Source organism: Heptranchias perlo, unplaced genomic scaffold, assembly GCF_035084215.1.
Source record: "Heptranchias perlo isolate sHepPer1 unplaced genomic scaffold, sHepPer1.hap1 HAP1_SCAFFOLD_55, whole genome shotgun sequence".
NCBI classification, from domain to species: domain Eukaryota; kingdom Metazoa; phylum Chordata; class Chondrichthyes; order Hexanchiformes; family Hexanchidae; genus Heptranchias; species Heptranchias perlo.
The window spans coordinates 1983437-2127615 of record NW_027139570.1 but is presented as its reverse complement, the minus strand read 5'-3'; the positions used below and the strand labels follow the sequence as shown (position 1 = coordinate 2127615).

Sequence of the window (144179 nt, the reverse complement as noted above, 5' to 3'; positions counted from 1 at the left end):
TCAGGACTGACCATCCGACAGCACTGTGCTCCCTCAGTACTGACCATCCGACAGCACTGTGCTCCGTCAGTTGTGACCATCCGACAGCACTGAGCTCCCTCAGTACTGACCATCCGTCAGCACTGTGCTGCCTCAGTACTGACCATCCGACAGCACAGTGCTCCCTCAGTAGTGAACGTGGATGCAGAACAGGAAGAAGTTCAATGTTTTGACATGAGTGGTCAAGGTAAGTGAGGACAACTGTCAAGTGGCGTCTCCTACCAACTACACCACCAGCCGCATCCATTGCTCCACGCACGACACACCCCATCACCCACATACCAACAAACTCTTTCCATCAGTACTCAACCTCTCACCTTTACACATTACCACCGTTGCAAGCCGCCCACCCACAACTCACAGGCCACACACACTGGCAGCTATTCACCATGACAGGCACCTCACCCAGGCACACGTCCCGCTTTCTTGCAGGAGAAGCTGGCACATATCAGGAGGCAGCAAGTGGGGATGGCAATTGGCCCCTCGAGCCTTTTTTACCATTCGATCAGATCACGGTGGACCTGTGACCTAACTCCATATACCCGCCATAGCCTCATATCCCTTAATACCCTTGGTTCACTGAAATCTATCAAACTCAGATTTAGAATTCTCGATTGAGCTAGCAACAACTGTCATTTGCAGAAGACCGTTCCAAACTTCACCAACCATTTGTGCATAGAAGCATTTGCTAACTTCATTCCTGCACGTCCTGGCTCTAAATGTTAGGCTAAGTCACCGCGTCCTAGCTGAGGTACGAAATGAGTACTTTGCATCTGTCATTACCAAGGAAGAAGATGCTGCCAAGTCACAGAAAAAGAGGAGGTAGTTGAGATACTGGATAGGCTAAAAATTGATAGAGGAACTACTAGTAAGGCTGGCTGTACTTAAATAAATAAGTCACCCGGTCCGGCTGGGATGCATCCAAGATTGCTGAGGGAAGTAAGGGTTGAAATTGCAGAGGTTCTGGCCATAATCTTCGAATCATCCTTAGATATGGGGGTGGTGCCCGAGGACCGGAGAATTGCAAACGTTACACCCTTATTCTAAAAAGGGTGTAAGGATAAACCCGGCAACCACAGGCCAGTCAGTTTAAACTCAGTGGTGGGGAAGCTTTTAGAAACGATAATCCGAGACAAAATTAATAGTCACTTGGAAAAGTGTGGATTAATAAAGGAAAGCCAGCATGAATTTGTTAAAGGCAAATCGTGTTTAACTAACTTGACTGAGTTTTTTGATGAGGTAATAGAGGGTTGATGAGGGCAATGTAGTTGATGTGTATATGGACTTTCAAAAGTTGTTTGATAATGTTCCACATAATAGGCTTGTCAGCAAAATTGAAACCCAAGGAATTAAAGGGGCAGTGGGAGCATGGATACGAAATTGTCTAAGTGATAGTAAACAGAAAGCAGTAGTGAACGATTATTTTTCTGACTGGAGGAAGTGTTCCCCAAGGGTCGGTATTAGGACCACTGCTTTTCTTGATATATATTAATGATTTGGACTTGGGTGTACAGGGCACAATTTCAAAATTTGCAGATGGCTGAAAAATTGGAAGTGTAGTGAACAGTGAGGAGGATTGTGATAGATTTCAAGAGGACAAAGACAGGCTGGTGGAGTGGGCGGACACGTGGCAGATGAAATTAACGCAGAGAAATGCGAAGTGATACATTTTGGCTGGAAGAAAGAGGAGAAGCAATATAAACTAAATGGCACAATTCTAAAGGGGATGCAGGAACAGAGAGACCTGGGGGTATATGTGCACAAATCTTTGATGGTGGCAGGGTAGTTTGAGAAATCGGTTGAAAAAGAATGTGGCGTCAAGGGCTTTATGAATACAGACATGGAGTACAAAAGAAAGTAAGTTATGTGGAACCTTTATAAAACACTGGTTCGAACACAACTGTAGTATTGTGTCCAATTCTGGGCACCACACTTTAGGAAAGATGTGAAGAAGATAGAGAGGGTGCAGAAAAGATTCACGACAATGGTTCCAGGGATGAGGGACTTCAGTTACGTGGAGATTCTGGAGAAGCTGAGATTGTTCTCCTTAGAGCAGAGAAGGTTAAGAGGTGATTTGATAAAAGTGTTCAAAATCTTTCAGGTGATTGGCAAAATAACAAAAGGCGACATGAGGAAAAACTTTTTTTACGCAGCGAGTTATTATGATCTGGAATGTGCTGCCTGAAAGGGTGGTGGAAGTAGATTCAACCATGGCCTTCAAAAAGGTATTGGATACATACTTGAAGGGAAAAAACTTTGCAGGGCTCCGGGGTAGAGCGGTGGATTGTGCCCAATTGGATTGCTCTTCAAAAGAACCTGCACGGGCTCGATCGGCCGATTGGCCTCCTCCTGTGCTGTAACGATTCTCTGAGTTTGAAGTATAATCACTGTGGTAATGTAGGAAATGCTGCAGCCAATTTGTACACAGCAAGATCCCACATTATTCAATCAGATGAATGACCAGAAAATCGGCTTTAGTGATGTTCGTTGAGGGATACATATTGCCCAGGACACCGGGGAGAAACTCGCCTGCACTTTTTCGAATCGTGCCGTGGGATCTTTTACATCTACCTGGGAAGGCAGATGGGGCTTCGGTTTAACGTCTCGTCTGCAAGGCGGCATCCTCCCTCAGTACTGACCATCTGACAGTGCTGCATTGCCTCAGTACTGCCCCTCCGACAGTGCAGCACTCCCTCACGACTGACCCTAAGACAGTGTAGCACTCCTGCAGTACTGCCTCTCTGACAGTGCAGCACTCCGTTCATACAGCCCCTCCGACAATGCAGCCCGCCCTTAGTACTGACCCTGCAACAGTGCAACACTCACTCAGTACTGACCCTCCGTTAGTACTGCGCTCCCTCAGTACTGATCCTCCATCGGTACTGTGTTCCCTCAGTCCAGCACTCCATCAGTACTGCCCCTCCGACAATGCAACACTCCCTCAGTACTGACCCTCCGACAGTGCAGCACTCCCTCAGTACTTACCCTCCGACAGTACAGTGCTCCCTCAGAATGGCACTGTGGGGTCTGCCCGGAATATGTGTTCAAGTCTCTGCAGACTTGAATTCACAACCTTCTAACTCAGAGGCGATACTGCTATCATTGAGCCACGTCTGAAACCTCAAAGGGGGAGAGGGAGATGGAGGGGCTCAGGTTGTGCTTTCTGGAACGTGGATATGGCTGAAGGCACGGCTGTCAAAAGTAGGGCAAATGGACTGCGGATGCACAAGCGACCACAGGTGGAGGAACAGAGTGTTTGGGAGGGTGTATCGGACTGGAGGGCGTTACAGAGCTAGGGAGGGGTGAGGCCCTGATAGATTTAAGTGTAAGAAAGAATAAAAATAAACTACAGGCTTAGGAGCCTGGAATCAAGTGCAGGTCAGTAAGGGCTTTGGTGATTGGTGAGCAACTCACCAATCAAAAAAACAGCGGTGGGGATGGAATCTGTGGCCAGGATGTGGAGATTTTAAGGACAAAGATCATGACTGCGCAATTTTTAACTGGAGGAAATTGTGGCTCATCTAAAACAGAATGTGCGTCTGATAACACAAAGACATTGGAAGGATCAAGAGAGGCGGTGGTTTTGTCAGCATCCATCTGAAAGCTGGTCCATGTCTGCGGACTGTGTCACCAAAGGGCAGCATGGAGATGAGGAAGAGGAGGGAGCCAAGGATTGAACGTTTAGAGACATCAGAGATAACGGTGATAGGGTGGGAATAGAAGCTTCTCCTGGCTCTGATCAGATCGGTGAGTGGAACCAAGTGAGAGTGGTCCCACCAGAAGAGGTCAGTGTCTGAATAATAAGGAGGCGACGGGTGGGTTGTCGGTAGGGACGGAAATGTGGAAGGGTGGCCATGGAGGTATTTAAACCCAAGGATGAGAATTTTAAATTTAAGGGATATGTTACTGGGAGCCAGTGAGGGTCAGTGAGGCCAAGCAGGACCTGGTGCTGGTTGGACACGGACAACAGAGTTTTGGACGAGCTCACGTTTATGGAAGGTGGAGGTTGGGTGGCCAGCCAGGAGTGCATTGGAAGAATGGAGTCTGGAGGGGACAGAGGCATTGATGAGGGTTTCAATGGCAATGGGCTGAGGAAGAAATGGAGGCGGGTGAGGGAATCACGGGGCCTTTGTGATGGAGGTCAAATCGGGTCATGAGCTCAGCTCGGTGTTGCAAGGGGCTAATTTTACTGGAGCCGTTAACCAATGTAGAATAAACGGCTAAACATCTGCAGTAAAATAACGGAGAGAGAAATGTCAATGGGACACGTTCAGTTTCCGTCCGCTAATATCACCCACAGTCATTTCTAGGCTGCAGTCCTCAACCTGCCCTTTAACTGTCCTCGTGTCAGAGACTCACAATTCATATTTTCACTGGGAAACTGCAGGAACAGAGTGAAACGGGACTGCTCCTGTCCCTGGATTCAGACTACACTGAGGAGAATCGGTCACATTTATAAATGAATCACCAGGAGTGAACATGGTTAATACAATTATATAAAAACTGTAAATGAAGCCTTTCATTGTTATTGTATCAGTCCTGTATGAGAACAGATTGAAACTTTATTCCCGAGAGAGGTCTGATTAAGATAATATCCTGTACTTTGAGATTTTTATGTTTTATTCACCACATTATTTTCATCGGAGTCAAAGCTGCAGATGTAATATGTTTGTTAAACTGACTGTAACTAATAGCAATGGGCAGGAGTACAACCATGTCAGTGGAGACTTATCCCCTGTATAAATCAGGACTTGTTGGAATGGATCAGCTCAGAGTGCCTGCCGGAGTTGTGGTTTCCAGGTTAACAGAAGTCACTGCTTCTCACGGATATGGAATATCCAGTAATAATTCAGATAGAACGCATTTATTATCCTTTTCTTGCAGCCGTTGGAGTTCCGGGTAAGCTGTTATCTCATATTTTAATGGCGTAAATCGGTGTTAACTCTGCTGCTGTACTTGGCAAATTATATTTTCTCCCATCGTGTTTCAGACAGTGACATCTTCTGTTCCTTAAGAACATGAGAACATAAGAAATAGGAGCAGGAGTTGGCCATTCGGCCCCTTGCGCCTGCTTCGCCATTCAATAAGATCATGGCTGATCTTCGACCTCAACTCCATGTCCCGCCCAATCTGCATATCCCTTGATTCCCTGGAGTCCTAAATCTATCCATCTCAGTCTTCAATATATTCAATTACCCAACACGCAAAGCCCTTGGGGATAGAGAATTCCAAAGATTCACAACCCTCTGCATGAAGAAATTCCTCCTCATCTCAGTCCTAAATGCAGACCCCTAATCCTGAGACTATGCCCCCTAGTTCTAGACTCTCTGGCCAGGGGAAAAGATCTCTCAGCATCTACCCTATCAAGCCCCCTCAGAATCTTATATGTTTCAATGCGATCATCTCTCATTTTTCTAAACTCCACAGAGTACAGGCCCAAACTACTCAATCTCTCTTCATAGGACAACTCCCTTATCCCAGGAATTAATCTGGTTAACCTTTGTTGCACTGTCTCGAAGGCAAGTATGTTCTTCCTTAGATAAGGAGACCAAAACTGTACACAGTACTCCAGGTGAGGTGTCACTAAAATCCTGTACAACTGTAGTAAGACTTCCTGACTCTTCTACTCAAACCCCCTTTTAAAATAGGCCAACATGCTATTTGATTTCCTAATTGCCTGCTGTACCTGCATACTAACTTTTTGGGTTTCTTGTGGAGGACACCCAAGCCTCTGTGAACTCCAACGTTTAATAGTTTCACACCATTTAACCTCATATTTCCCCCCATTATACTCCACCTGTTTCCTTCTTGCCCATTCACTTAACCTGTCTATGTACCTTTGCAGACTCTTACTGTCCTCACAGCTTACTTTCCCACGTAGCTTGCTATCGTCAGCAAACTTGGATACATTACACTCGGACCTTTCATCTAATCATTAATATATGTTGTAAATAGCTGAGGCCTAAGCACTGATCCTTGGGGTACCACACTAATTACAGGCTGCCAACCTCAGAATGACCATCGGTTTAATGATGGAATGTGTTAAGTGCTCTTTTGGTCTTGTAGGAGCTGCATTATATCTGTAATGAAATTTGTATATTCAAACCTGGCATTGCTACTGGATAATTCTCAGTACTGAATGTATTTTTCAATAGTGGTATCTCCTTAACTTCGAAACGTTCCGTCTTGAAGGAGATATATTTTATCAGCAGTGATATTTGTATAAACAAAACTACCATTGTTGCTGGATTATTCTCTGTACTGAATTTATTGGAATCAGGTGTCTGGGCTAAGAGCTGGTATCAGACCATCAGGAGCTGTTAACAGTTTCATGTTGTGGAACTAACCTGTCCTGGAATATGCTTTCATCAATTTGTTTTCTGTGATTGATAATGAGACAGCTCACGGTCTCAGTGTTACAAGGAGGCAGTGCAGTGTCCTCCCTCCCCAATAACACGCTTCAATTTAACTGGGATTTCAATGTATTTATTGGTGATCACTGTTATGAAATATTATTTCATTATGTGTGTATCTGACGCCGCTTCAGATGTCTGGTTACTGAACTGAGTTTTCTGCTGACTCTTTCACATCTCCTTCTCTGCTTCACTGTGGATGAATTCACTGACTGTCACTGGACTTCACTGTAAAATGAAATGTTTTGATGTGATGTTGTATCATTTTTCACAATGTCTTTTGGATACAGGAACCCTTCTATGCATCTGTAGATTTTCAGCATGATTTTGGCGTTTTGTTAATTGAACTATCCCGCCATCATTCACTTTATTTTATAATTACAGGAGATGGAATCTCAATTATTGTGAGATCTGTCTGGGAGAGGGATTTAATTCTGTTTATTCCAAGATTTGTGGATTGAGTGAACAGTGTAGGTGAACAGGTGGAGGCTTGAATGATCTGTAGAAACATTAAACTATTTCACAGAGGCTTCACTATTTAACAAACTGACTGAGAATAGGATCGGTGGAACACGGGTCTGGTGAAAAGAATACAGGCACAGAAAGATAGGATTTAATCGGATATGAAAATGGACTTGAGAAAGAGAGTAGAGTGAATGATGGAGAGGGTGACTGAGAGGGAAAGCGAGAGGCTGTGGTGTGAATAATTTATCAAAATGAACTCCTGAAACTTCCAGTCCAATTAAACACAGAAAATGTGACTTGAAGGTGTTATTATGATGTGGTCAGATTGGGTGAGTTTTTATTTTGGGACTCGCTCCTCATGTTTATATCCCTGTGAGGTCCTCAGTCTGTTATTGGTGAATGTTCCTTGCTTTCCAATTTCACACTGAACATGATTAAAATTTACATGAAGAATACAATCAGTAATTTTTTGATTGTAATGAATTATTCAGATACTGCATTTTTAAAGCTCGGCTGAAATCAATAAGCAACGAGGTTGAGTTCATGAAGACTTTTACATTTCATTTCAATTGAATGTACAAAGTGAATTTATTGAACACATTTTATACCCAACACAATTTGCCAGACACCAGTAACCACAGAATTGAACAGTTGAATTTATTAGTTGGATTGTTTCAGTGAGACCGATCGATTAGATTTCCTCTAACACTCTGCTGCAGTCTCTCCCTGTGAATCCCAGCCTCTCCTCCCATTGCATTGATCCTCTGTCTCCTCATCCCTTGCTTCAGTTTGTCCACTTGCCCAAACCTTCTGCTCCTGACTCCCCTCCAGCTACTACAGGTTCTTTTCCTTGTCTCCCTCCCAATCTCACTCACTGACATGGTCTCCAGCTGCCTTTCCCATTTAGTGCCAGCCCCGGTCGGCTCTCTTAACCAACGGCAACAAACCAGCTGCACCACCACCTGTCCCCTCACCTTCCAGACACTTCGCTCTCTTTCCCCGTCCGTCTGGAGCCCAAATCCGCCTTTAATCCGCTGGATTCCCGGTGTGTCAAATCCCTTCTCCGTTCCCCACCGGCACTGCGCCCTCACTCAGCCCTTCCAGTGGATCCGGTGTTCATTTTATTCACTCTCTGTATCCATCTCCCAATTCATTATTGATCATTGTGTTTAAAAACATCTCTCTGCCCGAAAGCGGTGCCCAGGTCAATCAATCACTTTCCACCCTTCGATGCAGCAACAAAGCTGAAAATTTCACCCCAGATCCTCTCAATCTGCTGCTTTGTCTCCAGGCCTGATCAGCAATTTCTCTGATTACTTTCTCTCTCTTACAGTTAACTTGGTGGCGATTGTGATCCTGTCCCGAGGAAGGTGCGGTCTCTCCAAATGTATCAGTTGCTACCTGGTGGGAATGGCAGTGGCCGATCTCCTGGTCGTTATAGCGGATCCAATATTGTGCCAGATTAATGCAATGTATCTCCCAGTGTCATTCCTGGACATTACACCCGTTTGTAGCTTTATTATGTTCTTGGGTTTTACAACCGCGAATGTTTCTGTCTGGCTCACGGTCGCTTTCACCTTTGATCGATTTGTGGCCATTTGTTGTGAGAAGCTGAAAACTAAATATTGCACCGAGAGAACGGCGGCTGTGGTTCTGGGAGCAGTGAGTGTGCTGGGCTGTTTGGTGGATGTCCCCTGGTACTTTACACTTGAACCTCAATTTATAACTGATAATGTTCCCTGGTTTTGTGAGGACAAATTGAGCTTCCGTACTTCCCCCGCATGGGCCGCATTTGACATGTTTCATCTCATTTTAACCCCTTGTGTCCCGTTCTGTCTGATTTTGCTGCTCAACGTTCTGACGGTCAGGCGTATTTTAATGTCCAGTCGAGTCCGCAGGGGATTCCGGAGCCGCAGTAATGGAGAGAATCAGAGTGATACAGAGATGGAGAACCGAAAGAAATCCATCATTTTACTCTTCAGTATATCGGGCAGTTTTATATTGTTATGGGTGACTCTGGTTGTATTTTACATTTATTTGCGAATTGCACACATTCGGTCTTATTATTCCTACACTGACCCTAATTATATCATAGGATACACATCAAAGATGCTGCAGCTTCTCAGTTCCTGCACAAACACGTGTATTTATGTCCTGACCCAGACTAAATTCAGAGAGGAGCTGAAGAACGCGGTGAGATACCCACTCAATCTGATTATTAAATTAGTGAAATCATAGAAAGAGCTGAAGGGTTTCAAGCACTAGAACTAAATCCCATTTCATTCTCCATCCCCTACAATTCCCAGGGGACAGAAGTTATGTTTTATATTAGCAGCACAGAGTCCTGAAATGATCTTAAATCTGATTCTGATATATTTTATTGATAATCTGATCAATTGAGGCAGGATTTACAGGAGCGAGACAGAGAGAGGCAGAGGGAGAAACAGAGGGAGAGAAAGACAGGGGGAGAGAGAGAGACAAAGGGGGAGGGAGAGACAGGGGGAGAGAGAGACAGAGAGAGAAATACAGAGACAGAGGGTGAGATATAGAGGGAGAAAGAGACAGATGGAGAGAGATAGCGATAAAGAGAGAGACAGAGGCAGACAAAGAGAGAGAGAGGGAGAGGGAGAGAGAGAAAGAGAGACAGAGACAGAGAGAGGCAGAGGGAGAGACATAGAGAGGCAGAGGGAGAGACAGCGGGAGACAGCGAGAGGCAGAAGGGGAGACGGGGAGACAGAGTGAAAGAGAGAGACGGACACAGACAGAGCGAGACAGGCAATAGGAACAAGCGAGGAAGGCAGACAGAAAAGAGAAGGAAAGAGAAAGAGACAGAGAAAGAGGAAGAGAGAGATCGAAAAAGAGGGAGAGAGAAAGAGACAAAGTGAGAGAGAAACAGAGAGAGGGACAGAGACCGAGAGAGTGACACAGAGAAACAGAGACAGAAAGAGAGAGTTGGTAGGACAGACAGACAGAGAGGAAGAGAGAGAGGCGGACAGACAGACAGATAGACAGACAGAGAAGGACAGTCAGAGAGAGAGAGAGAGACGGATAGACAGACGGAGATAGACAGGCAGACAAAAACAGGCTGAAAGGGGCAGATGGAGCGAGACAGACGGAGAGAGAGACAGATAGATGGAGAGAAACAGGCACAGGCAGAGCGAGACAAACGGAGAGAGAGAGGGACAGACAGACAGACAGAGTTAGAGACTGAGACAGACAGAGAGAGAACAAATGGAAAAAATAAATGTAACGATGGAAAAAGCGCAGGATGTTCAGACAGTTTCACATAAAAGGGAGGGAGTGTGCGTGAGAGAGAGAGAGAAACAAAGAGGGGCACAGACAAAGTTACTCGGAGACGGAAAGAAATAAAGAGTGGGTTATTAAGTCAGGAGAGAAAAATGAAGAGAGAAAGAAAGTAGATATATAAGAGAGAGAAAGTAGTCATGGTGCAATGAGAGAGAGGCAGCGACAAAGGATTAAAAATTGTTAGAAGTATAAGTGAAATGAAAGACGGACAAACATATAAAGTGACGGTGGGTGGGGGGGGGGGGACACAGACAGGAGTGAGAATAGAACACAGAAAGCATTAAATAACCAAACAAACTGTGTAATCAGCCTGGAGTGTGTGAGAGTGGTGCCCAGCAGAACAGCAGCAGATGAAGCAGGCCAGACAGTTCATGTTTGTTCTGGGGTAACACTCTTGTGGATTTAATTTTGACATTTCTAACTGTGATGCCTGGAGGCTGCACAATAAATTCACTCAGCCTTGTGTATCTGACCCTGACCATTACTCACTGCAGGAGTTTCCCAGCTGCTCTGTGCAGTAAAAAAATCATCTGATAAATGAATGTCTGAGACTAAATCGGCTTCAGCATGTCTGAAGGAAACGGACGATTAAAATGAGGGAGGACTGTTAAAAGGATTGTTGATGACACATTGTAAAAGATCACACAGCAGAGGATAGATCACCATGGCAAAAAGAAAGATTCCAGGAGGGCTAGATGTGGTTTGAACATCTGCTAACTTAACTTGGTTACGTTGTGGACAATGAGAGAAAACAAGTGAAGTGTCAATCAATCGTGGGTTGTACTTGTAGGAACCTGTTGTTGACAAGCCAGCACCCCCAGAGATGTGATTCTGTGTTAAAAAGGGTCTTTAACAACTGGGCATAAGTTGAGTGGTGAGAGACGCAGATCCACCACGACTGCTCCAATCTTTCGCTTCCTGGCAGCACCACCTCACCTGAATTTTCATGACTGCTCGCTAACTCATAGCTTGATGCCTCGATGCTGGTTTACAGATTGCCTGTGATGCAGATGACCTGGATACAAGAGAAAGTCACGCTACACTACATTATCCATAAAAATACCTGGAATCTTCCCGGCAAGGTTGAGCCAACCATCAATATACAACTTTCGTTATGGGCTTAGTCTAAGACAGACACTGGATTTCCAACGGTTATGCATTTTAGGAATTCAGAATGTGTTGTTTTCTTGTTGATAAAGCAATTCTAAATCGGGCATAAACCCAAGATGTTGTTTAAATTGTAATGTCAATTTTTCCACTTTATTAAAATAATAAATGATTATTTTCTTTATGACGCCATAGCTTGTGCCTGAAATTTCTTTAGGTAGAAGAACCCATTAAGTTAAATATAAAATTAAATCTTGTTGAGATGAAAGGACAAAACCCCAAATTCAAGTGTAAAATCACTTTGCACCTTTTTGTTCCTAAATCTGTACCTTTCCCAGTGAGCTTCTGGATTCTGTAATAAATCACAATGTACTCTTACCCCTTCTGCTGTGTTACTAAACTGGACAGGGTCCCGCAGCACTCTCCTGATCTGTTACTGTTACAAATACTGTTATTGTTTCAGATTAAAGAAAAATATGAATAATGAAGAAATGAACCAAATCGCAGAAAAGAACTATATTCAGATTGAGTCCAATTTTAAGCTGATTTATTTAATAGGAGCTAGAATTACATTCTCGACACAAAATGGTTAATTGGACCTTTCCTCCGAATGTCTGGTCTCTCCTTCTGCTTAAACATTACGTCCAAATAAACAAATGTTAATCCATTTTTCTGCTGAAGTTCAAATTTTGGTGTTTTTAATTCCCTCGCTGTCTTTGTGTTAAACACCAGCTAGTGTCAGTTTCATTCAGTTTGTATCTTTAACGATAGTGCAACAGTAATTTAACAGAATCAGCAAATGAAACCTCTCCGTGTCTCTCACCATGACAAGCTCCACCTTGATCCTCATTAAGATGGCCGCCTTGCACCTCAGTAAGATGTCCAGTTTGTCCCTCAGTGAGATTGCTGCCATACTGGCGGCCATTCTTTTTCAGGTTTATGACGTTGAAGTTGTTTTGTTCATAGTTTCATATTTTCATAGTAGGAATGGCACAAAAGAAAGCCATTCTGCCTACTGTGCCTGTGCCAGCTCTTTGAAAGGGCTTTCCAATTAGTCCCTTTATTAACCCACACTTGTCCAAGTTGCTATTCATTTTGTCCCTGATTATTTTTTCTAAAAGCTTCCCCACCACCAAGGTTAAACTGACTGGCCTGTAGTTGATGGGTTTATCCTTGCACCCTTTTTTGAACAAGAGTGTAACATTTGCAATTCTCCAGTCCTATGGCACCATCTCCGTATCTAAGGATGATTGGAAGATTATGGCCAGTACCTCAGCAATTTCCATCCTTACTTCCTTCGGCAACCTCGGATGCATCGCATCTGGACCGGGTGACTTATCTACTTTAAGCATAGCCATAATTTCTGGTACCTCTTCTTTGTCAATTTTTAGCCCATCCAATAGATGAACTACCGCCCTTTTTACTGCGACTTTGGCAGCATCTTCTTCCTTGGTAATGACAGACTAATTTAGTACCTCAGCCATGCCCTCTGCCACCATGCGTAGATCTCCTTTTTGGTCCCAAACCGGCCCCACCCCACTTCTTACCACCCGTTTAATTTATATGCCTGTCGAAGACATTGGGATTCCCTTTTTGTGAGCTGCCCCTCTATTCTCATATTCTCTCTTTGCCCCTCTTATTTCATTTTTCACTTCTCCTCTGAGATTTCTATTTTCAGCCTGGTTCTCACTTGTATTATTAACCCGACATCTGTAATACTCCCCCTTTCCCTGATTCATCTTACTCTCTATCTCTTTTGTCATCCAGGGAGATCTGGCTTTAGTTGACCTACCTTCCCCACTCGTGAGAATGTACCCAGACTGTACCCGAACCATCTCCTCTTTAAAGGCCACCCATTGTTCGATTACAGTTTTGCCTGCCAATCTTTGATTCCAATTTACCCGGGCCAGATCCGATCTCAATCTACTGAAATTGTCACTCCTGCAATGAACGTATTTAGATTGCTCCTTGTCCTTGTCCATAACTAATCGAAACCTCATGATACTATGATTGCCGTTCCCTAACTGTTCCCCCATTGAAACTTGCTCCACTTGACCCAACTCATTTCCCAGAACAGCAGAACTGGAAGCCTCAGTAATCAGGAATGATTCTGAGAAGCGGCCGAGCCTGCGGAAAGATCACTGCGTGCTCAGTTTCTACACTGGCTGAGCAGATGCAGGTCGTCCCGTCGAGCTGGACCATTGCCCACCACCTGTCCCAGATGTAGAAGTCCCTGAGGAGGAACCCCTTTGACCACAAAGCCCTCAGACAGTGGTCGGCACGGAACGTTCTGGTTGTCCTGCGGGGAAAGGAGAGGCTGGATCCGAACGGGCAGTTCCTCGACCAGACGGTGGATGCCATTTGGCAGAACGTCTTGTTGCCAGAACTGACCAACAGGCACCGGGATGTTGCCTGAATGATGGTTAGAAAGGCCTTCCAGTGCGGTCCTTCCAACATGCACAGAATCTCTGCAACACCGCGGACTGCAATCGGAGCTGCAATGCGGCAAGACCATCATCCAACTCCTGATGGACTGCCCCTTCACGCAGAAGGTGTGGAGAGAGATGCGTTGGTATCTATTACGGTTCATCCCCAACACCTCGGTAACACAGGACGCTGTGCTCCACGGGCTGTTCCCCGGGTCGCACACCGAGACAGATATCAACTGCTGCTGGAAGACCATCAACTAGGTGAAGGAGGCCCTTTGGTCTGGACGAAACCTCTTGACCTTCCAGCTGAGGGAACAGCCCACGACCAAGTGTTGCCAACTGGCTCACTCCAAGGTCCAGCAGTACGTGCTGCGGGACGCACTGAAGCGAGGTGCGGCCTGCACAAGGGCTCTATGCGGAACGGGAACCGAGTAAGGACATCCTACGTGCTATTGGTCACCATGTATTCTGAGATATATACTGTGGTTGAATTGTAATATTGGGATCATATTGGGTACGATCTGTTTTGTATTGTTTTGAATTGTAGTGCTTTGAAATTGTAGTATTTAGTTTGAACTCTGTGGATTCTTAAATTTCATGAAATAAAGTATATTTTGTAAAAACAAAAGTTGCGCAGAAACCTTCGAGCCATCCAGAAATCAAACCTACAATCTTCTGATTTGTCGTTAGACACGTTACCCATTGCTCCACTGGCCCAGATTGTGGAGAGTAAGTAACAGCTCACACTCCCACTACGCTGCGGTATGAGCAGGTACCGAGTCAGTCTCGGTCACGCCCACGTGACTCCACGAGTCAGGGAGTGTCAAAAGACGTACAGTGAACAATTACCAAAGAGAGCAATCTTTGTTCCTTCCCTTCGATTACTCAGCTGGCAGTGCAGAGTACGAATGTCGAAAACAAAGCCTGTTTAATTCTGGCTCGAAGAAGCCAGTGTGCTTTTGGAGTAAGCATCAATTAGCTCAAGATCTTAACTATACAGGCAGCCGACAGCTTAACATGTTGGCGCTGAGGCACAGGAGATCTCTTTTCCTTTCTCAAACCTGCAAGCTTTCTGTGTCTGCCCTCGCACGGCTGTTTTCTTCGAGCATTTGCCTCTGCTCACCAGCAGGGAACGCCTTTGAGCAACAACACGTCAAATCGCACTCACTTTCAGGCAAATAAGGGCTTCTGTCAGTCAGATGGACAGGGCTCTCGCTGTACCCTCAAGTTCGGGGGCGGCTGTTCCTTTCCTGTGACCTCGTCTGCCTTCTGCAGGCTCGGGCTCTTCTCAGCATCATTCACGATTGCTGTGGCTTCCCGTTCTGCTGTTGCTCACTTACTGATGCTCGATACCGCCGATTGGAGCAAAGTATTGAATATATTCAGGGAGGGGGGCAATCTGCAATTCATGGCGCTGCTTGGAGGCGAGTGTGAAGTGGCTACTGTGAAGGACAATTTATCTAAAGCAATTTGGGAATTAACTCAAACAGCAGAGCGCTCGCTTAACATTTGCAAAGTAGCGGGGTTGATGCCTGCATTCTCAATTTTTTTAAACCTTGGGGCAAATGTCCAGAAACAAAAATGGTGTCAGTTGTCAGCGAGCCCATAACCCACGAAAATCCTAAGCTTCGATACAGAGAGGTCAAGGGGCAGCAAATCTTTTGGTTTGCTGCAGTCAGCAAAAGTTCTTGAGATTGGTGTTCAGCAAAGATGAAAAAAAAGCTTCACAGGCCCTGCTACGTTTTGCCGAGGAGTGAAATCAGGACCTTCAACATTATGAGACTGATGCATTACCTGCTGTGAGAAGACCGCACGTACGGTCGAGACCAGCAGGCAGCTCTACCAAGTAGGACAGTTTGCAAGATATCTGAAGTCATAAAGTAATGGGCAGTTTGCAAAATTCATCCAGCCAGGTCGGAGCAGATCCTACAATCTTCTGATTTGTCATTAAACACGTTATCCATTGATCCACTGGCCCAGAGTGTACAGAGTAAGTAGCAAATCACACTCCCACAGCGCTGCGGTATGAGCAGGTATTGAGTCAGTCTCGGTCATGCCTACACGATTCCACGAGTCCGCGAGTGTTAAAAGGGGCATGATGAGCAAACACCAAAGAGAGGGACTTCTGCTGCTTCCCTTGGATAGCACAGCTGATAGAGTGGAGGATAGCACAGCTGGTGGAATTATTCCAGCGCAGAACAAAGCAAATTCATCCTTAGATCACTGTTTTAATTCCGTTTTGAAGGAACGTGTCTGCTTTTGGATTAAGCAGCAATTAGTTCAAGGCCGCTCTTTTCACTTTCCAGGCAGCCGACAGCTCAACATGTTGACACCTCTTTTCCATTCTCAAACCGAAAAGCTTTCTGTGTCTGCCCGAAGACGGTTGTTTCACTCGAGCATTTGTATCTGCTCACCAGCAGGGGGCGCCATTGAGCAGCAACTTTTCTAAAATTTCAAAATATACTTTATTTCATGAATATTAAGCATACATACAGTTCAGTGTAAAAGACGCAATTTGAGTTCAAAACAATACAAAATAGATCGCAGACACAATGATCCCATTATTTCAACACAAAACACACTACATATCTTTTATTGCATTCTGCAAAATACAAGGTGGGCTGGATTCAGTACATATCTTATATTACATTCTGTACAATACAAGGTGAGGTGGACTCAGTACATATCTTATATTTCATTCTGTACAATACAAGGTTGGGTGGACTCAGTACATATCTTATATTACATTCTGTACAATACAAGGTGAGGTGGACTCAGTACATATCTTATATTACATCTGTACAATACAAGGTGAGGTGGACTCAGTACATATCTTATATTACATTCTGTACATTACACAGTGTGGTGGACTCAGTCCATATCTTATATTACATTCTGTACAATACACAGTGTGTTGGACTCAGCCCATATCTTATATTACATTCTGTACAATACACAGTGGGGTGGACTCAGTACATATCTTATATTACATTCTGTTCAATACACAGTGGGGTGGACTCAGTCCATATCTTATTTTACATTCTGTACAATACACAGTGTGTTGGACTCAGCCCATATCTGAAATTACATTCTGTAAAATACACAGTGGGGTGGACTCAGTCCATATCTTATTTTACATTCTGTACAATACACAGTGTGTTGGACTCAGTCCATATCTTATTTTACATTCTGTACAATACACAGTGTGTTGGACTCAGTCCATATCTTATATTACATTCTGTACAATACACAGTGGGGTGGACTCAGTCCATATCTTATTTTGCATTCTGTACAATACAAGGTGGGGTGGACTCAGTACATATCTTATATTACATTCTGTACAATACAAGGTCGGGTGGACTCAGTACATATCTTATATTACATTCTGTACAATACAAGGTGGGGTGGACTCAGTACATATCTTATATTACATTCTGTACAATACAAGGTCGGGTGGACTCAGTACATATCTTATATTACATTCTGTACAATACAAGGTGGGGTGGACTCAGTACATATCTTATATTACATTCTGTACCATACAAGGTCGGGTGGACTCAGTACATATCTTATATTACATTCTGCACAATACAAGGTGGGGAGGACTCAGTATATTGGTCTCTGAAGACGTCACCGAGCCCTCTTCCTCCTTCAGGCTGCTGATCACAGAAGTCTCTCTGTGCAGCTTCTGGAACAAGAAGCGCGAGCACTTCTCGTTCTGCTCCACGGACTCTGGACCGGAAGATAATGGTTGAGGCCCTTTTAACTGGACGGGTGTCACCATGAGATCACAGTGTGAGGCCTCTTTAACTGGAAGGTTGTCACCATGAGATATCAGGGTGAGGCCCCTTTAACTGGACGGGTGTCACCATCAGGTCACAGGGTGAGTCCCCTTTAACTGGATGGGTCATACCGTGAGATCGCAGGGTGAGGCTCCTTTAACTGGACAGGTCATACCATGAGATCGCAGGGTGAGGCCCCTTTAACTGGACAGGTCACACCGTGAGATTGCAGGGTGAGGCCCCTTTTACTGGAAGGGACCTAGCGTGAGATACGGTCTGTATTGGGTTGTATTGCTTCGAAATTGTGATATTTAATTTTAACTCTGTGTATTTTTAAATTCTAAGTGGTGATATATGTTTTGTATTGAAAAAATACAGAAACCTTCAAGTTAAACGGGAATCGAACCTATAATGGGTTGATTTCTAAATAAATATGTTATCTATTGCTCCACTAAATGCAGTTTGATAAAATACATTGCAGCTCACACTCCCACAGCGCTGCGGTATTAGCAGCTACCACGTCAGTCTCGGTCATGGCCACGCGATTCCACGAGTCCAGGAGAGTCAAAAGGTGCTCGGTGAACAATCACCAAAGAGAGGGATGTTTGCAGCTTCCCTTCAATCGCTCAGTTGGTAAAGCGGAGGACTATCACACAATAATAGATCAAAGTCATCCTTAGTTTGCTGGTTCAAAGTAGCGAACGTGCTATTGTTGTAAGCAGCAATTAACTCAAGGCCGCTTTCTTAACTTTCCAGGCAGCCGACAGCTTAACATGTTGGTGCTGAGGCACAGGAGACCACTTCTCCTTTCCCAAACCTTAAAGCATTCTGTGTACGCCGAAAATGGCTGTTTTGCTCGAGCATTTGCCTCTGAACACGAGCAGGAAGTGCCTTTGAACATCGCTTCAAACCGCTTTCAGGCAAGAAAGCCTTCAATCAGTCAGTCAGACAGAGAGACAGACTGGGCTCTCGCTTCTTCCTCAAGCTCGGGGCAAGTTTTCCTTCCCGGCGACCCCGTCTGCGTTCAGCAAACTCGGGCCCTTCTCAGCATCATTCACGATTACTGGGGCTTCCCGTTCTGCTGTTGCTCACTTGCTGATACTCGATATCGCCGATTGGAGCAAAGTATTGATTGTATTCAGGGAGGGGCCAACCCAAGGCAAGGCTGGTCGTGGAGCTGCTTGGAGGCGAGTGCGAAGCAACGACTGTGAAGGGCAATTTACAAGGAACAACCTCAAATATGGAATAAAGCGGGCAGTAGAAACATGGATACAGAATTGGCTAAGGGACAGGAAACAGAGAGTAGTGGTGAAGGGTTGTTCTTTCGGACTGGAGGGAGGTGCTCAGTGTTGTTCCCCAGGGGTCAGTGCGAGGACCATTGCTTTTCTTGATATATATTAATGGCTTGGACTTGGGTGTACAGGGCACAATTTCCAAATTTGCAGATGACACAAATCTTGGAAGATTAGTAAACAAAGAGGAGGATAGTGATGGACTTCAAGAGGATATAGACAGGCTGGTTGAATGGGCGGACATGTGGCAGATGAAAATTAACGCAGAAAAATGCAAAGTGATGCATTTCGATCGGAATAATGAGGAGAGGCAATATAAACTAGAGGGCACAATTCTAAAAGGGATACAGGAACAGAGAGATCTGGGGGTGTATGTGCACAAATCGTTGAATGAGGCAGGACAGGTAGAGAAAGCAGTTAAAAAACATACGGGTTCCTGGGCTTTATAAATAGAGGCATAGAGTACAAAAGTATGGAATTCATGATGAACCTTTATAAAACACTGGTTCGCCCATAACTGGAGTATTGTGTCCACTTCTGGGCACCGCACTTTTGGAAAGATGTAAAGGCCTTAAAAAGGGTGCAGAAGAGATTTACTCGAATGATTCCAAGGGTGAGGGAATTTAGTTACGTGGATAGACTGGAGAAGCTGGGGTTGTTCTCCTTGGAACAGAGACGGTTGCGAGATTTGATAGAGGTATTCAAAACCATGAAGAGTCAAATCAGAGTAGATAGAGAGAAACCGTTCCCATTGGCGGAAAGGTGAAGGACCAGAGGAGATAGATTTAAGGTGATTGGCAAAAGAACCAAAGGTGAAATGAGGAAAAACTTTTTTACACAGCAAGTGGTTAGGATCTGGAATGCATTGCCCGAGGGGGTGATTTAATCGTGGAGAGGAAAAAAATGCAGGGCTACTGCGATGGGGCGGGGGAGTGGAACTGGCTGTATTGCTCGTGCATGGAGCCAATGCGGACTCGATGGGCCGAATGGCCTCCTTCCGTGCTCGAACCTTCATATGATTCTGGTTGACTGCTCGCTGAGCATGTGAGAGATAGCAGGATCGATTCTTGCATTCTCCAATCACATTTTGACTTGGGTCAATTGTCCAGAAACAAAAGTGGCGTCAGTTTTCAGCGAGCCCATGGTCCATGTACTTCTTAAGCTTCACTGCGTGCTACGGTACAGAGAGGTCAAGGGGCAGCAAATCTTTTGGTGTGCTGCAGGAAGCAAAAAATCTTGATTTTGGTCTTGAGCAAAGATGGGGGAAAAAAGCTTAATGATGCCTTCTCTGAGGCTTGAACTCAAGATCTTTAAGAGTATGAGACTGACGCGCTGCCTGCTGCGCTAAGAAAGCACTTGACGCATAAATGTCCAGGCCGCACGACCAAGTCGGACAGCTTGCAAGCTGTAAAGTCATAAGCTGATTGGCAGTTTGCAAAAACCATCCATCCAGGTGGAAATCGAACCAACAATCTCCTGAATTCTGGTCAGGCACGTTATTCATTTCTCCACTGGCCCAGGGTGCGGCAAGTAATTAGGAGCTCACGCTCCCACAGCGCTGCGGTATGAGCAGGTACCGAGTCAGTCTCGGTCATGCCCACACGACACCACGAGTCCGGGAGTGTCAATAGGCGCACGGTGAACAATCACCAAAAAGAGGGACCTTTGCTGCTTCCCTTCCATAGCTCAGCTTGTAGTGCAGAAAACTTGTAGAGATTAAAACTTGAAAGGAAAATCGCTGATTTAATTCTGGCTCAAAGTATATTGCCACCAATCCCATGTGTTTTAATTTTGCACACTTATATGTGGTACTTTATCAAAAGCCTTCTGAAAATCCAAATAAAACACATCGACTGGTTCTCCCTTATCTATTCTGCCAGTTACATCCTCAAAAAACTCCAGTAGATTTGTCAAACATGATTTCCCTTTCATAAATCCATGTTGACTTTGTCGAATCCCGTTGATATTTTCTGAGTGTCCTGTTATCACATACTTTATAATAGACTCTCACATTTTCCCTACTACTGATGTTAGGCTAACCGGTCCGTAGTTCCCTGTATTCTCTCTCCTTCCTTTTTTAAACAGTGGGGTTATATTTGCCACCCTCCAATCTGTAGGAACTGTTCCATAATCGATAGAATTTTGGAAGATGACGACTAATGCATCCACTATTTCCATGGCTTACTCTTTTAGTGCTCTGGGATGCAGGTTATCAGGCCCTTGGGATTTATCGGCTTTCAGTCCAATTATTTTCTCCAGCACTATTCGTTTACTAATACGAATTTCCTTTAATTCCTCCTTCTCACTTGTCCCTTGATTCTGGAGCATTTCTGGGAAATTATTTGTGTCCTCTTCCGTGAAGACAGAACCGAAATATTTGTTTAATTGCTCTTCCATTCCCTTGTTCCCCATTATAAATTCTCCCTTTTCTTACTGTAATGGACCTATTTTTGTCTTCACTGATCTTCTTCTATTTACATACTTGTAGAAGTTTGTACAGTCCACTTTTATGTTCCTTGCAAGTTTACTCTCATACTCTATTTTTACTCTCTTAATCAATCGCTTGTTCCTTTTTTGCTGAATTCTAAACCGTTTCTAATCCTCAGGCTTGCTACTTTTTCTGGCAACTTTATATGACTCCTCTTTGGAGGTAATACTACCCTTAATTTCTTGTGTTAGCCATGGTTGGCCATTTTTCCATTTGTGTCTTTGTGCCAAAAAAGAATGTGTAACTGTTGCAATTCATGCATTCGTTCTTTAAATGTTAGCCATTGCTAATCCACCGTCATGCCTTTTAATGAAGCTTCCCAATCTATCATAGCCAACTCACTCCTCACACATTCGTAGTTTCCTTTGTTCAGATTTAGGATCCTAGTTTAGGATTAGACGACTTCACTTTCCATCTTAAAGAAGAATTCTATTATGTTATGATCACTCTTCCCGAAAGGACCCCGCACAACAGGATTATTAATTAACCCCTACTCATTGCACAATACCCAATCTAGGACAGCCTGTTCCCTGGTTGGTTCCTCAACGTACTGGTCTAAAAGACCATCTCGCACACACCCCAGGAATTCATCCTCCACAGTATGATGGTGATTTGGGTTTAGCCAGTCTATATGTAGATGAAAATCACCCATGATTATTGAAGTACCCTTGTTACATGCATCTCTCATTTCCTTTTTGATGCTGTCCCCAACATTACCACTACTGCTTAGAGGCCTATTGAAAACTTCCACCAGTGTGTTATGCCCCTTGGTGCTTCTTAACTCCACCGAGACTAATTCCACAGCGGCCATCTTGACAAAATGGCCGCATGTACGGCGGCCATCTTGGTCAAAAAGGCAGTAAGTAGGCGGCCATATTGGACAAAATGTCGGCATCACGGCGGCCATCTTGGACAAAATGGCGGCAGGTATGGCGGCCATCTTGGACAAAACGGCTGCAAGTGCGGCGGCCATCTTGGTCAAACTGGCGGGAAGTACGGAGGCGCTCTTGGACAAAATGGCGGTTATTACGGCAGCCATCTTGGACATAATAGCGGCAAGTACCTCAACGCTGTTCTACAGGAAGAGAAGGAGGCCATTCAGCCCCTCGAGCCTGTTACACAGTTAGAAGAGACCATTCAGCCCCTCAAGGATATTGCACAGGAAAAGGAAGAGGCCATTCAGCACTTCGAGCCTGTTAAATAGGAACTGGGTGTCATTCAGCCCCTCGAGCCTGATAAGTCGGAACGGGAAGAGGCCATTCAGTCCCTCGAGCATGATATACCGGAACTGAAGGCCAATCAGCCCCTCAAGCCTGTTACATAGCAACAGGCGGAGTCCATTCAGCCTCTCGAGCCTGTTGTACGGGAACTGAAGGCCATTCAGCACATAGAGCCTATTGCATGTGAATAGGGCTAGGTCATTCAGCCCTTCGTGCCTGTTATACAGGAACTGGACGCCGTTCAGCCCCACGAGCCTTTTAAGTAGGAACAGTAGGAGGCTATTCAGTTCCTTGAGCCTGTTCGGCCATTCAATTAGATATGTACCTTAACTCCATCTATCCGCCTTAGCTCCGTAACCCTAAATATCCTTACCTAACAACAATCTATCAAACACATTTCATGAACTTTCAATTGAGCCCCAGCCTTAACAGCTTTTTGAGGGAGAGAGTTCCAGATTTCCATGATCCTTTATGTGAAGAAGTGCTTCCTGACATCACCACTAATTTTAAGGTTATGCCCCCTTCTTCTGGATTCCCCACCAGAGGAAGTAGTTTCACTCTCTCTAACCGAGCAACTCCTTTCATCATCTTAAACACTTCAATTGGATCACCCATTAATCTTCTATATTCAAGGGAATACAAGCCTAGTTTATGCAACCTGTCCTCATAATTTAATTCTTTTAGCCCCGATATCATATTTGTGAAACGGCGCTACACCCCCTCCAAGGCCAATATATCCTTCCTGAGGTGCAGTGCCCAGAATTGAATGCAGTCCTCCAGATGGGCTCTAACCAGAGCTCTGTACAGCTGGAACATAACTTCCACCCCTTTATATTCCAGCCCTCTTGAAATAAAGTCCGACATTCTATTTGCCCTTTTAATTAATTTCGTAACTGTCCACTAGCTTTTAATGATCTCTGTACTTTGATCCCTAAATCTCTCTGCTCCTCCACAGTTCCGAGCTCCTCAACATTTAGAAAACTTTCTGATCTATCTTTCTTAGATCCGAAGTGGATGACCGCACATTTCCCCACATTGAACTCCATTTGCCACAGTTTTACCCACTCACATAATCTCTCAATGTCCTGGGAATGCTTGGTGATTTTGTTTGGTTGGAGAATGCTTTACATCGGATCGTTATATTAAAACGATTACAATTGTTTTTTTTTATTTTGTAAAGTTTGAACAAGATCATTATTCCCCGATCAATAAAATGTCTGTGTTTTTCAGATAGTGGCGACAGTTCAGAGATAGTTGCCTTTTACCTACTTTAACGAAGTGAAATTTTGCTGATTTAAAATCAGCTGTATTTCTCAGCTTGAAAAAGCAGCTCCTCTGTTAGGTGAGGCTTCAATCCCAATGTCTCAGTGTTTCCGTTTGTCCTGATATCAATGTAACATTTGAATGGCTCCAGGTAATGAACAGTGAAAGCCCTTCACATTATGTCAGCCACTCGTTCTATCCAGTGCCTAATAGTGCCTGCTCTTCAGAGAGTGACAGATTCACACTACACTGGACCTTATTTTAGACTTTAGCTGCCAAACAAATTGGTGAAACAGTAAGAGAATAAACACATAGTAGCAGTAAGACAACAGTTTTACTGTAAAGTTCAACCAGATCCTTATTGGAAAAGAAAATATATCTGTATATATATATACATATATATATATATATATATATATATATATTGCATAGACTATAGCACGGCAAGAAAGAGACCATTCGGCCCATTTGGGTAAATCAGTGTCTCCGGGATTCCCTGTTTTACTACAACAACAATAACAACATTATCTATATTTGTACACTACATGGAATTGCATCGAATGTACAGCAGAGAGACAGGGTCCTTTCGGCCCGCCTGGGTAAGGAAATATCCCACAGAGTTCCCACAGTGAGCAAGTGATCCCAAAGTGCAACCAGTGAGAGTGCCCCATTGATCCACAGTGTCCCAGTGACCCACAGTTCACCCAGTGATCCCACAGTGATCGCAGAGTGACCCAGTGATCCTACAGTGCATCCAGTGATCCAAAGTGTCCCAGTAATCCCAGAGTGTCCCAGTGCTCTCAAAGTGATCCCAATGATCCCACAGTGCAGCCAGTGTTCTCACAGTGCACCCAGTGATTGCACGGAGCACCCAGAGGTCCCAGGATCCAAACTGCATTTGTGTAAAAGTTGCAGAGACTTTCTTTGTACATATTTATACCAATATATATATATGTACAAAATATTTATATATAACATAGAATGGGTAAAGTAATTTCTCTGGTAACGCCACGAAGCTGAAACAAAATGGTGCCAGTAAGGCGGCCATCTTAAATAAAATGGAGGCCATTGTCCCAGTGATCCCTCAGTCAGCCAATAATTCCACGATGACCCACTGATCCCACAGTGTCACAGTGATCCCACAATGTCACAGTGAATCTGCAGTGTCCGAGTAATCCTACAGCAACCCGTGATCCCACAGTGCTCCCAGTGATCCCACAGTGACCCAGGCAAATCTCACGTGAGCCACATTGAGTGCAGCCCGTGGTGAAGGCCTCGGTCAGTTCGCTGTGGAGAGAAAGCCTCTTGTCCAAGGATTCATCCTCCTCCCAAAAATTGTCTTTCCACATCTTCATGTTACAGCATTTCCACAAAAAAATATCCGCTGTAGGGAGAGAGATGGTGAAAAGCAATTGATTAAAAACAAAGCAAGTGATTGAAAAGGCACAGCAAGTGCCCAGAGCTCCCTCACACTCACTCACTCACACACATTCACACTCACTCACTCACTCCATTAATCAGGCAGGCAATCTCTCAGCAAACACCACTGACAAACAAACTCCCCAGTTACAAAGCAGAGAATCAAAAGAAAAGAGAGAAAAGTTGCGAGAGAGAGAGAGACAGAAAGGCACTCAGGGCAGACTGAAGAGCACAAGTTGCTTCTCTCTCTTTCGAATACAAGTTTGCAGGGTTTTCTCTCCTGCTTTGCCACTCACTCCCTCACTCACCCACTCCCCCTCACCCCTCCCCTAAAAAGTGCTGGTCTGTCAGCCTGTCCTAGTTCCTGTTTGCTGCAGGGTCCAAATTGCCCCGTGCTCATTTTCTCTTCTGTTCCTGGAGCAGGGGACACAAACTCTGGGCAGTTTTTGCTACTTCACCCTTGATGTTGCAGTTTGCAAAGGTGAACGAGCTTTCCCTTTGCTCTTTTCTCTTGTTTTAATTAGCAGAGGACAAAAAGCCTGTAGTTTGTGGTCAACTTACAGTTTGTGGCTTTTTCCAATCAGCCAAATATTTCAAATAAATTCATGACATATAAAATAGCCAACGCAAAAAAGTTTTTTTAAAAACCTAATACACAGCAAGATCCCTCACTCAGTTGCAGGGTCAATCTCTCAGCAACATTCATTTACACGGAAACAAAGCCCAGTTTATAAAGGAGAAGAATCTAAAGAGTAAAAGATTGAGAGACAATCTTTGTCGACATCAACAACTTGTATTTATATATTACAGCAACTGCTATAACATCAATTTGTTTATATATTAGTGTATGTGTATTATTACAACTACTGTTACAAAGCTTCCATAAGGGCAGTTGGGGAAAAACAGAGCGGGAAATGGGACTAATTGGATAGCGTTTTCAAAGAGCTGGCACAGGCGCAATGGGCTGAATGGCCTCCTCTTGCACCGTACCTGCAATGAAACCATGAACAACATCTTCAACGCCGTGAACGTGAAAAAAAATGGCCACCAGTAAGGCGGCAATCTTACTCAGCAGTAAGGCGGCCAACTTACTTGGAGGGCAAGATGGTTATATTGAGAAAATTGGCCGCCATGAAGCTTAAAGAAAATTGCCGGCCTGATCCTTGAACTAAATGGCCGTCAATAGGGCATCCATCTGACTGAGTGGTAGGGCAGCCATCCAACTGAGGGACAAGGCCGCAATGAATTTTAATCAAAATGGCCACTCTGACCTTGAAGCTAAATGGTCACCAGTAAGACAGCCATCTTACTGAGGGGCAAGGAGAAGCTTGTTCTGGTGAGAGATACGGAAAGGGTTAATTTGCTGTCCCTGTTAAATCACTGTTGCATTACAGTTAAAGATACAAACTGAGTGAGAATCGCACTGGCTGGTGTTTAACACAAAGACAGCGGTTCAGTGAGGTAATTAAACAACAAATGTGAACTTCGGCAAAAAAAAGATTAACATTTGGTTATTTGGACGTAATGGTTAAACAAAAGGAGAGAGCAGACATTCGGAGGAAAGGTCCGATTAGCCATTTTGTGTAGAGAATGTAATTCTAGCTTCTATTAAATAAATCAGAGTAAAATTGGACTCAATCTGAATGTCGTTCTGATCTGGGATTTAATTCATTTCTCCATTATTCATATTTTTCTTCAATCTGAAACAATAACAGTATTTGTAACAGAAACAGAACAGGAGAGTGCTGCAGGACCCTGTCCAGTATATTATCACTGCAGCAGAGGTAAAGCTACAGTGTGATTTATTAGAGAATCCAGCAGCTCGCTGGGAAAGTTACACATCGTCCAGATGGAGGAGCAAAAAGGGGCAAAGTGGTTTTTACTTTAATTTGGGGCAATGACTTTTTATCTCCACGAGGTTTAGTTTTACATTTAATTAATGGGCTCTTTTTCCTAAACAAACTTTAGGCACAAACCATGGCTTTATAACGAAAACAATCATTTATTATTAATTCAATAGAAAAAGAAATGACATTAGAATTTAAACAACACCTTGGGTTTATGTCCGATTTAGAATTGCTTTAACAAAAATAAAACAACACATTCTCAATTCTCAAAATGCATAACCGTTTGGAAATCAAATGTCTATCTTAGAGTTAGTCCATAACGAAAGTTATGTACTGATGGTTGGCTCAAGCTTGCCGAGAAGATTCCAGGTATTTTGATGGATACCGTTGTCGTGTCGCGTGACTTTTTCTTATATCCAGGTCATCTGCTTCACAGGCAATCTATAAACCAGCATCGAGGCATCAAGCTGGGAGGCAGCGAGCAGTCAGGAAGATTCCAGGTGAGGTGGTGCTGCCAGGAAGCGAAAAGTGAGGTTGGAGCAGTTATGGTGGATCTGTGTCTCTCTCCACTCAACTTCTGCCCAGCTTTTAAAGACCGTTTCTACACAGAACAACACCTCTGGGACGCTGGCTTGTCAACAACAGGTTCCTAAAAATACAACCCACGATTGATTGACACTTCACTTGTTTTCTCTCAGTGTCCACAACGTAACCAAGTTAAGTCGGCAGGAGTTCAAACGACCTCTCGCCCCCCTGGAATCGTTCTTGTTGCTATGGTGATCTATCCCCTGCTGTCTGATCTTTTACAATGTGTCATTAACAATCCTTTCAACAGCCCTTCCACCTTTTAAGCGTCCTTTTCCTTCAGACATGCTGAAGCCGATTTAGTCTCAGGCTTTCGTTTATCGTATGATTATTTACTACACAGAGCAGCTGGGAAACTCCTGCAGTAAGTAATGGTCAGGGTCAGGTACACAAGGCTGAGTGACTTTATTCTGCAGCCTCCAGGCATCATCTTTAGAAATGTCAAAATTAAATCCACAAGATTGTTACCCCAGAACAAACATGAACTGTCTGGCCTGCTTCATCTGCTGCTGTTCTGCTGGTCAGCACTCTCACACACTCCAGGCTGATTACACAGTTTCTTTGTTTATTTAATGCTTTCTGAGACCTATTTTCACTCCCGTCTCTACCCTCCTGTCACTTTATATGTTTGTCCATGTTTCACCCTGTCTGTTCTCTTTTTATATGGTTGATCTCTGTTTATTTTCTGCGTGTTTTTCTATCTTGTTATTTCCACTTCTACTGTAATTTCAGTCTCTGTCGCTGTTTATCTCTCGATCTTATTCTGTTACTCTTAGTTTTTATCTGTACGCCTCCCTTTCTCTCTCTCTCGGTCTGTTTGTCGCTGCCTATATCCTCTCTCTGCCTTCTCTGTCTTTTTCCCATCTGCCTCCCTGTCTCTCTCGCTCGTTCTCTCTCTCTCTCTCTCTCTCTGACTTCATCTGTCTTTTTATCTTTCCACCTCTCTCTCCGTATCCTTCTCTCTCTTTCTGTTTTCCTCTGTCTATCTCTGTCTTTGTTTCTCCCTGTGGATCTACTTTTCCCTTTTATTTCTCTCTATTTCTTGCTGCTTCCCTTTTCATCTGTCTTTATTTCATTCTGTCTGTTTCTCACTCTCTCCAGCTCTGCTTCTGTTTACTTCTTTCTCTCTGTTTCTAGTTTACTTTTCGATCTCTTCTTTGCATCTGTTTCTGTATTTCATTGCATTTCTTTCAATATCTGTTTTAATCTTTGTATTTCTCCCCCTCTCCTGTTTTCTATTAGTCTCCATGCTTTCTATTCCACTTTCTCTCTTTCTGTTACTGTCTCTTTATGTCTTACACTCCCCTGCTCTGCCTCTCCCTCAGTCTCTAGTTATTTTAAATGGATTTCCTCCGTCTATTTACCTCTCCGTTTCTATCACGTTGTAATTCTTTATCAATGTCTCTCGTTCGTTCCATCCATGTCTGCTTTCTCTCTCTCTCTCATAATATATGTGCTTTCTTTCTGTCTTTATTTTTCTCTCCTGTCTTAATAACTCTCTCTTTATTTCTCTGCATCGCTGAATAACTCTGTCTCTGCCCTTATTTATTACGATCTCTCTCACATTCTCTGCCTTTTATGTGAATCTGTCTGAATTTTCTGCGCTTTTTAAATCGTTACATGTTTTTTGTCCGTGTGCCTCTCTCCGTCTGTCTCTCTCCATCTCTCTGTCGTTCTCGCTCTGTCTGACCCTCTCTGTCTGTCTCACTCTCTCTGTCTGCCTCTTTCTGTCTGTCTTCTCCCTCTGTCTCTCGCTCTCTCTGTCTCTCTCTGTCTTTCTTTCTCTCTGTCTCTCTCTCAATCGGTCTCGCTCTGTCTGTCTCTCGCTGTCTGCCTCTCTCTCGCTCTGTCTCACTCGCTCTGTCTGCCTCTCTCTGGCTCTGTCTCTCTCTCTATCTCTCTCTGACTGTCTCTCTTTCTCTCTTTCTGTCTCTCTCTCTATGTCTCTCCCTCTCTGCTCTCTCTCCCTTTCTCCCTCTCCATTTATATGGAGTGCGCAAATTCCAATTAGACCCTAAACAGCTACTTTAATTCCCAGCTTTGCCCATTTATCGGGGTGGTGATTTAATTCAAGTCCAGCTGAGCTCCTTCGTGCTGACATTTCGAGCAAAAATTCAAGTGTCGTCTGTGGAGTAAATGCTGTCTCAATTGGTCAGATTATCAATACAATATAACATCAGAATCAGATTTAATATCATTTCAGGACTCTGTGCTGTTAATATAAAATATAATTTCTATCCGCTGGGAAGTGTAGGGGATGGAGAATGAAATGGGATTTAGTTCTAGTGCTTGAAACCCTTCAGCTCTTTCTATCGTTTCATTTATTTAACAATTAGATTGAGTGGGCATTTCACCCCGTTCTTCAGCTCTTCTCTGAATTTAGTCTGGGTCAGGACATAAATACACGTGTTTGTGCAGGAACTGAGAAGCTGCAGCATCTTTGATGAGTGATTTGTGATATAACAAGGGTCAGTGTGAGAGTAAAATGACCGAATGTCTGCAATTCACATGTAAATGTAAAAGACAACCTGTGTCAGCCACAACAGAATAAAACTGCCCGATATACTGAAGAGTAAAATGATGGATTTCTTTCGGTTCTCCATCTCTGCATCACTCTGATTCTCTCCATTGCTGCGGCCCCGGAGTCCCCTGCGGACTAGACTGGACACTAAAATACGCCTGACAGTCAGAACATTGAACAGAAAAATCAGACAGACCGGGAGACAAGGGGTTAAAATGAGGTGAAACATGTCAAATGCGGCCCATGCGGGGGAAGTACGGAAGCTCGGTTTACCCACACAAAATCAGGGAACATTATCAATTATAAATTGAGGTTCATATATAAAGTACACGGGGACACTTTCTAAACAGCCCAGCACACTCACTGTTCCCAGATCCACAGCCGCCGTTCTCTCGGTGCAATATTTAGTTTTCAGCTTCTCGCAACAAATGGCCACAAATCGATCAAAGGTGAAAGCGACTGTGAGCCAGACAGAAACCACCGTGGTTGCAAAACCCAAGAACCTAATAAAACTACACACGGGAGTGATGTCCAGGAATGACACTGGGAAATACATCACATTAATCACCGTCAATATCGGATCAGTGATAACGACCAGGAGATCGGCCACTGCCATTCCCACCAGGTAGCGACTGATACATTTGGAGAGACCGCACTTTCCTCGGGACAGGATCACAATCGCCACCAAGTTAACTGTAAGAGAGAGAAAAGGAAGCAGAGAAATTACTGATCAGACCTGGAGCCAAAGCAGCAGTTTGAGAGGATCTGGGGTGAAATTTCCCGCTTTGTTGCTGCATCGAAGGGTGGAAAGTGATTCATTGACCTGGGCAGCGCTTTCGGGCAGAGAGATGTTTTTTTTAAACACAATGATCAATAACGAATTGGGAGATGAATACAGGAAATGAATAAAGTGAGCACCGAATCCAATGGAAGGGCTGCGTGAGGGCACAGTGCGGTGGGGAAGGGAGAAAGGGTTTTGAACACCGGCAATCCATCGGATTAAAGCCGCATTTGGGTTCCAAACGGACGGGGAAGGAGAAGGAAAGGTGAGGAAGTTGAGGGGACAGGGGGAGAAGCAGCTTGTGTGTTGCTCTGGTTTAATAGAGTCGACAGTGAGTGAGATTGGGAAGGAGTCCAGGAAAAGAGTAGTGTCGATGAACGTCTGCGGGCTGGAGGTGAGTGAGGAGCAGATGGTTTGGGAAAACGGACAAACTGAAGGAACCGACGAGGAGACAGAGGATTCACTGCAGTGGGAGGATAGGCTGGGATTCACAGGGAGAGACTGCAGCAGAGTGTTATATGAAATCTAATCTATAGGTCCCACGAACACAATCCAACTAATACATTCAACAGTTCATTTATGTGGTTATTGGTGTCGGGGAACATGTGTTGGGTATAAAATGTCCAAAATAAATTTAATTTGCACATTCAATTAAACTTAAAATGAAAATAATTAATCAAATCAACCACGTTGTTTATTGAATTCAGGCTAGCTTTAAAAATACAGAATCCGAATATTTCATTATGATCAAGAAATTACTGATTCTATCATTTAAGCAAATTCTAATTATGTTTAGTGTCAAGTTGGAAAACAAGGAACATTCACAAAAACAGACTGAGGACCTGAGGGATATAAACATGAGGAGCGAGTCCCACAATAAAAACTCACCCAAACTGACCGCATCATAATAACACCTTCAAATCACATTTTCTCTGTTTAATTGTACTGGAAGTTTCAGCAGTTCATTCTGATGAATTATTCACACCACAGCCTCTCGCTTTCCCTCTCAGTCGCCCTCTCTATCACTCACTCTACACTCTTTCCAAAGTAGATTTTCATATCCGATTAAATCCTATCATCCTGTTCCTGCATTCTGTTCACCAGCCCCGGGTTCCACCGATCCTATTTTCAGTGTCAATTTGTTAAATAGTGAAGCCTCTGTGGAATAGTTTAAAATTTCTACCGATCATCCAATTCTCCACCTGTTCACCTACACTGTTCACTTCCTCTGCAAATCATGGAATAAACAGAATCAAATGCCTCTCCCAGGCAGATCTCACAATAATTGAGATTCCTTCTCCTGTAATTATGAAGTGAAGTGATAGATGGCGGGATTGTTCAATTAACAAAACGCCAAAATTACACGTATAATCTACAGAAGGGTTCTGATTCCAACAGGTACGGTGCAAACTGAGACAACATAACATCAAAACATTTCATTTCACAGCGAAGTCCAGTGACAGTCAGTGAATTCATCCACAGTGAAGCAGAGAATGAGATGTGAAAGAATGAGCAGAAAACTCAGTTCAGTAACCAGACATCTGAAGCAGCGTCAGATACACACATAATGAAATAATGTTTCATAACAGTGATCACCAATAAATACCCCACTGACCTGGCCCAACACCCATACCCCACTGACCTGGCCCCACATCCTACCCCACTGACCTAGCCCAACACCCATGCCCCACTGACCAGGCCCCACATCCTACCCCACTGACCTGGCCCCTCACGCATACCCCACTGACCTGGCCCCACACCATTACCTCACCAAACTGGCCGCACACACACACACCGCACTGACCTGGACCCACACCCATACCCACCGACCTGGCCCCACAACCACACCCCACTGACCCGGCCCTACACACATACCCCACTGACCCGGCGCCACACCCATACCACTCTGAACCGGCCCCACACTCATACCGCACTTACCTGGCCTCATACCCATATTCAACTGACCAGGCCCCACACCCATACACACTGACACGACTCCGCGCCCATACACCACTGATCCGGACACGCTCCCATAAATCACTGACCCGGCCGCACACCCATACCCACTGAACCGGCCCCACACCCATACCACACTGACGTGGCCCCACCCTTACCTCACCAACCTAGCCCCACACACAGACACACCGCACTGACCTAGCCCCACACACATACCCCACCTCCCTGGCCCCACACCCATACCCCACTTACCGGGCCACGCGCTCAAACCTCACTGACCCGAACCCACACCCACACCACATTGACCTGGCCCCACAACCTACCCCACCGACCTGGCCCAACACCCATACCACATTGACCTGGCCCAACACCCATACCCCACCGACCTAGCCACACACACCAACACCCCACTGCCTTGGCCTCACACACATACCCCACTGACCTGACCCCACACCGATATCGCACTGACCTCGCCCCACACCTGTATCCCACTGACCTGGCCCCACACCCATACCCCACTGACGTGGCCCCACACCCATACCTCACTGACCTGGCCCCACACCCATACCCCAATGATCTGGCCCCACACCCATACCCAGTGACCTGGCCCCACACCCATACCCCACTGACCTGGCCCCACACCCATAACCCCACTGACCTGGCCCCACACCCATAACCCACTGACCTGGCCCCACACCCATACCCCACTGACCTGGCCCGACACCCATACGCCACTGACCTGGCCCCACACCCTACCCCACCGACCTGGCCCCACACCCGTACCCCACTGAACTGGCCCCACACCCTTACCTCACCAAACTGGCTCCACACATACACCGCACTGACCCGGCACCACACCCATACCCTCTGACCCGGCGCCACACCCTTACCCTCTGACCCGGCCCCACACCCATACCACACTGACGTGGCCCCACACACCAACATCCCACTGCCTTGGCCTCACACACATACCCCACTGACCTGTCCCCACACCGACACCGCACTGACCTGGCCCCACACCCATACCACACCTCCCTGGCCGCAAACCCATGCCCCACTGACCGGGCCACGCGCCCATACCTCACATACCCCATTGAGCTGGCCCAACACCCATACAACACTGACCTGGCCCTACACCCATACCCCACTGAACTGGTCCGACACCCTACCCCATTGACCTGGCCCCACAACCTCCCCCATCGACCTGGCCACACACCCTACCCAACCGACCTGGCCCAACACCCATACCCCACTGACCTGTCCCCACACCGACACCGCACTGACCTGGCCCCACACCCGTATCCCACTGACCTGGCCCCAAAGCCATACCCCACTGACCGGGCCACGCGCCCATACCCAACTGATCTGGCCCCACACCCATACCTCCTGACACGGCCCAGACACATACCCCACTAACCAGGCCCCACACCTACACCCAACTGGCCCGGCTCCACACCCATTACTCACTGACCCGGCCCCACACCCATACCCAACTGACCCGGCCCCAGACACAAACCCCTCTGTTCTGGCCCCACACACATACCTCACTAAACCGGCCCCACACACATACCTCACTAACCTGGCACCGCACCCATACCTCACTGACTCGGCCCCACACCCGTACCGCTCTGACCCGGCCCCACACCCATACCGCACTGATCTGGCCCAATAACCATATGTCACTGACCTAGCCCCACACCTGTACCCCTCTGATCCGGACCCTTGCCCATACCCCACTGACCTGGCCCCACACCCATACCCCACTGACCTGGCCCAACACCCATACCCCACTGACCTGTCCCCACACTGACACCGCACTGACCTGGCCCCACAGCCATATCCCACTGACCTGGCCCCACACCCACAACACACTGACCCGGCCTTGCGCCCATACCCCACTGACCCGACCCCACACCCACAACACACTGACCCGGCCTTGCGCCCATACCCCACTGAGCCGGCCCCACACCCACACCGCACTGACCTGGCCTCACACCCATACCCCCTGACACGGCCCAGACACATACCCCACTAACCAGGCCCCACATACATACCCATCTGACCCGGCCCCACACCCATAACTCACTGACCTGGCCCCACACCCACACCTCACTGCCCCGGCCCCACACACATACCTCTCTGCTCCTGCGCCACACCCATACCCCTCTGAACCGGCACCACACCCATAACCTTCTGACCCGGCCCCACACCCATACCCCACTGACCTGGCCCCATACCCATATCCCACTGAACTGGCCCTATACCTGTATCCCACTGATCCTTACCCGTGTCCATATCCCACTGACCGGACCAGGCGCCCATACCCCACTGACCCGGCCACACACCCACACCCCACTGACCTGGCCGCACACTCATACCCCCTGACACGGCCCAGACATATACCCCACTGATCAGGCGCCACACCCATACCCATCTGACCAGGCCACAGACCAATACTTCACTGGCCCCACACCCATACCCCACTGGCTCGAACCCACACCCATACCCCATTGACCCGGCCCCAGACCCATACCACTCTGAACTGGCCCCACACTCATAGACCTCTGACCCGGCCCGACACCCACAGCCCACTGACCACGCCCCACACCCAGACCCCACTGACCCGGCCCCACACCCCACTGACCCGGCCCCACACCACACCCCGCCGACCGGTCCCCACACCCGCACACCACTGACCCGGCCCCGCACCCCACTGACCCGGCCCCACACCCACACACCACTGACCCGGCCCGACACCCACACCCCACTGACCCGGCCCCACACCCACACCCCACTGACCCGGCCCGACACCCACACCGGACTGACCCGGCCCGACACCCACACCCCACTGACCCGGCCCCACACCCACACCCCACTGACCCGGCCCCACACCCACACTCCACTGAACCGGCCCCACACACACACCCCACTGACCACGCCCCACACCCAGACCTCACTGACCCGGCCCCACACACAAACACCACTGACCCGGACCCACACCCCACTGACCCGACCCCACACCCACACACCATTGACCCAGTCCCACACCTAGACACCACTGACAGGGAACAAGAGGTTATTCTACAAGTTTAATTTCTGAATTATGAAGTTTGATGTGTAACAGGAAGTGAATGTGACAGGAGACGAGTGCAGCATTAAGTGTGACACTTACAGGAAGTGTGCGTTAGAAATAAGACTTTTATTTCATCACTAGTGCATCTCGATGGTCTTGCTCATACTGGGCCAGATGAACTGGAATGTGTTCTCACTGTTTGTTGAAACAGGCCAGAATGGGAGGCGGACATGTGTGAATGTTCACTATAATACCAGCAGTGCTGGGAGGACTGAATAACTCGTGGAATAATAATCTCCATTAAATAAGTATTCACACAGGAGTTATCAATTTCAGAAAAGTATTATTAAACCATGGCAACAGAAAGTCTTATGAATTGTACATATCTGCACAACCTACTGCTGTACTTTAATATTATTTTTCTGGATTAATAACAACTCTTCAAATTTTTTAATCGTATCTACTCCTGGTATGCCGAATACATAGATATGAGTTTATACTGAATGTTTCATGGTCTGAATATATCGATAGGAGTTTACACTGAACGTGTCATGGTCTGAATATATAGATAGGACTTTTCACTGAATGTTTCATGGTCTGAATATATAGATAAGAGTTTACACTGAATGTTTCATGGTCTTTCGGATATAAATTGGAACCAACGCCTCTTGTACTGAGATCTGACAGATTGTTACCCTGGCAATAGAGGAACTCACTCAACCAAAGTTACTGAAAAGGACATAACAAAAACACCATCACGTGTTTGGAGTTTCGGAAAGACGAAGATTAACCCTGAACATTCAGACAATTTTTCGAACCATGAAGCTGCGATTCCAGCAACGGATTTTTTACACCACAAGGACTGATATTGGGGCTTTACTGAATTCACTATCAGTTCCAGCTCGACAGAACATTAAGCAGCACCGCATCCACAGAAGGACTTCGATAAAACAGTCACATTGTTAAAAGCAGACACCGCCTGCTCTGAAAATCTGATTGTCTTAAACCATCTAAACCTGTAACTGTTAACATTTAAATTACTGAAACATCTGATCGTCACATTCTTTGTACATCTGGAATGTTACAAAATTTGGATAAACGACATTTCTGGAAACTCCAGTTAGTGTTTAAGATGGTGTTTATATTTTCTACTAAAAGCAGACCCCATAATAATCAGGTAATTGTGATGAACGAGCACAGAAATGAATCTGAATTATATCGGGACAAACATCACTCTCAGTTTAATAAAACGACCCCTCGGCCGAGCCCGAGAGCTGGATCATGTGATCACCCAGAACATTTATTCTGACAACACACAGAATAATCAATTGGAAGAAATTTTACAAATCATTATTAGAATACGATTTACGTATCATTTTATCACCAGTTTATATTTTTAGTGATAATCATTTAATTCAACTGCAATTGTGAAATCCAGAAATAGATTTACTGATGGGAAATAACATTAAGTTAAACCCAGTATCCAGTTCAAAATTGTAAGATGATTGATTTTGATAGTTGGATATGAAGTATATTTGAATTCAGTTACACTGTCTGGTACTACATTAACACACAGTGTAATATCGATATTATGGGGGTCATAAAGGTGGGTTGTTTCCGAGTTGGTACTGGGGGCGGAGACACTGTATATCTGCTGGGCTTTGCCTCAGACTGGAGTCACCTCTTAGATCAAACCCCTTTTCTCTAAAACACACACAAGATTAATTTGTGACTGTGTGTTTTGAGACAGACACTGATCTCACTTCACATTACATTGCACGGCCTCATGCTGAATAATTGTCCTCGGTGATTAGACTCTCCCAGTCTCATTCTCACAATTTCCCCCCGAAGCTTTGTGGACTGTCTACAGGACCAGTGTTTATCTGAGGAAATGGGACTTTCTCTTACATTTCTCCCCAGTCGATCTATGGAAGCTCTTTGAATCGGAAGGGTTCTCTCTGGTTGCTGCTCTCACAATCCTGTGCTGGTTCACCTGCTGTTGTTCCTCAGTCTCCAATCCCTGTTTACTTCCAGCTGTGGACTTTACTGAATCACTCCGTCATTCACCGAGAGATCTAATTCTGGAAGGGCAGAAAATGAGACCAATACTGACAGTGTGGATGAGAATCTAATCGATAATTTCCCTCGCTACAGAAATTAATGTCCCTCACTGAATCCGCCCCTTCCATTGGTTCAAAACAAATGATTGATACCCCCACCCGCCAATCAGGGCCTGTTCCCACTCACAGACCCGCCCCCACATGTTTTGAACTGACAGAAAGGGCGGAAGTCACTCTCATATGAGAATCTCCATTGGAGTTTTTTGCGGATGTAAATTCGCAGGGTAGATGAAGGGGATCCAGTGGATGTTGTATATTTGGATTTTCAAAATGCATTCGATAATTTGCCACATAAAAGGTTGTTACACAAGATAAGTGCTCATGTGATTGGGGGTAATATATCAGCATGGATTGAGGATTGATTAACGGACAGAAAACAGAGAGTGGGGATAAACGGGTCATTTTCAGGTTGGCAGGCTCTAACTAGTGGAGTTGCACAAGGATCAGTGCTTGGGCCTCAGCTATTTACAATCTATATTCATGACTTAGATGAAGACACCGAATGTAATGTATCCAAGTTTGCTGACGATACAAAGCTAGGTGGGAAAGTAAGCTTTGAGGAGGACATAAAGAGTCTGCAAAGGGGAATAGACAGGTTTAGTGAGTGGGTAAGAAGGTGGCAAATGGAGCATAATGTGGTGAAATGTGATGTTATTCACTTTAGTGGGAAGAATAGAAAAACAGAATATTTTAAATGTTGAGAAACAATTACATTTTAGCGTTCAGAGAGATCTGTGCGTCCTGGTACAAGAAACACAGAAAGTTAACATGCAGGTACAGAAAATAAATATTAAGGCAAATGGCATGTTGGCCTTTATTGCATGGGAGCTGGAGTCTCAGAGTAAAAAATCTTTCCTACAATTGTACTGAGCTTTGGTGAGACCTCATCTGGAGTATTGTTTACAGTTTTGGTCTCCTTATCGAAGAAAGGGTATACTTGCCTTACAGGCGGTGCAACGAAGATTCACTAGATTGATTTCTGGGATGAGGGGGTCTTTCTATGAGGACAGATCAAGTAGAATGGGCCTATACAGTCTGGAGTTTAGAAGAATGAGAGGTGATGTTTTTGAATCATGTACAATTCTAAGGGGCTTGACAGGGTCGATGCTGAGAGGTTGTTTCCCTTGGCTGGAGAGTCTCGAACAAGGGGGCATAGTCTCCGGATACGGGGTCGGACATTTAGGACTGAGATATCCAACACACTCAGAGGTATTCTCTCCCCAGAGGGCTGTGGATGTTGAACAAGGCTGAGATCGATAGAGTTTTGGATTCTAAGGGATTCAAGGGAAATGGGGATCGGGCAGGAAAGTGAATTTGCCATCGATGATCAGCCAGGATCTTATTGAATTCCGGAACTGACTGGAGTGACCGCCCTGCGCCTGCATCAATTCTTATGTTCTTACGTGGATACCCAGGGGATGGACCGGGCTGTGAGACCGGGCGGGAGAGCGGGCGGGAAGAGCGGGAATGCGGCTCCTCACTGACTGAGGCCCGGGGTTCAGGGAGGAGGAGATTTCTCGGAGCTGCTCCCTCCATACCCAGAGCCGCCAACACGTTCCCGGGCCCAGAGAGAGGGAGAAGGCGATCGCCCACACCCCCCTCGATCACCCGAACTCCCATCCAACTCACTCCACACTCACTCACATCCCCTCCCTCCATCCTCACTCAAATCTCCGTCCCTCCATCCTCATTCACACTTCACCCTCCCTCCACACACACTCACACATCCCCATCCGTCCAAACTCATTCACATCCCACTCCCTCCAATTTCATTCAAATCCCCGTCCCTCCACGCACACTCACATCCCTCTCCCGCCTCGTTCACTCACATCCCCCTCCCTCCACACTCACTCACACCCCCATCCTCCACCCTCACTCACATCCCCTCCCTCTTCCCTCATTGACACATCACCATCCCTCCAGAATCACCCACGTATCCCCATCCCTCCACCATCCCTCACATTCTCCACGCTCCAACCTCACTCACATCCGGCCTTCCACGCTCAATCACATCCACCTCCCTCCAACTGCACTCACATCCCACTCCCTCCACCACCATTCACATATCACCCTCCCTCCACAATTACTCACACATCCCCATCTCTCCACGATCATTCATAACTCCGTCCCTACACCATCACTCAGATCCCACTTCCTCCGCTCTCATTCACAACCCCCTCCGTCCACTCATTTCCCCATCTCTCCACGCTCAGTCATACCCGCATCCCTTCACAAACACTCACATCCCCCCCCCCTCCACCCACACTGACACATCTCCCTCGATCCACCCACACGAACACACCCCCTTCCCTCCACGCTCACTCCAACACCCCATCCCTCCATCATCACTCACAACTAACTCCCTCCATCCTCACTAGCATCCCCTCACTCCACCCACACTCATAAATCCCCTTCCCTCCACGCTCACTCGCACAGCCCCATTCCTTCGCCGTCAATCACAACCAACTCCCTCCATCCTCACTTGCATCCCCCTCGCTCCACCCTCACTCACGTCACCGTCATTCCACACTCATTCACATACCCCTCCCTCCACACGCACTCACATCCCCCTCACTCATATCCCCCTCCTTCCACCCACACATTTCTCTCCTTACAGCCTCACTCGCTGGGGGAGAGTGATGTGTGAGTGAGAGTGGAGGGAGGGGTATGTCCCATTGAAGGTCGAGGGAGTGAGGTGAGTGTGAGGGTGGAGGGAGTGGGATGTGTAAGTGAGAGTGAATGGAGGGGGATACTAGTGAGATTGAAGGGAGGGGATCAGAGTGAAGGTGGAGGCAGGGGGATGTGAATGAGGGTGGAGGGTGGGGGTGTGTGAATGAGGATGGAGGGGCTGTGTGAGTGAGGGTGGAGGGAGGGGGATGTTGAGTGAGGATGGACGGAGGGAGGTAATATGTCTGAAAGGGCTGAAGGGGGGATATTTGTGTGAGGGTGGAGGGAGGGCGATATGTCGGTATGGGCTGAGGGAGTGTGATGAGAGTGTGGGTGGAGAGAGGGGAATGTTTTAGAGAGGATGGAGGGAGGGCGATATGTCGGTAAGGGCTGAGGGAGGGTGATGTGAGTGAGGGTGGAGAGAGGGGGATGTGAATGAGGGTGGATGGAGGGGGATGTGTGAGTGAGGGTGGAGGGAGGGGGATGTGAATGAGGGTGGAGGGAGGCGGATGTGTTGGAGAAGTTGGAGGCAGCGGTTTGTGTGAGTTACGGTGGAGAGAGTGGGATGTGTTCGTGAGGATGGAAGGAGTGGGATATATGAGTGAAGCTGAAGGGAGGTGGATGTGAGTGAGGGTGGAGGGAGGGGGATGTTTTAGTGAGGATGGAGGGAGTGGGATATGTGAGTGAAGGTGAAGGGAGGTGGATGTGAGTAAGGGGGAGGAACGGGGATTTGTGAGTGAGCGTGGAGGGTGGGGGTTGTGTGAGTGACTCTGAAAGGAGGGGGATGTGTGAGTTTGGGTGGAGGGAGGGTGATGTGAATGAGCATGGATGGAGCAGGATGTTTGAGTGACAGAGGAGGGAGAGGGATATGTGAATGATGGTGGAGGGAGTGGGATGTGTGAGTAACGGTGGAGTGTGACACATGTGATTGAGTGTGGAGGGAGGGTAATGTGATTGTGCGTGGGGGGACGGGGATGTGCGTGCATGTGGAGGTAGGGGATGTGAGTGTTGGTGGAGGGAGGGGCATTTGAGTAAAATTGGTGGGAGTGGGATGTGAATGAGGTTGGACGGATGTGGATGTTTGAGTGAGTGTGGAGGGAGGGTTATGTGTGACTGAGGATGGAGGGCCGGGGATTTGAGTGAGGATGGAGGACCGGGGATTTGAGTGAGGGTGGAGGAAGGGGATGTGATTGAGCATGGAGGGCGTGACGTGAGTGAGGATGATGGGAGTAGGATGTAACTGAGTGATGGTGGAAGGAGGGTGATGTATGAGTGAAGGTGGAGGGAATGGGATGTTTCTGTGATGGAGGTGGGAGGTGAAGTATGAGTGAGGGTGGTGGGAGTGGGCTGTTTGAGTGATGGTGGAGGGAGTTGGATGTGTGAGTGAGTGTAGAGGAAGGGGGATGTGATTGAGGGCGGAAGGACGGTGATGTGTGAGTGAGGGTGGAGGAAGGGGGATGTGTGAGTGAAGGTGGAGTGAGAGGGATATGGGTGAAGGTGGAGGGAGGGGGATTTGTGAGTGACGGTGGAGTGAGGGGGCTGAGTGAGTGAGGATGGAAGGAGGGAGATGTGAGTGCGGATTGACGGAGGAGGATGTTAGAGAGGGTGGAGGGAGTGCGATTTCAGTGAGGCCAGTGGGAGTGGGAAATGTGAGTGACGATGGAGGGAGGTGGATATGTGATTGAGTTTGAATGCGGGGTATGTGTGAGTGAGGTTGGAGGGAGGGGGATGCGTGAGTGAGGTGTAGGGAAGGAGTTGTGTGAATGAGGGTAGTTGTAGGGTAATGGGATTGATGCTGTTAGGAGGGGGGTGTGATTGAGTGTGTTGGGTGTGGCATACGAGTGAGGGTGGAGTGTGGTGGATGTGAATGAGGGTGAAGATATTGGGATGTGTGAGTGAGGGTGGAGGGAGGTGGATATGTGAGTGAGGTCGTAGGGAGGGGACTGTGTGAGTGAGTGTGGAGGGAGAGGAATGTGAGTGATGGTGGAGGGTGGGGGATGTGAATGAGGATGAAGGTTGTGGGATGTGCGAGTGAGGGTGGAGGGAGGTGGACATGTGATTGAGGGTGGAAGGAGTGGTACGTGATTGAGTGTGAAGCGAATGGGATGTGTGTGACGGTGGAGGGAGGGGGATGTGTTATTGAGGGGGAGGAAGGTGTATGCGAGTGAGGGAGTTGTGAGTGTGGAGTGACGGTGATGTGATGAGGGTGAAGAGAGGGGCTGCGAGTGAGGGGGGCGGACGTGTGAGTTAGTGTGAAGGGAAGGGGATGTGAGTGTGTGTGAAGGGATGCGGGTGTGACTGAGCGTGGAGAGAGGGGGAAATGAGTGTGGGTGGAGGGAGAGAGTTGTGAATGATGGTGGAGAGTTTGGGATATGTGAGTGATTGTGGAGGAAGCGTGATGTATGAATGAGAGTGCAGGGAGTGGGATGTGAGTGAGGGTGGAGGGCGAGATATGAGTGTGGTTGGAGGGAGGGGTATGTGAGTGAGAGTGGAGGTAATGGGATGTGAATGAGTGTTGAGGGAGGGGATTGTGAGTGATGATGGAGGGATGGGGATGCGTGGTGATGTGTGAATGAGGGAAGAGGGAGCAGGATGTGAGTGAGTGTGGAGGGAGGGGTATTTGGGTGAAATTAGAGGGTTTGGGATGGGAGTGAGTGTGGAGGGAGGGTGTTGTGGGTGGACGTGGAAGGAGGTGGATGTGATTGTGGGTGGAGGGAGGGGGTGTGAGTATGTGTGGATAGTGGGGGATGTGAGTGAGTGTGGAGGGAGGGGAATGAGAGCAAACTTGGAGGGGGGGGGATGTGAGTGTGGGTGGAGGGAGGGGGTGTGAGTGAGGGTGGAGGGTTGGGGATGTGAGTGTGGGTGAAGGGAGGGGGATTTGAGTGAAATTGAATCGAGTGGGATGTGACCGAGGTTGGACGAATGGGGATGTGTGAGTGACTGTGGAGGGAGGGGGATGTGTGAATGGGGGTGGACGGCAGGGGATTTGAGTGAGGGTGAAGGGAGGGGATGTGAGTGAGCGTGCAGAGCGGGATGTGAGTTCGGATGGAGAGAGTCGGATGTGATTGAGGGTGGAGGGAGGGGATGTGAGTGAGGATGGAGGGAGTCGAATATGAGTGAGTGTGCAGGGAGTGAGCTGGAAGTTAGGGTGGAGTGAGGGGTGTGAGCTCGATCGCCTTCTCCCTCTCTCTGGGCCTGGGAACGTGTTGGCGGCTCTCGGTATTGAGGGAACAGCTCAGAAAAATCTCGTCCTCCCTGAACCCCGGGCCTCAGTCAGTGAAGAGATGCACTCCCGCTCTCCCCGCCCGTTCTCACTGCCTGCTCCATTCCCATGGATGCAGGACAAGAACATAAGAATTGGTGCGGGAGTAGGCCATATGGCCTCTTCAGTGAGCTCCCAAATTCAATAAGATCATGGCTGATTTTCGACTTCAAATTAACTTTCCTGCCCGATCTCCATTTCCCTGGATTCCCTAAGAGTCCAAAACTCTATCGATCTCAGCCATGAATATTTTCAACGGTTCAACACCCACAGCCCTCTGGGGGAGAGAATTCCACAGATTCACAAACCTCTGAGTGAGGAAATTTCTCCTCATCTCAGTCCTAAACTAAAATGTCCGACGCCATATCCTGAGACGATGCCTCCTTGCTCGAGGCAATCCAGCCAGGGGAAACAACCTCTCAGCATCTACCCTGTCAAGTCCCTCAGAATCGTATCGCTTTCAATCTTCTAAACTCTCATTCTTCTCAACTCCAGAGCAAAAAGGCCCATTCTACTTAATCTCTCCTCATAGGACAACGCCTTCATCTCAGGAATCAATCCAGTGAACCTTTGTTGCACCGCCTGTAAGGCAAGTCCACCCTTTCTTAGATAAGGAGACCAAAATTGTACATATTACTCCAGGTGAGGTCACACCAAAGTCCAGTACAATTGTCGGAAAACTTCTTTAATCTTATACTCCAACCCCCATGCAATAAAGGCCAACATGCTATTTGCCTTCATAATTGTTTGCTGCACCTGCATGTTAACTTTCTGTGATTCTTGTACGAGGACACCCAGAAATCTCTGAACACCAAAATTTTATTGTTTCTCACCATTTAAAATATATTCTGTTTTTCTATTCTTCCCACAAAAGTGAATAACCTCACATTTCCCCACATTATACTCCATCTGCCATATTCTTGCCCACTCACTGAACCTGTCGATATCCCTTTTCAGACTCTTTATGTCCTCCTCACAGCCTACTTTCCCACCTAGCTTTGTATCGTCAGCAAACTTGGATACCTAACACTCAGTGCTTTCATTTAAGTCATTAACATATAGTGTAAATAGCTGAGGCCCCAGCACTGATCCATGTGGCACTCCACGAGGTACAGCCTGCCAACCTGAAAATGACCCGTTTATCCCGACTCTCCGTTTTCTGTCCGTTTACCAATGCTCCATCCTCAATATTACCCCCAACCCAATGAGCCCTTACCTTGCATAACACACTTTTGTGTGGCAACTTATTGAATGCCGTTTGAAAATTTAAAAATACAATATCCACTGGTTCCCCTTTATCGACCCTGCTCGTGACATCCTCAAAAAACTCCAATAGAAATTCACCGAGGCGAGTGATTCCGCCCTTTCTATTATTTTTTATTCGTTCATGGGATGTCGTCGTCGCTGGCGAGGCCGGCATTTATTGCCCAGCCCTAATTGCCCTTGAGAAGGTGGTGGTGAGCCACCTTCTTCAACCGCTGCAGTCAGTGTGGTGAAGGTTCTCCCACAGTGCTGATCGGAAGGGAGTTTCTATTCTATTGGTTCATAACAAGCGGGCGTGGGGCTGTGTGTGGGACCAGGCCCTGATTGGCGGGTGGGCTATCAATCACTTGTTTTGAACCAATGGAAGGGGCGGACTCAATGAGCGGCAATCATTTCTGCAGCGAGTGAAAGTGTCGATTCGATTCTCCTTCACACCGTCAATATTGGTCTCATTTTCTGCCCTGCCATAATTCGATCTCCCGGTGAATGACGGAGTGATTGGGAAAAGCCCACAGCTGGAATTAAACAGGGATTGTAGACTGAGGAACAACAGCAGGGGAATCAGCACAGGATTGTGAGATCAGCAACCAGAGAGAATCCTTCCGATTCAAAGAGCTTCCATCGATCGACTGGGGAGAAAGGTAAGAGAAAGTCCCATTTACTCAGATAAACACTGGTCCTGTGGACAGTCCACAAAGGTTACAAGCTAATGGGGAAATGGTGAGAATGAGACTGGGAGAGTCTGATCACAGAGTACAATTATCCAGCATGAGGCCGTGCAATGAAACGTGAAGTGAGATCAGTTTCTGTTTCAAAGCACACAGTCACAAATGAATCTTGTGTGTGTTTTAGAGTGAAGGGGTTTGATCTAAGAGGTGACTCCAGTCTGAGGCAGTGCCGAGCAGATATACAATGTCTCCCCGCCCCCAGCACCAACTGTGAATGAACCCACCTTTATGGTCCCCATAATATCAATATTACACTGTATTAATGTAGTACCAGTCAGTGTTACCGAATTCAAATATATTTCATATCCAACTATCAAAATCAATCATCTTACAATTCTGAACTGGATACTGGATTTAACTTAATGTTATTTCCCATCAGTAAATCTATTTCTGGATTTTAGAATTGCAGTTGAATTAAATGATAGTTTACATATAAACTGGTGATAAAATGATACGTAAATCGTATTCGAATAATGATTTAAGCAGAAAATATAGACACTGTCTTTCAGCCCTTTTAAACACTAACTGGAGTTTCCAGAAATGTTGTTTATCCAAACTTTGTAACATTCCAGATGTATAAAGAATGTGACGATCAGATGTTTTGCCATCGAATTCAGTATTGTGGCAGTAATTTAAATGGTCACTGCTAACAGTTACATGTTTAGATGGTTTATGACAATCTGATTTTCAGAGCAGATGGGGTCTGTTTTTAATAATGTGACTGTTTGATCCTTCTGTCGATGCGGTGCTGCTTAATGTTCTGTCGAGCTCGAACTGACGGTACATTCAGTAAATTCCCAGTATCAGGTCTCGTGGTGTAAAAACATATTTATTGGAATAGCAGCTTCGTGGTTAGAAAAAGTGTCTGAATGTTTAGGGTTAATCTTCATCTTAACTAAACTCTAAACACGATGGTGGTTTTTGTCATTTCCGTTTCAGTTATTTTCCATGAGTGATTTCCTCTACTGCCATGGTAACAATCTGTCAGATCTCAGTACAAGAGGTGTTGGTTCCAATTTATGTCCGAAAGACCATGAAACATTCAGTGTAAACTCTTCTCTATATATTCAGACCATGAAACGGGACACCCAAATTTCTCTGAACTCCAACGTTCAATAGTTTCTTACGATTTAAAAAATATCCTGTTTTTCTATTCTTCCGACCAAAGTGAATAACCTCACATTTCTCCATCTGCCACCTTCTTGCCCACTCACTTAACCTGTCTATATCTCTTTGCAGACTCTTTGTGTCCTCCTCACAGCTTACTTTCCCACCTACCTTTTATCGTCAGCAAAATTGGAGACATTACACTCGGCCCCTTCATCTAAGTCATAGAATCGTTGCAACACAGAGGGAGGCCATTCGACCCGTCGACCATGCGCCGAATCTATGCAAGAGCAATCCAGCTAGTCCCACTCCCCTGCCCTATCCCCAGAGCCCTGCAATTTTTGTTCCCTTCAAGTATTTATCCAATTCCCTTTTAAAGGCCATGATTGAACCGGGGCGGGCCCAGAGAGAGAAGTATGAGTGAGAGTGGAGGGTGGAGGATGTGAGCGATGGTGAAGGGAGGGGGGTGTAAGTGACTGTGGTGGGAGGACGATGTGAATGATGATGGAGGGAGTGGGATATGTGAGAGAGGGTAGAGGGAGTGGAATGTGTGAGTGACGGTGGAAGGAGGGGGATGTATGAGAGAGGGTGGAGGCAGGGAAATGTGTGAATGAGGATGAAGGGAGGTGGATGCGTGATTGAGGGTGGGGGTTGGGGGATGTGAATGAGGGTGGAGGTATGGCGATGGGAGTGAGGGTGGAGTGAGAGGATGTTTGAGTGAGGGTGGTGGGAGAGGGTATGAGTGAGGGTAGAAGGGTGGATGTGTGTGAGGCTGGATGGAAGGGGTTGTGAGTGAGTTTGGAGGGAGGGGATGTGAGTGAGTGTATTGCGAAGAGGATGTATGACTGATGGTGGAGTGTGGAGGATGTGTAAGTGAGGGTGGAGTGTGGAGTATGAGTGTTCGAGGGTGAAGGGAGGGGGATGTGAGTGACAGTGGAGGCAGGGTGATGTGTGAGTGACGGTGGAGCGAGATGAAAGTGTGAGTGGGGGTGGTGTGAGGGGTATGTTTGAGTGAATGTGGAGTGAGGGTGATGTGTGAGTGAAGGTGGAGGGATGGTGATGTGAGTGAGGATAGAGGTAGGGCGATGTAAGTGAGGTTGGGGGTGTGGGTTTTGAGTGAGGGTGGAGGGAGGAGGATGTTTGAATGAGGGTGAATGGAGAGGAATGTGAATGAGGGTGGACGGAGTGGGGTGTGTGAGTGACGGTGGAGGTAGAGGGATGTGAATGAGAGTGGAGGGAGGGCCATGTGAGTGAGGGTGGAGGAAGGGACGTGTGAGTGAGGGTGCAGGGTGGTGGATGCGTTATTGTGGGTGGAGGGAAGAGGATGTGAATTAGGGTAGAGGAATTGTGATGTGTGAATGACAGTGGAGAGAGGGGGCTGTCTGAGTGAGGGTGGAGTGATGTGGATGTATGAGTGAGAGTGGAGGGAGCAGGATGTGTGTGAGGGTCGACGACGTGGGATGTGTGATTGAGGTTAGAGGGATGATGAGTGAGTGAACATGGATATAGAGGGATGTGAATGAGGGTGGAGGGAGGGGATGTGAGTGAGTATGGAGGGAAGGGGTTGCGCGTGAGGGGGAGGGAGTGGGATGTGTGAGTGAGGATGGTGGGAGGGGGATGTGTGAGTGACAGTGGAAGGAGATGGATGTGTGAGTGATGGTGGAGGGTGGGCCGTGCGTGAGTGAGGGTGAGGTGACGGGATGCGATTGCGGGCGGAGGCAGAGGATGTGTGAGTGAGTTTGGAGGGAGGTGGATGTGTGATTGACTCAGGATGGATGAGTGGTGGGAGGAGGATTTGTGAGTGAGGATGGAGGGAGGGTTAGGAGTGAATGATGGTAGAGAAAGGAGGATGTGTGAGTGAGGGTGGAGGGCGGGGAATGAGTGAATAAGGTTGGAGGAATGGTGTGTGTTTGAGTGTGCAGTTAGTGGGATGATTGTATAAGGGTGGAGGGATGGGATTTATGAGTGAGGGTGGATGGGGATGTGTCAGTGAGGGTGAATGGAGGGCGATGTGAGCGAGGTTGGTGGTAGGTCAATGGGAGTGAGGTTGGAGGGCGGCGATGTGAGTGAGGGTGGATGGTGGGGTCTGACTGAGGGTGGGATGTTTCAGTTAGGGAGGAGGGCAGAGAATGTGAATGAGGATGGAGGGTGTGGGGTGTGTGAATTAGGGTGGAGGGAATTTGATGTGTGAGTGAGCGTGGAGTGAGGGGGATGTGTGAGTGAGGGTGGAAGGAGAGGGATGTGTGAGTTAGGGTGGAGGGAGTGGAATGTGAATGACTGTGAGGGGATATGAGTGAGTGTGGAGGGAGGAGATGTGTGAGTGAGGTTGGAGAGAGGATGACGTGAGTGAGGGTGGAGCGAGGTGAATATGTGATTGATGGAGGAGGGACGGGGAAGTATATGTGAGGGTAGAGGGAGGTGGATGTGGGTGAGGGTGGGCTGTGTGAGTTAGAGTGGAGGGAGGAGTATGTGAATAAGGGTGGACGGAGTGGGATATGTGAATTAGGGTGGAGGGAGGAGTATGTGAATAAGGGTGGAGGGAGTGGGATGTGTGAGTTAGGGTGGAGGGAGGAGTATGTGAATAAGGGTGGAGGGAGTGGGATGTGTGAGTTAGGGTGGAGGGAGGAGTATGTGAATAAGAGTGGACAGAGTGGGATGTGTGAATTAGGGTGGAGGGAGGAGTATGTGAATAAGAGTGGACAGAGTGGGATGTGTGAGTTACAGTGAAGGGAGGGGAATGTGTGAGTGAGCGTGGAGTGATGGTGATGTCTGAGTGAGTGTGGAGGGAGGGGGTTGTGTGAGTGAGGGTAGTGGGAGTGGTTATATGAGTTAGGATGGAGGCATGGAGATGTGAATGAGGGTGGAGGGAGGTGGATATGTGAGTGAGTGTTGTGGAAGGGGGTTGTGTGTGGGGGGTGGCGTAGGGAGGGAAATGTGTGAGTGCCTGTGAAGTGAGGGGGAAATGTGAGTCAGGGTGGAGGGAGGGGGATGTTCATGAGGGTGCAGTAACGGTGATGTGAGTGAGAAGGGAGGGAAGGGAATGTGAGTGAGGGTGGAGACAGGAGGATGTATGATTGAGCGTGGAGGGAGGGGAATATGAGTGAGGGTAGAGGGAGGTGAATTTGAGTGAGAAGGGAAGGAGGCGGATGTGAATGAGGTTGATAGGAACGATGTGAGTGAGTGTAGATGGAGGAGTTTGTATGTGATGGTGGAAGCACGGGGTTGTGAGTGAGGCTGGAGGGAGGCGGAAGTGTGAGTGAGAGTGGAGGGAGGGGATTGTGAGTAAGGTTGATGGGACCAATGTGAATGAGGCTGGAAGGAAGTGGATGTGTGAGTGTGAATGGAGGGAGGGGATTGTGTGTTATGGTGGAGGGAGGGGGATGTGTGAGTGAGAGTGGAGGGAGGGTGTTATGAGTCAGGGTGGAGGGAGCAGGATGTGTGTGAGGGTGGAGGGAGTCGTATGTGAGTGAGGCTGGACGGAACTGGATGTGAGTGAGAGTGGGGTGAGGGGGATGTGAAAGAGGATCTAGGGATAGGGATATGAATGCGTGTTGAGGGAGGGTGATCTGAGTAAGAGTGGAGAGAGGGGCATGTGCTTGAGGGTGGAGTGAGGGGGATGTGTGTGAGGGTGGATGGAAGTGGATGTGAGTGAGTGTGGAAGGAGTGGGATGTGAATGAGTGTTGTGGGAGGGTGAGGTGAGTGAGAGTGGAGGGAGGAGATGTGAAACAGGGTGGAGGGATGGGGATGTGGTTCAGGGTGAGGGTGCAGGGCGGGGATGTGTGCGAGGGTGGAGGGAGGGGATGTGTGTGAGGGTGGAGGGAGGTGGTGTGTGTGAGTGTGGAGGGAGGGGGATGTGTGTGAGGGTGGAGGGTGGAGGATGTGAGAGACGGTGGAGGGATAGGGATGTGGGTGACTGTGGAGGGAGAGGCACGTGAATGAGGGTGCACGGAGGGTCATGTGAGTGACTGTGTTGTCCCTCTCTCTGGGCCCGGGAACGTGTGGCAGCTCCAGGGAGTGTTCTTGTGGCTCAGATAAATCTCCCCCTCCCTGAACCCCGGGCTTCAGTCAGTGAGGAGCTGCACTCCCGCACTCTCCGCCCGGTCTCACTGCCTGGTATCACCGCCCCGTCCATCCCCTGGGTCACCTCATAAGAACATACAAAATAGGAGCAGGGCTGGGCCATCCGGCCCCTCGATCCTGCTCCGCCATTCAATAAGATCATGGCTGATCTTCAACCTCAACTCCACTTTCCCGTCTGATCCCCATATCCCTTGAGTCAATTACAGTCCAAAAATCTCTCAATCTCAGCCTTGAATATACTCAACGATTGACCATCCACAGCCCCCCGGGGAAAAAGAAATCCAAAGGTTCACAACCCTATGAATGAAGAAATTTCTCCTCATCTTATTCCTAAAAGTCTGACCCCGTATCCTGAGACTATGCCCCCTTGTTCTAGACTATCCAGCCAGGGGAAACAACCTCTCAGCATCGACCCTGTCAAAACCCCTCAGAATCTTATATGATTCAATAATATCACCTCTCATTCTTCTAAACTCCAGAGAGTATCGGCCCATTCTACTCAATCTCTCCTCATAGGACAACCCTCTCATCCCAGGAATCAATCCAGTGAACCCATCTTGCACTGCCTGTAAGACAAGTATATCCTTCCATAGATAAAGAGACCAAAAGTGTACACAGTACTCCAGGTGAGGTCTCATCAAAGCCCGATACAATTCTCGGAAGAATTCCTTACTCTTGAACTCCAACCCCCTTGCAATAAAGGCCAAAATGCTATTTGCCTTCATGATTGTTTGCTGTACCTGCATGTTAACTTTCTTTGTTTCTTGTACGAGGACACCTCTGAACGCTAAAATGTAACAGTTTCTCACCATTTAAAAAATATTCTGTTTTTCTTTGCTTCGGACAAAAGTGAATAACCTCACATTTCCCCACATTATACTCTATCTGCCATATTTTTGCCCACTCACTGAAGCTGTCTATATCACTTTGCAGACTCTTTGTGTCATCCTCATTGCTTACTTTCCCACCTAGCTTTGTATCGTCAGCAAACTTGGATACACAGCACTCGGTGCCTTCATCTAAGTCATTAATATAGATTGTAAATAGCTGAGGCCCCAGCACTGATCCTTGTGGCACTCCACTGGTTACAGCCTGCCAACCTGAAAATGACTCGTTTATCCCGACTCTCTGTTTTCTGTTCGTGAACCAATTCTCAATCCTCAATATTAGCCCAACCCAATGAGCCCTTCTCTTGTGTAACAAACTATTGTGTGGCAATTTATTGACTGCCTTTTGAAAATCGAAATAAGCAACATCCGCTAGTTCCCCTTTATCTACCCTGCTCGTGACATCCTCAAAAAACTCCTACAGAGATTCGCATAGGCGAGTGACTTCCGCCCGTTCTATTATTTTTTTATTCGTTCATGGGATGTGGGCATCGCTGGCGAGGCCAGCATTTATTGCCCAGCCCTAATTGCCCTTGAGAAGGTGGTGGTGAGCCGCCTTCTTCAACCGCTGCAGTCTGTGTGGTGAAGGTTCTCCCACAGTGCTGATCGGAAGGGAGGTTCTATTCTATTGGTTCATAACAAGCGGGCGTGGGGCTGTGTGTGGGACCAGGCACTGATTGGCGGTGGGGTTATCAATCATTTGTTTTGAACCAATGGAAGTGGCGGACTCAATGAGCGGCATTCATTTCTGCAGCGAGGGAAAGTGCAGATTAGATTCTCCTTCACACCGTCACGATTGGTCTCATTTTCTGCCCTGCCATTATTAGATCTGCCGGTGAATGACGAAGTGATTGAGAAAAGTCCACAGCTGGAAGTAAACAGGGATTGTAGACTGAGGAACAACAGCAGGTGAATCAGCACAGGATTGTGAGAGCAGCAACCAGAGAGAACCCTTCCGATTCAAAGAGCTTCCGCAGATCGACTGGGGAGAAAGGTAAGAGAAAGTGTCATTTCCTCAAATGAACACTGGTCCTGTAGACAGTCCACAAAGGTTACAAGGTAAAGGGGGAAATGGCGAGAATGAGACTGGGAGAGTCTAATCACCGAGTACAATTATCCAGCATTAGGCAGTGCAATGAAATGTGAAGTGAGATCAGTTTCTGTCTCAAATCACACAGTCACAAATGAATCTTGTGTGTGTTTTAGAGTGAAGGGGTTTGATCGAAGAGATGACTCCAGTCTGATGCGGAGCCCATCAGGTTTAAAGTGTCTCCCCGCCCCCAGCACCAACTTGGAAAGAACCCACCTTTCTTGTCTCCATAATATCGATATTATACTGTGTTTTAATGTAATGCCAGACAGTGTTACTGAATTCAAATATATTTCATATCCATCAAAATCAACCATCTTACAATTCTGAACTGGATACTGGGTTTTGCTTAATATTATTTCCCATCAGTAAATCTATTTCTGGATTTCACACTTGCAGTTGAATTAAATGATTATCATTGAAATATAAACTGGTGATAAAATGATACGCAAATCTTATTTAATGGATTGTAAAAATTCTTCCAATTGATTATTTTGTGTGTTGTCAGAATAATGTGCTGGGTGATCACCTGATCCAGCCTCTGCCGAGGGTTCTTTTTAATAAACTGAGAGCGATGTTTGTCCCGATACAATCCAGATTCATTTCCGTGCTCTTTGATTCGATAGAAGTGTTCAAAATCATGGCGATTTAGATTAAGTAAATAAAGAGAAACTGTTCCCATTGGCGGAAGGGTCACGAACCAGATGACACACATTTAAGTTGCTTGGCGAAATAACCAAATGCAGTGAGTTTAATGATCTGGAATGCGCTGCCTGACAGGATGGTGGAAGCAGATTCAAAAGCGAATTGGATAAATTGTGCAAGGGAAAAATATTTGCAGGTCTACGTGGAAAGAGCGGGGGAATGGGATTAAATGTAATGCTCTGACTAAGAGCCGGCACAGGCTCGATGGCCTGAATGGTCTCCTTCGATGCTGTAATCATTCCGTTATTCTATCCAATTCCTTTTTCAAGTTACTATTGAATCTGCTTCCACCACCCGTTCAGGTAGTCCAGTCCAGATCATAATATCTGGCCACATCAAAATGCAAATCTCTTCATCTCCCCCCGCCTGCTTCTTTTGTCAATTATCTTAAATCTGTGTCCCCTGGTTATCGACACATATTAATCTTAAAAGCCTTTTTCTAACCATCCGTTTATCGATTTATAATTATGTTTAATCTAACTTAACAGGTATAAATAGAGGACCGTGTTTTCAAAATATCATTGAGAGACAGGCCCTTGAGATTAATGTACAAGTCTGGCGTGTCATGCAACTTTCATATTACAAAGCGATCATAAATAATACCGTTGTTAAGAAATGGCGGGGTGAAAATATGTTTTTGAAAAACAAGCATAATTGCAGCGACACAAAGTTCAAAACACTTTTTTTCCATTTGGCAGCTGTAAGTTGCCAGCGAGCTCAAGGAACGGAAACGAGATCTGTTGCATTGCCCGTCTCTGCTGACAACGGTTTGTAAACTGGAGAATGGGTGTAAAGTAGATCAGTTGCATCGCCCCCCTCTGCTGACTGAGGTTTGTAAACTGGAGAGTGGGGGGTAAAGTAGATCTGCTGCATCGCCCCCCTCTGCTGACTGAGGTTTGTAAACTGGAGAATGGGTGTAAAGTAGATCTGTTGCATCGCCCCCCTCTGCTGACTCAGGTTTGTAACCTGGAGACTGGGGTAAAGTAGATCTGTTGCATCGCCCCCCTCTGCTGACTGAGGTTTGTAACCTGGAGACTGGGCGGTAAAGGAGATCTGTTGCATCGCCCCCCTCTGCTGACTGCGGTTTGTATCCTGGAGACTGGGGGGTAAAGTAGATCTGTTGCATCGCCCCCCTCTGCTGACTGCGGTTTGTAACCTGGAGACTGGGGGGTAAAGTAGATCTGTTGCATCGCCCGCCTCTGCTGACTGCGGTTCGTATCCTGGAGACTGGGGGGTAAAGTAGATCTGTTGCATCGCCCCCCTCTGCTGACTGCGGTTTGTAACCTGGAGACTGGGGGGTAAAGTAGATCTGTTGCATCGCCCCACTCAACTGACTGAGGTTTGTAACCTGGAGACTGGGGGGGTAAAGTAGATCTGTTGCATCGCCCCCCTCTGCTGACTGAGGTTTGTAACCTGGAGACTGGGGGGTAAAGTAGATCTGTTGCATCGCCCCCCTCTGCTGACTGAGGCTTGTAACCTGGAGACTGGGGGGTAAAGTAGATCTGTTGCATCTCCCCACTCTGCTGACAGCGGTTTGTAACCTGGAGAATGGGGGGTAAAGTAGATCTGCTGCATCGCCCCCCTCTGCTGACTGCGGTTTGAAACCTGGAGACTGGGGGGTAAAGTAGATCTGTTGCATCGCCCACCTCTGCTGACAGAGGTTTATAAACTGGAGAATGGGTGTAAAGTAGATCAGTTGCATCGCCCCCATCTGCTGACTGAGGTTTTAAACTGGAGAGTGGGGGGTAAAGTAGATCTGCTGCATCGCCCCCCTCTGCTGACTGAGGTTTGTAAACTGGAGAATGGGTGTAAAGTAGATCTGTTGCATCGCCCCCCTCTGCTGACTCAGGTTTGTAACCTGGAGACTGGGGGGGTAAAGTAGATCTGTTGCATCGCCCCCCTCTGCTGACTGAGGTTTGTAACCTGGAGACTGGGGGTTAAAGTAGATCTGTTGCATCGCCCCCCTCTGCTGACTGAGGCTTGTAACCTGGAGACTGGGGGGTAAAGTAGATCTGTTGCATCTCCCCACTCTGCTGACAGCGGTTTGTAACCTGGAGAATGGGGGGTAAAGTAGATCTGCTGCATCGCCCCCCTCTGCTGACTGCGGTTTGAAACCTGGAGACTGGGGGGTAAAGTAGATCTGTTGCATCGCCCACCTCTGCTGACAGAGGTTTATAAACTGGAGAATGGGTGTAAAGTAGATCAGTTGCATCGCCCCCATCTGCTGACTGAGGTTTTAAACTGGAGAGTGGGGGGTAAAGTAGATCTGCTGCATCGCCCCCCTCTGCTGACTGAGGTTTGTAAACTGGAGAATGGGTGTAAAGTAGATCTGTTGCATCGCCCCCCTCTGCTGACTCAGGTTTGTAACCTGGAGACTGGGGTAAAGTAGATCTGTTGCATCGCCCCCCTCTGCTGACTGAGGTTTGTAACCTGGAGACTGGGCGGTAAAGGAGATCTGTTGCATCGCCCCGCCTCTGCTGACTGCGGTTTGTATCCTGGAGACTGGGGGGTAAAGTAGATCTGTTGCATCGCCCCCCTCTGCTGACTGCGGTTTGTAACCTGGAGACTGGGGGGTAAAGTAGATCTGTTGCATCGCCCGCCTCTGCTGACTGCGGTTTGTAACCTGGAGACTGGGGGGTAAAGTAGATCTGTTGCATCGCCCCCCTCTGCTGACTGAGGCTTGTAACCTGGAGACTGGGGGGGGGTAAAGTAGATCTGTTGCATCGCCCCCCTCTGCTGACTGATGCTTGTAACCTGGAGACTGGGGGGTAAAGTAGATCTGTTGCATCTCCCCCCTCTGCTGACAGCGGTTTGTAACCTGGAGAATGGGGGGTAAAGTAGATCTGTTTCATCGCCCCACTCTGCTGACTGCGGTTTGAAACCTGGAGACTGGGGGGTAAAGTAGATCTGTTGCATCGCCCCCCTCTGCTGACTGAGGCTTGTAACCTGGAGACTGGGGGGTAAAGTAGATCTGTTGCATCGCCCACCTCTGCTGACTGAGGTTTGTAACCTGGTGACTGGGGGGTAAAGTAGATCTGTTGCATCTCCCCCCTCTGCTGACTGAGGTTTGTAACTTGGAGACTGGGGGGTAAAGTAGATCTGTTTCATCGCCCCACTCTGCTGACTGTGGTTTGTAACCTGGAGACTGGGGGGTAAAGTAGATCTGTTGCATCGCCCCCCCAGGCTTACTGAGGCTTGTAACCTGGAGACTGGGGGGTAAAGTAGATCTGTTGCATCTCCCCCCTCTGCTGACAGCGGTTTGTAACCTGGAGAATGGGGGGTAAAGTAGATCTGTTGCATCGCCCACCTCTGCTGACTGAGGTTTGTAACCTGGTGACTGGGGGGTAAAGTAGATCTGTTGCATCGCCCCACTCTGCTGACAGCGGTTTGTAACCTGGAGACTGGGGGGTAAAGTAGATCTGTTGCATCGCCCCCCTCTGCTGACTGAGGCTTGTAACCTGGAGATTGGGGGGTAAAGTAGATTTGCTGCATCGCCCCCCTCTGCTGACTGAGGTTTGTTACCTGGAGACTGGGGGGTAAAGTAGATCTGTTGCATCGCCCCCCTCTGCTGACTGCGATTTGTAACCTGGAGACTGGGGGGGTAAAGTAGATTTGTTGCATCGCCCCCCTCTGCTGACTAAGGCTTGAACCTGGAGACTGGGGGGTAAAGTAGATCTGTTGCATCGCCCTCCTCTGCTGACAGCGGTTTGTAACGTGGAGACTGGGGGGTAAAGTAGATCTGTTGCATCTCCCCCCTCTGCTGACTGCGGTTTGTAACCTGGAGACTGGGAGTTTAAGTAAATCAGTTGCATCGCCCCCCTCTGCTGACTGAGGTTTGGAACCTGGAGACTGGGGGGTAAAGTAGATCTGTTTCATCGCCCCACTCTGCTGACTGTGGTTTGTAACCTGGAGACTGGGGGGTAAAGTAGATCTGTTGCATCGCCCCCCTCTGCTGACTGAGGCTTGTAACCTGGAGATTGGGGGGTAAAGTCGATCTGCTGCATCGCCCCCCTCTGCTGACTGAGGTTTGTAACCTGGAGACTGGGGGGTAAAGTTGATCTGTTGCATCTCCCCCCTCTGCTGACAGCGGTTTGTAACCTGGAGACTGGGGGGTAAAGTAGATCTGTTGCATCGCCCGCCTCATCTGGCTGCGGTTTGTATCCTGGAGACTGGGGGGTAAAGTAGATCTGTTGCATCGCCCACCTCTGCTGACTGAGGTTTGTAACCTGGTGACTGGGGGGTAAAGTAGATCTGTTGCATCTCCCCCCTCTGCTGACTGAGGTTTGTAACTTGGAGACTGGGGGGTAAAGTAGTTCTGTTGCATCGCCCCCCTCTGCTGACTGAGGCTTATAACCTGGAGACTGGGGGGTAAAGTAGATCTGTTGCATCTCCCCCCTCTGCTGACAGCGGTTTGTAACCTGGAGAATGGGGGGTAAAGTAGATCTGTTGCATCTCCCCCCTCTGCTGACTGAGGTTTGTAACTTGGAGACTGGGGGGTAAATAGATCTGTTTCATCGCCCCACTCTGCTGACTGTGGTTTGTAACCTGGAGACTGGGGGGTAAAGTAGATCTGTTGCATCGCCCCCCTCTGCTGACTGAGGCTTGTAACCTGGAGATTGGGGGGTAAAGTAGATTTGCTGCATCGCCCCCCTCTGCTGACTGAGGTTTGTAACCTGGAGACTGGGGGGTAAAGTAGATCTGTTGCATCGCCCCCCTCTGCTGACTGAGGTTTGTAACCTGGAGACTGGGGGGTAAAGTAGATCTGTTGCATCGCCCATCTCTGCTGACTGAGGTTTGTAACCTGGTGACTGGGGCTGTAAAGTAGATCTGTTGCATCTCCCCCCTCTGCTGACTGAGGTTTGTAACTTGGAGACTGGGGGGTAAAGTAGATCTGTTTCATCGCCCCACTCTGCTGACTGTGGTTTGTAACCTGGAGACTGGGGGGTAAAGTAGTTCTGTTGCATCGCCCCCCTCTGCTGACTGAGGCTTGTAACCTGGAGATTGGGGGGTAAAGTAGATTTGCTGCATCGCCCCCCTCTGCTGACTGAGGTTTGTAACCTGGCGACTGGGGGGTAAAGTAGATTTGTTGCATCGCCCCCCTCTGCTGACTGAGGCTTGAACCTGGAGACTGGGGGATAAAGTAGATCTGTTGCATCGCCCTCCTCTGCTGACAGCGGTTTGTAACCTGGAGAATGGGGGGGGGGGGTAAAGTAGATCTGTTGCTTCGCCCCCCTCTGCTGACTGCGGTTTGTAACCTGGAGACTGGGAGTTTAAGTAGATCAGTTGCATCGCCCCCCTCTGCTGACTGAGGTTAGTAACCTGGAGATTGGGGGGTAAAGTAGATTTGCTGCATCGCCCCCCTCTGCTGACTGAGGTTTGTTACCTGGAGACTGGGGGGTAAAGTAGATCTGTTGCATCGCCCCCCTCTGCTGACTGCGATTTGTAACCTGGAGACTGGGGGGGTAAAGTAGATTTGTTGCATCGCCCCCCTCTGCTGACTGAGGCTTGAACCTGGAGACTGGGGGGTAAAGTAGATCTGTTGCATCGCCCTCCTCTGCTGACAGCGGTTTGTAACGTGGAGACTGGGGGGTAAAGTAGATCTGTTGCATCTCCCCCCTCTGCTGACTGCGGTTTGTAACCTGGAGACTGGGAGTTTAAGTAAATCAGTTGCATCGCCCCCCTCTGCTGACTGAGGTTTGGAACCTGGAGACTGGGGGGTAAAGTAGATCTGTTTCATCGCCCCACTCTGCTGACTGTGGTTTGTAACCTGGAGACTGGGGGGTAAAGTAGATCTGTTGCATCGCCCCCCTCTGCTGACTGAGGCTTGTAACCTGGAGATTGGGGGGTAAAGTCGATCTGCTGCATCGCCCCCCTCTGCTGACTGAGGCTTGTAACCTGGAGACTGGGGGGTAAAGTTGATCTGTTGCATCTCCCCCCTCTGCTGACAGCGGTTTGTAACCTGGAGACTGGGGGGTAAAGTAGATCTGTTGCATCGCCCGCCTCATCTGGCTGCGGTTTGTATCCTGGAGACTGGGGGGTAAAGTAGATCTGTTGCATCGCCCACCTCTGCTGACTGAGGTTTGTAACCTGGTGACTGGGGGGTAAAGTAGATCTGTTGCATCTCCCCCCTCTGCTGACTGAGGTTTGTAACTTGGAGACTGGGGGGTAAAGTAGTTCTGTTGCATCGCCCCCCTCTGCTGACTGAGGCTTATAACCTGGAGACTGGGGGGTAAAGTAGATCTGTTGCATCTCCCCCCTCTGCTGACAGCGGTTTGTAACCTGGAGAATGGGGGGTAAAGTAGATCTGTTGCATCTCCCCCCTCTGCTGACTGAGGTTTGTAACTTGGAGACTGGGGGGTAAATAGATCTGTTTCATCGCCCCACTCTGCTGACTGTGGTTTGTAACCTGGAGACTGGGGGGTAAAGTAGATCTGTTGCATCGCCCCCCTCTGCTGACTGAGGCTTGTAACCTGGAGATTGGGGGGTAAAGTAGATTTGCTGCATCGCCCCCCTCTGCTGACTGAGGTTTGTAACCTGGAGACTGGGGGGTAAAGTAGATCTGTTGCATCGCCCCCCTCTGCTGACTGAGGTTTGTAACCTGGAGACTGGGGGGTAAAGTAGATCTGTTGCATCGCCCATCTCTGCTGACTGAGGTTTGTAACCTGGTGACTGGGGCTGTAAAGTAGATCTGTTGCATCTCCCCCCTCTGCTGACTGAGGTTTGTAACTTGGAGACTGGGGGGTAAAGTAGATCTGTTTCATCGCCCCACTCTGCTGACTGTGGTTTGTAACCTGGAGACTGGGGGGTAAAGTAGTTCTGTTGCATCGCCCCCCTCTGCTGACTGAGGCTTGTAACCTGGAGATTGGGGGGTAAAGTAGATTTGCTGCATCGCCCCCCTCTGCTGACTGAGGCTTGAACCTGGAGACTGGGGGATAAAGTAGATCTGTTGCATCGCCCTCCTCTGCTGACAGCGGTTTGTAACCTGGAGAATGGGGGGGGGGGGTAAAGTAGATCTGTTGCTTCGCCCCCCTCTGCTGACTGCGGTTTGTAACCTGGAGACTGGGAGTTTAAGTAGATCAGTTGCATCGCCCCCCTCTGCTGACTGAGGTTAGTAACCTGGAGACTGGGGGGTAAAGTAGATCTGTTGCATCTCCCCCCTCTGCTGACTGAGGATTGTAACTTGAAGACTGGGGGGTAAAGTAGATCTGTTTCATCGCCCCACTCTGCTGACTGTGGTTTGTAACCTGGAGACTGGGGGGTAAAGTAGATCTGTTGCATCGCCCCCCTCTGCTGACTGAGGTTTGTAACCTGGAGACTGGGGGGTAAAGTAGATCTGCTGCATCGCCCTCCTCTGCTGACTGAGGTTTGTAACCTGGAGACTGGGGGGTAAAGTAGATCTGTTGTATCGCCCCCCTCTGCTGACAACGGTTTGTAACCTGGAGACTGGGGGGTAAAGTAGATTTGTTGCATCGCCCCCCTCTGCTGACTGAGGCTTGAACCTGGAGACTGGGGGGTAAAGTAGATCTGTTGCATCTCCCCCCTCTGCTGACTGAGGTTTGTAACCTGGAGACTGGGGGGTGAAGTCGATCTGTTGCATCGCCCCCCTCTGCTGAATGGGTCGATATGAGGAAGAGGTTTCTGATACTTTGCCCCGAGACGCCACTTGCAGTGTCTGATCCAACCAGTGATATGGACACGTGTCTTCTGGGAATTTAACTTGTTCAGTCCCAGTCTGTGTCGGGTTTTAGAAGTTGTTGATGGTTCAAGGTGGGGTTTCATCATCCTGCCGCTTGTCCCCTGCACACAAAATACACACAGATACTCAGTCACTCACTGATATACAGAGGCATCGTCTCTCTCACACACGTTCACTCAGAGTCACTCACTGATATACAGAGGCATCCTCTCTCTCACACACGTTCACTCAGAGTCACTCACTGATATACAGAGGCATCGTCTCTCTCACACACGTTCACTCAGAGTCACTCACTGATATACAGAGGCATCCTCTCTCACACACTCACTCCGAGTCACTCACTGATATACAGAGGCATCCTCTCTCTCACACACACTCACTCATTCACTGATATACAGAGGCACCCTCGCTCACACTCACTCATTCACTGATAGAGAGAGGCATCCTCTCTCTCACTCTCACTCACTGATATACGCACACATCCTTTCTCACTGTGTCTCTTACACGGTACCCTGCCATTGTGTGGTGACCCAGTGCCTTCCCCAAAGTGTTTGATACTGTATCATTACCCGTGTGTTTCACTCCAAACCCAATGACATTATATAGGAACAGGAGGAGGCCGTTCAGCCCCTCGAGCCTGTTACACAGGAACAGGAGGAGGCCATCCGGCCCCTCGAGCCTGTTACACAGGAACAGGAGGAGGCCATTCAGCCCCTCGAGCCTGTTATACTGGAACAGGAGGAGGCCATTCAACCCCTCGAGCCGGTTACACCGGAACAGGGGGAGTCCGTTCAGCTCCTCGAGGTTGTTACACAGGAAAAGGAGGAGGCCATTCATCCCCTCGATCCTTTCCCGCCATTCTATTAAATCGTAACCGATCTGTACTTCAACTTCCTATCACCTCAACACACCTAATAAAAGGGTAGATTTGATTCCCTGTTACTTTGTACTGAAAACAGAATCTGACTCTATTGGGGAAACTGGAAACCAGGGACACAGACAGACTAAGTGAGTGAGGAAAACTGTGGGAGATGGTGTTTAATGTGGGCAAGTGTGAGGTCATCCACTTTGGATCAGAAAAAGACAAATCGGAATATTTTCTGAATGGGAAGAGTGTGGGAACTGTGGATGAGCAGAGAAATTTAGGGGTCCAAGTACACAAATCTCTAAAACCCAGTGGGCAGGTCCACGAAGTGATCAAAAAGACTAATGTAATGTTGGCCTTTATCTCAAGGGCTGGAATATGAAGTGGAGGAAGTTATGTTACATCTTTCCATAGCTCTGGTTAGAGCCCGTCGAGAGCTCGATCAATCAATGAGGTAGATTTTAAGGAGCGTCTTGAAGGAGGAGAGAGAGGCGCAGAGGTTTAGCGAGGAAATTCCAGAGCTTGGGGTCCAGGCAGCTGAAGGCACGGCCGCCAGTGGTGAAGCAATGGAAATGGGGGGATCGGCAAGAGGCGAGATTTGTAGGAGCGCATAGATCGCGGAGGGTTGTAGGGCTGGAGGAGGTTACAGAGATGGGGAGGGGGGAGGGTCGTGCACGGATTTCAAAACCAGGATGAGAATTTTAAAATGGAGGCGTTCCCAGACCGTGAGCCAATGTAGGTCAGTGAGCAAAGCGGGTGATGGGTGAACGGGACTTTGTGCGAGTTCTGACATGGGCAGCAGAGTTTAGGATGTTTATGGAGGGTGGAAGATGGGAGGACGGGCAGGAGAGTATTGGAATAGTGGAGTCTGGAGGTGAGAAAGGGATGGATGAGTCTGATTAACCGTCTGATTCACACTCCCGCCAGGGGGAGGATGGCGGTGGATTGAGATGATGGCGGTGGATTGAGATGATAGCGGTGGATGGGGACCGGTTGATCTTCTCCAGGGGGAGAATGGCGGTGGATTGAGATGATGGCGGTGGATGGGTACCGGTTGATCCTCTCCAGGGGGAGGATGGCGGTGGATTGAGATGATGGCGGTGGATGGGGACCGGTTGATCGTCTCCAGGGGGAGGATGGCGGTGGATTGAGATGATGGCGGTGAATGGGGACCGGTTGATCCTCTCCAGGGGGAGGATGGCGGTGGATTGAGATGATGGCGGTGGATGGCGACCGGTTGATCTTCTCCAGGGGGAGGATGGCGGTGGACTGAGATGATGGCTGTGGATGGGGACCGGTTGATCTTCTCCAGGGGCAGGATGGCGGTGGATTGAGATGATGGCGGTGGATGGGGACCGGTTGATCTTCTCCAGGGGGAGGATGGCAGTGGATTGAGATGATGGCGGTGGATAGGGACCGGTTGATCCTCTCCAGGGGGAGGATGGCGGTGGATTGAGATGATGGCGGTGGATTGAGATGATGGCGGAGGATAGGGACCAGTTGATCGTCTCCAGTCCCCTGGATTCTTCCATCAGTCAGGTCGCGACCCCGCCGGATTGCTGACATCACACAAGCGCGCTGCATCCGGGCCCGCGCTGAGTCGGTGAAACGGCCGAAAGGGTTTAAAAATCTGGAGACACGTGACCCTTTCTGTGGTCGGTCAATCAAATGAGAGAGGGCGGTGCCTGTGGGGGAGGCGTTCATTTGTCCCGAGTGTGCAGTGCGCAGACCCTGCCCCGGAAGGGCCCCGGGGGAGGAGTCAGTTGGGGATGACAGGGGGACGGACTTGTCAATCGGGTTTGATCCAATAGGGACAAAATCTATGGGGGGAGTTGGAGAATGAGAGAGAGCCCCTGACATTAATCAGTGATGGGTGGGGGGAGGGGGAGAATGAGAGAGAGCCACTTACTTCAATCAGTGATGGGTGGCGGGAGGGGGGAGGGAGAATGGGAGAGAGCCACTCACTTCAATCATTGATGAGTGGGGGAGGGGTTAGAGGGAGAATGAGAGAGCCCCTGACATTAATCAGTGATGGGTGGGGGGAGGGGGAGAGGGAGAATGAGAGAGAGCCCCTTACTTTAATCAGTGATGGAGGGGGGAGCGGGAGAATGAGAGAGAGCCACTGACTTGAATCAGTGATGGGCGGGGGGAGGGGGAGAGGGAGAATGAGAGAGACACCATTACTTTAATCAGTGATGGGTGGAGGGAGAGGGAGAATGAGTGAGAGCCCCTTACTTTAATCAGTGATGGGTGGAGGGAGAGGGAGAGGGAGAATGAGTGAGAGCCCCTTACTTTAATCAGTGTTCGGTGGAGTGAGGGGTAGAGGGCGAATGAGAGAGAGCCCCTCACTTTAATCAGTGATGTTTGGGGGGAGGGGGAGAGGGAGAATGAGAGAGCCCCTTACCTTAATCAGTGATGGATGGGGGGAGAGGGAGAGGGAGAATGCGAGAGAGCCCCTTACTTTAATCAGTGATGGTTGGGGGGAGAGGGAGCGGGAGGACAATGAGCGAGAGCACCTTCCTTTAATCAGTGATGGGTGGGGGGAGAGGGAGAATGAGAGCGAGCCCCTTAATTTAATCAGTGATGGGTGGGTGGAGAGGGAGAGGGAGAATGAGAGAGAGCCCCTCACTTTAATCAGTGATGGGGGAAGGGTGAGAGGGAGAATGAGAGAGAGCCCCTTCCCTTAATCAGTGATGGGTGGGGGGAGAGGGAGTGGGAGAATGCGAGAGAGCCCCTTACTTTAATCAGTGATGGGTGGGGGGAGGGTGAGAGGGAGAATGAGAGGGAGCCCCTCACTTTAATCAGTGATGGGTGGGGGGAGAGTGGAGAGGGAGAATGAGAGAGAGCCCCTTACTTTAATCAGTGATGTGTGGGGGGAGTTGTGGATGGAGAATGAGAGAGAGACCCTTACTTTCATCAGTGATGGGTGGGGGAGGGGGCAGAGGGAGTATGAGAGCGAGCCCTGAACTTTCATCAGTGATTGGCGGGGGGAGGGGGAGAGGGAGAATGAGAGAGAGCCCCTCACTTTAATCAGTGATGGGGGAGGGGTGAGAGGGAGAATGAGAGAGAGCCACTAACTTTAATAAGTGATGTGTGGGGGAGGGGGGAGAGGGAGAATGAGAGAGAGCCCTCAACTTTAATCAGTGATGGGGGAGTGGTGAGAGGGAGAATGGGAGAGAGCCCCTTACTTTAATCAGTGATGGGAGTCGGGAGGGGGAGAGGGAGAATGAGAGAGAGCCCCTGACTTTAATCAGTGATGGGTGGGGGGAGGGGGGAGATTGAATGAGAGAGAGCCCCTTCCTTTAATCAGTGATGGGTGGAGGGAGGGGGAGAGGGAGAATGAGAGAGAGCCCCTAACTTTAATCATTGATTGGCGGGGGGAGAGGGAGAGGGAGAATGAGAGAGAGCCCCTTACTTTAATCAATGATGGGAGGGGGGAGAGGGAGAATGAGAGAAAGCCCCTTACTTTAATCACTGATGGGTGGGGGGAGGGGGAGAGCGAGAATGAGAGAGAGCCCCTTACTTTAATCAGTGATGGGTGGGGGGAGAGGGAGAATGAGAGAGAGCCCCTTACTTTAATCAGTGATGGGTGGGGGGAGAGGGAGAGGGAGAATGAGAGAGAGCCCCTTACTTTAATCAGTGATGGGTGGTGGGAGGGTGGAGAGCGAGAATGAGAGAGAGCCCCTTATTTAATCAGTGATGGGCGGGGGGAGGGGGAGGGGGTAGAGGGAGAATGAGAGAAAGCCCCTTACTTTAATCAGTGATGGGTGGGTGGAGGGGGAGAGGGAGAATGAGAGAGAGCCCCTTACTTTAATCAGTGATGGGTGGGGGTAGGGGAGAGGGAGAATGAGAGAGAGCCTCTTACTTTAATCAGTGATGGGTGGGGGGAGAGTTAGAGGGAGAATGAGGGAGAGAGCCCCTTACTTTAATCAGTGATGGGTGGGGGTAGAGGGAGAGGGAGATTGAGAGAGAGCCCCTTACTTTCGTCAGTGATGGGTGGGGGGAGAGGGAGAGGGAGAATGAGAGAGAGACCCTGACTTCAATCAGTGATGGGCGGGGGTTAGAGGGAGAATGAGAGGGAGCCCCTTAATTTAATCATTGATGGGCGGGGGTTGGAGGGAGAATGAGAGAGAGCCCCTTACTTTAATCAGGAATGGGTGAGTGGAGGGGGGAGAGGGAGAATGAGAGAGAGCCCCTTACTTTAATCAGGAATGGGTGAGTGGAGGGGGGAGAGGGAGAATGAGAGAGAGCCCCTTACTTTAATCAGTGATGGGTGGGGGGAGGGGGAGAGGGAGAATGAGAGAGAGACCCTGACTTCAATCAGTGATGGGTGTGGGGAGGGGGAGAGGGAGAATGAGAGGGAGCCCCTTACTTTAATCAGCGATGGGCGGAGGGAGAGGGAGGATGACAGAGAGCCCCTCACTTCAATCAGTGATGGGCGGGGGGAGAGGGGAGAGGGAGCCCCTTACTTCAATCAGAGATGGGCGGGGGGAGGGGGGAGAGGGAGAATGAGAGAGAGCCCCTGAAATTAATCAGTGATCGGTAGGGGGAGAGGGAGAATGAGACAGAGCCCCTTACTTTCATCAGTGATGGGTGGGGGGAGAGGGAGAATGAGAGAGAGCCCCTTACTTTTTTCAGTGTTGGCTGGGGTGGGGAGAGAGGGAGAATGAGAGAGAGCCCCTTACTTTAATCAGTGATGGGTGGGGTGAGGGGGGAGAGGGATAATGAGAGAGAGCCCCTCACTTTAATCAGTGATGGGTGGTTGGAGAGGGGAGAGGGAGAATGAGAGAGAGCCCCTTACTTTCATCAGTGATGGGTGGGGGGAGAGGGAGAGGGAGAATGAGAGAGAGCCCCTTACTTTAATCAGTGATGGGTGGGGGGAGGGGGAGAATGAGAGAGTGTCACTTAATTTAATCATTGATGGGCGGGGGTAAGAGGGAGAATGAGAGGTTGCCCCTTACTTTCATCAGGAATGGTTGAGTCGAGGGGGGAGAGGGAGAATGAGAGAGAGCCCCTTACTTTAATCAGTGATGTGTGGGGGGAGTTGTGGATGGAGAATGAGAGAGAGCCCCTTACTTTCATCAGTGATGGGTGGGGGAGGGGGCAGAGGGAGTATGAGAGCGAGCCCTTAACTTTCTCAGTGATTGGCGGGGGGAGGGGGAGAGGGAGAATGAGAGAGAGCCCCTCTCTTTAATCAGTGATGGGGGAGGGGTGAGAGGGAGAATGAGAGAGAGCCACTTACTTTAATAAGTGATGGGTGGCGGAGGGGGGAGAGGGAGAATGAGAGAGAGCCCTCAACTTTAATCAGTGATGGGGGAGGGGTGAGAGGGAGAATGGGAGAGAGCCCCTTACTTTAATCAGTGATGGGTGGGGGGAGGGGGAGAGTGAGAATGAGAGAGAGCCCCTGACTTTAATCAGTGATGGGTGGGGGGAGGGGGGAGAATGAATGAGAGAGAGCCCCTTCCTTTAATCAGTGATGGGTGGGGTGAGTTATGAGGGAGAATGAGAGAGAGCCCCTTCCTTTAATCAGTGATGGGGGAGGGGGAGAGGGAGAATGAGAGAGAGCCCCTTACTTTAATCAGTGTTGGGTGGAGGGAGGGGGAGAGGGAGAATGAGAGAGAGCCCCTTACTTTAATCATTGATTGGCGGGGGGAGAGGGAGAGGGAGAATGAGAGAGAGCCCCTTACTTTAATCAATGATGGGAGGGGGGAGGGGGGAGGGGGAGGGGGTAGAGGGAGAATGAGAGAAAGCCCCTTATTTAATCAGTGATGGGCGGGGGGAGGGGGGAGGGGGGAGCGGGAGGGGGTAGAGGGAGAATGAGAGAAAGCCCCTTACTTTAATCAGTGATGGGTGGGTGGAGGGGGAGAGGGAGAATGAGAGAGAGCCCCTTACTTTAATCAGTGATGGGTGGGGGTAGGGGAGAGGGAGAATGAGAGAGAGCCTCTTACTTTAATCAGTGATGGGTGGGGGGAGAGGTAGAGGGAGAATGAGGGAGAGAGCCCCTTACTTTAATCAGTGATGGGTGGGGGTAGAGGGAGAGGGAGATTGAGAGAGAGCCCCTTACTTTCGTCAGTGATGGGTGGGGGGAGAGGGAGAGGGAGAATGAGAGAGTGCCCCTTAATTTAATCAGTGATGGGTGGGGGGAGAGGGAGAGGGAGAATGAGAGAGTGCCCCTTAATTTAATCAGTGATGGGCGGGGGTTAGAGGGAGAATGAGAGGGAGCCCCTAACTTTAATCATTGATGGGCGGGGGTTGGAGGGAGAATGAGAGAGAGCCCCTTACTTTAATCAGGAATGGGTGAGTGGAGGGGGGAGAGGGAGAATGAGAGAGAGCCCCCTACTTTAATCAGTGATGGGCCGTCGGAGTGGGAGAGGGAGAATGAGAGGGAGCCCCTTACTTTAATCAGCGATGGGCGGAGGGAGAGGGAGAATGACAGAGAGCCCCTCACTTCAATCAGTGATGGGCGGGGGGAGAGGGGAGAGAGAGCCCCTTACTTCAATCAGTGATGGGCGGGGGGAGGGGGCAGAGGGAGAATGAGAGAGAGCCCCTGAAATTAATCAGTGATCGGTAGGGGGAGAGGGAGAATGAGACAGAGCCCCTTACTTTCATCAGTGATGAGTGGGGGGAGAGGGAGAATGAGAGAGAGCCCCTCACTTTAATCAGTGATGGGTGGGGGGAGAGGGGAGAGGGAGAATGAGAGAGAGCCCCTTACTTTCATCAGTGATGGGTGGGGGGAGAGGGAGAGGGAGAATGAGAGAGAGCCCCTTACTTTCGTCAGTGATGGGTGGGGGGAGAGGGAGAGGGAGAATGAGAGAGAGCCCCTTAATTTAATCATTGATGGGCGGGGGTTAGAGGGAGAATGAGAGGTTGCCCCTTACTTTCATCAGGAATGGTTGAGTCGAGGGGGGAGAGGGAGAATGAGAGAGAGCCCCTCACTTTAATCAGTGATGGATGGGGGGAGAGTGGAGAGGGAGAATGAGAGAGAGCCCCTTACTTTAATCAGTGATGTGTGGGGGGAGTTGCAGAGGGAAAATGAGAGAGAGAGACCCTTACTTTCATCAGTGATGGGTGGGGGAGGTGGCAGAGGGAGTATGAGAGCGAGCCCTGAACTTTAATCAGTGATTGGCGGGGGGAGGGGGAGAGGGAGAATGAGAGAGAGCCCCTGACTTTCATCAGTGATGGGTGGGGGGAGAGTGGAGAGGGAGAATGAGAGAGAGCCCCTCACTTTAATCAGTGATGGGTGGGGGGAGAGGGAGAGGGAGAATGAGAGAGAACCCCTTACTTTAATCAGTGATGGGTGGGGGGAGAGGGAGAGGGAGAATGAGAGAGCACCTTACTTTAATCAGTGAAGGGTGGTGGGAGGGGAAGGCGGAGAGGGAGAGGGAGAATGAGAGAGAGCCCCTAACTTTAATTTGTGATGGGTGGTGGGAGGGGGAGAGGGAGAATGACAGAGTGCCCCCTACTTTAATCAGTGATGGGTGGGGGGGGGGAGGGGGAGAGGGAGAGGGAGAATGAGAGAAAGCCCCTGACTTTAATCAGTGATGGGTGGGGGGAGAGGGAGAATGAGAGAGAGTCCCTTACTTTAATCAGTGATGTGTGGGGGGAGTGGGAGAGGGAGAATGAGAGAGAGACTCTAACTTTATTCAGTGATGGGTCGGGGGAGGGGGGAGAGGAAGAATGAGAGAGAGCCCCTTACTTTATTCAGTGATGGGTTGGGGGAGGGGGGAGAGGAAGAATGAGAGAGAGCCCCTTACTTTAATCAGTGATGGGGAGGGGGAGAGGGAGAATGAGAAAGAGCCCCTTACTTTAATCAGTGATGCGTGGGGGGAGTGGGGAGGGAGAATGAGAGAGAGCCCCGAACTTAAATCAGTAATGGGTGGGGGGAGGGGGAGAGAGAGAATGAGAGAGAGCCCCTGACTTTAATCAGTGATGGGTCGGGGGCGGGGTGAGAGGAAGAATGAGAGAGAGCCCCTTAATACAATCAGTGATGGGTCGGGGGAGAGGGAGAATGAGAGAGAGCCCCTTACTTAAATCAGTAATGGGTGGGGGAGGGGAGAGAGGGAGAATGAGAGAGAGCCCCTGACTTTAATCAGTGATGGGTGGGGGGGAGGGAGAATGAGAGAGAGCCCCTGACTTTAATCAGTGATGGGTGTGGGGAGGGGGAGAGGGAGAATGAGAGAGAGCCCCTTACTTTCATCAGTGATGGGTGGGGGAGGGGGAGAGGGAGAATGAAAGAGTGCACCCTACTTTAATCAGTGATGGGTGGGGGGAGTGGGAGAATGAGAGAGAGCCCCTTACTTCAATCAGTGATGTGTGGGGGGAGTGGGAGAGGGAGAATGAGAGAGAGCCCCTGACTTTAATCAGTGATGGGTGGGGGGAGGGGGGAGAGGGAGAATGAGAGAGAGCCCCTTACTTTAATCAGTGATGGGTGGGGGGAGGGGGGAGAGGGAGAATGAGAGAGAGCCCCTTACTTTCATCAGTGATGGGTCGGTGGAGGGGTGAGAGGAAGAATGAGAGAGAGCACCTTCCTTTCATCAGTGATGGGTGGAGGGAGGGGTCAGAGGAAGAATGAGAGAGAGCCCATTACTTTAATCAGCGATAGGTGGGGGAGGGGGGAGAGGGAGAATGAGAGAGAGCCCCTGACTTTAATCAGTGATGGGTGGGGTGTGAGGGGAGGGGGGAGAGGGAGAATGAGAGAGAGCCCCTGACTTTAATCAGTGATGGGTCGGGGGCGGGGTGAGAGGAAGAATGAGAGAGAACCCCTTATTTCAATCAGTGATGGGTCGGGGGAGAGGGAGAATGAGAGAGAGCCCCTTACTTAAATCAGTAATGGGTAGGGGAGGGGAGAGAGGGAGAATGAGAGAGAGCCCCTGACTTTAATCAGTGATGGGTGGGGGGGAGGGAGAATGAGAGAGAGCCCCTGACTTTAATCAGTGATGGGTGTGGGGAGGGGGAGAGGGAGAATGAGAGAGAGCCCCTTACTTTCATCAGTGATGGGTGGGGGAGGGGGAGAGGGAGAATGAAAGAGTGCACCCTACTTTAATCAGTGATGGGTGGGGGGAGTGGGAGAATGAGAGAGAGCCCCTTACTTTAATCAGTGATAGGTCGGGGGAAGGGGGAGAGGAAGAATGAGAGAGAGCCCCTTACTTTAATCAGTGATGGGTGGGGGAGGGGGAGAGGGAGAATGAGAGAGAGCCCCTTACTTTCATCAGTGATGGGTGGGGGAGGGGGAGAGGGAGAATGAAAGAGTGCACCCTACTTTAATCAGTGATGGGTGGGGGGAGTGGGAGAATGAGAGAGAGCCCCTTACTTTAATCAGTGATAGGTCGGGGGAAGGGGGAGAGGAAGAATGAGAGAGAGCCCCTTACTTTAATCAGTGATGGGTGGGGGAGGGGGAGAGGGAGAATGAGAGAGAGCCCCTTACTTTAATCAGTGATGTGTCGGGGGAGAGGGAGAATGAGAGAGAGCCCCTGACTTTAATCAGTGATGGGTGGGGGAGGGGGAGAGGGAGAATGAAAGAGTGCCCCCTACGTTCATCAGTGATGGGTGGGGGGAGAGGGAGAATGAGAGAGAGCCCCTTACTTTAATCAGTGATGGGTAGGGGGAGGGGGGAGAGGAAGAATGAGAGAGAGCCCCTTACTTTAATCAGTGATGCGTGGGGGGAGGGGGGAGGGAGAATGAGAGAGAGCCCCAAACTTAAATCATTAATGGGTGGGGAGGGGGAGATGGAGAATGAGAGAGAGCCCCTTACTTTAATCAGCGATGGGTGGGGGAGGGGGAGAGGGAGAATGAGAGAGAGCCTCTTACTTTCATCAGCGATGGGCGGTGGGAGAGCGAGAATGACAGAGAGCCGCTTACTTCAAACAGTGATGGGTGGGAGGAGAGGGGAGAGGGAGAATGAGAGGGTGCCCCTTTCTTTAATTAGTGATGGATGGGGGCAGGGGGGAGGGGGAGAGGGAGAATGAGAGAGAGCCGCTTACTTTAATCAGTGATGGGCGGGGGGAGGGTGGGGAGGGAGAATGAGAGAGAGCCCCTTACTTTATTCAGTGATGGGTAGGGGAGGGGGAGGGGTAGGGGGAGAGGAAGAATGAGAGAGAGCCCCTTACTTTAATCAGTGATGGGTAGGGGGAGGGGGAGAGGGAGAATGAGAGAGAGACCCTTACTTTCATCAGTGATGGGTGGGGGAGGGGGAGAGGGAGAATGAGAGAGAGCCCCTTCCTTTCATCAGTGAATGGCGGGGGGAGAGGGAGAATGAGAGAGAGCCCCTGACTTTAATCAGTGATGTGTGGTGGAGAGGGGAGAGGGAGAATGAGAGAGAGCCCCTTACTTTATTCAGTGATGGGCGGTGGGAGGTGGAGTGGGAGAGGGAGAATGAGGGAGAGCCCCTCACTTTAATCAGTGATGGATGGGGGATGAGGGGAGAGGGAGAATGAGAGAGAGCCCCTTACTTTAATCAGTGATGTGTGGGGGGAGTGGGAAAGGGAGGATGAGAGAGAGCCCCTTACTTTATTCAGTGATGGGTCGGGGGAGGGGGGAGAGGAAGAATGAGAGAGAGCCCCTTACTTAAATCGGTGATGGGGAGGGTGAGAGGGAGAATGAGAGAGAGCCCCTTACTTTAATCAGTGATTGGTCGGGGGAGGGGTGAGAGGAAGAATGAGAGAGAGCCCCTTCCTTCAATCAATGATGTGTCGGGGGAGAGGGAGAATGAGAGAGAGCCCCTCACTGAAATCAGTAATGGGTGGGGTGAGGGGGGAGAGGGAGAATGAGAGAGAGCCCCTGACTTTAATCAGTGATTGGTGTGGGAAGGGGGAGAGGGAGAATGAGAGAGAGTGCCTCACTTTCATCAGTGATGGGTGGGGGAGGGGGAGAGGGAGAATGAGAGAAAGCCCCTGACTTTAATCAGTGATGGGTGGGGGGAGAGGGAGAATGAGAGAGAGCCCCTTACTTTAATCAGTGATGTGTCGGGGGAGGGGGGAGTGGAGGAATGATAGAGAGCCCCTGACTTGAATCAGTGATGGGTCGGGGGCAGGGGGAGAGGAAGAATGAGAGAGAGCCCCTTACTTTAATCAGTGATGGGTGGGGTGAGGGGGAGTGGGAGAATGAGAGGGAGCCCCTTACTTTAATCAGTGATGGGTGGAGGGAGAAGGGCGAGGGAGAATGAGAGAGAGCCCCTGACTTTAATCAGTGATGGGTGGGGGGAGGGTGGAGAGGGAGAATGAGAGAGAACCCCTTACTTTAATCAGTGATATGTGGGGGGAGTGGGAGAGGGAGAATAAGAGACAGCCCCTTAGTTTATTCAGTGATGGGTAGGGGGAGGGGGGAGAGGAAGAATGAGAGAGAGCCCCGAACTTAAATCAGTAATGGGTGGGGGGAGGGCGAGAGAGAGAATGAGAGAGAGCCCCTTACTTTAATCAGTGATGTGTGGGGGGAGTGGGAGAGGGAGAATGAGAGAGAGCCCCTGACTTTAATCAGTGATGGGTGGGGGGAGTGGGAGAGGGAGAATGAGAGAGAGCCCATGACTTTAATCAGTGATGGGTGGGGGGAGGGTGGAGAGGGAGAATGAGAGAGAGCCCCTTACTTTAATCAGTGATGGGTCGGGGGAGAGGGAGAATGAGAGAGAGCCCCTTACTTTCATCAGTGATGCGTGGGGGGAGTTGGAGAGGGAGAATGAGAGAGAGCCCCGAACTTAAATCAGTAATGGGTGGGGGGAGAGGGAGAGAGAGATTGAGAGAGAGCCCCTTACTTTAATAAGTGATGGGTCGGGGGAGGGGTGAGAGGAAGAATGAGAGTGAGCCCCTTCCTTGAATCATTGATGGGTGGGGGGAGGGGTCAGAGTGAGAATGAGAGAGAGCCCATTACTTTAATCAGCGATAGGTGGGGGAGGGGGGAGAGGGAGAATGAGAGAGAGCCCCTGACTTTAATCAGTGATGGGTGGGGGGTGGGGTGTGGGGGGAGGGGGGAGGGGGTAAATGAGAGAGAGCCCCTTACTTTAATCAGTGATGGGTCGGGGGAGGGGTGAGAGGAAAAATGAGAGAGAGCCCCTTACTTTAATCAGTGATGGGGAGGGGGAGAGGGAGAATGAGAGAGAGCCCCGAACTAAAATCAGTTGTGGGTGGGGGGAGGGGGAGAGAGAGAATGAGAGAGAGCCCCTGACTTTCATCACTGATGGGTGGGTGACGTGGAGAGTGAGAATGAGAGAGAGCCCCTTACTTTGATCAGCGATGGGTTGGGGGAGGGGGAGAGGGAGAATGAGAGAGAGCCCCTTCCTTTAATCAGTGATGGGGGAGGGGGAGAGGGAGAATGAGAGAGAGCCCCTTACTTTAATCAGTGATGGGTTGGGGGAGGGGGAGAGGGAGAATGAGAGAGAGCCCCTTACTTTAATCAGTGATGGGTGGGGGGTGGGGGAGAGGGAGAATGAGAGAGAGCCCCTTACTTTAATCAGTGATGGGTGGGGGAGGGTGACGGGGAGAATGAGAGAGAGCCCCGAACTCAAATCAGTAATGGGTGGGGGGAGGGGGAGAGAGAGAATGAGAGAGAGCCCCTTACTTTAATCAGTGATGTGTGGGGGGAGTGGGAGAGGGAGAATGAGAGAGAGCCCCTTACTTTCATCAGTGATGGGTCGGGGGAGGGGTGAGAGGAAGAATGAGAGAGAGCACCTTCCTTTCATCAGTGATGGGTGGAGGGAGGGGGGTGGGGGGAGGGGGGATGGGGAGAATGAGAGAGAGCCCCTTACTTTAATCAGTGATGGGTCGGGGGAGAGGGAGAATGAGTGAGAGCCCCTTACTTTAATCAGTGATGGGTCGGGGGAGAGGGAGAATGAGAGAGAGCCCCTCACTTTAATCAGTGATGGGTGGGGGGGAGGGAGAATGAGAGAGAGCCCCTGACTTTAGTCAGTGATGGGTGTGGGGAGGGCGAGAGGGAGAATGAGAGAGAGCCCCTTACTTTAATCAGTGATGGGTGGGGGAGGCGGATGGGGAGAGGGAGAATGAGAGAGAGCCCCTTACTTTAATGAGTGATGGATCGGGGGAGAGGGAGAATGAGAGAGAGCCCCTTCCTTTCATCAGTGATGGGTGGGGGGGGAGAATGAGAGAGAGCCCCTGACTTTAATCAGTGATGGGTGTGGGGAGGGGGAGAGGGTGAATGAGAGAGAGCCCCTTACTTTAATCAGTGATGGGTGTGGGGAGGGGGGAGAGGGTGAATGAGAGAGAGCCCCTTCCTTTAATCAGTGATGGGTGGGGGGAGAGGGAGAATGAGAGAGAGCCCCTTACTTTAATCAGTGATGGGTAGGGGGTGGGGGGAGAGGAAGAATGAGAGAGAGCCCCTTACTTTAATCAGTGATGGGTAGGGGGTGGGGGGAGAGGAAGAATGAGAGAGAGCCCCTTACTTTAATCAGTGATGCGTGGGGGGAGGGGGGAGGGAGAATGAGAGAGAGCCCCAAACTAAAATCATTAATGGGTGGGGGAGGGGGAGAGGGAGAATGAGAGAGAGCCCCTTCCTTTAATCAGTGAATGGCGGGGGGAGAGGGAGAATGAGAGAGAGCCCCTCACTTTAATCATTGATGGGTGGGGGGAGAGGGGAGAGGGAGAATGAGAGAGAGCCACTTACTTTAATCAGTGATGGGTGGGGGTGAGGTCGGGGGAGAATGAGAGAGAGCCCCTTACTTTAATCAGTGATGTGTGGGGGGAGGGGGGAGAGGAAGAATGAGAGAGAGCCCCTTACTTTCATCAGTGATGGGTGGGTGAGGGGGAGAGTGAGAATGAGAGAGAGCCCCTTACTTTAATCAGTGGTGGGGGGGTGGGAGGGTGAGAGGGAGAATGAGAGAGAGCCCCTTACTTTAATCAGCGATGGGTGGGGGGAGGGTGAGAGGGAGAATGACAGAGAGTCCATTACTTTCATCAGTGATGGGTGGGGGAGGGGGAGAGGGAGAATGAGAGAGAGCCCCTTACTTTAATCAGTGAGGTGTGGGGGGAGGGGGGAGAGGGAGAATGAGAGAGAGCCCCTTACTTTAATCAGTGATGGGGAGGGGGAGAGGGAGAATGAGTGAGAGCCCCTTACTTTAATCAGCGATGGGTGGGGGGAGGGTGAGAGGGAGAATGACAGAGAGTCCATTACTTTCATCAGTGATGGGTGGGGGAGGGGGAGAGGGAGAATGACAGAGAGTCCATTACTTTCATCAGTGATGGGTGGGGGAGGGGGAGAGGGAGAATGAGAGAGAGCCCCTTACTTTAATCAGTGAGGTGTGGGGGGAGGGGGGAGAGGGAGAATGAGAGAGATCCCCATACTTTAATCAGTGATGGATGGGAGAGGGGGGAGAGGGAGAATGAGAGAGAGCCCCTTACTTTAATCAGTGATGTGTGGGGGGAGGGGGGAGAGGAAGAATGAGAGAGAGCCCCTTACTTTAATCAGTGATGGGGAGGGGGAGAGGGAGAATGAGTGAGAGCCCCGAACTAAAATCAGTTATGGGTGGGGGGAGGGGGAGAGAGAGAATGAGAGAGAGCCACTTACTTTCATCAGTGATGGGTGGGTGAGGGGGAGAGTGAGAATGAGAGAGAGCCCCTTACTATAATCAGTGGTGGGGGGGGAGGGTGAGAGGGAGAATGAGAGAGAGCCCCTTACTTTAATCAGTGATGTGTGGGGGGAGGGGGGAGAGGAAGAATGATAGAGAGCCCCTTACTTTAATCAGTGATGGGCAGGGCGAGAGGGAGAATGAGAGAGAGCCCCAAACTTTAATCAGTGATGGGTGGGGGGTGGGGGCGAGGGAGAATGAGAGAGATCCCCATACTTTAATCAGTGATGGGTGGGGGAGGGGGGAGAGGGAAAATGAGAGAGAGCCCCTAACTTTAATCTGTGATGAGTGGGGGGTGGGAGAGAGGGAGAATGAGAGAGAGCCCCTTACTTTCATCAGTGATGGGTGGGGGGAGGGTGACGGGGAGAATGAGAGAGAGCCCCTGACTTCAATCAGTGATATGCGGCGGGAGGGGGGTGAGGGAGAATGACAGAGAGCTCCTGACTCTAATTATGATGGGCGGGGGGAGTGGGGAGGGGGAGAATGATAGAGAGCCCCTTACTTTAATCAGTGATGGGGAGGGGGAGAGGGAGAATGAGAGAGAGCCCCAAACTTTAATCAGTGATGGGTGGGGTTGGGGGCGAGGGAGAATGAGAGAGATCCCCATACTTTAATCAGTGATGGGTGGGAGAGGGGGGAGAGGGAGAATGAGAGAGAGCCCCTTACTTTAATCAGTGATGTGTGGGGGGAGGGGGGAGAGGAAGAATGAGAGAGAGCCCCTTACTTTAATCAGTGATGGGGAGGGGGAGAGGGAGAATGAGTGAGAGCCCCGAACTAAAATCAGTTATGGGTGGGGGGAGGGGGAGAGAGAGAATGAGAGAGAGCCACATACTTTCATCAGTGATGGGTGGGTGAGGGGGAGAGTGAGAATGACAGAGAGTCCATTACTTTCATCAGTGATGGGTGGGGGAGGGGGAGGGGGAGAGGGAGAATGAGAGAGAGCCCCTTACGTTAATCAGTGATGTGTGGGGGGAGGGGGGAGAGGAAGAATGAGAGAGACCCCCATACTTTAATCAATGATGGGTGGGGGGGAGGGGAAGAGGGAGAATGAAAGAGAGCCCCTTAATTTAATCAGTGATGGGCGTGGTTCAGAGGGAGAATGAGAGGGAGCCCCTTCCTTTATCAGTGATGGGTGGGGGGAGGGGGAGAGGGAGAATGAGAGAATGCCGCTGACTTTGATCAGTGCTGGGTGGGTGAGGGGGAGAGGGGGAATGAGGGAGATCCCCTTACTTTAATCAGTGATGGGTGGGGGGAGGTGAAGAGGGAGAATGATAGAGAGCCCCTTACTTTAATCAGTGATGGGTGGGGGGAGGGGAGAGGGAGAATGAGAGAGAGCCCCTGACTTTCATCAGTGTTGGGTGGACGGAGGGGGAGCAGGAGAATGAGAGAGAGCCCCTTACTTTAATCAGTGATGGGCGGGGGGAGGTTGGAGAGGGAGAATGAGAGAGAGCCCCATCCTTTAATCAGTGATGGGTGGGGGGGAGGGTGAGAGGGAGAATGAGAGAGAGCCCCTGACTTTCATCAGTGAGGGGAGGGGGAGAGGGAGGATGAGAGAGAGCCTCTTCCTTTAATCAGTGAATGGCGGGGGGAGAGGGATAATGAGAGAGAGACGCTTACTTTCAGCAGTGATGGGCGGTGGGAGGGGGAGTGGGAGAGGGAGAATGAGAGAGAGCCACTTACTTCAATCAGTGATGTGTGGGGGGGAGGGGGAGAGGGAGAATGAGAGAGAGCCCCTTACTTTATTCCGCGATGGGTAGGGGGAGGGGGGAGAGGAAGAATGAGAGAGAGCCACTGACTTTAATCAGTGATGGGTAGGGGGGGAGGGGGAGGGGGAGAGGGAGAATGAGAGAGAGCCCCTTACTTTAATCAGTGATGGGTAGGGGGGGAGGGGGAGGGGGAGAGGGAGAATGAGAGAGAGCCCCTTACTTTAATCAGTGATGGGTGGGTGGAGGGGGAGAGGGAGAATGAGAGAGAGCCCCTTACTTCAATCAGTGATGGGTGGGGGGAGAGGGAGAATGAGAGAGAGCCACTTACTTTCATCAGTGATGTGTGGGGGAGGGGGGGAGGGAGAATGAGAGAGAGCCTCTTCCTTTAATCAGTGAATGGCGGGGGGAGAGGGAGAATGAGAGAGAGCCCCTGACTTTAATCAGTGATGGGTGGGGGAGGGGGCAGAGGGAGAATGAGAGAGAGCCCCTTAGTTTAATCAGTGATGTGTGGGGGAGAGGGGAGAGGGAGAATGAGAGAGAGCCCCTTACTTTAATCAGTGATGAGCGGTGGGAGGGGGAGTGGGAGAGGGAGAATGAGAGGGAGCCACTTACTTTAATCAGCGATGGGCGGGGGGAGAGGTAGAATGACAGAGAGCCCCTGACTTTTATCAGTGATGGGTGGAGGGAGAGGGGAGAGGGAGAATGAGAGAGAGCCCCTGACTTTAATCAGTGATGGGTGGGGGGAGGGTGGGGGGTGAGGGAGAATGAGAGAGAGCCCCTGACTTTCATCGGTTTTAGGTGGGTGAGGGGTAGGGGGAGAATGAGAGAGATCCCCTTACTTCAATCAATGATGGGTGGGGGGAGGGGTAGAGGGAGAATGAGAGAGAGACCCTTCCTTTAATCAGTGATGGTTGGGGGAGAGGGGAGAGGGAGAATGAGAGAGAGCCCCTTAATTTAATCAGTGACGGGCGGTGGGAGGGGGAGTGGGAGAGGGTGAATGAGAGGGAGCACCTTACTTTAATCAGTGATGGGCGGGGGGAGGGGGAGAGGGAGAATGAGAGAGAGCCCCTCACATTAATCAGTGATGGGTGGGGGGAGGGGTGAGAGGGAGAATGAGATAGAGCCCCTTACTTTAATCAGTGATGGGTGGGGGGAGAGGGAGCGGGAGAATGAGAGAGAGCCCCTTACTTTAATCAGTGATGGGCGGGGGGCGGGGGAAGGGGGGAGAGGCAGATTGAGAGAGTGCCCCTGACTTTGATCAGTGCTGGGTGGGGGAGGGTGAGAGGGAGAATGAGAGAGAGCCCCTTACTTTAATCAGTGATGGGTGGGGGGAGGGGAGATGTAGAATGAGAGAGAGCCCCTGACTTGAATCAGTGATGGGTGGGGGGAGTGTGGAGGGAGAATGAGAGAGAGCCCCTGACTTTAATCAATGTTGGGTGGAGGGAGGGGGAGAGGGAGAATGAGTGAGAGCCCCTTACTTTAATCAGTGATGGTTGGGTTGAGGGGGTAGAGGGAGAATGAGAGAGAGCCCCTCACTTTAATCAGTGATGGGTGGGGGGAGAGGGTAGAGGGAGAATGAGAGAGAGCCCCTTACATTAATCAGTGATGTGTGGGGGGAGTGGGAGAGGGAAAATGAGAGAGAGACCCTGACTTTAATCAGTGATGGGAGGGGGAGAGGGAGAATGAGAGAGAGCCCCTTACTTTAATCAGTGATGGGCGGGGGGAGTGTGGAGAGGGAGAATGAGAGAGAGCCCCATACTTTAATCAGTGATGGGTGGGGGCAGGGGGAGAGTTCGAATGAGAGAGAGCCCCTGACTTTCATCAGTGAGGGGAGGGGGAGAGCGAGAATGAGAGAGAGCCTCTTCCTTTAATCAGTGAATGGCGGGGGGAGAGGGAGAATGAGAGAGAGACCCTTACTTTAATCAGTGATGGGCGGTGGGAGGGGGAGTGGGACAGGGAGAATGAGAGAGAGCCCCTTACTTTAATCAGCGATGGGTAGGGGGAGGGGGGAGAGGAAGATTGAGAGAGATCCCCTGACTTTAATCAGTGATGGGTAGGGGGGGAGGGTGAGAGGGAGAATGAGAGAGAGCCCCTGACTTTCATCAGTGAGGGGAGGGGGAGAGGGAGGATGAGAGAGAGCCTCTTCCTTTAATCAGTGAATGGCGGGGGGAGAGGGATAATGAGAGAGAGACGCTTACTTTCAGCAGTGATGGGCGGTGGGAGGGGGAGTGGGAGAGGGAGAATGAGAGAGAGCCACTTACTTCAATCAGTGATGTGTGGGGGGAGGGGGAGAGGGAGAATGAGAGAGAGCCCCTTACTTTATTCCGCGATGGGTAGGGGGAGGGGGGAGAGGAAGAATGAGAGAGAGCCACTGACTTTAATCAGTGATGGGTAGGGGGGGAGGGGGAGGGGGAGAGGGAGAATGAGAGAGAGCCCCTTACTTTAATCAGTGATGGGTAGGGGGGGAGGGGGAGGGGGAGAGGGAGAATGAGAGAGAGCCCCTTACTTTAATCAGTGATGGGTGGGTGGAGGGGGAGAGGGAGAATGAGAGAGAGCCCCTTACTTCAATCAGTGATGGGTGGGGGGAGAGGGAGAATGAGAGAGAGCCACTTACTTTCATCAGTGATGTGTGGGGGAGGGGGGGAGGGAGAATGAGAGAGAGCCTCTTCCTTTAATCAGTGAATGGCGGGGGGAGAGGGAGAATTAGAGAGAGCCCCTGACTTTAATCAGTGATGGGTGGGGGAGGGGGCAGAGGGAGAATGAGAGAGAGCCCCTTAGTTTAATCAGTGATGTGTGGGGGAGAGGGGAGAGGGAGAATGAGAGAGAGCCCCTTACTTTAATCAGTGATGAGCGGTGGGAGGGGGAGTGGGAGAGGGAGAATGAGAGGGAGCCACTTACTTTAATCAGCGATGGGCGGGGGGAGAGGTAGAATGACAGAGAGCCCCTGACTTTTATCAGTGATGGGTGGAGGGAGAGGGGAGAGGGAGAATGAGAGAGAGCCCCTGACTTTAATCAGTGATGGGTGGGGGGAGGGTGGGGGGTGAGGGAGAATGAGAGAGAGCCCCTGACTTTCATCGGTTTTAGGTGGGTGAGGGGTAGGGGGAGAATGAGAGAGATCCCCTTACTTCAATCAATGATGGGTGGGGGGAGGGGTAGAGGGAGAATGAGAGAGAGACCCTTCCTTTAATCAGTGATGGTTGGGGGAGAGGGGAGAGGGAGAATGAGAGAGAGCCCCTTAATTTAATCAGTGACGGGCGGTGGGAGGGGGAGTGGGAGAGGGTGAATGAGAGGGAGCACCTTACTTTAATCAGTGATGGGCGGGGGGAGGGGGAGAGGGAGAATGAGAGAGAGCCCCTCACATTAATCAGTGATGGGTGGGGGGAGGGGTGAGAGGGAGAATGAGATAGAGCCCCTTACTTTAATCAGTGATGGGTGGGGGGAGAGGGAGCGGGAGAATGAGAGAGAGCCCCTTACTTTAATCAGTGATGGGCGGGGGGCGGGGGAAGGGGGGAGAGGCAGATTGAGAGAGTGCCCCTGACTTTGATCAGTGCTGGGTGGGGGAGGGTGAGAGGGAGAATGAGAGAGAGCCCCTTACTTTAATCAGTGATGGGTGGGGGGAGGGGAGATGTAGAATGAGAGAGAGCCCCTGACTTGAATCAGTGATGGGTGGGGGGAGTGTGGAGGGAGAATGAGAGAGAGCCCCTGACTTTAATCAATGTTGGGTGGAGGGAGGGGGAGAGGGAGAATGAGTGAGAGCCCCTTACTTTAATCAGTGATGGTTGGGTTGAGGGGGTAGAGGGAGAATGAGAGAGAGCCCCTCACTTTAATCAGTGATGGGTGGGGGGAGAGGGTAGAGGGAGAATGAGAGAGAGCCCCTTACATTAATCAGTGATGTGTGGGGGGAGTGGGAGAGGGAAAATGAGAGAGAGACCCTGACTTTAATCAGTGATGGGAGGGGGAGAGGGAGAATGAGAGAGAGCCCCTTACTTTAATCAGTGATGGGCGGGGGGAGTGTGGAGAGGGAGAATGAGAGAGAGCCCCATACTTTAATCAGTGATGGGTGGGGGCAGGGGGAGAGTTCGAATGAGAGAGAGCCCCTGACTTTCATCAGTGAGGGGAGGGGGAGAGCGAGAATGAGAGAGAGCCTCTTCCTTTAATCAGTGAATGGCGGGGGGAGAGGGAGAATGAGAGAGAGACCCTTACTTTAATCAGTGATGGGCGGTGGGAGGGGGAGTGGGACAGGGAGAATGAGAGAGAGCCCCTTACTTTAATCAGCGATGGGTAGGGGGAGGGGGGAGAGGAAGATTGAGAGAGATCCCCTGACTTTAATCAGTGATGGGTAGGGGGGGAGGGGGAGGGGGACGGGGAGAGGGAGAATGAGAGAGAGCCCTTACTTTAATCAGTGATGGGTGGGGGTGAGGAAGAGGGAGAATGAGAGAGAGCCCCTTACTTTAATGAGTGATGTGTGGGGGGAGTGGGAGAGGGAGAATGAGAGAGTGCCCCTGACTTTGATCAATGCTGGGTGGGTGAGAGGGAGAGGGAGAATGAGAGAGAGCATCTTAGTTTAATCAGTGAAGGGCGGGGGGAGAGGGGAGAGGGAGAATGAGAGAGAGCCGCTTACATTATTCAGTGATGGGTGGGGTGGAGGGGAGAGAGGGAGAATGAGAGAGAGCCCCTTACTTTAATCAGTGATGGGCGGGGGGAAAGGGGAGAGGGAGAATGAGAGAGAGCCCCTTACTTTAATCAGTGATGGGCGGGGGGAAAGGGGAGAGGGAGAATGAGAGAGAGCCCCTCACTTTAATCAATGATGGATGGGGGGAGGGGGAGAGAGAGAATGAATGCGAGCCCCTTACTTTAATCAGTGATGGGTGGGGGTGAGGAAGAGGGAGAATGAGAGAGAGCCCCTTACTTTAATGAGTGATGTGTGGGGGGAGTGGGAGAGGGAGAATGAGAGAGAGCCCCTTACTTTATTCAGCGATGGGTAGGGGGAGGGGGGAGAGGAAGAATGAGAGAGAGCCCCTGACTTTAATCAGTGACGGGTATGGCAGGGGAGGGGGAGGGGGAGGGGGAGGGGGAGGGGGAGGGGGAGGGGGAGGGGGAGGGGGAGGGGGAGGGGGAGAATGAGAATGAGAGAGAACCCCTTACTTAGATCAGTGATGGGTGGGGGGAGGGGGAGAGGGAGAATGAGAGAGAGCCCCTTACTTTAATCAGCGATGGGTGGGGGAGGGGGAGAGGGTGAGGGAGAGAGAGCCCCTTACTTTAATCAGTGATGGGTGGGGGAGGGGGAGAGGGAGAATGAGAGAGAGCCCCTTACTTTAATCAGTGATGGGCGGTGGGAGGGGGTGTGGTAGAGGGAGAATGAGAGGGAGCCACTTACTTTAATCAGCGATGGGCTGGGGTAGAGGGAGAATGACAGAGACCCCCTGACTTTGATCAGTGATGGGTGGGGGTGAGGGAGAGGGAGAATGAGAGAGAGCCCCTTACTTTAATCAGTGTTGGGTGGGGTGGGGAGAGAGGGAGAATGAGAGAGAGCCCCTTCCTTTAATGAGTGATGGGTAGGGGGGGAGAGGGAGGGGGAGAATGAGACAGAGCCCCTTCCTTTAATCAGTGATGGGTGGGGGGAGAGGGAGAGGGAGAATGAAGGAGAGCCCCTTACTTTAATCAGTGATGGGCGGGGGGGGGGGGGGGGTAGGGGGGAGAGGGAGAATGAGAGAGTGCCCCTGACTTTGATCAGTGCTGGGTGGGTGAGGGGGAGAGGGAGAATGAGAGAGAGCCCCTTACTTTAATCAGTGATGGGCGGGGGGGGGGAGGGGGAGAGGGAGAATGAGAGAGAGCCCCTCACTTTGATCAGTGATGGGTGGGGGTGAGGGAGAGGGAGAATGAGAGAGAGCCCCTTACTTTAATCAGTGTTGGGTGGGGTGGGGAGAGAGGGAGAATGAGAGAGAGCCCCTTCCTTTAATGAGTGATGGGTAGGGGGGCAGGGGGAGGGGGAGAATGAGACAGAGCCCCTTACTTTAATCAGTGATGGGTGGGGGGAGAGGGAGAGGGAGAGGGAGAATGAGAGAGAGCCCCTTACTTTAATCAGTGATGGGCGGGGGGGGGGGGTAGGGGGGAGAGGGAGAATGAGAGAGTGCCCCTGACTTTGAACAGTGCTGGGTGGGTGAGGGGGAGAGGGAGAATGAGAGAGAGCCCCTTACTTTAATCAGTGATGAGTGGGGGAGAGGGGAGAGGGAGTATGAGAGAGAGCCCCTTACTTTAATCAGTGATGGGCGGTGGGAGGGGGAGTGGGAGAGGGAGAATGAGAGGGAGCCACTTACTTTAATCTGCGATGGGCTGGGGGAGAGGGAGAATGACAGAGACCCCCTGACTTTGATCAGTGATGGGTGGGGGTGATGGAGAGGGAGAATTAGAGAGAGCCCCTTACTTTAATCAGTGTTGGGTGGGGTGGGGAGAGAGGGAGAATGAGAGAGAGCCCCTTACTTTAATGAGTGATGTGTGGGGGGAGTGGGAGAGGGAGAATGAGAGAGTGCCCCTGACTTTGATCAATGCTGGGTGGGTGAGAGGGAGAGGGAGAATGAGAGAGAGCCCCTTACTTCCATCAGTGATGGGCGGGGGGGGGGGAGGGGGAGAGTGAGAATGAGAGAGAGCCCCTTACTTTCATCAGTGATGTGTGGGGGAGGGGGAGAGGGAGAATGAGAGAGAGCCCCTTACTTTAATCAGCGATGGGTGGGGGAGGGGGGAGAGGGAGAGGGAGAGAGAGCCCCTTACTTTAATCAGTGATGGGTGGGGGAGGGGGAGAGGGATAATGAGAGAGAGCCTCTTCCTTTAATCAGTGAATGGCGGGGGGAAAGGGAGAATGAGAGAGAGCCCCTTACTTTGATCAGTGATGGGCGGTGGGAGGGGGAGTGGGAGAGGGAGAATGAGAGGGAGCCACTTACTTTAATCAGCGATGGGCGGGGGGGAGAGGGAGAACGACAGAGACCCCCTGACTTTGATCAGTGATGGGTGGGGTGGGGAGAGAGGGAGAATGAGAGAGAGCCCCTTACTTTAATCAGTGATGGGAGGAGGGAGAGGGGAGAGGGAGAATGAGAGATAGACCCTCACTTTAATCAGTGATGGGCGGGGGGGAGGGGGAGAGGGAGAATGAGAGAGAGCCCCTGACTTTAATCATTGATGTTTTGGGACAGTGGGAGAGGGAGAATGAGAGAGAGCCCCTTACTTTATTCAGTGATGGGGAGGGGGAGTTGGAAGAGGAAGAATGAGAGAGAGCCCCTTACTTTCATCAGTGATGGGGAGTGGGAGAGGGAGAATGAGAATGAGAGAGAGCCCCTTACTTTCATCAGTGATGGGTGGGGGGAGAGGGAGAGGGAGAATGAGATAGCGCCCCTTAAATTAATCAGTGATGGGCGGGGATGAGAGGGAGAATGAGAGGGAGCCCCTTACTTTAATCAGTGATGGGCGGTGGGAGGGGAAGGGGGAGAGGGAGAATGACAGAGAGGCCCTTACTTTAATCAGTGATGGGTGGGGGGAGAGGGGAGAGGGAGAATGAGAGGGAGCCCCTTACTTTAATCAGTGTTGGGTGGGGTGGGGAGAGAGGGAGAATGAGAGAGAGCCCCTTACTTTCATCAGTGATGGGAGGGGGGAGGGGGCAGCGGGTGAATGAGAGGGAGCCCCTTCCTTTCATCAGTGATGGGTGGAGGGAGAGGGGAGAGGGAGAATGAGAGAGAGCCCCTTACTTTAATCAGTGATGGGTGGAGGGAGAGGGGAGAGGGAGAATGAGAGAGAGAAGCTTACTTTAATCAGTGATGGGTGGGGGGAGGGGGAGGGGGAGAGGGAGAGGGAGAATGGGAGAGAACCCCTTCCTTTAATCAGTTTTAGGTTGGTGAGGGGGAGGGGGAGAATGAGAGAGAGCCCCTTTCTTTCATCATTGATGGGCGGGGTGGAGAGGGAGAATGAGAGAGAGTCCCTCACTTTAATCAGTGATGGGCGGTGGGAGGGGGGGAGAATGTAGAGAGCCCCTTCCTTTAATCAGTGATGGGTGGGGGGAGGGGTAGAGGGAGAATGAGAGAGAGCCCCTAACTTTAATCAGTGATGGGTGGGGGAGGGGGGACAGGGAGAATGAGAGGGAGCCCCTTCCTTTAATCATTGCTGGGTGGTGGGAGGGGGAGAGGGAGAATGAGAGAGAGCCCCTTACTTTAATCATTGATGGGAGGGTGGAGAGGGAGAATGAGAGAGAGTCCCTAACTTTAATCAGTGATGGGCGGGGGGAGGGGGTGGGGGTGGGATAATGAGAGAGAGCCCCTTCCTTTAATCAGTGATGGGCGGGGGGGAGGGGGAGAGGGAGAATGAGAGAGAGCCCCTTACTTCAATCAGTGATGGGTGGGCGGAGGTGGGAGAGGGAGAATGAGAGAGAGCCCCTTCCTTTAATCAGTCATGGGCGGTGGGAGGGGGAGAGGGAGAATGACAGAGAGCCCCTTACTTTAATCAGTGTTGGGTGGGGGGAGGAGGGAGAGGGAGAATGAGAGAGAGCCCCTTACTTTAATCAGTGATGGGTGGGGTGAGAGGGAGAGGGAGATGGAGAGGGAGAATGAGAGAGAGCCCCTTACTTTAATCAGTGATGGGTGGGGGGAGTGGGAGAGGGAGAAGGAGAGAGATCACCTTACTTTGATCAGTGATGGGCGGGGGGTGAGGGAGAATGAGAGAGAGCCCCATACTTTAATCAGTGATGGGTGGGGGGAGGGGGAGAGGGAGAATGAGAGAGAGCCCCTTACTTTTATCAGTGATGGGAGGGGGGAGAGGGAGAAGGAGATAGAGACCCTTACTTTAATCAGTGATGGGTGGGGGAGGGGGGAGAGGGAGAATGAGAATGAGAGAGAGCCCCTTGCTTTCATCAGTGATGGGCGGGGGAGAGGGAGAGGGAGAATGAGAGAGAGCCCCTTTCCTTAATCAGTATTGGGTGGTGGGAGGGGGAGAGGGAGAATGAGAGAGAGCCCCTTACTTTAATCAGTGATGGGCGGGGGAGAGTGAGAGGGAGAATGAGAGAGAGCCCCTTCCTTTCATCAGTGATGGGTGGGGGGAGTGGGAGGGAGAGAATGAGAGGGAGCCCCTTGCTTTCATCAGTGATTGGTGGGGGAGGGGGAGGGGGAGAATGAGAGAGAGCCTCTTACTTTTATCAGTGATGTGTGGGGGAAGGGGGAGAATGAGAGAGAGCCCCTGACTTTCATCAGTGATGGTTGGCGCAGGGGGGGTGTGGGAGAATGAGTGAGAGCCCCTGACTTTAATCAGTGAAGGGCGGGGGGAGGGGGGAGAGGGAGAATGAGATAGAGCCCCTTATTTATTCAGTGATGGTGAGGGGGAGAGGGAGACTGAGAATGAGAGAGAGCATCTTAGTTTAATCAGTGAAGGCCGGGGGGAGAGGGGAGAGGGAGAATGAGAGAGAGCCGCTTACATTATTCAGTGATGGGTGGGGGGGAGGGGAGAGAGGGAGAATGAGAGAGAGCCCCTTATTTTAATCAGTGATGGGCGGGGGGAAAGGGGAGAGGGAGAATGAGAGAGAGCCCCTCACTTTAATCAGTGATGGATGGGGGGAGGGTGAGAGAGAGAATGAGAGAGAGCCCCTTACTTTAATCAGTGATGGGTGGGGGAGGGGGAGTGGGAGAATGAGAGAGAGCCCCTTACTTTAATCAGTGATGGGTGGGGGGAGGGGGTTGAGGGAGAATGAGAGAGAGACCCTTACTTTAATCAGTGATGGGTGTGGGAGACGGAGAATGAGGGAGTGCCCCTTACTTTAATCAGTGATGGGCGGGGGAAGGGGGGAGAGGGAGAATGATAGAGAGCCCCTTCCTTTAATCAGTGATGGGTGGGGGAGCAGGAGAATGACAGAAAGCCCCTTCCTTTCATCAGTGATGTGTTGGGGGAGGGAGGTGAGGGAGAATGACAGAGAGCCCCTTACTTTAATCAGTGATTGGAGGGGGAGGGGGGAGAGCGCGAATGACAGAGAGACCCTTACTTTAATCAGTGATGGGTGGGTGGAGGGGGGAGGGGGGAGTGGGAGAATGACAGAGAGCCCCTTACTTTGAACAGTGCTGGGCGGGGGGAGGCGGAGAGACGGAGAATGAAAGGTTGCCCCTTAATTTAAACAGTCCAAATTGTTTCCTAGTTTTTTGTAAAATACTGACTGTTTAGATTTCCCACATTCCTGATTTCATAGAATCATAGAATCATAGAAGTTGCAACATGGAAACAGGCCCTTCGGCCCAACATGTCCATGTCGCCCAGTTTGTACCACGAGCAAGTCCCAATTGCCTGCACTTGGCCCATACCCCGCTCTACCCATCTTACCCATGTCACTGTCCAAATGCTTTTTAAAAGACAAAATTGAACCCGCCTCTACTACTGCCTCTGGCAGCTCGTTCCAGACACTCAAAAACCGTTGAGTGAAAAAATTGCCCCTCTGGACCCTTTTGTATCTCTCCCCTCTCACCTTAAATCTATGCCCCCTCGTTATAGACTCCCCTACCTTTGGGAAAAGATTTTGACCATCGACCTTATCACTGCCCCTCATTATTTTATGGACTTCTATAAGATCACCCCTTAACCTCCTACTCTCCAGGGAAAAAAGTCCCAGTCTATCTAACCTCTCCCTATAAGTCAAACCATCAAGTCCCGGTCGCATCCGAGTAAATCTTTTCTGCATTCTTTAATAATATCCTTTCTATAATAGGGTGACCAGAACTGCACACAGTTTTCCAAGTGTGGCCTTACTCATGTCCTGTACAACTTCAACAAGACATCCCAACTCCTGTATTAAATGTTCTGACCAATGAAACCAAGCATGCCGAATGCCTTCTTCACCACCCGATCCACCTGTGACTCCACTTTCAAGGAGCTATGAACCTGTACTCCTAGATCTCTTTGTTCTATAAATCTCCCCAACGCCCTACCGTTAACGGAGTAGGTCCTGGCCCAATTCGATCCACCAAAATGCATCACCTCACATTTATCTAAATTAAACTCCATCTGCCATTCATCGGCCCATTGGCCCAATTCATCAAGGTCCCGTTGCAATCCCAGATAACATTCTTCACTGTCCACAATGCCACCAATCTTGGTGTTATCTGCAAATTTACTAACCATGCCTCCTAAATTCTCATCCAAATCATTGATATAAATAACAAACAACAGCGGAACCAGCACCGATCCCTGAGGCACACCGCTGGACACAGGCCTCCAGTTTGAAAAACAACCCTCTACAACCACCCTTTGTCTTCTGTCATCAAGCCAATTTTGTATCCAATTGGCTACCTCACCTTGGATCCCATGAGATTCAACCTTATGTAATAACCTACCATGCGGTACCTTGTCAAAGGCTTTGCTGAGGTCCATGTAGACCACGTCTACTGCACATCCCTCATCTATCTTCTTGGTTACTCCTTCAAAAAACTCAATCAAATTCGTGAGACATGATTTTCCTCTCACAAAACCATTCTGACTGTTCCTCATCAGTCCCTGCCTCTCCAAATGCCTGTATATCCTGTCCCTCAGAATACCCTCGAACAACTTACCCAGTGCAGATGTCAGGCTCACCGGTCTGTAGTTCCCAGGCTTTTTTTTTATTCGTTCACGGGATGTGGGCGTCGCTGGCAAGGCCGGCATTTATTGCCCATCCCTAATTGCCCTCGAGAAGGTGGTGGTGAGCCGCCTTCTTGAACCGCTGCAGTCCGTGTGGTGACGGTTCTCCCACTGTGCTGTTAGGAAGGGAGTTCCAGGATTTTGACCCAGCGACAATGAAGGAACGGCGATATATTTCTAAGTCGGGATGGTGTGTGACTTGGAGGGGAACGTGCAGGTGGTGTTGTTCCCATGCGCCTGCTGCTCTTGTCCTTCTAGGTGGTAGAGGTCGCGGGTTTGGGAGGTGCTGTCGAAGAAGCCTTGGCGAGTTGCTGCAGTGCATCCTGTGGATGGTGCACACTGCAGCCACAGTGCGCCGGTGGTGAAGGGAGTGAATGTTTCGGGTGGTGGATGGGGTGCCAATCAAGCGGGCTGCTTTGTCCTGGATGGTGTCGAGCTTCTTGAGTGTTGTTGGAGCTGCACTCATCCAGGCAAGTGGAGAGTATTCCATCACACTCCTGACTTGTGCCTTGTAGATGGTGGAAAGGCTTTGGGGAGTCAGGAGGTGAGTCACTCGCCGCAGAATACCCAGCCTCTGACCTGCTCTCGTAGCCACAGTATTTATATGGCTGGTCCAGTTAAGTTTCTGGTCAATGGTGACCCCCAGGATGTTGATGGTGGGAGATTCGGCGATGGTAATGCCGTTGAATGTCAAGGGGAGATGGTTAGACTCTCTCTTGTTGGAGATGGTCATTGCCTGGCACTTATCTGGCGCGAATGTTACTTGCCACTTCTGAGCCCAAGCCTGGATGTTGTCCAGGTCTTGCTGCATGCAGGCTCGGACTGCTTCATTATTTGAGGGGTTGCGAATGGAACTGAACACTGTGCAGTCATCAGCGAACATCCCCATTTCTGACCTTATGATGGAGGGAAGGTCATTGATGAAGCAGCTGAAGATGGTTGGGCCTAGGACACTGCCCTGAGGAACTCCTGCATCAAAGTCCTGGGGCTGAGATGATTGGCCTCCAACAACCACTACCATCTTCCTGTGTGCTAGGTATGACTCCAGCCACTGGAGAGTTTTCCCCCTGATTCCCATTGACTTCAATTTTACTAGGGCTCCTTGGTGCCACACTCGGTCAAATGCTGCCTTGATGTCAAGGGCAGTCACTCTCACCTCACCTCTGGAATTCAGCTCTTTTGTCCATGTTTGGATCAAGGCTGTAATGAGATCTGGAGCCAAGTGGTCCTGGCGGAACCCAAACTGAGCATCGGTGAGCAGGTTATTGGTGAGTAAGTGCCGCTTGATAGCACTGTCGACGACACCTTCCATCACTTTGCTGATGATTGAGAGTAGACTGATGGGACGGTAATTGGCCAGATTGGATTTGTCCTGCTTTTTGTGGACAGGACATACCTGGGCAATTTTCCACATTGTCGGGTGGATGCCAGTGTTGCAGCTGTACTGGAACAGCTTGGCTCGAGGCGCAGCTCGTTCTGGAGCACAAGTCTTCAGCACTACAGCTGGGATGTTGTCGGGGCCCATCGCCTTTGCTGTATCCAGTGCACTCAGCCGTTTCTTGATATCACGTGGAGTGAATCGAATTGGCCGAAGACTGGCTTCCGTGATGGTGGGGATATCGGGAGGAGGCTGAGATGGATTATCCACTCGGCACTTCTGGCTGAAGATGGTTGCAAACGCTTCAGCCTTGTCTTTTGCACTCACGTGCTGGACTCCGCCATCATTGAGAATGGGGATGTTTGCAGAGCCTCCTCCTCCCGTTAGTTGTTTAATTGTCCACCACCATTCACAACTGGATGTGGCAGGACTGCAGAGCTTTGATCTGATCCGTTGGTTGTGGAATCGCTTAGCTCTGTCTATAGCATGTTGCTTCCGCTGTTTAGCATGCATGTAGTCCTGAGTTGTAGCTTCACCAGGTTGGCACCTCATTTTTAGGTACGCCTGGTGCTGCTCCTGGCATGCTCTTCTACACTCCTCATTGAACCAGGGTTGATCCCCTGGCTTGTTGGTAATGGTAGAGTGAGGAATATGCCGGGCCATGAGGTTACAGATTGTGCTGGAATACAATTCTGCTGCTGCTGATGGCCCACAGCGCCTCATGGATGCCCAGTTTTGAGCTGCCAGATCTGTTCTGAATCTATCCCATTTAGCACGGTGGTAGTGCCACACAACACGTTGGATGGTGTCCTCAGTGCGAAGACGGGACTTCATCTCCACGAGGACTGTGCGGTGGTCACTCCTACCAATACTGTCATGGACATATGCATTTGCGACAGGTAGATTGGTGAGGACGAGGTCAAGTAAGTTTTTCCCTCGTGTTGGTTCGCTCACCACCTGCCGCAGGCACAGTCTAGCAGCTATGTCCTTCAGGACTCGGCCAGCTCGGTCAGTCGTGGTGCTACCGAGCCACTCTTGGTGATGGACATTGAAGTCCCCCACCCAGAGTATATTTTGTGCCCTTGCTACCCTCAGTGCTTCCTCCAAGTGGTGTTCAACATGGAGGAGGACTGATTCATCAGCTGAGGGAGGACGGTAGGTGGTAATCAGCAGGAGGTTTCCTTGCCCATGTTTGACCTGATGCCATGAGATTTCATGGGGTCCAGAGTCAATGTTGAGGACTCCCAGGGCCACTCCCTCCTGACTGTATATCACTGTACCGCCACCTCTGGTGGGTCTGTCCTGCCGGTGGGACAGGACATACCCAGGGATGGTGATGGAAGAGTCTGGGACGTTGGCTGAAAGATATGATTGTGTGAGTATGGCTATGTCAGGCTGTTGCTTGACTAGTCTGTGGGACAGCTCTCCCAATTTTGGCACAAGTCCCCAGATGTTAGTAAGGAGGACCTTGCAGGGTCGACTGGGCTTGGTGTTTTGCCGTTGTCGTGTCCGGTGCCTAGTCGTCCGATGCCGGGTGGTCCGTCCGGTTTTATTCTTATTATGACTTTTCGTAGCGAGATTTTACAACTGAGTGGCTTGCTAGGCCATTTCAGAGGGCAATTAAGAATCAACCACATTGCTGTGGGTCTGGAGTCACATATAGGCCAGACCGGGTAAGGACGGCAGGTTTCCTTCCCTAAAGGACATTAGTGAACCAGATGGGTTTTTACGACAATCTGGTAGTTTCATGCTTTTCCCTGCCGCCCTTCTTAAACAAAGGCACAACATTTGCTACCCTCCAATCTTTAGGCACCTCACCTGTAGCTGTCGATGATTCAAATATCTCTGCTCGGGGACCCGCAATTTCCTCCCTAACCTCCCATAACGTCCTGGGATACATTTCATCAGGTCCCGGAGATTTATCTACCTTGATGCGCGTTAAGACTTCCAGCACCTCCCTCTCTGTAATATGTACACTCCTCAAGACATCACAATTTATTTCCCCAAGTTCCCTCACATCCATGGCTTTCTCAACTGTAAATACCGATGTGAAATATTCATTCAGGATCTCACCCATCTCTTGTGGTTCCGCACATAGATGACCTTGTTTATCCTTAAGAGGCCCGACTCTCTCCCCAGTTACTCTTTTGCCCTTTATGTACTTGCAGAAGCTCTTTGGATTCTCCTTTGCCTTATCTGCCAAAGCAATCTCATGTCCCCTTTTTGCCCTCCTGATTTCTCTCTTAACTCTACTCCGGCAATCTCTATACTCTTCAAGGGATCCACTTGATCCCAGCTGCCTCTGCATGTCATATGCCTCCTTCTTTTTGAATAGGGCCTCAATCTCCCGAGTCATCCAAGGTTCCCTACTTCTACCAGCCTTGCCCTTCACTTTATAAGGAATGTGCTTACCCTGAACCCTGGTTAACACACTTTTGAAAGCCTCCCACTTACCAGACGTCCCTTTGCCTGCCAAGAGACTCTCCCAATCAACTTCTGAAAGTTCCTGTCCAATACCATCAACATTGGCCTTTCCCCAATTTAGAATTTTAACTTTTGGGCCAGACCTATCATTCTCCATAGCTATCTTAAAACTAATGGAATTATGATCACTGGTCCCAAAGTGATCCCTCACTAACACTTCTGTCACCTGCCCTTCCTTATTTCCCAAGAGGAGGTCAAGTTTTGCCCTCTCTCTCGCCGGCCATCCACATACTGAATGAGAAATTCCTCCTGAATACACTCAACAAATTTCTCTCCATCCAAGCCCATCATGCTATGGCTGTCCCAGTCAATGTTGGGAAAGTTAAAGTCCCCTACTATTACCACCCTATTTTTCTTGCAGCTGTCTGTAATCTCCTTACATATTTGCTCCTCAATTTCCCGTTGACTATTTGGGTGTCTGTAGTACAATCCTGTCAAAGTGATCTTTCCCTTCATATTTTTCATTTCTACCCATATAGACTCAGTGGGCGAACCCTCGGATATATCCCCTCTCACTACTGCCGTGATGTTCTCCCTAATCAAGAACGCAACCCCCCCTCCTCTCTTACCTCCTGCTCTATCTTTCCTATAGCATCTGTACCCTGGAACATTGAGCTGCCAGTCCTGCCCCTCCCTTAGCCATGTTTCAGTAATATCTATAACATCCCAGTCCCATGTGCCCATCCATGCCCTGAGTTCATCTGCCTTGCCCATCAGACTTCTTGCATTGAAATAAATGCAGTTTAATCTAGACTTCCCTTGGTCTTTGCCCTGCTTTCTCAGACCATCTGTCCGGTCATGTTCTGTACACTCTCCCTTACTGCCTTTTGTTTCTGTCACCACTTTACTTCCCACTGACTTCCTGCATCGGTTCCCATCCCACTGCAACATTAGTTTAAACCCTCCCCAACAGCACTAGCAAACACTCCCCCGAGGACATTGGTTCCAGTCCTGCCCAGATGCAGACCGTCCAATTTGTCCTGGTCCCACCTCCCCCAGAACCGGTTCAAATGGCCCAGGAATTTGAATCCCTCCCTCTTGCACCATCTCTCAAGCCACGTATTCATCCTAGCTATCCTGTCATTCCTACTCTGACTAGCCCGTGGCACTGGTAGCAATCCTGAGATTACTACCTTTGTGGTCCTACTCTTTAGTTTAACTCCTACCTCCCTAAATTCAGCTTGTAGGACCTCATCCTGTTTTTTACCTATATCGTTGGTGCCTATATGCACCACGACAACTGGCTGTTCACCCTCCCCCTCCAGAATGTCCTGCAGCCGCTCCGAGACATCCCTGACCCTTGCACCAGGGAGGCAACATACCATCCTGGTGTCTTGGTTGCGTCCGCAGAAACGCCTGTCTATTCCCCTTACAATCGAGTCCCCATATCACGAGAGCTCTGCCACTCTTTTTACTGCCCTCCTGTGCAGCAGAGCCAGCCACGGTGCCATGAACCTGGCCACTGCCACCTTCCCCTGGTGAGCCATCTCCCACAACAGTATCCAAAACGGTATACCTGTTTTGGAGGGAGATGACCGCAGGGGACCCCTGCACTGCCTTCCTACCCTTCCTCTGTCTGTTGGTCACCCATTCACTATCTCCCTCAGTAATTTCCATTGACTTCAGTAACATTAACTTCCAGCGAATATCCTGCAATTTTCTGCGTCTGGCCCGAGGAACTTCAAATCTCGGTTTGTTCTTCTTCGAGCAGGTTAAGTGGAGATTTCATAGTGGAGTTTTGATTGGGTAGATATGGAGAAACTGTTTCCACTGGCAGGAGGGTCGCTAACCAGAGGACGCAGATTGATGAGAATTGGCAATAAAGCCAGGGGGGAGATGATTGGAATTTTCTTTACGCAGCGAGTTTTTCTGATCTGGAACCGAATGCCTGATAGGGCTGTGGAAGCAGATTCGTGTTTAAAATCTACCCCAATGACTCTGTCTATAACCGATGCTCTGTCTGTCCAGTCGCTCGCGGTGAACAAATTTGTTTAGTAACTTTCAAAATGGAATTGGATAAACACTTGTAAAGGAGAAAGGTTGCAGGACCATTGGGAAAGTGCAGGGGAGTAGGATTAAATGGATAGCTCTTTCAAAGAGCCAGCACAGACAGCAGGGGCCGAATGGTCTCCTTCTGTTCTGTCTGCTTCAAATCAATGGGGGGATTGTAAATCGAAGCATTTACATAATTTGAGCACTTAATACGAAACTTAACTCGCATCAAAACCACGTGAATCATCAGGTAGGAAGAGTAAAGGCAACGCGAGGTTTCGGGTTATGCGCCTCACGATCTTAAAATGTCAGTAACATTCAGCGGAAGAGGTGACAGCGAGGTTGATGTGCGCTGACACGCCCTGGAGGGCTCCACTCAGATTGTGTCGAGCGGAGAGGAAGGCGGGGAGATCAACCGAATCCACGAGTACCACAGTCCTGACTGGGGACAGGGAGAGCAAGGCGGGGAGATCAGCCGAATCCCCCAGTACCAGAGTCTTCACTGGGTACAGGGAGAGCAAGGCGGGGAGATCAGCAGTATCCCCGAATATCAGAATCTTCACTGGGGACAGGGAGAGCAAGGCGGAGAGATCAGCCGAATCCCCGAGTACCAGAGTCCTGACTGGGGACAGCGAGAGCAAGGCGGGGAGATCAGCCGAATCCCCGACGATCAGAGTCCTGACTGGGGACAGGGAGAGAAAGGCGGGGAGATCAGCCAAATCCCCGAGTATCAGAGTCCTGACTGGGGACAGGGAGATTAAGGCGGGGGATCAGCCGAATCCCCGAGTACCAGGGTCTTCACTGGGGACAGGAGCCGTGCGGACCAGATCTCATGTCGCTTCAGTCTTTTCATTGGATGAATTGGGTGAGTGACTGAGAATGTCTCAGAGTGGGGGATTATATCGAAGGAAACACATTTCTGCATTAAGTGCAGAGCTCGTCGCACACACGGTTCTGGGTAGAACCGGATGGTGATCAGAATGAAAGATAAAACCTTATGCAGAGAATTAATCAACACCAAATGCCGTTGATCCCATTATTCTCAGGTGAATGTTAGGATCGAATTGAAACCCAGAGCTCCTTTAATCAGAACACAGTGGAATTGAATAAACCTTCTTGTAAAAAAAACAAATTGAAGGGGGAACTGAGAGGGTTTCAAAATGTCTGCCCCTGAGTGACACAAAGTAAAAGCAACATGCTGAAACTTGCAGAGACAGAGGCGAACGGTTTCCGTTTTTGGGAACTCACTTCCTCCAACTTTTCATCGATAAGAGCAAGAGGTTTTTGTACTTTGCACGTTGTCTGCACTTGCTTTGTCTGATTCAACGTTTGATATGGAAAAGTATCTTCTGGAAATTTAACTTGTTAAATACCGGTCTGTGTAGGATTTTAGAAGTGGTTGATGGTTAAAGGTTAGATTTCATCATCCTGCTGCTTCTCCCCAACAGAAAATACACACAGATACTCTGTCACTCATTGATATACAGAGGCATCCTCTGTCTCCCTCTCTCACACACACACTCACTCTTTTCTCTTTCTCTCTCCTCTCTCTGCCTCTCACATACGCACACACTCAGTCAGTCCCTTACTGATACACTTTGTGTCTCCCTCCATCACATATACACACACCTGCTCAGAGTCACTCAGATATACAGATGCATCCTCTCTCTCTCGCTCTGTCTCTCTCATAGACACATAAACGCACATTAAGAGTCTCACAGTTATACAGAGGCATCCATTGTCTCTCTCTCATACTTATACAATCCTCAGTTGCCCACTGATAAAATCTGTTTCACGCTCCCTCTCTCATATACGCACACACATTCAGATTCATTCATTGATACAGATACGCAAGCACTTCCCCTATCTCTCTCTATCAAACACACAAAGAGTCACTGACTGATATACACACGCCTCCTCTCTCTCTCATATGGTGCACTGCCATCGTTTGGGGTCGGTGTGCCCTCGAGTGCCTGCCCCGCCTCTTGTGTAAACTGTCATCCTGTGGTAACACAGTGCCCTCCCCGCTCCGTTGTATCAGACACGGGAGAATTTCATCCTTGGGTGACACCGTGCCCTCGCTAATGTGTGAGTTCTTCGATCATATCCATTGTGTTTGGAGAGTGGCCCCGAGAAATCTTTCAATTCCAATTCCCCATCAACTATTGATATTTTTGGGGATAGTGATTTGATTTATCCTAAAACTAAGAGTGGGCCATATTTGTCCACACGTTCTACTTCAAATCATTCACTTACTGATCCTGATTTTATCTAATCAGAAATATTTTATTACAGGCATGTGAATGAGTTGTAATCTATCGTCCAGTTGTGTACATCAATGACCATTTATAGCAAAATAAAAACTAGTTAATTGCTGAGAGCTTCTATTTTCTCTTGTTCTCTTAAATATGGTCAACGTTCCCTCCACATTCCCACACTGAGGTGTTGTTATTACAGATAATAATTATTTGACGGTTAAATATTCCAAATAAAAGCTCTCACTTGTAGTTACAAACGTTCCGTCCCCACCCCCACATGCCATAACTTTGGAATTTGCAGCTAACTGGAGAAACATCCAGCCTCTGAGTCAGGAACTGTCAATTCAAGACGGTTAGAAACCCAGTCCACAGCTGTGAACAGGACTTTTACTCATTGGAGTGTCCACAATAAACAGTAACACTCAAAGCAGGGGAAATCTCTTCTTTCTGTGATAAATCAGTCCCATGTTATGTTATGTAAATATTCAGTGAAGTGAACTCACTAAAATAGTCACACTTCCCAGTCACGGTGTTGGGGCAGTACAGCTGCCTTCTGTGGGTCGAACCATGTCGCTGAGGATATTGTCCCATCAACTCTCCCTGTTTGTCGATGATGCCACTAAAATACACTTGGAAATTGGGAATCTGGCCCATGGATGGAGTTCAGCCAGAAAATATAAAGGAATGGCCACTGATTCAAAAATAGCAAATGTGATCCCCAAAACAGGGGCAGGACATGGAGAAGGAATTGCCTCTAACTGGGGCTGGAGAATGAAACGATCACATATTGTGGTCGGGGTGGTAAAGAGACATGGAATGTGGAACAGAGTTCATCAAACAGTTTGTTCATTCAATCAAATATTTGTTATTCAATTGTTTAAGTTTCAATTACTTTTATTTTAATTAAACATTCGAGGAAAAGTGCACATTACATTCTACTTCACACCGTCAATATTGGTCTCATTTTCTGCCCTGCCATCATTAGATCTCCCGGTGAATGACGGAGTGATTGCGAAAAGTTCACAGCTGGAAGTAAACAGGGATTGTCGACTGAGGAACAACAGCAGGTGAATCAGCACAGGATTGAGAGAGCAGCAACCAGAGAGAACCCTTCCGATTCAAAGAGCTTCCATAGATCGACTGGGGAGAAAGGTAAGAGAAAGTCCCATTTCCTCAGATAAACACTGGTCCTGTCGACAGTCCAGAAATGTTACAAGGTAAGGGGGGAAATGGTGAGAATGAGACTGGGAGAGTCTGATAACCGAGTACAATTATCCAGCATGAGGCCGTGCAATGAAATGTGAAGTGAGATCAGTTTCTGTCTCAAAACACACAGTCACAAATGAATCTTATGTGTGTTTTAGAGTGAAGGGGTCTGATCTAAGAGGTGACTCCAGTCTGAGGGACAGCCCAGCAGATATATAGTGTCTCCCCGCGTCCAGCACCAACTCGGAAAGAACCCGTCTTTATGGTCCCCATAATATCGATATTACACTCTGTGTTAATGTAGTACCAATGTAACGAATCTTACAACACCAGGTTATAGTCCAACAGCTTTATTTTAAAATCATAAGCTTTCGGAGGCTTTCTCCTTCGTCAGGTGAGTGTCGGAATCCTTGAACATTACCGCATTTATGGTCACAGAACAATGCCTGGGTGATTGCAGATAATCTTTCCAACTGCCCGTTGTCAAGACAATCAACGGGATTGAACAGTGTTCAGACAGTGAAACATTAGGTACCAGACTACTGAATATAGAGTTGGAAAGATTATCTGTAATCACCAGGCATTGTTCTATGACTATCAATGCTGTACCTTCCGTGGAATCCCACACTCAGCTGACGAAGGAGAAAGCCTCCGAAAGCTTGCGATTTTCAAATAAATCTGTTGGACTATAACCTGGTGTTGTAAGATTCGTTACATTTGTACACCCCAGTCCATCACCGGCATCTCCACATCAATGTAGTACCAAACAGCGTTACCGAATTGAAATATATTTCATATCCAGCTATCAAAATAAATCATCTTGCAATTCTGAACTGGATGCGAAGTTTTACACAATGTTATTTCCTATCAGTAAATCTATTTCTGGATTTCACGTTTGCAGTTCAATTAAATTATTATCATTTCAATATAAATTGGTGATAAAATGATGGGGAAATTTTATTTTTAATAAAGATTTGTAAAATTTCTTCCATTTGATTATTTTGTGGGTTGTGTCAGAATAAAGACCATCCGAAAACCGATTTCTTCGACCAAAATGATGGCCATTTTCATTCTGATTCGGCTTCTGTGATGCACCTTGGGATGTTTTTTCGAGGTTAAAGGTTCTGTGGCAATGCAAGTTGTTGCTGTTGTGTGCTTTTATACTAGTGTCAGTGTGAGTGAAACAGCAGCAACTGAATTTTACAAAATCCCAAACTTGGTTATAAATTAATGCCGGTGAATAACTTCAACTATAGTTTGGAGAAATTACTGATCCGAGACATAATCACTTTTACATTTCCACAGTGATGAAAGGAAAGGACATTGACTGATAGTTTGATTGGTCGGCACGTCCGTGAGATACACGCACACAGCGAGACACACACAGGTGATTGTATAAAAACAGTACAATCTGCCACTTGACGATTTATGGTGTTTATTGAGATTGTAAGAACCCTGGCGACATTCCATAAATTAGGACTGTGCATCACCGAAATGTTTAAAGTTACACAATTCATAACATTAATATTAGAACAGTGGTAAATCTCCTCACCTCTTACAGTGCTCATTAGTGTTAATATTAGAACAGTGGTAAATCTCCTCACCTCCTACAGTGCTCATTAGTGTTAATATTAGAACAGTGGTAAATCTCCTAAACTCCTACAGTGCTCATTAGTGTTAATATTAGAACAGTGGTAAATCTCCTCACCTCCTAAAGTGCTCATTACTGTTAATGTTAGAACAGTGGTAAATCTCCTTACCTCCTAAAGTGCTCATTACAGTTAATAATTGAACAGTGATAAATCTTACCTCCGACAGTGCTCACTAGTGTTAATATTAGAACAGTGGTAAATCTTCTCACCTCCTACTGTGCTCATTAATCAGCTGCTGACACCATGAGGAATGTGATGAATATTTTCTAACAGAAGCACCAACTAGGACACATCTCCATGAACACACGCACACTGTCACTGCCCATACAGACCAGAGGAATCACACTCTGCTATATATTGTATATGTGGATAGATATCATATTCATAAAGTAACAGGATTTAAAATCAAAACTCAACAAATCAAAAATACCAAATACTTATGTGAATAAAATAATACAATATCACCAGACTGTGTTAAACCGAGTGAAGGGTCATTTAATTCACCAATGATCACCCTGCTCCATATTTCCTTCCAGAATATTAACTACCTGAGGAATAAAGCTGTTTTTGATCTGCAATGTGCGAGTGAAGCTTACAAATGGGCCCTCCCAGTGCAGAGTCTCGGCCGACAGTAACTGGGTTGTGGAGATCAGCGGGACTTACTGGATTTCACGGGGCAGCTGTCTGTGTCACACCAGATGTGGAGTGTTGATCATAACACTCAGGAAATGCTCGATATTAGAGATAACAGCTGTTGCACTGATGGGGGAAGAGGGGCTTTGTAACATGTTTAACAAGGGAACGCTCTCCTGCTCATTTTAATATTTCTGTCTAACTCTCCTATTAATATTATATTTATTACAGAGCATCAGAATCTGGGAATTTGTCACCACCATGGCTGAAGTTTCAAACAGGGGAGAAAAGCCAACATCTTCAACAAGAATGAGAATGGACACAGGTAGGTTCAGCAAATTCTTCAAAATTGAATTTCTGTCCTGACAAAGGGTCCAGATCACGAGCAAGAACCTGCAGCTCACACTGGAAGAGGTAACTGCGCAGATACTGTGAAGATAGGGGGAAGTGAGTTACCATCTCGAGGGACAGTGCAGTCACAGGTGGAGGGATCTCCTGAGTATTGGAACTGTCCAATAGATACCTGGTGTTGGGGACTGTAAGGTGGTTAGAGACAGTGACTCAGAGGATGGTCTTCCTGAGTAACAGTGTGAGATCGGGCAGCAGGGGGACACCCCGCGTGGGGCAGGGGGTGAGAGGCAGGTGGGTCACAGGAATGGTGGAATGATAGTGGTGGGATATTCCATAGTCAGGGAATACACAGACTCTTCTGTAGCACTGAGCAGGTCCCGAATGGTAAGTTGCCTCCCTGGTGTCAGAGGGAAGAACATCCTGGAACAGGTGGGACCATCTCTGGGATGGAAACGAGAGCAGTGAATAGTTATGGTCGGAATCAATAACACGGAGAGAAATACATTTATGGTGGGAATATTAAGGCTCAGGGTCTAAACTAAAAACAAGGCCTCTCGCTGGTGATCTCCGAATTGGTTTGCACTGGGCTGCTTAAGGAGGTAGGCAAATGTGTGGCTGCAGGGCTGTAGCAGGAGGGAAGAGTACACGGTCTTCGGGACAAGAGTGAGTTCAGGGAGAAGGGAAGGGACAGTCACGGTCTGAACCGACCAACAATAGTTTTACAGACTGGGTGAATGGAGCAGGAGGGAAGGGTTCACGGTCTTGGGGACTGGAGCGAGTTCAGGGAGAAGGGAAGGGACGGTCACGGTCTGAACTGACCAACAATGGTTTTACAGACTGGGTGAATGGAGCAGGAGGGAAAGGTTCACGGTCTTGGGGACTGGCGTGAGTTCAGCGAGAAGGGAAGGGAAGGGACGGTCACGGTCTGAACCGACCAACAATGGTTTTACAGACTGGGTGAATGGAGCAGTGGGAGGGTTTCAGCTGATATGACTGGAGGATGGGGAAACTCCGGATCTGAGACAAGAGAGTGGAATTAATGAAACCTGGAGCAGGAACGAAGATTTATGAAACAGTGAAAAGTTATTAGCAGGTAAAAAGGAAGGTGGTTTTGAAATATTGAGGGAGAAAGTCACTTGGTATTAAAAAAAACAAGAAACGAAAATGGGTCAACATTACAAAAAATCGGAGTTAGGATTGTGTGTTATGTCTGTGAATAAACAAATCATTCCAAACACATTCGGAAAATCAGAAACATGACAGATGTGATCTAGTATCTGTAAGACAGGGCCAGAGTTCACACAAGGCTCAGAGCGAAATGCTCCTGGTTATAACATTTTGAGGGGAGAGAAAAATACCCCTGGTCTTCAGTATTAATAAAGGTTCTATGACAGAGCTGGAACAATAACAAATTGTGTTTATGTTGCAAATTTAATGTAGTAAAACGACCCAGGGTGTGTGACGGGAGCGATTATCAAACACAATTTGTCACTGAATCTAATAAGGAGATATGAGGACAGGAGACAAAAAGCTTGGACAAAGAGGTAGGTTTTAAGAAGAGTCTTAAAGGAGGACAGAGGGATGGAGAGGTGTAGAACATAAGGCTGTTCCAGGGAGCTGTGTTAAGATAGAATCCATATGTACACAGTTAAGTAATAGGAAGGGAAATAGCACAATTCTCGGTGGGTTTTGCAGGCCAGCAATCAGTGGAGGTGAGATAGAGGGGAACTGGGGGAAACTAGTTGTGGATGAAGGTTTGGGGAGATACAAAATATTTCCTTTAATTTCTAAAAATGATGGTGGAAGTGGAAGTGTTGGTGCACTAGAAGAGGATGTGGGCCCATAATTAGAGAAGGATTTGGATCTGAGAAACTTCGCTGAGGTGGATAAATCACTGGGCCCAGAGATAACACACCAGAGGCTGTTAAAGGAAGTTAGAGAGGAGATAGGAGGGACCCTGACCACAATTTCTCAATCCTCGATTGTTATCAAAAATATCCAGGTAGACTGAAGGAGCCCAAGTAATATGTCTGGTAAAATAAGGAGAGAGGCTCAACGGTAACTGGAGACCAATTAGTCTCTGTCAGTAGTGGGCAAACTCCTCGAATCTGTAATTCCAGGTAAAATTAGTGAACATTTAGAGATACAGGGGAAGATCAGGGGGGGGGGGGGGGGCGGCAGGAACTGATTCGCTGCAGACAAGCCGTATTTGACAAATTTAATACAGCTTTGTTGAGAGGTGACCATATAGATGGATGGGATGCAGCACAGGCGATGTACATGGGTTTTCAGAAGGTGTTTGATAATGTGGCTCACAAGGCGGCTTCATCCGTTTGGTATATGAGGAAATGTAGCCGCCCGGATGGAAAGACAATAATGTGTTTAGTTTTGTCCATTTTTGTTCACAGATCCAATCACTGAGTTCCTGACAAAGTGCGACAATTACCAGCTGTTCCAGTTGACGAAATTCTACCGGGACAGACTAGAACAGGCTATTGAAGAAGTGGTGGACGGAGTCAGCTCGTTGTTAACATACGCGAGGCATTTCAGTGGACAGGAACATCGGGTAAGTGGGAGGGACACAGAATGAGTTTGGATTATTTAAACATCACAGAACTAACAGGATATCAGATCTGAGAATCATAGAATGTGACAGAATAGAAACAAGTCAAATAGGAAAGAAATGGATCAAACTGAAAATACAGTGAATCTGAAACAATGATACGAAGAGGTGAAAATCCCCAGTGGATCGTTCAGTATCTGTATAAAGGGCAGGGGAACGGTTCGGGTATAACTCTTGTGTTGTCTAAAAACAAAATGGAAACAGTTTTTGTGGGACTGGGAAAAGGAGAGACCAATATATTCATTATTATTCTTGACAGAAAGTCGTTGATCTCGTGGAGAAGGGAAACAGGGCGGACAGTTCCAAACTTCTCCTAAATCTGGTGATGGAGAAAGGCTCTCGGGCCCGAAGGGTGATGTGGGAATCCTTTGTGAAAATGCACCTTGTGATACCAAAGTTGGACAAAATACTGAAACAGATGCAGGAACTTGGTACGGTAAAATGACACACTGAATTCAATTTCAGATTGAAACACTGTAGAATTTACTATAATATTACACAGATCTGATTTCATGAAAGCTCATTGATTTAAACAGGTCCTGATCCATTTGATTCTATGAACATCGGACGAGGTTTATCTGAAATACCCAGTCACCTGAAAGGTAAGTGATGAAATGGGGATTTCAAACCCTTTATTTCACTTCTGAGAATCAGAATGTTTGACTGCAGTCATTTATTGGAGATTGTCACAATCTGGGAATCAGAACTTCAAGGGCTGGGGAACAGAAATTAACCTCGTTTAGATTTGTCATCAATACTCAACTATTCTGTGTAGATTCAAATTACAGATCATAAGATTTCTGAATTATCCATAAATATGTGGAGGTTGCATTATTTCACTTAATTCAGCTGCTGATCTTTGTCACTTGTGAAATCCCCATACACACCTGGCAGGAACCTGGTACACTGTGAATCCCCATGCACACCTGGCAGGATCCTGATACACTGTGAATCCACATACACACCTGGCAGGATCCTGATACACTGTGAATCCACAGACACACCTGGCAGGATCCTGATACACTGTGAATCCCCATACACACCTGGCAGGATCCTGATACACTGTGAATCCCCATACACACCTGGCAGGATCCTGATAGACTGTGAATCCCCATACACACCTGGCAGGATCCTGATACACTGTGAATCCCCACACACACCTGGCAGGATCCTGATACACTGTGAATCCCCATACACACCTGGCAGGATCCTGATACACTGTCAATCCCCATACGCACCTGGCAGGATCCTGATACACTGTGAATCCCGAGACAGACCTGGCAGGGTCCTGATACACTGTGAATCCCCATACACACCTGACAGGGTCCAGATACACTGTGAATCCCCATACACACCTGGCAGGATCATGATTCACTGTGAATCCCCATACACACCAGGTAAGATCCTGATACATTGTGAATCCCCATACACACCTGACAGGATCCGGATACACTGTCAATCCCCATGCACACCTGGCAGGATCATGATTCACTCTGAATCCTCATACACATCAGGTATGATCCTGATACACTGTGAATCCCCATACACACCAGGTATGATCCTGATACACTGTGAATCCCCATACACACCTGACAGGATCCAGATACACTGTCAATCCCCATACACAGCTGACAGGATCCTGGTACACTGTGAATCCCCACACACACCTGACAGGTTCCTGATACACTGTGAATCCCCATACACACCTGGCCGGATCCTGATACACTGTGAAGCCCCACACACACCTGACAGGGTCCTGATACACTGTGAATCCCCATACACACCTGGCAGGATCCTGATACACTGTCAAGCCCCACACACACCTGGCAGGATCCTGATACACTGTGAATCCCCATACACACCTGACAGGGTCCTGATGCACTGTGAATCCCCATACACACCAGGTATGATCCTGATAGACTGTGAATCCTCATACACACCTGGTATGATCCTGATACACTGTGAATCCCCATACACACCTGGCAGTTTCCTGATACACTGTGAATCCCCATACACACCTGGCAGGATCCAGATACACTGTGAATCCCCGTACACATCTGGCAGGATCCAGATACACTGTGAATCCCCGTACACACCTGGCAGGATCCTGATACACTGTGAATCCCCAAACACACCTGGCAGGATCCTGGTACACTGTGAATCCCCTTGCAGACCTGGCAGGATCCTGGTACACTGTGAATCCCCCCAGACACCTGGCAGGATCCTGATACACTGTGAATCCCCATGCACACCTGGCAGGATCCCGGTACAGTGTGGATCCCCATACACACCTGGCAGGATCCTGATACACTGTCAATCCCCATACACACCTGGCAGGATCCTGATACACTGTGAATCCCCATGCACACCTGGCATGATCCTGGTACACTATGAATCCCCACACACACCTGGCAGGATCCTGATATACTGTGAATCCACATACACACCTGGCAGGATCCTGATACACTGTGAATCCCCATAAACACCTGACAGGATCTTGATACACTGTGAATCCCCATACACACCTGGCAGGATCCTGATACACTGTGAATCCCCAGACACACCTTGCAGGATCCTGATACACTGTGAATCCCCACACACACCTGGCAGGATCCTGATACACTGTGAATCCCCACACACAACTGGCAGGATCCTGATACACTGTGAATCCCCATACACACCTGGCAGGATCCTGATACACTGTCAATCCCGATGCACACCTGGCAGGATCCTGGTACACTGTGAATCCCCACACAAACCTGGCAGGATCCTGATATACTTTGAATCCACATACACACATGGCAGGATCCTGATACACTGTGAATCCCCATACACACCTGGCAGGATCCTGGTACACTGTGACTCCCCATGCACACCTGGCAGGATCCTGATACACTGTGAATCCCCATACACACCTGACAGGATCCTGATACACTGTGAATCCCCATGCACACCTGGCAGGATCCTGATACACTGTGAATCCACATACACACCTGGCAGGATCCTGATACACTGTGAATCCCCATACACACCTGGCAGGATCCTGATACACTGTGAATCCCCATACACACCTGGCAGAATCCTGATACACTCTGAATCCCCATACACACCTGGCAGGATCCTGATACACTGTGAATCCCCATACACACCTGGCAGGATCCTGATACACTGTCAATCCCCATACACACCTGGCAGGATCCTGATACACTGTGAATCCCCATACACACCTGGCAGAATCCTGATACACTGTGAATCCCCAGACACACCTGGCAGGATCCTGATACACTGTGAATCCCCATACACAACTGGCAGGAACCTGATACACTGTGAATCCCCATACACACCTGGCAGAATCCTGATACACTGTGAATCCCCATACACACCTGGCAGGATCCTGATACACTGTGAATCCCCAGACATACCTGGCAGGATGCGGATACACTGTCAATCCCCAGACAGAGCTGACAGGGTCCTGATACACTGTGAATCCCCATACACACCTGATAGGGTCCTGATACACTCTGAATCCCCAGACATACCTGGCAGGATGCGGATACACTGTCAATCCCCAGACAGAGCTGACAGGGTCCTGATACACTGTGAATCCCCATACACACCTGACAGCGTCCTGATACACTGTGAATCCCCATACACAACTGGCAGGATCATGATTCACTGTGAATCCCTATACACACCAGGTATGATCCTGATACACTGTGAATCCCCATACACACCAGGTATGATCCTGATACACTGTGAATCCCCATACACACCTGACAGGATCCGGATACACTGTCAATCCCCATACACAGCTGACAGGATCCTGGTACACTGTGAATCCCCACACACACCTGACAGGGTCCTGATACACTGTGAATCCCCATACACACCTGGCAGGATCCTGATACACTGTCAAGCCCCCCACACACCTGGCAGGATCCTGATACACTGTGAATCCCCATACACACCTGGCAGGATCCTGATGCACTGTGAATCCCCATACACACCTGGCAGGATCCTGATACACTGTGAATCCCCATACACACCTGGCAGGAACCTGATACACTGTGAATCCCCATACACAACTGGCAGAATCCTGATACACTGTGAATCCCCATACACACCTGGCAGGATCCTGATACACTGTGAATCCCCATACACACCTGGCAGGATCCTGATACACTGTGAATCCCCAGACACACCTGGCAGGATCCTGGTACACTGTGAATCCCCACACACACCTGACAGGGTCCTGATACACTGTGAATCCCCATACACACCTGGCAGGATCCTGATACACTGTCAAGCCCCCCACACACCTGGCAGGATCCTGATACACTGTGAATCCCCATACACACCTGACAGGGTCCTGATGCACTGTGAATCCCCATACACACCATGTATGATCCTGATAGACTGTGAATCCTCATACACACCTGTTATGATCCTGATGCACTGTGAATCCCCATACACACCTGACAGGTTCCGGATACTCTGTGAATCCCCATACACACCTGGCAGGATCCTGATACACTGTGAATCCCCATACACACCAGGTATGATCCTGATACACTGTGAATCCTCATACACACCTGGTATGATCCTGATGCACTGTGAATCCCCATGCACACCTGACAGGTTCCGGATACTCTGTGAATCCCCATACACGTCTGGAAGGATCCTGATACACTGCGAATCCCCATACTTACCTGGCAGGAACCTTTTGCATTGTGAATCCCACACACTACGCCTATGCACCGCACAGATGCTCTGGCCTCAAATTTAATGAGCAGTGCCTTGAGCCAGATGTTAAGTGTTAGCAGGCGCCAGCCCCATCCCCCCCCCCCCCCCCGCAGAAATCTGCCCAGCATCAACTAGAGGGAAAGAGGTGGAGAAATGCGAAATTTTAAAATATTATCATTTCACAGCACAGAATGAGATAGCAAATTGTTCGATCTCATCTCAGAAGATGTTAACACAATGGATCATTAATCCGTGGAGGGAAAGACAATTATCAGGGTAATTCGGAAGTTATGGGTTAACTTCCTCATGGCAGTGAAAGAGAGAACCTTCTTCTGCTCAAAGAATGGTCCTTTAACTCAGGGGTCTTTTTAGACCCAATGGAATGACTAATGGAAACAGATTTGTAATTTCCCAAACCTGCATTATACGAAATTCAGACCAAAATGAAATAACGGAGTATAATTATTTGGAGAACAGTTGAAATGAACTGTGAATGTTTTCTGCTCCACCATCACACTGAGTGATGTGGGCAGTAATTCTAATTCTAATCGGTGATATGAAAGGACTGTTCGAAAAACACATTCAATGTAGTTGTAAAACTGCTGAAAAATTGTTGACAATTTCTGAAACACAATGTAACAGGAGAATGATTAGAGACAGGAAAAGGCCATTTGGCCCAAATAAGCCTGTCCCTAAGAGAGATGACACCAACTACCCCTCCTCTCAGTGTATCCACAGAAACACGTTCAATTATGTCTTGACCCCACTTACACTGCCCTTTTAGTGTCCTTCCCAAGTTTCTCTGGCCCTTTGTGTGAGAAAATTACCCTGACTTCCCTTCTCCGTTATTAATTATTTTGTTGTTTGTGAGCCTGTTTCCTGTTTCCATTCAGTGTATTCAAGACTGAGATCGATAGATTTTTAGACACTAAGGGAATCAGTGGATAAGGGAATTGAGCGGGAAAGTGGATTTGAGGTAGATCAGTCATGATCTGATTGACTGGCGGAGCAGGCTCGAGGGACCGTATGGCCTACTCCTCCTTCTATTTCTTATGTTCTTATGTCCTTACTAATGTTGGGAATTCCATTAAAACATTTCAATTCCGAAGTTTCTTGCCCAAACAAAATACATCAAACCCCGTCAGCCTTCCCACAACCCAAACTCCAATACCTTAATTCATCTTTCTGATTCCCCTCTGTAACTTCAGAATGGCAGTAAACTTTACCTGTGATCAGGTGACGATAGAAATGCACGTAATATCCCAGATAACCCCACCGAGTCCGAAAACAAAAGCAACTTAACTCCTGTCTATTCAATCTTTCGCTCTCCCAGTGCACACAACACCCAAGGTAACCTGCCCGAGGTCTGATACAATAACAGTGGAACTTCGGTCCATTCACAGTCTGTCCCTCTCCCAGTGCCCACAATATCCCAGATAACCTGCCCGAGATCTGATACAATAACAGTGGAACTTCTGTCCATTCACAGTCTGTCCTTCTCCCAGTGCCCACAATATCCCGGATAACCTGCCCGAGATCTGATACAATAACAGTGGGACTTCTGTCAACTCACAGTATGTCCCTCTCCCAATGCACACAATAACATATTTCCCATTTCCGCAGAAGGTTAGCACCTCTGATGGTTTTATAGGTTAATCCAGTTTCGTATAACCAGAATCACATTTGGATTTTAATGAGATGTACATGGTTCAGGCCAGGGCTGATAATATTAACCATCAGAGGGAAAATATCACTTTCACAGAAATCTCCATGATCAGTAAATATTAGAATCAAGTGAGGATTTGAAACTTTTCACAGCCATTGTTCACTTTCAAGCGAGGTTTTCAGTAACTGAGTTTAATTTCCTGCTCGCACCTCTATTGAAGCTGTGAATTCAATCTCGCAACATTTTACTGAAGAGTAAAGTAATATTGAGAATTTGGTTTTATGCTAATAGAACTAACATTGAGAACCACTTTCTGTCTGTTCGAATTGAAGATGTTCAACAGAAACACAAGGAAACACTCCGGGTCCAAACTGAAACACTGAGAGTGAACACGATCCTAATAAAGGAGAAGGTTAAGATTTTCCAGCTGGTCACTCGATACACTAAGCTAACGGTCATTTCTACTGTTCGAGATCGGACACTTGTAGAACACGAACTGCTGGCAAGAGGCCGAGATCATGAAGAGTGGAGAGAGAAACATCTCCGGAGAGAACTGGAAAAAATCCGAACTGATCAACTGTTCCAGAGCAGTTTTTCCAAGAGAAAATTCAAATCTGGGAGTTCAGCAGCAGTGAGCGGAGTCGCGGGGATTGGAAAAACAACAATGGTACAAAAGATTGTTTATGACTGGGCCACTGGGCAAATATACCCACACTTTCAATTTGTTTTCAGTTTTAAATTCCGGGATTTGAACTCTATTAGCTGTAGAATAAACCTGAGGAATCTGATACTGGATCTGTATCCTTACTTTGGGAATATTCTGGGAGAGCTCTGGAAGAACCCAGAGGGATTACTGTTTATATTCGATGGTTTAGATGAATTCAAGGACAGTATCGATTTTGCTGACAATCGGAGAAATACAGAACCTCAGTACATCTGCACAGATCCTGAAGACTGGTGCGAAGTGTCTGACATTGTGTACAGTTTAATACAGCACAAGCTGCTCCCAGGATGTTCAGTGCTGATGACCAGCCGCCCCACTGCATTACATTTATTGGAAAAGGCTGAGATCAGTGTCTGGGCTGAAATCCTGGGATTTGTTGGTGAAGAACGGAAGGAATATTTCAACAAGTTTTTTGAAGATCAGGCGGTGGCAGCAGCTGTTTTCAAACATGTGGAGGAGAACGAGATCCTGTACACCATGTGTTACAACCCTTCCTACTGCTGGATCCTCGGTCTGTCACTGGGTCCCTTCTTCACACAAAGAGACAGGAAACAGCAGCGAGTTCCCAGGACCATCACCCAACTATATTCCTACTATATTTACAACATTCTGAAAAACCATGGCCGAGAGATTGAATCCCCCCGTGATGTGTTACTGAAGATCGGTGAGATGGCCTTCACTGGAGTCTCCGAGAAGAAGATTGTGTTTAGAAATGGAGATTTGATCAAGTACAATCTGCAACCTTCCCAGTTCCTGTCTGGGTTCATGATGGAACTTTTGGAGAGAGATGATTCTGCCCAGAGTGTGGTTTACACATTCCCGCACCTCACCATCCAAGAGTTTGTAGCCGCACTCGCACAATTCCTGACTCCAGATCCTGGTGACATCCGGAAACTCCTCAGTGAAGCCCACAGCAAGGAAGATGGGAGATTTGAGATATTTCTCCGTTTTGTTGTTGGTCTCTCCTCCTCACAGTCAGCTCGGCCCCTGGAGGAGTTTCTGGGTCCATTTCTTCATCGAACAATCTGCGGAGTGATTGACTGGGTGAAGGAGAAGGTTGAAGGAGAGATTGGAAACACAGAGAGTGAAACTGGTCAAAGGGACCTCCTGAACACATTCCACTACCTGTTTGAGTCTCAGAATCAAACACTGGTTCGGGTCACAGTGGGATCTGTGGAAACACTCAGATTTAATGGATTACGACTGACCCCGATTGACTGTGCGGTGCTGTCTCGTGTTATTGGACTCTGTGATACAATAAAACACCTCAATCTAGAATACGGTTCGATTCGGTGTGAAGGACTCCAGCGGCTGGGACCCGCACTGCACAAATGCCGGGAGTTGAGGTAACTATTTATTTGTCTCTAACTGTTAGGCCAATTGTGGAACAGTCACGGATTGTATTGTTGCTCCGTAATGAAGGGAAACAAACAGTTCAGTTAAACCAGAGAGAAGCAGATTCAACACAAATATGACAAATGATAAGATGATCGATTAATAATTCCCGAAGGACTGGAGAATCTAAAATGGAATCTTGTGAACAAGTAGGGATTTTTGAGTCTTTATCGGATCAGTAAATACAGGTCACTGAAAGAGTCTGATAATTTAATTGCAATAAACGATATTTATTGCTGTTTTTCTCACTGCCTGAGATACGTCCATTGAAGAGGCTCCTTCTCACTGTGACTTACACGTAGACCGACACTAACTGCAGCAGTCTGTGTGACGGAGTATCCCACCCTCTTACCGAGGTGTGGGGGCAAGTGACAGTCACCGGACTGTCAACGTGTTTAGGAGATGGAAGCAGAAACACCAAACATTCATTAACAAAGAGCAAAACACAGCTTTCGGGCAGTCAACCGCCAGTGGGCGAGCTGAGCTTTCCCCACAGGATGTCGGTCCGTTATCATAACTCATCAATGACCCAGCCCTTTGCACTCTCCAATACATCCACCATCTCTTCACCCAGATGGCAGCACTCATGCCTCTGAGTCAGAAGGTCGTGGATTCAGGCCCCTCGCTCACTAATCCAGGCCGACACTTCAGTGGGATTTGGGAACTAAAATCTGCCGGTTAAAAAGGTTGAAATCTAACGGGTTGTGGGGTATTAGCCCACGAGTACAGACACACACCGGCCAGCGGTGGGGCCTCACACACAGCGGGAGGCTCCTGGGTTAACCAGAGGCAGTGAACCCGGGAATTTCCCATAATCTGCCCCCTGTGTGTGAGGTCCCGCTCGGGGAGGGAACTTCAGAAAATTCCCCAGTAACTGTCGGGCCCGTAACACCTTAAATAAATGTGGAGCGAGTATAATGGGAATAAAGAGAGAGACTCCCCTCCCCTACAAACGAGCAGTAAAGAAACATTTAAAACATGTAAAAGGACAGAATAAACTCTCCTTGTCACATAAAATCCTGGGGGATGGATTTTACAGCAGCCGTTAGTACCGATTCACAATATAACTCACCCCGAGATATTATACAGATAAATATAATACTGCACAAAGTACAGGTAATCACCACTTTATCATTTAATTTGGGGAAAATCACCCCATTAACATAAAATCTGGGATTTAAGAAGCAGCAGAAATGAGACAAGTTTCCCAAAACATGACGGGACAAGTCACTGACCTCCAGGAGGGTAATTCTGATCATCAGGGAATGAGACCGGACTGAGGGACATTTGAAGGCTTCACACAGACAGCACTTTATTTATTAAATACATTTACTGACAGTCCCTGAATATATGGGGAGTTGGACAGAGTGAGATTCATTGTCAGTGACAGGGAAATCTGGTTAATAATTTCCTGAAGGTTTTTCAGTGCTTCCTGTAATATCAGAGAGAAATTGTGTCAGATCGGGGATTGGATTCAGTTTGTTTCTCACTCTCTGTCTGGTTGTGTTTAGTCTGGGGAGAAATGAACTGGGAGATTCGGGAGTGAAACTACTGTCTGCGGCTCTGAGGAACCCGGACTGTAAAATACAGAAACTGGAGTAAGTATCAGACTGTGTGAGATTGTGTTTATAATAACTGGATGTCTGATCACGGTATATTAATGTCAGTATAGTAATAATAATTTAAATAAATACTGGGAATTTACTCTGAATCCTGTTATCTCGACTTGTCTCTGGCTTGCTCTTTCTGATCTCCAGGTTATGGGCTAACGGTCTCACTGGTTCTTGTACCGATGATCTCTCCTCCGCTCTCAGTCCAAACCGGTCACTGACGGTTCTGAACCTGGGTAATAATAAACTGGGAGATTCAGGAGTAAAACTACTGTCTGCGGCTGTGAGGAACCCGGACTGTAAACTACAGAAACTGCAGTAAGTAATAATACCACAGATGAGTGCAGTGCTTGGATGAGTGCAGCTCCAACAACACTCAAGAAGCTCGACACCATCCAAGATAAAGCAGCCCGCTTGATCAGCACCCCATCCACCGCACTAAACATTCACTCCCTTCACCACCGGCGCACTGTGGCTGCAGTGTGTACCATCCACAGGATGCACTGCAGCAACTCGCCAAGGCTTCTTCGACAGCACCTCCCAAACCCGCGACCTCGACCACCTGGAAGGACAAGAGCAGCAGGCACATGGGAACAACACCACCTGCACGTTCCCCTCCAAGTCACACACCATCCCGACTTGGAAATATATCGCCGTTCCTTCATCATCACTGGGTCAAAATCCTGGAACTCCCTTCCTAACAGCACTGTGGGAGAACCGTCACAACACGGACTGCAGCGGTTCAAGAAGGCGTCTCACCACCACCTTCTCAAGGGGCAATTCGGGATGTGCAATAAATGCTGGCCTCGCCAGCGACGCCCACATCCCGTGAACGAATAAAAAAAAAAGATAAATACTGGGAATTTTCTTTGATTGCTGTAATCTATTTCTCTCTCTCTCTCTCTCTCCAGGTTATGGGATAACGATCTCACAGTTTATTGTACCAAGGATCTCGCATCCGCTCTCACTACAAACCGGTCATTGACGGTTCTGGACCTGAGTTATAATAAACTAGGAGATTCAGGAGTGAAACTACTGTCTGCGGCTCTGAGGAAGCCAGACTGTAAAATACAGGAACTGGGGTAAGTATCAGACTGTGTGAGATTGTGTTTATAATAACTGGATGCCGAACACGGTACAGTAATGTCAGTACAAGTAGTAATACAAATAAATACTGTGGATTTACCATGATTCCTGTCATTTCTCTCTCTCTGATCCCCAGTCTGGATGATGTCGGTCTCACAGATTCTTGTACCGATTATCTCGTCTCCGCTCTCAGTACAAACCGGTCACTGACGGGTCTGTCCCTGGGATCAAACTCCTTCACAGACCGATCTGTCCCCACTCTCCGCTCCCTCATACTGACCTGCAGGAGTCTGGAGTGGATCGGGTGAGTGTTTGTGTTAATGTTTAATATAATAATTAAAATATCAATGCGTTTCAGTGCCTTTTATGGGTAATATTTGTCTGTAATTATTATTGAAATATTAACCCCAGTCTCCCTGTTATTTACACTGTTGTTCAATCTGTTTATTTCCTGTTTAATCTTTAATCTATTTCAGGCTGTGGGGGAATCAGTTCAGTCCAAACGGAAAGAGACACCTGGAGTCACTGCGGGAATCCAGACCCGGACTGAGTGTGAAAGTGTGAATATTTCAATTTATAACCATTCCTGGTCTCATTATATGAACATTTCAATTTATAACCATTCCTGGTCTCATTATATGAACATTTCAATTTATTACCATTACTGGTCTCATGATATGAACATTTCAATTTATTGCCATTCCTGGTCTCATCATATGAATATTTTTGGCCGATTCTCTGTCCCTCCCCTTTAACCGGCCGCGCTCCAGGTTGAAATCCAAACGGCCCTTTAACGGTTTCCAGCTCGAGCTGAGCGAGCGTCGTCTCCCATTGTGACGTCAGAGGCCCAGCGACAGGGTCACGAGACTCAGTCACCCGGTCCCACAGCGCTGATTCTGCCGGAAATCCGGGGCTGGATGGTCCCCAATGGGGCACTAGGTCAATGTACAGACAGGAAGGGCCCAGGGTGGGGCTCAGTCTGGGCTGCAGTGGGACACTGGGTCAATGTACAGACAGGAAGGGCCCAGTGTGGGGCTCAGTCTGGGCTGCAGTGGGACACTGGGTCAATGTACAGACAGGAAGGGCCCAGGGTGGGGCTCAGTCTGGGCTGCAGTGGGACACTGGGTCAATGTACAGACAGGAAGGGCCCAGTGTGGGGCTCAGTCTGGGCTGCAGTGGGACACTGGGTCAATGTACAGACAGGAAGGGACCAGGGTGGGTCTCAGTCTGGGATGCAGTGGGACACTGGGTCAATGTACAGACAGGAAGGGCCCAGGGTGGGGCACAGTCTGGGTTGCAGTGGGACACGGGGTCAATGTCCAGACAGGAAGGGCCCAGGGTGGGGCTCAATCTGGGCTGCAGTGGGACACTGGGTCAATGTACAGACAGGAAGGGCCCAGGTTGGGGCTCATTCCAGGCTGCAGTGAGACACTGGGTCAATGTACAGACAGCAAGGGCCCAGGGTGGGGCTCATTCTGGGCTGCAGTGGGACACTGGGTCAATGTACAGACAGGAAGGGCCCAGGGTGGGGCTCAGTCTGGGCTGCAGTGAGACACTGGGTCAATGTACAGTCAGGAAGGGCCCAGGGTGGTGCTCAGTCTGGGCTGCAGTGGGACACTGGGTCAATGTACAGACAGAAAGGGCCCAGGGTGGGGCTGGGTCTGGGCTGCAGTGGGACACTGGGTCAATGTGCAGACAGGAAGGGCTCAGTGTGGGGCACGGTCGGGGCTGCAGTGGGACACAGGATGAATGAACAGACAGGAAGGACACAGGGTGGGGCTCAGTCTGGGCTGCAGTGTGACACTGGGTCAATGTACAGACAGAAAGGCCCCAGGGTGGGGCTCAGTCTGGGCTGCAGTGGGGCACGGGGTCAATGTACAGACAGGAAGGGCCCAAGGTGGAGATCAGTCTGGCCTGCAGTGGGACACTGGGTCAATGTACAGACAGGAAGGGCCCAGGGTGGTGCTCAGTCTGGGCTGCTGTGGGACACTGGGTCAATGTACGGACAGAAAGGGCCCAGGGTGGGGCTGGGTCTGGGCTGCAGTGGGACACTGGGTCAATGTGCAGACAGGAAGGGGCCAGGGTGGGGCTCAGTCTGGGCTGCAGTGGGACACTGGGTCAATGTACAGACAGGAAGGGCCCAGGATGGGGCTCAGTCTGAGCTGCAGTGGGACACTGGGTCAATGTACAGACAGGAAGGGCCCAGGGTGGGGCTCAGTCTGGGCTGCATTGGGACACTGGTCAATGAAAGACAGGAAGAGCCCAAGGTGGGTCTCAGTCTGGGCTGCAGTCGGAAACTGGGTCAATGTGGAGACAGGAAGCGCCCACGGTGGGGCTCAGTCTGGGCTGCAGTGGGGCACTGGATCAATGTACAGACAGGAAGGGCCCAGGGTGGGGCTCAGTCTGGGCTGCAGTGGGACACTGGGTCAATGTACAGACAGGAAGGGCCCAGGGTGGTGCTCAGTCTGGGCTGCAGTGGGACACTGGGTCAATGTGCAGACATGAAGGGCTCAGTGTGGGGCACGGACGGGGCTGCAGTGGGACACAGGGTGAATGAACAGACAGGAAGGACACAGGGTGGGGCTCAGTCTGGGCTGCAGTGGGACACTGGGTCAATGTACAGACAGAAAGGGCCCAGGATGGGGCTCAGTCTGGGCTGCAGTGGGACACAGGATGAATGAACAGACAGGAAGGACCCAGGATGGGGCTCAGTCTGGGCTGCAGTGGGACACTGGGTCAATGCACAGACAGGAGACGACCAGGGTGGGGCTCGGTCTGGGCTGTAGTGGGACACTGGGTCAATGAAAGACAGGAAGGGCCCAAGGTGGGGCTCAGTCTGGGCTGCAGTCTGAAACTGGGTCAATGTGGAGACAGGAAGCGCCCAGGGTGGGGCTCAGTCTGGGCTGCAGTGGGGCACTGGGTCAATGTACAGACAGGAAGGGCCCAGGGTGGGGCTCAGCCTGGGCTGCAGTGGGACACTGAGTCAATGTACAGAGAGGAAGGGCCCAGGGTGGTGCTCAGTCTGGGCTGCAGTGGGTCACTGGGTCAATGTGCAGACATGAAGGGCTCAGTGTGGGGCACGGACGGGGCTGCACTGGGACACAAGGTGAATGAACAGACAGGAAGGACACAGGGTGGGGCTCAGTGTGGGCTGCAGTGGGACACTGGGTCAATGTACAGACAGAAAGGGCCCAGGGTGGGGCTCAGTCTGGGCTGCAGTGGGACACAGGATGAATGAACAGACAGGAAGGACCCAGGGTGGGGCTCAGTCTGGGCTGCAGTGGGACACTGGGTCAATGCACAGACAGGAGACGCCCAGGGTGGGGCTCAGTCTGGGCTGCAGTGGGACACTGGGTCAATGTACAGACTGAAAGGGACCAGGGTGGGGCTCATTCTGGGCTGCAGTGGGACATTGGGTCAATGTACAGACTGGAATGGTCCAGGGTGGGGCTCAGTCTGGGCTGCTGTAGGACACTGTTTCAAAGTACAGACAGGAAGGGCTCAGTGTGGGGCTCAGTCTGGGCTGCAGTGGGACACTGTTCAATGTACGGACAGGAAGTGTCCAGTGTGAGGCTCAGTCTGGGCTGCAGTGGAAAACTGGGTGAATGAACAGACAGGAAGGTCCCAGGGTGGGGCTTGGTCTCGGCTGCAGTGGGACACTCGGTCAATGTACAGGCAGGAAGGGCCCAGGGTCGGGCTCACTCAGGGCTGCAGTGGGACACTGGGTTAGTGTACAGACAGGAATGACCCAGGGTGGGGCTCAGTCTGTGCTGCAGTGGGACATTGGGTCAATGTGCAGGCAGGAAGGCCCCAGGGTGTGGCGTTCTCTGGGCTACAGTGCGACACTGCGTAAATGAACAGACAGGAAGTTCCCTGGGTTGGGCTCAGTCTGGGCTGCAGTGGGACACTGGGTCTAAGTACAGACAGGAAGGGCCCAGTGTGGGGCTCAGTCTGGGCTGCAGTGGGACACTGAGTCAATGCACAGACAGGATACGCCCAGGGTGGGGCTCAGTCTGGGCTGCAGTGGGACACTGAGTCAATGCACAGACAGGATACGCCCAGGGTGGGGCTCAGTCTGGGCTGCAGTGGTACACTGTTCAATGTCCAGACAGGAAGTGTCCAGGGTGAGGCTCAGTCTGGGCTGCAGTGGGAAACTGGGTGAATGAACAGACAGGAAGGTCCCAGGGTGGAGCTCAGTCTGGGCTGCAGTGGGACACTGGGTCAATGTACAGACAGGAAGGGCCAAGGGTGGGGCTCAGTCTGGGCTGCAGTGGGACACTGGGTCAATGTACAGACAGGAAGGGACCAGGGTGGGGCTCAGTCTGGGCTGCAGTGGGACACTGGGTCAATGTACAGACAGGAAGGGACCAGGTTGAGGCTCAGTCTCGGCTGCAGTGGGAAACTGGGTGAATGAACAGCCAGGAAGGGCCCAGGGTGGGGCTCAGTGTGCGCTGCAGTGGGACATTTGTTCAATGTACAGACAGGAGGGGCCAAGGTAACTTGTTTCCTAATGCACAGTGTGTGTCTCTTCCAGTGAGGATTCGGACTCTGCAACAAGTGTCCCGACAAATCCTCCCCTTTCCTCCAATTCTGGCCTCTGGCACATCTCCCACTGCCATTGCTCCACCATTGATGGCCGTGCCTTCAGCTGCCTGGGCCCTCAGCTCTGGAATACCCTCCCTAAACCTCTCCATGTCCCTCTCTTCCTTTGAGACGCACCTTAAAACCTACCTCTTTCACCAAGGTTTTTCACACTTGTCCATGACCTCCTTGGGTTGCTCGGTGTAATAGGATTCGCTCCTGTGAAGCGCCCTCAGATGTTTTACTCCCATAAAGGTGCAATATAAATGTAAGTTGTTGTCTGTGTGCTGTGTTCATAAAACTCCACCGCTTAGTTCAGCTCAGGCCTGGTCTTGTTATTTTTTTTAAAAATGGTGTTAGTGTCGTAAATCATTGAATAAAAGATCATTGAAATTACATCCCTCCTCCTCCAAGCGGCATTGCAGATGTGACTGTTTGGTCCAGTGAACTCTGTGTGTGTGTGTTGTGGGGGGGGGGGTCTTACTCGGGAGACTGGATGTGCAGTTCACACAAAATGATGAGACGGACTGTGAGCAAATGAGCTCAGCTGGGACCCCACAAAATGGCCTCCCGACATGTAACTTAAAATGGCCGCCATGCAACTGCCCCAAAATGATCAACGTGAGCCTGCCGCAAAATCACAGAATGAAACATCACAAAAGGAAGACATTCGGCCCATCTTTCCGGTGTCGGCACTTTTTAAAAGCTAACCAGATAGTCCCATTACCCTGATCTTTCCCCGTGGCCAACCCAGTTTTCCTTTTCCAGGAATTATCTCATTCCCTTTTGAAAGTTACCATTGAATCTGCTTCCACCTCCCTTTCAGGCAGTGAATTGCAGATCATTACAACTCGCTGCATAATAAAAATAATCCTTCCTCATGTCACCTCTGGCTCTTTTGACAATTATTTTGAATCTGTGTCCTCTGGTTACCGACCCCCTGCCACTGGAAACAGTTTCTCCTCATTTATTCCATCAAAACACCTCAAATGGCCGCTCAGAACCCTCAAAGTTATCGCATCTCCCTGAAACACAAGCATCATTTTGAAATTATAACAAACCCTCGAAGCCCGTACAGGGGTTCATGTTTCAGACGTTAATCTCCTCTCAGCCCCTGTTTGTCTCACACTGGGTTAACATGTTTGTATAACATTGCAGGCCGGGCTACTTTAACCCCAGGCTTTAACCTGATTAAATCACAACGGTCACAATCAAACAGGAACATGTTAAACCGAGGCCCCAAAACCAGGGCCCAGAGAGGAAATTTAACCCCAGGGCAATAAACAGACCGAACTCACGTGGGCCCTGTTTGGGTGCAACTTGTGGAGGAGGTCTGGCAGGAGGCCTCATTTCGTCACCCCTGGAGAAGTCTTTGGTCGGTCCCCTCTGCAGGAGGCCTCAGTCAGTCCCCTCTGGGGGCGGCCTCGAGTCCAGTCTGGAGAGGAGGCTTCGGTTAGTCCCCTTTTTGGGAAGGCTTGGTCGGTCCCCTCTGGGGGAGGTGTCAGTCAGCCGCTCTGACGTTGGCCTCCATCAGTCCCCTCCAGAGAAGAAGGCCTTGGTTGGACCCCTCTGGGGGTGGCATCGGTCACCCCTGAGTGATCCCAGAGTTGTCGTCTTTATATTTAGAGCACCGCAACAACTGCAAATACAACAACAACAAGTTGTATTGGTTATGGTGGTCACCTTGGTCAAAATTGCCCCAAAGTACCGAAGCCATCTTGGACAAATCAGCGGCGAGTACGGCAGTCGTCTTGTTCGAAATGGCAGCAAGTACCGCGCAGATTGTCCCCAGTAATATCACAATGGTCCCAGTGACACCAGAGTGAATTCAGAGTGCACCGAGTGATCCCAGAGTGCAACCAGTCACCCGAGACTGATCGCAGAGTATATCCAGGGATCCCAGATTGCACCCCGAGTGATCCCAGAGTGCAGCCAGGGATTCCTGAGTGCAGCCAGTCACCCCAGATTGATCCCAGTTTGGCAGTCTTTATATTTTGACTAACACCACAACCACTACTACTACAACAACTTGTATTTATTGTATATATATATGATATATATATGTATATTTACACAAGGCCAACATGGCGGCAAGAATGGCAGCCATCTTGGATAAAATGGCGGCAATCACAGCAACCACCTTGGACAAAATTGACGCAAGTATGGTGGCCACAATGGACAAAGTGACCGCAAGTGTGGCTGCCACCCTGCAAAAAATGGTGGCATGTACGGCAGCCGTCTTGGACAAAATGGACGCAAGTGCAGTGGCCATCTTCGAAATAATGGCGGCAAGAACGGCAGCCATCTTGGACAAATTGGACGCAAGTATGGCGGCCATCTAGGACAAAATGGAGACAAGTACGGCGGGCATTTTTGGACAAAATGGCGGCGAAAACGGCAGCCATTTTGTGCAAAAGAGCAGCAAGTACAGTAGCTATCTTGCATAAATTGGCAGCAAGTACGGCGGCCATCTTGGACAAAATGGCTGTAAATATGCAGGCCATCTTGGACAAAATTACGGTATGTCCGGCAGCCGCCTAGGACAAAATGGCCGCATGTACAGCGGCCATTTTCGAAAAAATGGCGGCAAGAATGGCACGATCTTGGACAAAATAGTCGCAAATATGGTGGCCATCTTGGAAAAATTGGTGGCAAGTACGTCGGCCATCTTGTCCAAAATGGCCGAAAGTACAGCGGCCATGTTGGACAAAATTGCTGCAAGTACGGCGGCTATCTTTCACAAAATGACGGCAAGAACGGCTGCTCGGTTGGACAACATAGCAGCAAGTACGTGGACATTTTAGACAAAATGGCCTCAAGTATAACGGACAACTTGGACACAATGGCGGCAAGTACGGCGGCCATCTTAGACAACATGGCGGCAGGTAAGGCTGCCAACTTGGACAAAACGGTGACAAGTACGGCGGCCATCCTGCACAAAATGGCGGCAATTACAGTGGCCATTTGTACAAAATGTCCGAAAGTATGGCGGGCCATGTTGGACGATATGGTGGCAAGTTCGTCGGCCAACTTGGACAAAATTGCGGCATATACTGCAGCCATCTTGGACAAAATGGATGCAATTAAAGTGGCTATCTTGGACAAAATGGCCGCAAATAGTGTGGCCGTCTGGGACAAAAAGCCGGCAAGTACGGCGGCCATCTTTGACAAAATGGCCGCAAGTACGTTGCCATCTTGGAGAGAATGGGGGCAAGTACAGCCGCCAACTACAAAAAAATGACGGCAAGAACGGCAGCCATCTTGTACAAAATAGCAGAAAATATGCTGGCCATCTTGGACAATGTGGCGCCATTTACAGTGGCCATCTGCGAGAAAATGCCTCCTAGCACGGCCGCCATCTTGGACAAAACCGCGGCAATTATGGCCGTCATCTTGGACAAGAGGTCAGCAAGTACGTCAGCCATTTTGGACAAAACGGCGGCATATAGGCAGCCATGATGGACAAAATGTTGGCAAATACTGAGCACAGTGTCCCCAAGTGATTCCTCAGTGAATCCAAAATGTCCCAATGACCCCTAGAGTACCCCAGAGTGCACCCAGTCACCCCAGAGTGATCCCTGATTTCACACAGGGATCCCAGAGTGCAAAGAGTCAAGCGAGAGTGATCCCAGATTGCACGCAGGGAACCCAGAGTGCACCCAATGTGTGTCCAGTGAATCCAGAATGATCCCAGTCAGCACTGTGTGAACCAGAACGCATCCAGTCAATCCAGAATTATCCGAGATTGCACGCAATCAACTCAGAGTGATGCTGGAGTGCGCCCATGGATTCCAGATTGCACCCAGTGATCCCAGACTGCACTCAGTCAACCCAGACTGATCCCAGAGTGACCACCACCACAACTACTACAACAACAACTTGTATTTATATTTGCATGTTTCATATATATATGATATATATATATATATATGTGTGTGTGTGTATTACGGCAGCCATCTTGGACAAATTGGAGGGAAGTACACAGCTATCTTGGACACAATGGTGGCAAGCACCGCACAGAGTGTCCTCAGTGATCCGACGGTGAACCCAGAATATCCCAGTGAGCCCACAGTGACCCCAGAGTGCACCGAGTCACCGCAGATTGAATTCAGATTGCATCCAGGGATCCCAGAGTGCACCCAGTCAACCCGGAGTGATCCCAGAGTGCACCTAGAGATTCCAGATTGCACGCCGTCATCCCAGATTGATCCCAGATTGGCATTCTTTATATTTAGACCACTACGATAACAACTACTACTACAAAAACTTGTATCTATGATACGTATAACTATTTTGTATCAACATATGCCTGTATTTAAACAAGGCCAGCATGGCAACATGTACGGCAGCCATCTTTGAAAAAATTGAGGGAAGTGCGGGGGCCATCTTTGACAAAATGGTGGCAAGTACGGTGGCCATCTTGAACAAAATAGGCAGCAAGTATGGAGGCCATCTTGGACAAAATGGCGGCAAGTACGGCATTCATCTTGGTCGAAATGACGCCAAGCAGTGCAGATATCTTCTATAAAATGGCGGCAAGCGCAGTGGCCAAATTGGACAAAATGGCGGCAAGTTCGGCGGCCATCTTGGACAAAGTGGCAGCAAGTACGGCGGCCATCTTGGACAAAATGGCGGCAAATACTGTCGCCGTCTTGGACAAACAGGCGGCAAGTACGGCGGCCATCTTCGACAAAATGGATGCAATTACAGTGACCATCTTCGATGAAATGGCGGCAAGAACGGCGGCCATCTTGCACAAAGGTGCTGCAAATACGGCGGACATCTTGGACAAATTGTCTGGAAGTACGTCGGCCATCTTGGACATATGGCGGCAATTACGGCGGCCATCTTGGACAAAATGGCGCCAATTAGTGCAGACATCTTCTATAAAATGGCGGCAAGTGCAGTGGCCATCTTGGACAAAATAATCGAAAGTACTGCCGCCATCTTGGTCAAATTAACGGCGAGTACGGCAGCCATCCTTGTCGAAATGCCTGCAAGTACCGCTCAGAATGTCCCCAGTGATACCACAGTGACCCCAGAATTTCCCAGTGTCCCCTCAGTACAACAGAGCGCACCCAGTCACCCCAGAGTAAACCCTGAGTTCACACAGGGATGCAAGCCTGCACCCAGTCAAGCCAGAATGATCACAGATTACACAGCGGGAACACAGAGTGCACCCAGTCAGCACTGTGTGACCCAGAATGCATCCAGTCAATCCAGAATTATCCGACATTGCACGCAGTCACCCCAGAGTTATCCTGGAGTGCTCCCAGGGGTCCCAGAGTGCACCCAGTGATCCCAGACTGCACCCAATCATCCCAGATTAATGCCAGAGTGGCAGTCTTTATATTTAGACCACCAAAAACAACAACAACAACTTGTATTCCTAAAATACATATTTTCTATATATATATATATATACACAAAGCCAGCATAACGGCAAGTATGGCCGCCACCTTGTACAAAATGGAGGCAAGTACGGCCGACAACTGGGACAAAATGTGTCCTCAGTAATCCGACAGTGACCCCCGAATGTCCCAGTGACCCCACATTGGCCGCAGAGTGCACTGAGTCGCCCCAGAGTGTTCCCAAAGTGCACCCAGGGATCCCAGAGTGCAACCAGTCACCCCGGAGTGATCCAGAGTGCAAATATAGATCCCAGATTGCACGCTGTCAATCCAGATTCATCGCAGAGTGCACCCAGGGATCCCGGATTGCACACGGTCACACAAGAGTGATCCCAGGGTGCAACAAGTGATCCCAGAAAGCGCCCAGACACCTCAGAGTGATCACAGAGTGGCAATCTCTTTATTTAGACCACCACCATAACAACTACTAGTACAACAACAACTTGAATTTATAATATACATCATGTATATGAATTTACGCTAACCCGGTATGACGGCAAGTACGGCAGCTATCTTGGACAAAATGGGCACGAGTCCGACTGCCCTTTTGGACAAATGGCGGCAAGGACGGCGACAGTCTTGGACAAAAGGGCGGCAAGTACGGCGGCCATTTTGCACAAAATGGCGGAAAGCACGGTGGCCAACTTGGACAAAATGGCGGCGATTACGGCCGCCATCTTGGACGCAATAGCGGCAAGTACCACACGGCAATTCGACAGGAACAGGAGGAGGCCATTCAGCCCCTCATGGCTGTTACACAGTTGCAGGTGGAGGCCATTCATCCCCTCGAACCTGTTACATCGGAAAAGGAGGATGCCATTCAGGCCCTCGAGCCAGTTTCAGCAGTACTGGAAGCCGATAAGCCTCTCAAGTATGTCACATAGGAATAGGAGGAGGCCATACAGCCCTTCGAGACTATTATACAGGAACTGGAGGCCAACCAACCACTCAAGCCTGTCAGATAGCAACAGGAGGATGCCATTCAGCCCCTCGAACCTGTTATTTGGGAGCTGAAGGCCATTCAGCCCCACAAGCCTGTTACACAGGAACAGCAGGAGGCCATTAAGCTCCTCGAGCCTCTTGCATGGGTACTGGTGGTGGCCAGTCAGTCCTTCAATCATGTTATACAGGAACTGGAGGCCATTCAGCCTCTCGATCATGTTAAGTAGGAAGAGTGAGAGGCTATGCACCGCCTCTAACCTGTTGCACAGGAACTGGAGGAGGCCATTCAGCCCCACGATCATGTTACATTGGACCAGGAGTAAACCATTCAGATTCTCAAGCCTGTTCCGCCATTCAATTTGATCACGGCTGATCTGTATATTAACTCCATGTACCCGCCTTGGTTCCTTAATCCTTAATAACCTTGCCTAACAAAAATCTATCAATCACCACTTTGAAATTAACCCCCCGACTCAACAGACTTTTGTGGGAGAGAGTTCCAGATTTCCACTACCCTTAGTGTGAAGAAGTGCTTCCTGACATCATCGCTGAACGACCTAGCTCTAATTTTAAGGTTATGCTCACTTATTCTGGAGTCCCCAACCAGAGGAAATAGTTTCTTTCTATCTACCCTATCAACTACTTGAATCATCTTAAACACCACAATTAGATCAGTCCTTAATCGTCTCTATTCAGAGGAATACAAACCTCGTCTATGCAACCTGTCCTCATAATTTAACCCTTTTAGGCCTGAACTACAGACCGGTTAGCCTAACATAAGTAGTAAGGAAAATGCTAAAATCTATCATAAAGGATATGATAACAGGACACTTAGAAAATTTCAACGGGATTATGCAAAGTCAACATGTATTTATGAAAGGGAAATCATATTTGACAAACCTACTGGAGATTTTTGAGGATGTAACTGGTAGAATAGATAGGGGAGAACCAGTGGATGTGGTTTATTTGGATTTTCAGAAGGCCTTTGATAAAGTCCCACATGAGGCGTTACTGTGCAAAATTAAAGCACATGGGATTGGTGGTAATAAACTGGCATGGATTGAGAATTGGTTCACAGACAGGAAGCAGAGAGTAGGAATAAACGGGTCTTTTTCGGGGTGACAGGCAGTGACTAGTGGGGTGCCGCAGGGATCAGTGCTTGGGCTCCAGCTATTCACAACATATATTAATGGTTTGGATGAGGGAACCAAATGTAATATTTCCAATTTGCTGATGACACAAAACTAGGTGGGATCGTGAGTTGCGAGGAGGATGCAAAGAGGCTTCAAGGCGATTTCGACAAGTTGAGTGAGTCGGCAAATACATGGCAGATGCAGTATAACATGGATAAATGTTAAGTTATCCACTTCGGAAGGGAAAATAGAAAGGCAGATTATTATTTAAATAGTGGCAGATTGGAAAAAATTGATATACAAAGGGACCTGGGTGTCCTTGTACACCACTCACTGAAAGCAAACATGCAAGTGCAGCAAGCAGTTAGGAAGGCAAATGGTATGTTGGCCTTCATTGCAAGAGGATTTGAGTACAGGAGCAAGGGTGTCTTACTGCAGTTATATAGGGCCTTGGTAAGACCACTCCTGGAGTATTGTGTGCAGTTTTGGTCTCCTTACCTAAGAAAGGATATACTTACCACAGAGGGAATGCAGCGAAGGTTCAACCGACTGAACCCTGGGGCTGGCAGCACTGTCGTATGAGGAGAGATTGGGTCGACAAGGCCTGTGTTCACTGGAGTTTAGCAGAATGAGAATGTATCTCATTGAAACGTATGAAATTCTGACTGGGCTAGACAGACAGGATACAGGGAGGATGTTTCCCCTGGCTGGGGGGGTCCAGAACGAGGGGTCACAGTCTCAGGATACGGGGTAGGACATTTTGGACTGAGATGAGGACAAAGTTCGTCACTCATAGGGTGGTGAACCTGTGGAATTCTCTACCACAGAAGGCTGTGGAGGCCAAGTCACTGAATATATTTAAGAAGGAAATAGATAGATTTCTAGGCACAAAAAGTATCAAGGAATATGGGGAGAGAGCGGGAATATGATATTGAGATAGAGGATCAGCCATGATCAAATCGCATGGCGTTCCAGGCTCGAAGGGCCGAATGGCCCACTCCTGCTCTTATTTTCTATGTTTTTACGTTAATAGATCAAACCTATTTTTCTCTACATTATTTCTTCTATCTTGTTCCAAATGCTTCATGCATTCAGATCAAGAGCCTTTAATTTTAACTTCTTACTATTTTTCCCTGACAGTATAAGACATAAGGAAAGGGCATACAAAAAGGCAAACAATGGCACAGATCCTGGCGAATGGGAAAGATACAAAGATCAACAAAGGGTCACAAAAGAGATAGCAAGGGCTACAAAAAGAGAGTATGAAATGAAACTTGCAAGGGATATCAAAACCAATACGAAGAACTTTTATAGTTATATTAGGAAAAAGAGGGTGGTCAGGAGCAGTATTAGCGCCTTAAAAACGGAAAGTGGGGATATTGTCATTGACAATGGGGAAATGGCGGACATGTTGAACAATCACTTTGCGTCCGTATTTACAGTCGAAAAAGAGGATAGCATGCTGTAAATCACAGGAAAACTTATATTGAATCGGGGACAGGGACTCGATAAAATTAACATAGGTAAAGCAACAGTAATGAAGAAAATAATAGCACGAAAGAGTGACAAATCCCGAGGACCAGATGGTTTCCATCCCAGGGTTTTAAAGGAAGTAGGTGAGCACATTGCGGATGGCCTAACTATAATCTTTCAAAGTTCTCTAGATTCAGGAACTGTCCCTCTCGATTGGAAAATTGCACATGTCACTCCGCTTTTTAAGAAAGGACAAAGAGGGAAACCGGGGAATTATAGATCAGTTAGCCTAACATCTGTTGTGGGAAAAATGCTGGAGTCTATAATTAAGGATAGGGTGCCTAAACACCTCGAGAATTTTCAGTTAATCAGAGAGAGCCAGCATGGATTTGTAAAAGGTACGTGGTGCCTGACAAACCGGATTGAATTTTTTGAAGAGGTGAATAAAGTCGTAGATAGGGGAATGTCAATGGATGTTATTTATATGGACTTCCAGAAGGCATTTGACAAGGTCCCGCATAAGAGACTGTTAGCCCATTGAATCGAGGGAAAAGTACGGACTTGGTTAGGAAGTTGGCTGAGCGAAAGGCGACAGAGAGTAGGGATAATGGGAAGGTACTCACATTGGCAGGATGTGACCAATGGAGACCCGCAGGGATCTGTCTTGGGGCCTCGATTATTCACAATATTTATTAACGACTTATATGAAGGCATAGAAAGTCTCATATCTAAGTTTGCCGATGAAACAAAGATTGGTGGCATTTTAAGCAGTGTAGATGAAAACATAAAATTACAAAGCGATATTGATAGATTAGGTGAATGGGCAAAATTGTGGCAAATGGAATTCAATGCAGACAAATGTGAGGTCATCCAATTTGGATCAAAAAAGGATAGAACAGGCTACTTTCTAAATGGTAAAAAGTTGAAAACAGTGGATGTCCAAAGGGACCTAGGGGTTCAGATAACTAGCTCATTGAAGTGTCATGAACAGGTGCAGAAAATAATCAAGAAGGCTAATGAAATGCTGGTCTTTAAATCTAGAGGACTAGACTACAAGGGGGCAGAAGTTATGATGCAGTTATAAAAAACCCTGGTTAGACCGCACCTGGAGTACTGTGAGCAGTTCTGGGCACCGCACCTTCAGAAGGACATATTGGCCTTGGAGGGAGTGCAGCGTAGGTTTACTAGAATGATACCCGGACTTCAAGGGTTAAGTTACGAGGAGAGATTACACAAATTGGGGTTGTATTCTCTGGAGTTTCGAAGGTTAAGGGGTGATCTGATCGAAGTTTATAAGATATTTAGGGGAACAGATAGGGTGGATAGAGAGAAACTATTTCTGCAGGTTGGGGATTTTAGGAGTGGGGGCACAGTCTAAAAATTAGAGCCAGACCTTTCAGGAGAGAGATTAGAAAACATTTCTACACACAAAGGGTTGTCGAAGTTTGGAACTCTCTTCCGCAAACGGCAATTGATACCAGCTCAATTGCTAAATTTAAATCTGAGATAGATAGCTTTTTGGTAATCAAAGGTATTAAGGGATATGGGCCAAATGCAGGTATATGGATTTAGATCACAGCTCAGCCATGATCTTATCAAATGCCGGAGCAGGCGCGAGGGGCTGAATGGCCTTCTCCTGTTCCTATGTTCCTATGTTCCTATGTTGACCTTATTCACTGAGGTACCCTTTCCGTTACACTCTCTGTCCCCTCCTGACACACTCTGCTTAGCTTTACCCAAATCGCTACACTGTTCTCTGGCCTTGACTCTTCTCTTTATATTTATAAATTTAATCTTACTTGAACCTTCTCCCTCTCTTTTTAGTTTAAAGCCCGATCTACCGCCCTAGTTATTCAATTCGCACACTGATCCCAGTTCTGTTTAAGTAGAGCCCGTCCCAGCGGAAAAGCTCCCTCTCTTCTCAGTACTGATGCCAGTGCCCCATGAATTGAAACCTCTGTCTCCCACACCACTCTTTGAGCCACGCATTGAACTCTCTGATCTGTTTGACCCTATGCCAATATGCGCGTGGCTCAGCTGGTAATCCAGAAATTATTCCCTTTGAGATTCTTCTTATTAATTTGGACCTTCGCTCCTCAAACTCCAACAGCAGAACCTCATTCCTCTTTTAGCTATGGTGTTGGATCCTACGTGGAACACGACCACTGCATTCCGAACTACCCCACACCCCCGCCTCCCCGCTCATACTCCAAGTTCTTCTCCAGCCGTGAGGAGATATCCTTAACCGTGGCAGCAGGTAGGGAACACAGCCTTCAGGACTCCTGGTCACGGCTGCAGAGAACAGTATCTATCCCACGAAATATATTATCACCTAACACGGCCACATTCATTCCCCGCCCCGTCCCCACATGAATGGCCTCTTGTAACACGCTGCCGTGGTCAATTTTCCCTTCCTCCGGGCAATCTTTATTCTCATCCACAAAGCTAACAAGCACCTCGTACCAGTTGGACAAGGGCTGAGGCTGAGGCTCCTCCCTTATTGCATCTGGGGTCCCCTTAACTGCCGAACTCGCAGTCACATCCTTCTGTCCCTGACCACTAAACCTAAGGGGTGTGACTGCCACCTGTGTCAAAGTGTCCAGATAATTCTCCCGCTCCCTGATGCATCTCAATGTCTGCACCTCGGACTCCAGCTCAACAACTCAGAGTCGAAGTTCCTCGAGTTGCAAACACTTACTGCAGATGTGGATCCCTGGGATCACGCTGCTCTCCACAAACTCCCACATGCTGCAGTTACAGCACATCACCTGCCCTGCCATCTCTATCTAACCTTGTTTAATGTATTTACCTCATTAAAGTCATTATTAATTAATTTACTTGTTTTAGTTTCAGTAATTGTTTTAATTACATAATTTATCTAGTTTCAGTTAATAATTGAATAAAGTATTATTAAGTTATAGGTCCCTAGTTTAAACCACTCCCCCAGCTGAGAGAGCAAAACATGTATCACTCACCAACCAGTCACCAAGCTGCTGTGCTCTGATTTGATCTGAAAATGCTCCCGTTACGTGCCTTCGAATCAGAGAATCATAGAAAATTTACGGCACAGAAGGAGACCATTCGGCCCACCGTGTCCGCGCTGGCCGAAAATGAGCCATCCAGCTTAATCCAACTTCCCAGTAATTGGTCAATAGCCATGTAGTTTAAGGCACTTCAGGTTCAAATCCAGGTGCTTTTTAAATGAGTTCACAAATGAAATAAGTACATTTATTGAAAGAAAGGAAAAGATTAACAAGAACCAGGAAAATTTATTGGATTTGATGATAAAATGTTTAGCCATGAGAGAAGAAAAACTTTATTTCAGTGAAATAGGTACATTTGTTGAAAACAATCAAAAAGTAACAAGAATCACGAACATTTATTGGATTTGAAGATAAAAATTTAAGCAATGAAAGAAAAAAAGTTTTATCTCAGTGAAATGAATGCATTTGATGAAAACAATGAAAAAGTGACTGGAACCTTGGGACGTTTCATTACTTTAAAGGCATTATATAAATGCAAGATGTTGTCAATTGTAAGGCCCCACACACCACTTACTAAGGTAAGGATATGACAGTAAGCTTTGTAGCACCGAAGCATCTACTGCTGTACCTGATTCACCGTTTCCATCACCAGCCCAGATGCACCCTCTCGAAAGGATGTCTGTACTGAGACTGAGGGTATATGAAACACCGAGCACCAGTGAGCAGGGGGCGCTGGAAATAATTATGTTTCTCCCCTGGGGAGACCGAGAAACAACTGCTCTTGGCTGAGGGGCCCAAGGCCCCAGATCTCAGGACCCCAGTCTTCAACAAAACTAAGACTTCGTAGCACAGGCCTAATGTGTGGACCCTAGAGACAGTCACCTCCCACATCCTAGAGATGGCCGATCAGTTGGAGAAGTTCAAGGCCCGGATTTGTAAGACAACGCAGGAGGTATGTAATGGTCAGGGTCAGGTACTCAAGGCTGAGGGACTTTATTGTGTAGCCTCCAGGCATCACCTTTAGAAATGTCAAAATTAAATCCACAAGAGTATTACCCCAGAACAAACATGAACTGGCCTGCTTCATCTGCTGCTGTTCTGCTGATCAGCACTCTCACACACTCCAGGCTGATTACACAGTTTGTTTGGTTATTTAATGCTTTCGGTGTTCTATTCTCACTCCTGTCTCCACCCTCCTGTCACTTTATTTTTTGTCCATCTTTCATCCTGTCTGTTCTCTGTTTATATCGTTTATCTCTGTTGATTTTCTGTGTGTTTTTCGATTTTATTATTTCACCTGCTCTGAAATATCAGAATCTGTCGCTGTTTATATCTCCATCTTTTTCTCTCTGTTACTCTTGTTTTATATACGCCTCCTTCTCTCTCTCTCTCTCTCTGTCAGTTTATCGCTGCCTATCTTCCCTCTGCCTGCTCTGTCTTTTTCCCACCTGCCTCCCTGTCCCTCTCGCATGTTTCTCTGTCTCTCTGATATTATCCGTCTTTTGTACTTTCCGCCACTGTCTCCGTATCCTTCTCTCTCTTTCTTTCTTCCTCTGTCTATTTCTGTTTTAGTTTCTCTCTGTGGATCTAATTTTCCCTTTTCTTTCTATCCATTTCTTGCTCCTTCTCTTTTCATCTGTCTTTATTTCATTCGGTCTGTTTCTCAGTCTCTCCAGCTCTGCTTCTGTCTACTTCTTTCTTTCTGTTTCTCGATGATTTCTCGATCTCTTCGTTGCATCTGTTTCTGTCTTTTATTCCATTTCTTTCAATCTCTGTTTTAATCTTTGTATTTCTCCCCTCTTTCCTGCTTTCGATTCCATTTTCTCTCTTTCTGTTACTGTCTTATTATGTCTTACATTCTCCTGCTCTGCCTCTCCCTCAGTCTCTAGTTATTTTGAATTGATTTCTTCCATCTACTTACCTCTCCGTTTCTATCACTTTGTAATTCCTTATCAGTGTCTCTCTCTCGTTCCCTCCATGTCTGCTTTCTCTCGCTCTCTCATAATATATGTATATGTTTATATTTGCTTTCTTTCTCTCTTTATTTTTCTCTCTGTCTTAATAACTCTCTCTTTATTTCACTCCATCTCTGAATAACCATGTCTCTGCCCTTGCTTGTTTCAATCTCTCTCTCTCACACACTCTCTGACTTTTATGTGAATCTGTCTTAATTTTCTGTGCTTTATAAATCGTTACATTTATTTTGTCCTTGTGCCTCTCTCCGTCTGTCTCTTACCCTCACGCTCTCTGTCTCTCCCTCTGTCTCTCGCTCTCTCTGTCTCTCTATCTCCGTCTTTCTTTCTCCCTGTCTCTCTGTCGATCTCGCTCTGTCTGTCTCTCGCTGTCTGCCTCTATCTCTCCCTCTCTCTCTGTCTGCCTCATTCTCTCTGTCCGACTCTCTCTGTCGCTGTCTCTCTCTATCCCCCTCTGACTGTCTCTCCCTCTCTCTGTCTCTCTCTATGTCTCTCCTTCTCAGCTCCCTCTCCCTTTCTCCATCTCCATTCATATGGAGTGTGCCCATTCGACAGCTACTTTGATTTCCAGCTTTGCCCATTTATTAAGGTGGCCATTTAGTTGAAGTACAGCTGAGCTTCGAATTTCGAGCAAAAATTCACGTTTCGTCTGAGGAGCAAATCCTGTCTCAATTGGTCAGATAATCAATAAAATATAATACCAGAATCAGATTTAAGATAATTTCAGGGCTCTGTGCTGCTAATATAAAATATACTTTTTATCACCTGGGAAGTGTAGGGGATGGAGTATGAAATGGGATTTAGTTCTAGTGCTTGAAACCCTTCAGCTCTTTCTATAATTTCACTAATTTAACAATTACATTGAATGGGTATTTCACCGCGTTCTTCAGCTCCTGTCTGAATTTAGTCTGGGTCAGGACATAAATACACGTGTTTGTGCAGGAACTGAGAAGCTGCAGCATCTTTGCTGTATCATTTGTGATATAATTAGGGTCAGATGGGGAGTAAAAAGGCATAAAGTCCACAATTCGCAGATAAATGTAAAATACAACCTGTGTCAGCCACAACAATATAAAACTGCCCGATATACTGAAGAGTAAAATGATGGATTTCTTTCGGTTCTCCATCTCTGGATCACTCTGATTCTCTCTATTGCTGCGGCCCCGGAGTGCCCTGCGGACTCGACTGGACACTAAAATACTCCTGACTGTCAGAACATTGGAAAGCAAAATTAGACAGAACGGGAGACAAGGGGTTAAAATGAGGTGCAACATGTCAAATGCGGCCCATGCGGGGGAAGTACGGAAGCTCGGTTTACCCACACAAAACCAGGGAACATTATCAATTATAAATTTAGGTTCATATATAAAGTACGTGGGGACACTCTCCAAACAGCCCAGCACACTCACTGTTCCCAGAACCACAGCCGCCGTTCTCTCGGTGCAATATTTAGTTTTCAGCTTCTCACAACAAATGGCCACAAATCGATCAAAGGTGAAAGCGACTGTGAACCAAACAGAAACCACCGTGGTTGCAAAACCCAAGAATATAATAAAACTACACACGGGAGTAATGTCCAGGAATGACAGTGGGAGATACATGTCATTAATCCTGTTCAATATCGGATCAGTGATAACGACCAGGAGATCGGCCACTGCCATTCCCACCAGGTAGCGACTGATACATTTGGAGAGACCGCACTTTCCTCGGGACAGGATCACAATCGCCACCAAGTTAACTGTAAGAGAGAGAAAAGGAAGCAGAGAAATTACTGATCAGACCTGGAGCCAAAGCAGCAGATTGAGAGGATCTGGGGTGAAATTTCCAGCTTTGTTGCTGCACCGAAGGGTGGAAAGTGATTGATTGACCTGGGCAGCGCTTTCAGGCAGAGTGATGTTTTTTAAACACAATGAACAATAATGAATTGGGAGATGGATACAGAAAGTGAATAAAGTGAGCACCGGATCCACTGGAAGGGCTGAGTGAGGGCTCGGTGTCAGTGGGGAAGGGAGAAGGGATTTTACACACGGGGAATAAAGCAGATTAAAGCCGGGTTTGGGCTCCAGACGGACGGGGAAAGAGAGCGAACTGTGGGGAAGGTGAGGGGACAGGGGGAGGTGCAGCTTGTGTGTTGCTCTGGGTTAACAGAGCCGACAGTTAGTGAGATTGGGAGGGAATCAAGGAAAAGTGTAGTGTACCTGAACGTGTAGGAGCAGGAGGGAAGTCAGGAGCAGATGGTTTGGGATAACGGGCACACTGAAGGAACCGACGAGGAGACAGAGGATTCATTGCAGTGGGAGGAGAGGCTGGGATTCACAAGGAGAGACTGCAGCAGAGTGTTAGAGGAAATCTAATCTATAGGTCCCACTAACACAATCCATCTAATATATTCAACAGTTCATTTCTGTGGTTATTGGTGTCAGGGAACCTGTGTTGGGTATCAAATGTGTAAAATAAATTTAATTTGCACATTCAATTAAAATTAAATTGAAAAGTATTAATAAAATCAACCACGTTGTTATCGAATTTAGCCGAGCTTTAAAAATACAGAATCCGAATAATTCATTATGATCAAGAAATTTCTGATTCTATTCTTGAAGTAAGTTGTAATTATATTTCGTGCTAAGTTGGAGATCATGGAACATTCACAAAAACAGACTGAGGACCTGACAGGGATATAAGCATGAGGAGCGAGTCCCACAATAAAAACTCACCCAATCTGACCACATCATAATAACACCTTCAAATCACATTTTCTCTGTTTAATTGTACTGGACGTTTCAGCAGTTCATTCTGATTAATTATTCACACCACAGCCTCTCGCTTTCCCTCTCAGTCGCCCTCCATATCACTCACTCTACTCTCTTTCTCAAGTCCATTTTCATATCCGATTAAATCCTATCATCCTGTGCCTGCATTCTGTTCACCAGCCCCGTATTCCGCCGATCCTATTCTCAGTATCGGTTCGTTAAGCCCCTGTGGAATAGTTTAATGTTTCTATAGATCATTCAATTCTCCACCTGTTCACCTACAGTTCACTTCATCCACAAATCATGGAATGAACAGAATCGAATGCCTCTCCCAGGGAGATCTCACAATAATTGAGATTCCTTCACCTGTAATTATGAAGTAAAGGGATAGATGGCGGCATTGTTCAATTTACAAAACGCCAAAATCACACTTGCAATCGACAGATAGATCGAAGGCCTCCTGATTCCAACAGATACGGTGCAAATTGAAACAACATAACAACAAAACATTTCATTTTGCAGTGAAGTCCAGTGACAGTCAGTGAATTAATCCACATTGAAGCAGAGAAGGAGATGTGATAGAATCTGCAGCAAACTAGGAACTGAACTGCCTCCTTATAACACTGAGACCGTGAGCTGTCTCATCATCAATCACTGAAAATACATTGATGAAAAAATATTCTCGGACAGGTTAGTTGCACACGATGAAACTATTAACAGCTCCTGATGGTCTGACATCAGCTATTAGCCCAGACACCTGACTCAAATACATTCAGTACAGTGATGATTCCAGTAACAATGCCGGGGTTGGAGAAAGAAAGGCCACTCCAGGTATAATGTAACTCCTTCAAGACCGAACTTTTTGGAAGTTAAGGACATACCATTGTTCAAAAATACATTCAGTTTGGAGAACAATCCACTAACAATGCCAGGGTTGGATACACAAAAATCATTACGGATATATTGCAGCTCCTACAAGACCAAAAAAAGAACACATTCCATCATTCAACCAACAGCACAGAACAGGCGACTGCGTAAAACATGCAGGGAGAAAATATAATTTGCCAAATACAGCAACAGAGATAACGGCGATTAACACCATTAACAGCTGAGTTAATGGCTTACCTGGAACTCCAACGGCTGCAAGAACAGGATAATACATGCGTTGTATCTGAATTATTACTGGATATCCCATTTCTGTGAGAAGCACTGACTTCTGTTGGCCTGGAAACCACGGCGCCGGCAGGCACTCTGAGGTGATCCATTCCATCAAGTCCTGATTTATACACGGGATAGTCTCCACTGACACGGTTATACACCTGATCATTGCTATTAGTGACAGTCAGTTTAACAAACACATTACGTCAGCAGCTTTGACTCCGATGTAAGTAATGTGGTGAATAAAACACATCTCAATATCCAGGTTATTATCTTAATCAGATCTCTCGCAGGAATAAAGTTTAAATCTGTTCTCATACAGGAATAATCCAACAATAATGAGCGGCTTCATTCACAGTTTTTATATAATTGTATTGACCATATTCACTCCTGGTGATTCATTTATAAATGTTACCGATTCTCCGCAGTGTGGACTGAATCCAGAGACACAAGCAGACCCGTTTCACTCTGTTCCTGCAGTTTCCCAGTTAAAATATGAATTTTGAGTCGCTGACACGGGGACAGTTAAAGGGCAGATTGAGGATTGCAGCCTCAAAATGATTGTGGGTGATATTAGGGGACGGACACTGAACGTGTCCCATTGACATTCCTCTCTCCGCTATTTTACTGCAGATGTTTACCCGTTTATTCTGAATGGTAAACGGTTCCAGGAAAATTGGCCCCTTGTAACACCCAGCTGAGCTCATGACCCGATTTGACCTCCATCACAAAGGCCACATGATTCCCTCACCAGCCTCCATTCCTTCCTCAGCCCATTGCCATTGAAACCCTCATCAATGCCTCTGTCCCCTTCAGACTCCATTCCTCGAATGCACTCCTGGCTGGCCACCCAACCTCCACCTTCCATAAACGTGAAATCGTCCAAATCCCTATAGTGCGTGTCCAACCAGCACCAGGTCCTACTCGGCCTCACTGACCCTCACTGGCTCCCAATTCCATATCACTTAAATTTAAAATTCTCATCCTTGGGATTAAATTCCTCCATGGCCCAACACTCCCCGTCTCCATACCGACAGCAAATTCACCCGTCACGTCTTCATCCATCGGACACTGACCGCTTTTGCTGGGACTGCCCTCACTTGGTTCCACTCACCTATCTGATCAGAACCAGGAGAAGCTTCTCTTCCAACCCTATCACCGTTATCTCTGATGTTTCTAAAGGTTCAATCCTTGGCTCACTCCTCTTCCTCATCGACATGCTGCCCTTTGGTGACATGGTCCACAGACATGGACCGGCTTTCAGATGGACGCTGACAAAACCACGGCCTCTCTTGACCCTTCCAATATCTTTGTGTTGTTAGGTCCACATTCTGTTTTAGATGAGCCACCAGTTCCTCCAGTTAAAAATTAGGAAGTCATGACCTTTGGCCCCAAAATCTCCACATCCTTGCCAAGGATTCCATCCCCATCCCTGGCTTTTTGATTGGTGAGTTGCTCACCACCCACCGAAGCCCTTACTGACCTGCATTGTATTCCAGTCTCCTAAGCCTGCAATTTATGTTTATTCTTTCTTACACTTAATTGAATCAGAGTCTCACCCCTCCCTATCTCTGTAAACTCTCCAGTCCGACAGCCCCTCCCAAACACTCTACTCCTCCACCTCTGGCCACTTGTGCATCCGCAGTCCATTTGTCCTATTTTTGACAGCCGTGCCTTCAGCCATGGCCACGCTCCTGAATGCCCTCCCGAAGCCCCTCCATCTCCCTCTCCTCCTTTCAGGTGTCAGACGTGGATCATTGGTAGCAGTCTCATCTGTGAGTTAGAAAGCTGTGCATTGAAGTCCAATTCCAGAGACTTGAACACATAATCCAGGCTGACACTGCAGTGCAGGTTAGTAGTGAGGTCGTGGTGCACTGTCGGAAAGTCACGACTGAGGGAGTGTAATAATGTCAGAGGCTCAGTACTGAAGGAGTGCTGCATTGTCGGGCAGTCAGTACCGAGGGAATGTTGCAATGTCGGATGGTCAGGACTGAGGGAGTGCTGCATTGTCGGAGGGTCAGTAATGTGGGAGTTTTGAACTGTGGGGAGAGTCAGTACTGAGGGAGTGTTACACTGTCGGAGGGTCAGTACTGAGGGAGTGCTGCACTGTCGGAGAGTCAGTACGAAGGAAGTACTGCACTGTCGGAGGGTCAGTACTGAGGGAGTTTTGCACTGTCGGATAGTAAGTACTAAGGAAGTGCTGCACTGTCGGAGAGTCAGTACTGAGGGACTGGCACTCTGTTGGATGGTCAGTGCTGCCGGAACTCAGTACTGTTGAGGATCAGTACTGAGGGAGTGCGACACTGTCGGAGGGTTAGTACTGAGGGAGTGCTGCACTGTCGGAGGGTTAGTACTGAAGGAGTGCTGCACTGTCGGAGGGTTAGTACTGAGGGAGTGCTGCACTGTCGGAGGGTTAGTACTGAAGGAGTGCTACACTATCGGAGGCTCAGTACTGAGGGAGTTTTGCACTGTCGGAGAGTCAGTACTGAGGAAGTGTTGCACTGTCGGGTGGTCAGTACTGAGGGAGAGGCACTCTGTTGGATGGTCAGTGCTGCGGGAGCTCGGTACTGTTGGAGGGGCAGTACTGTGGGAGTGCTGTACTGTCGGAGGTGCCAACAGTAGGATACGTTAAATCGAGGGCCCATCTACCCTCTCAGGTAGATGTAAAAGTTCCCATAGCAATATTCGAAAAAGTGCAGGGGAGTTCTTTCCGGTGTCCTGGCAAATATTTATCCCTCAACCAACATTACTGGAACTGCTTTTCTGGCCATTTATCTCATTGCAGTATGTGGGATGTTGATTTGTGCCAATTGGCTGTCACGTTTCCTACATTACTACAGTGAATACACTTCACAATGTTCTTCATTGCCTGTTTTGGGACGTCCTGAGGCCTTGAAAGGCGCTATATGAAGGCAAGTTCTTTCCTTCTTTCAGACCTTTCATGAAACCTATTTCTTGCTTCAAGCTTTTGTCATCCCTCCTAATATCTCATTCTTTAGCTGAGGGTCCATTTTTATCCTTCAGACATCGAAATTCTACACTTGAAAACCAATCTTATCCCCTCCGACACTCCATTTACTTCTCCTCCTTTTACACCCTCCTTAATCCCACTCTTTGACCAAGGTTTTCACCAGTCCTCCTGATATCTTCTTACTCCTTTCACTTCACTGTGAATCCCCTTGGGAATGGTTATTAAACAAAAGGCGGACTGTGAATTATTTTTTTTGTATTCGTTCGTGGGATGTGGGCGTCGCTGGAAAGGCCAGCATTTATTGCCCATCTCTAATTGCCCTTGAGAAAATGGTGGTGAGCCGCCTTCTTGAACCGCTGCAGTCCGTGTGGTGAAAGTTCTCACTCCCACAGTGCTATTAGTTTGGGAGTTTCAGGAGTTTGACCCAGCGACGATGAAGGAACGGCGATATATTTCCAAGTCGGGATGGTGTGTGACTTGGAGGGGAACGTGCAGGTGGTGTTGTTCCCATGTACCTGCTGCTCTTGTCCTTCCAGGAGGTAGAGTTCGTGGGTTTGGGAGGTGCTGTTGAAGAAGCCTTGGCGAGTTGCTGCAATGCATCCTGTGGATGGTACACACTGCAGCCACAGTGCGCCGATGGTGAATGGAGTGAATGTTTAGGGTGGTGGATGGGGTGCCAATCAAGCGGGCTGCTTTATCTTGGATGATGTCGAGCTTCTTGAGTGTTTTGGAGATGCACTCATCCAAGCAAGTGGAGAGTATTCCATCACACTCCTGACTTGTGCATTGTAGATGGTGGAATGGCTTTGGGGAGTCAGGAGGTGAGTCACTCGACGCAGAATACCCAGCCTCTGACCTGCTCTCGTAGCCATAGTATTTATATGGCTGGTCCAGTTAAGTTTCTGGTCAATGGTGACCCCCAGGATGTTGATGGTGGGGGATTCGGCGATGGTAATGCCGTTGAATTTCAAGGAGAGGTGGTTAGACTCTCTCTTGTTGGAGATGGTCATTGCCTGGCACTTATCTGGCGCGAATGTTACTTGCCACTGATGAGCCCAAGCCTGGATGTTGTCCAGGTCTTGCTGCATGCGGGCTCGGACTGCTTCATTATTTGAGGGGTTGCGACGGGAACTGAACACTGTGCAATCTTCAGCGAACATCCCCATTTCTGACCTTATGATGGAGGGAAGGTCATTGATGAAGCAGCTGAAGATGGTTGGGCCGAGGACACTGCCCTGAGGAACTCCTGCAGCAATGTCCTGGGTCGAGATGATTGGCCTCCAACAACCACTACCATCTTCCTTTGTGCTAGGTATGACACCAGTCACTGGAGAGTTTTCCCCCTGACTCCCATTGACTTCAATTTTACTCGGGTTCCTTGGTGCCACACTCGGACAAATGCTGCCTTGATGTCAAGGGCAGTCACTCTCACCTCACCTCTGGATTTCAGCTCTTTTGTCCATGTTTGGACCAAGGCTGTAATGTGGTCTGGAGCCGAGTGGTCCTGGCGGAACCCAAACTGAGCATCGGTGAGCAGGTTATTGGTGAGTAAGTGTCACTTGATAGCACTGTCGACGACACCTTCCATCACTTTGCTGATGATTGAGAGCAGACTGATCGGGCGGTAATTGGCCGGATTGGATTTGTCCTGCTCTTTGTGTATGAGATTTTTGGACTGGTATATAATGTGTATCTCAGTCTGCACTAAAAGAATTGATACTCTATCTTTAAATCTCATTCTACGAGTACATTCTGAACAGATATCTAATTTCTTTCTCTGGTTTACTATCTTTCAATATTTCTCACTCTGATACTCTACCTGAGTTTTGGACTTTTGTGCAATTTGTGTCATATGATACACATTTCGAATGGATATTGCATGTATTAAAGTCATGTGTCTGAGAGTTCTGGGCCAGTATTCAGTTTGAATCTCGGGGTACATTATTGGGATTCATTCTGTACCTTTGAATCGGGTACCATGTGTGATTTCTATCTGGTATTTAATTCGTAGCTAATGTTGCTCTATTGTGAGATTGACACAGTGCCTTTCACTCTGAGCGTGTGATTTTGGACTGGGATTTTTGTATCTACCTGTCAGCGGGACTGAGTTAGGGGGAAATGGAACAGAGTCTGCCTCACCTGCTCTGCTTGACTGTTGGATTGAAAATGTGTCTCTGGAAATTGTGATCAGTGTGGGACTGACTACTTCTGCTGTCTGAGACTGTGGAACTGATGAGCTGTCTGTGTCTCTGTGCTCTGTGAGTGATAATATACTTACTGTGTGTGAGAAGGAGCTGGCTGTACTGTTCCTTCTGCCTCGGGTGGAGGAAGCATCACATTTATTCTGGATCGTTCAAGGGTTTGCCTGTAGAAAGAAAATTATCTCTTGTTACTCAGGAACATGTGAGGTAGAAAATACAGAAGTGATCAGTTTAATATCTATGTTCATGATCATTTTGAATATCCACAAATGAAATCCAGTGATACAAACAGTGTCAGTGTCTGACTCCACTGCAGTACTTCAGCACTCAGCTTCTGCATACCAGGTGTGTTGGGCTGTTTTACAACAATTTAATGACATCCAGACACGGCCCAACCCCTGCACTGATCCATGAATGGGACTACCCGATGGGGCATGGACC

The 144179-nt window shown here is 48.7% G+C and overlaps 1 protein-coding gene and 1 long non-coding RNA gene across 6 annotated transcripts; one reads left to right on the top strand and one right to left on the bottom strand.

Annotated features, from left to right (window-relative positions):
* Positions 1-26007: 26007 nt before the first annotated feature.
* On the bottom strand, positions 26008-38134 carry LOC137315451 (uncharacterized). Of its 2 annotated transcripts, none has more exons than XR_010961439.1 (3): positions 37895-38134; positions 30541-30869; positions 26008-27719 (listed from the first exon to the last, which is right to left on the bottom strand). It is a non-coding gene; the product is annotated as an uncharacterized lncRNA (long non-coding RNA). The 2 variants fall into 2 exon arrangements; XR_010961440.1 differs by having other exon boundaries at positions 30745-30869; positions 37895-38130.
* Positions 38135-45551: 7417 nt separating this feature from the next.
* On the top strand, positions 45552-121138 carry LOC137315449 (NACHT, LRR and PYD domains-containing protein 3-like). 4 transcript variants are annotated; one of them, XM_067980129.1, is made up of 13 exons: positions 45552-45939; positions 52929-53095; positions 99458-99624; positions 102195-102288; positions 104723-104880; positions 105197-105368; positions 105474-105539; positions 111679-113416; positions 114977-115063; positions 115223-115393; positions 115987-116157; positions 116298-116465; positions 116638-121138. In XM_067980129.1, the coding sequence occupies exons 4-13, from the start codon at positions 102225-102227 to the stop codon at positions 116723-116725; spliced, it is 2883 nt and encodes a 960-aa protein (XP_067836230.1). In that variant the 5' UTR covers positions 45552-45939; positions 52929-53095; positions 99458-99624; positions 102195-102224; the 3' UTR covers positions 116726-121138. The 4 variants fall into 4 exon arrangements, with proteins under 4 accessions (XP_067836230.1, XP_067836231.1, XP_067836233.1 ...); XM_067980130.1 differs by lacking the exons at positions 45552-45939; positions 52929-53095 and adding an exon at positions 96606-97079; XM_067980132.1 differs by lacking the exons at positions 45552-45939; positions 52929-53095; positions 99458-99624 and adding an exon at positions 100736-101065.
* The last annotated feature ends 23041 nt before the right edge of the window (positions 121139-144179 follow it).

Excerpts from the sequence above, each read along its gene's own strand:
- LOC137315449 (XM_067980129.1), top strand. The coding sequence starts at position 102,225 with ATGGCTGAAGTTTCAAACAGGGGAGAAAAGCCAACATCTTCAACAAGA. Across the intron at positions 105,369-105,473 it reads GAAACAGATGCAGGAACTTG|GTCCTGATCCATTTGATTCT; the intron begins GTACGGTAAAAT and ends TGATTTAAACAG. Across the intron at positions 115,064-115,222 it reads TGTAAAATACAGAAACTGGA|GTTATGGGCTAACGGTCTCA; the intron begins GTAAGTATCAGA and ends TCTGATCTCCAG.